This window comes from Esox lucius, chromosome 1 (genome assembly GCF_011004845.1).
Source record: "Esox lucius isolate fEsoLuc1 chromosome 1, fEsoLuc1.pri, whole genome shotgun sequence".
In the NCBI taxonomy this organism is placed as follows: Eukaryota; Metazoa; Chordata; class Actinopteri; order Esociformes; family Esocidae; genus Esox; species Esox lucius.
The window spans coordinates 23,217,006-23,360,044 of NC_047569.1; the positions used below are offsets into that span (position 1 = coordinate 23,217,006).

The 143,039-nt window shown below is 40.7% G+C and overlaps 11 protein-coding genes, 1 long non-coding RNA gene and 1 pseudogene across 20 annotated transcripts in view; 3 read left to right on the top strand and 10 right to left on the bottom strand.

Annotated features, from left to right (window-relative positions):
• Positions 1 to 8,361, bottom strand: part of LOC105025666 (dehydrogenase/reductase SDR family member 11) — a 9,068-nt gene extending 707 nt beyond the window's left edge. Inside the window, exons 1-7 of the mRNA XM_010896539.4 lie at positions 8,057 to 8,361; positions 4,223 to 4,432; positions 3,872 to 3,966; positions 1,519 to 1,648; positions 1,145 to 1,237; positions 975 to 1,040; positions 1 to 808 (exon numbers count right to left, since the gene is read on the bottom strand). The exon at positions 1 to 808 is cut by the window's left edge and continues 707 nt beyond it. Of these exons, the coding sequence (XP_010894841.1) occupies positions 767 to 808; positions 975 to 1,040; positions 1,145 to 1,237; positions 1,519 to 1,648; positions 3,872 to 3,966; positions 4,223 to 4,432; positions 8,057 to 8,188 (768 nt within the window). The 5' untranslated portion in view covers positions 8,189 to 8,361 and the 3' untranslated portion in view covers positions 1 to 766. The remainder of the gene's footprint in view (positions 809 to 974; positions 1,041 to 1,144; positions 1,238 to 1,518; positions 1,649 to 3,871; positions 3,967 to 4,222; positions 4,433 to 8,056) is intronic.
• An 8,790-nt stretch (positions 8,362 to 17,151) lies between these two features.
• Positions 17,152 to 20,322, bottom strand: LOC105025723 (RIMS-binding protein 2). Its single transcript, XM_010896675.3, has 5 exons — positions 19,857 to 20,322; positions 19,133 to 19,295; positions 18,935 to 19,038; positions 18,276 to 18,347; positions 17,152 to 18,174 (listed from the first exon to the last, which is right to left on the bottom strand). The coding sequence occupies exons 1-5, from the start codon at positions 20,079 to 20,081 to the stop codon at positions 18,109 to 18,111; spliced, it is 630 nt and encodes a 209-aa protein (XP_010894977.1). The 5' UTR covers positions 20,082 to 20,322; the 3' UTR covers positions 17,152 to 18,108.
• A 5,736-nt stretch (positions 20,323 to 26,058) lies between these two features.
• On the top strand, positions 26,059 to 33,422 carry ywhag2 (3-monooxygenase/tryptophan 5-monooxygenase activation protein, gamma polypeptide 2). The gene is made up of 2 exons (XM_010896797.4): positions 26,059 to 26,312; positions 29,397 to 33,422. Exons 1-2 carry the CDS (start codon positions 26,226 to 26,228, stop codon positions 30,051 to 30,053), a joined length of 744 nt encoding a protein of 247 aa, XP_010895099.1. The 5' UTR covers positions 26,059 to 26,225; the 3' UTR covers positions 30,054 to 33,422.
• Positions 33,423 to 41,427: 8,005 nt separating this feature from the next.
• On the bottom strand, positions 41,428 to 51,104 carry camkk1b (calcium/calmodulin-dependent protein kinase kinase 1, alpha b). 3 transcript variants are annotated; one of them, XM_010896920.3, is made up of 17 exons: positions 50,902 to 51,104; positions 49,729 to 50,082; positions 49,507 to 49,554; positions 49,336 to 49,389; positions 49,166 to 49,217; positions 48,013 to 48,146; positions 47,885 to 47,921; positions 47,673 to 47,694; positions 47,416 to 47,504; positions 46,161 to 46,360; positions 46,000 to 46,053; positions 45,643 to 45,716; positions 45,215 to 45,302; positions 44,938 to 45,066; positions 44,208 to 44,311; positions 42,212 to 42,256; positions 41,428 to 41,864 (listed from the first exon to the last, which is right to left on the bottom strand). In XM_010896920.3, exons 2-17 carry the CDS (start codon positions 49,984 to 49,986, stop codon positions 41,765 to 41,767), a joined length of 1,488 nt encoding a protein of 495 aa, XP_010895222.2. In that variant the 5' UTR covers positions 49,987 to 50,082; positions 50,902 to 51,104; the 3' UTR covers positions 41,428 to 41,764. The 3 variants fall into 3 exon arrangements, with proteins under 3 accessions (XP_010895222.2, XP_034143013.1, XP_034143018.1); XM_034287122.1 differs by lacking the exon at positions 50,902 to 51,104 and having other exon boundaries at positions 49,710 to 50,025; XM_034287127.1 differs by lacking the exon at positions 50,902 to 51,104 and having other exon boundaries at positions 49,715 to 49,805.
• Positions 51,105 to 55,520: 4,416 nt separating this feature from the next.
• Positions 55,521 to 60,342, bottom strand: LOC105025935 (mitochondrial uncoupling protein 2). Of its 2 annotated transcripts, XM_010897047.3 has the most exons (8): positions 59,541 to 60,342; positions 59,244 to 59,359; positions 58,905 to 59,134; positions 58,574 to 58,781; positions 57,782 to 57,985; positions 57,561 to 57,662; positions 56,546 to 56,726; positions 55,521 to 56,383 (listed from the first exon to the last, which is right to left on the bottom strand). In XM_010897047.3, exons 3-8 carry the CDS (start codon positions 59,028 to 59,030, stop codon positions 56,269 to 56,271), a joined length of 936 nt encoding a protein of 311 aa, XP_010895349.1. In that variant the 5' UTR covers positions 59,031 to 59,134; positions 59,244 to 59,359; positions 59,541 to 60,342; the 3' UTR covers positions 55,521 to 56,268. The 2 variants fall into 2 exon arrangements, with proteins under 2 accessions (XP_010895349.1, XP_019899869.1); XM_020044310.2 differs by lacking the exon at positions 56,546 to 56,726.
• A 733-nt stretch (positions 60,343 to 61,075) lies between these two features.
• Positions 61,076 to 78,531, bottom strand: c2cd3 (C2 domain containing 3 centriole elongation regulator). Of its 5 annotated transcripts, none has more exons than XM_013134885.3 (33): positions 78,356 to 78,531; positions 77,775 to 78,044; positions 77,483 to 77,640; positions 77,140 to 77,342; positions 76,830 to 76,972; positions 76,441 to 76,573; positions 75,475 to 75,618; positions 75,183 to 75,321; positions 74,854 to 74,969; positions 74,548 to 74,748; positions 73,875 to 73,984; positions 73,564 to 73,682; positions 72,756 to 72,887; positions 72,105 to 72,593; positions 71,774 to 71,925; positions 71,023 to 71,266; positions 70,739 to 70,922; positions 70,466 to 70,649; positions 69,356 to 69,528; positions 69,082 to 69,214; positions 68,324 to 68,592; positions 68,050 to 68,124; positions 67,302 to 67,949; positions 66,496 to 66,825; positions 66,158 to 66,296; positions 65,684 to 65,748; positions 65,357 to 65,562; positions 65,054 to 65,196; positions 64,838 to 64,948; positions 64,522 to 64,706; positions 62,884 to 63,673; positions 62,645 to 62,753; positions 61,076 to 61,413 (listed from the first exon to the last, which is right to left on the bottom strand). In XM_013134885.3, exons 1-33 carry the CDS (start codon positions 78,411 to 78,413, stop codon positions 61,273 to 61,275), a joined length of 6,696 nt encoding a protein of 2,231 aa, XP_012990339.3. In that variant the 5' UTR covers positions 78,414 to 78,531; the 3' UTR covers positions 61,076 to 61,272. The 5 variants fall into 5 exon arrangements, with proteins under 5 accessions (XP_012990339.3, XP_012990335.3, XP_012990334.3 ...); XM_013134881.3 differs by having other exon boundaries at positions 74,548 to 74,751; XM_013134880.3 differs by having other exon boundaries at positions 74,845 to 74,969.
• Positions 78,532 to 82,088: 3,557 nt separating this feature from the next.
• p4ha3 (prolyl 4-hydroxylase, alpha polypeptide III) lies at positions 82,089 to 93,953 on the bottom strand. Of its 2 annotated transcripts, XM_020040414.2 has the most exons (13): positions 93,562 to 93,953; positions 91,729 to 91,883; positions 91,351 to 91,583; positions 89,531 to 89,680; positions 89,336 to 89,387; positions 88,734 to 88,897; positions 88,287 to 88,463; positions 86,811 to 86,875; positions 86,176 to 86,335; positions 85,861 to 85,923; positions 85,543 to 85,611; positions 84,489 to 84,585; positions 82,089 to 83,628 (listed from the first exon to the last, which is right to left on the bottom strand). In XM_020040414.2, exons 1-13 carry the CDS (start codon positions 93,744 to 93,746, stop codon positions 83,558 to 83,560), a joined length of 1,641 nt encoding a protein of 546 aa, XP_019895973.1. In that variant the 5' UTR covers positions 93,747 to 93,953; the 3' UTR covers positions 82,089 to 83,557. The 2 variants fall into 2 exon arrangements, with proteins under 2 accessions (XP_019895973.1, XP_019895989.1); XM_020040430.2 differs by lacking the exon at positions 82,089 to 83,628 and having other exon boundaries at positions 84,531 to 84,614.
• Positions 93,954 to 94,940: 987 nt separating this feature from the next.
• Positions 94,941 to 95,892, bottom strand: LOC109615675 (annotated as a pseudogene).
• A 5,112-nt stretch (positions 95,893 to 101,004) lies between these two features.
• On the top strand, positions 101,005 to 101,352 carry LOC109615534. The gene is made up of 2 exons (XR_002196527.2): positions 101,005 to 101,096; positions 101,209 to 101,352. It is a non-coding gene; the product is annotated as an uncharacterized LOC109615534 (long non-coding RNA).
• Positions 101,353 to 101,992: 640 nt separating this feature from the next.
• Positions 101,993 to 108,735, bottom strand: LOC114839496 (odorant receptor 131-2-like). Its single transcript, XM_034293467.1, has 5 exons — positions 108,331 to 108,735; positions 106,548 to 106,607; positions 104,990 to 105,900; positions 102,176 to 102,411; positions 101,993 to 102,057 (listed from the first exon to the last, which is right to left on the bottom strand). Exons 1-5 carry the CDS (start codon positions 108,733 to 108,735, stop codon positions 101,993 to 101,995), a joined length of 1,677 nt encoding a protein of 558 aa, XP_034149358.1.
• A 2,795-nt stretch (positions 108,736 to 111,530) lies between these two features.
• On the bottom strand, positions 111,531 to 112,451 carry LOC105008302 (odorant receptor 131-2-like). Its single transcript, XM_020045654.3, has one exon. It carries the CDS (start codon positions 112,449 to 112,451, stop codon positions 111,531 to 111,533), a length of 921 nt encoding a protein of 306 aa, XP_019901213.3.
• A 12,152-nt stretch (positions 112,452 to 124,603) lies between these two features.
• LOC117594753 (odorant receptor 131-2-like) lies at positions 124,604 to 125,596 on the top strand. The gene has a single exon (XM_034293471.1). It carries the CDS (start codon positions 124,604 to 124,606, stop codon positions 125,594 to 125,596), a length of 993 nt encoding a protein of 330 aa, XP_034149362.1.
• A 15,288-nt stretch (positions 125,597 to 140,884) lies between these two features.
• Positions 140,885 to 141,877, bottom strand: LOC105008303 (odorant receptor 131-2-like). Its single transcript, XM_029121003.2, has one exon. The coding sequence runs from the start codon at positions 141,875 to 141,877 to the stop codon at positions 140,885 to 140,887; it is 993 nt and encodes a 330-aa protein (XP_028976836.2).
• Between the last annotated feature and the right edge of the window lie 1,162 nt (positions 141,878 to 143,039).

Consider the following 143,039-nt stretch of genomic DNA (forward strand, 5'->3'; position numbering starts at 1 on the left):
TGACTGCGAAGGCCATAGTATATGATTCATATCATTTTCATACTTATCAAAACATTAAATGATCCCTTGTGTCCTGTGGTTGGGGGCATTGCTATCCTGGAAGAGACCACACCCATCACTATAGTATAAGAGTGGTAACTCACTATCATTTTGTAATATTTTGCAGCGACCATTCCCTCAGAGGGGACAGGTGGACCCAAACCATGCCAGCAAAATGCTCCCCACAGCAAAACACAGCATCCAGACCCACACACAATAGGTGTCAAGACGTACTGCTCGTTATGTTCCTCCACTCATTTAGTCAGGTTTTTCCTTCAATTTGTCACCCGTTTGTAAATATATAAATAAGCAATAAAGACATGAGGGGGTGTGGCATATGGCCAATTTACCACAGCTAAGCGCTGTTCTTAGACACACTGCATTGCGGAGTGCATGGCCACTCAGTTGTGGTATATTGGCAATATATCACAAACCCTGATATGCCTTATTGCTATTACAAACCAGTTACCAATGCAATTGGAACAGTAAAAATGTATGTGATGACATGCCTGTGGGATACAGTCACTTCTATATCAGGTGGTTTTAGTCCTGAATACTGATTGGCTAACAGCCATGGTATTTGAGACCGTAAACCATGGGTCCCACATCACATCACTTTTTACAGCTATATTAACAGCTCTTTGTCGTGATATATTGGTCATCACCCTGACATCTTCCATTTATTTCTGTGATGATTAAGGTGCCATCAGATTCTTCCTGCGCTGCTCTATGGCACTTGCTCCACAGGTCGCATTTGAATGTCTCCAATCTACATATGAAAATGATATATAGTTATCATTTGTTTAATAATAGAATGTTTTTCCTCATTGACTCAAACATTAAAGAGTGATCAGCGTGTGTAGAGCATATTATATAATGTAAATCTACAGTGAGATAGACATAAGAATCTTTTTTTAAATAAAAGTCAGACTTACGTTAACATGTGGTGGTGCAGCTAAGACGTACAACACAGCACTGGCAATATCAACTGCTTCCAAACACTGTAGGAAGGCAATAGGATCGTTTTAATGTAGCCAAAACATTTAAACCAAATCCTATAGCCTGCTGTATACACAGATATAATTGTTCTTCTTGCTATTAATACCTTCATGCTGTCATATGTAGCCACAGCTTTTTCTGGTTGTAGACTGTGAAGCCTGAATGCAAATTCTGTTTCCACCACACCAGGAGATATGCACTGCCCAAAGGAATACAGAAACACTGGGTTGGAGTCAGTTTCACAAGAGACTGAAACGTTGTGATAGAAAAGTAAAAAGATTGTAAACGTGTTCTGTCATTAAGACAAAATAGACTGATAATGTACAGAAAGAAAAACCCAGCATTGTTGTCAGTAGTGTGCTGTAATATACTAACAATACAATTTAGCACCATTCAGTGCTTGGTAGCTGGCACTGTAGAAGAACAAAAGAAGGATTAACTATTTCACTGAAATTAGAAGACTGGGATTTCAAAACTTACCGTGGCTCGTATGTGGGTCTTAGCTTCGCGCAGCTCCTGCCGCAGCCCCTCTGTCAGGGCAGTGACAGCATGCTTGGTAGCGCTATAGAAGTGTGTGTCAGCATTTTGAACTACACAATGTCCACCCATACTGTAAGATGAAATACAGTTTGTATGAAAAGTGCATTGTCCAAAGGAAGTAATTGACTATCTACATTATAGGTCCAAATAAATACAGTGGAGGCCAAATTATGTCAACCCTTGCATTTTTCTTAAATCAATATATTTTTAAGTAGAGGTGAATATTTTCAGGGAGAGGACAAATCTGTCAACCAACCACGCCAAAATCCTACACATGACTCCAACATTAATTCAGGCCCAAATCCATAATGTGACAAAATCTGTGTCCACTTTTCTGCCAGGCCAATACTGAGATGGACAATATCACTAGCAGCTTCAATAATTGCATTGCCATCTTGTCTGGTCTTTCTTCAAATTTTTGTGCTTGCAAATTTCAATAAATTCAGAAAACAACAGCTCCTTGCTAACAAAAACCAGAATGTTCTTAAGCCATTAGTCCTTGTATTGGCTGCCTGTTAATTTTAGAATGTGTATAATAAGTATACAGTGGGTATATAGTAAGTAATGCCTCACACCATAAATTGTTCAGCCTGATTCAGGCCAGCCCTCCCAATATAAATCTGACTATCCTTGGCCTCTGCAATCAGTAGTTCGCGTCACACATGATCCAAAAAACATTCCTGAACACCTCTGGAAAGCAGCTGTTCATTCAGATGAAGTTTCCAAAGTGTTACGATGCTATATTATTGTGCTGGGGGACATGAGGGATGTACTACTAACTTTTCTCAGTTTCCTCCAATTTTAAATTTTAGAAGGAGATGAGGTCCTGGTCCACACCTGCGGATTACCTGGTTTGGGGGGACCGTTGCTGTTCCTGTCCTTGTCCACCTGGTCATACTTCTGACCTAGTCTAAAATCAAATATACTCTGGATTTAGCCAAGAGAAATGTATTTATTATTCCGATTGGACTCTTAATATTTCACCCGGCACAGCCAGAAGAGGACTGGTCACCCCTCTGAGCCTGGGTCCTCTCTAGGTTTCTTCCTAAAATTCGACCTTCTTAGGGAGTTTTTCCTAGCCACTGAAATTCAACACTACTGTTGTTTGCTCCTTGGGGTTTAAGGCCGGGTGTCTCTGTAAAGCACTTTGTGACAACTGCTGTTGTAAAAACACTTTATAAAAAATTTTGGATTGATTGATTGATTGGAAAGGCTTACAAAGCCATTTCTACAGGGCTTCTTTGGGGCTCTACTGAACCACAGTCATAGTCATACTGTGTAAATGGAGAAAGCAGTAATGCATTTTTCCAGGAGTTGCCTTCCTGTCCAGATTTTTTCAAGAAAAGGTGTAAAATCATCCAGGAAGTCACAAATTACCCTAAAACATCATCCAGGAATCTGCAGGTCTCTCTCACCTAAAGTCACTGTTTGTTTGTGACTCCCAAAATATGGAAGACTCTGGGCAAAAAAGGGTTTCATGCTAGAATAGCATGAAAACCACTGTCACTAAAAAGAACATAACTGATGGCCTTGAATTTGCCAAAATGCTCCAGGTTGATACTCAAGAGATCTGAAAAAATTATTTCATTTTCTGCATCACAATGGGATTCGAGTTCTTCTACGGTCTGTTGCTATATTAACAGTACGATGAGCTAATGCATGGCTTTTTGAAGATCATTACAGACTAAATGATGTTTTAGTCACATGATATGTGAACAAAGCACATTTTCTTGACAATGCTGCTAAAGCGTTTATTTCTGCAACAATTGTGTTGCTAAAGCTATTTTTGTTTAGCTAATAAGATGAAAACAATGTGCTTACATTAACAAGCCAAACTTGCTTGATAGCAGATGTAAAAAAATTAAATCCTGCATACAATCAATGGAAATGTAACAGTCCTTGGAGAGTGCAAAGGGAGCGAGTGCTTACGCTTACTGTCAACCAAATCCATGAGTTTTTTTGTAGCTCTCTGATGGCTACCAGGACATTTTAATAGGACCCCTTTATTTTTAATCAGGGCCGGCTCCAGCCATAAGCGACATAAGCATTCGCTTAGGGCCCCAGATCGCTATGGGGCCTTTGCTAGGGTGCCCCCAACTGACAGGGGAGAGGGGGCTCCAAATGACATTTTGTTTAGGGCCCTCAAAAAGCTAGAGTCAGCACTGCTTGTAATGGACTGGGAAATAGATTGTATGGTCAGAAATGAGTCATATAAGTTAATAATTGTTGATGTGTAGCAGGGACAATATATTTGCCACCAATGTATCCGGATGTAGAGACCGTTGTATGGTACCTGTTAATGTTAATTATGTGTCCATCATCCACGTTCTTTTCCTTCATTGACTGGTATGCCTCTCGTGTGCAGATAGACAATGCAAGGATGTTTACCTATAAAATGCATTTATTGTGTATGAATATGCTATTCCATACAGTGTGTGACAGCCATTCCTTCTTTTTGTTGTTGATAAATATGGAAACAGATTGAAACTAACATTAATAGCAAATGCTAATAAAGGTTGGAATATGACACAAAGACAATAATTCCTTTCGTTATTCACTCTGGATAAGAGCATCTAAATTACAAAAACTTTTTCAATAAAAATGGTTATTAGGTGACATAAACAGAGATTACAGTGACACCTACATCAATCATTGTCCTCCAGCCATTGCTTTTTCCATTCAACAATGACTCAGGATGGGCTAGGCCAGCATTGTTGATGCACACATCTAATCCATGATGGAATGCATTGATGGCAGAGAACATGGAGAGAATTTCCTCTTCATTTGATAAGTCACATTTGTAGGGAAATAGGGAGCCTCTGTATCCAGCACTCTGAAACTCTGCTGCCATTTTCTATATTCAAGAGATAAGATAACTTAATGCATATACTATATGTTACATAGGTTAAAAGACTATAGGGAAGCCATATGAGAGTAATTCACAAATGTACTGCATTCTGTGAAGATTCCGCTTTGAGGGCTATGAAACAAATCATAAAAGTAATTAAGTAATTTGCAGTGTGATTAGTGTCAGCCCGGCATTAAAGTAGGGAAATCAAGTGGCAAATTGCAGGTTACTTAATAAATGAACAATTTGTTAGCCAATAGGCTACACTGATGATATAACTTTACCAAAGTGAAAATGTCAATGGAGCCCTAACCACAGTATGCTACATGGCATACTGTATGTTATATATAATCTCATTACCAACTCAATTCAAGCAGTGCCCCTGGACTCTTATAAACGGAGTGGTTTGAATCACGAATGCTGATTGGCTGATAGCCATGGTATATAAGATCATCCATGATGCGTCGTGCCTAAGAACAGCTTAACCTTGGTATGCTGGCCATATGCCACACCCCCTGGTGTTTACTTATAAACAAGGTGGTTTCAATTCTAAACGCTGATTGGCTGATAGTCTTGGTATATGTAAGCAATAAGGCACGGTGTGGAATATGACCAAGGTCTATAGTTATCACCCACTCGTTAAACTGAGGTATTACTGGATGTCTTATCACGCAAAGAAAAAAGATAAAGGCTTTCTGTAATAAACTGACACAGTCTCAGTTCTGATTAATAATGTCGAACTTGCCTGGAACCTTATTCCCAAGATAAAAGCAGTCTGCATTTTATACTAGACCAATGCATACATATTAAATAGAATTTAGAATTACATTATTAAAGACAAACAGTGTTGCACGTAGAAAGCATGACTATACATCAGCCCCGGCGACAGGACGAAGTAACTGAGGGAGCTGTTAAAAATGGCGAGGGGGCTAATCTGTGTTTTGGCTATTTTTCGATAGTGTTTTTAAAACTTAAACTGGGAGGGCAGAAAATACAATTGAGGGGGCTCGTGGCGCCGGGTCTGCTGTACGTCAACACTATGAAGAGACCTCAGCCAAAATGACATGCAGACAAACAAGTGGTTAAATCACTGAGCTGCATGGGAGACAGGCATGAAGTTGGGTTATAACCCACATTTTTTTAATGAATCAAGTAAACTGAAAACAAAAACTGTATATGAACCATACTCTAATATGAAGACAGTTGAGAGATGGAGGCCATAACGCATGCGCAACATTGGGGTAAGGATCCAGAATTTACTGCAATAGTAGGAATCATAATCTCCATAAAACCTTCTAGCACAACTAGAAGAGCGTCTCTTTCGGTTCGTACGCCATTCATTTCTTCCATAGGGGATTTTTGGATTCCCTTCAAGTAAGCTCTGTGTTTCGTGTAGGCTTAGGCCACCTCACCATTTACATAATCGTGTAAATATATGTTTGACTTAAATATTGGCTATATATATATATATATATATTCTTAGAGCTAATTCCTTCAGCAAGTATGTTGAGAATCGTCACCTCTACCTCACGAGATTTACACGGTTGTCAAAACGCAAAGCCGGGGTATGTTTAAACGAAACACAGACCTTATTTGAAGCGATTCAAAAATTTGTAATGGATTACATGAATGGTTAAATGTGTTATTTACCAGTATCACATTTAGCCGCTAGGTTTTATGGGGATTATTGACGTTCTCCGTAGGGACGGACAAAATTATTCTATCAATAAAAGTAGGCTATATTGGCTCAATATGAAGATTCACGTTAAACAATCTCATGAAGGCAACTCCCGTCAATCGCATCTCCAAATCTCAATTCTTTAACATAATAACTAGCTATAGCCTGATCTTGTAGGTAATGTTTTAACAAACAATAAAACGATTTTTTTATGTAGCTATTTATTCTTATTCCGGTTTAGGTTGGAATGCATTCACTCAATGGGTTAAGAAATAAATACAAATGGTACAATACTTTGCTGTAATTGTTTGAATTGGCAATCGAACTTTCATGACTGTAGTGTACCGTCCACTTTTAAGCGGACAGTGCTTTGACGATTGGACAGAAAAGTGTCCCCTTTAGCTTTTGTAACTGGGAAGTGATATTTCTGTGATACATTTTTAAGTGTTGAAGTCTAACACTTCCCCGAGTTGGTTTGTTGGAAAGGAGAATAAAACACCAGGAGTCAGGTCAATTACCGTATCGTATATCCATTTATTACAGAAGCTTCTGGAGACAAGTGTCGCCGCACAATGTCTAAGGATCAACAGTCAAAACATCATTTTTATACTTCTACTCCGCCCAAAAAGACAGAGGCGTTAACTTACAAAGCAAGTGTGTCCTTGGCCCAATCCCAGTTCTATTCCTTATAGGATAACTGCAAGTGCCCCCCCTTGTGGTGTCTGTGTTGTTTGTCCGACTATGTGTGTGCGTCTCTGACCTGTGACCTGTTTCTCACAAAACAGACATACTAAATCTTTCTCTCCCCGGCAACCGCTTGAACAGGGTGTCCTATTCTCCTACTTGCACCTTCCATTTTAGCTCATATTACAAACAATTAATATTTTGCTTCATTGGTTACAACAGCTTATAACAGTTCACTAACTTATACAATCAATACATCTACATAAGTAACAATATTTTCACTATATCACTGTGTTCGGGTTAGATACTGGGGTACACAACTGAACAGTCGGTTCTAATAGGTGAGAATAAATTTTCAAGTGGAATCTAAACCAACCACACCCAACCAGGCAGTTCTGCGCAGGATCGAGACCTCAATCGAGGTCATGTTAGGGCGTTTCCATTATCCGATACAGTTAGACTCCTCTAACTTCACTTGGAGCAAAGACCGCGCTAGAATCTCGATGCATGATGCAAAGACTCGCTTCAGACGTCCCGTCACTAGTTTTCCGTAGTGCCGTTGATAGTAAAATGTAATGATCGCATTCCGATTCGTTTTGGTGAAACAGTTCTTCTGGCTGCGTTCCCCTGAAAGAGCCGGCTCATTTGGCTCCCGAACGCCTATTCGTTTAAAACGCTTAAAAACAATCCCCAAACAATTAATAATTGCAATAAATTCTCCATTGAGTAGGCGAAGAAAGCATGCTTGAATTGTGTTCAAGCGTGAAATGCCCGTTCAAATAAGTTACATCTTACCTGAACTATTATACCTAAATTATTTTACTCACGTTACCCTACTGAAAAATCCGTGTGGAACACAAAGACGCAGTCTTCCCTCTATTAATTAAGTGTAGATACTTAAATCTTTAATGAATACGTTTAACACCTTATCAGGAAGAGTGTTTCAGTTTACGAAATAAATGAATTAATGTGCCAAATGAACATCTCTAATATGGCATTCGGTTCCCAACGTTCTTCAAAACATACCGTTCATAAAGAGCCATTCGTTCCGGAGTGGAATTGTTTCGGTCCTGATGTGGGATGCGACAATTACCCCCTTATTGTTATCTACAAAACTCCGAAGCAAATATGTCATAAAGTCTGGTTAAAAGCCCTCAGCTCCGCAAAGTACACCAAGGTGCCGTGACACATTTGAAAATTACTGGCCTAATATCCTAATCACAGTTGAAATCGGTTTACCAAGAAATAGGCATTCACTGCCATCTCACCTCAATCTTCTCCACGTTCCTGGCACAGCCGACAACCTTCATTCCTTGCCTCACTAGCGCCTTGCAAATAGCTGCACCGATTCCAACCGAAGCCCCAGTAACAAGCGCCACTCTATCTTTCCAGCGATCCATTGTCAAAAAAATCCTAAAGACTATAAATGCTGTTTATAAATGTTGCCGAATAAGAACAAATAAGTGCTTTCGCGTCCACTTTATCGGCTAGTTAAGTGCTTTATCAAGGGAACCGATTCTTTAAGACAATTCACTAAGTTGCAATTGTATAAATACACCATCAAAATAAAAGTCTCCCATCTAAAGTAAAGAAAATAGAAAAAACATCCACAGTGGATGTATTAAACTGCATTGACAGAGGCCTATTAATAAATGCTGGGTATTTAACTAACAAATTGGACAATACTGTCTAAGCTAACAGCTCGTGTACCGGCCCTTCTCCTGGTATCTCCTCCATGGTCTTGAGAATGTACTGGGAGACACAGCAAACCTTCTTGCGACAGTATGTATGGATGTGCCATCCTTGGCGAGCTGGACAACTTGTGCAACCTGAATGGGCTGCAGGTACCACCTTATTCTACCAGTAGTGACAAGGACACTAGCAAAACTAGAGAAGAATCAGTCAGGAAGGATAATGAGAGTGCACTTGTCTGTGGCCACCACCTGCAAAACCATTTCCTTTTGGGGGGTTGTCTTGCTGTTGCCTCTCCAGTGCACCTGTTGTCAATTTCATTTGCGCCAAAACAGGTGATATTGATTCAAAATCGCTTATCCTTCCTAACTGGACATTGATTTCCCAGAAGTTTTACTGACTTGTTTTTATTACGTGTTCCCTTAATTTTTTTAACAATGTATTTATCTCCCCTCTCTCTAGGTGAAGGCCTATGCCCCACATGCTCTTCATGGACTTGTATTCGTGGGATTTTGTTTCCTGTACTTAAAGCACAACTCCAGACCCAAAAACGTCGTCTTTGCCACTGAGGTGAAGTTAGTTTGATATTTGATATTATTGGATATTCAAAACCCAACATCAGGTCTTGTTTATTTTCCTGGACACAGCCACACTATAACCTGGTGTATCGAACAATGTATTACAGCGGTCTGCTTATGGTTAGGGACCTCAAAGTTAGGTATTCAATAGCTTTTTAACCATGTGGCTTAGAAACCCCAAACCACTTTCAGATTGTTCAGAGAGCAAACCCACATGTTGCACAGCCTTTGGTATTTACAAAAAAGTTAGGATTTTTTTTAATAAACATTTGAAAATTGAAATATTCAAAAATGAAAGAAAAACATATATTCATCATACATTCTACATACATTTTTCATTGCAAAAAGTATGGGTAACCATAAGCAGACCGTTATTTGTCGTTTGATACACCTGGTTCTAATGTGACCTAATCATGGTTTTCGAATATCAAACCAACTTTACCTCGGTGTCTTTGCCAGTCTAAAATTACCTCGCCATGAAGTTATCTCTCTTGTGGTTGCGGATGGAAGATTGTTGTTCATCTATGGAGTTTCTATTGTTTCAATAAGAACAAACAAAAGTATTAGTATTGCAAACAAAATAATTAATATTGAAAGCAAAACATCAACTAAAAAGTATTGAGATAAAAAAAATATATATTGCAAATGAAATCTTTTGAAATGCGAAAACAAATTGATTAAAAAAGAATGCAAATCATTATTTGAGGGAATATTTTTTTCTTTAACGCGATTGGGTTAAAACAAATCTTTTTTTTGCTCCAGTTTTTTCTTATCTTTGGTTACGTTACCCTGGATTTTGCTCTCTCGTTTTTTGCGAGTTTGTGACACACATTTCAAGGTGGGTGGGTTTAAGAGAGGAAATGCGTTTCCATTGGTCAACCAGACTGGGCAACATCAACAGCTCCAGTCAGTATGTTGACTAAACAACCTAGCCCGAATATATGTGCCTAATAATTGTTTATATGTGAGCATTTTGTCATTTCGGATAAGAAAATGTTCAATAGTTAGTAGCTATCCAACCAGCCTAATGGCACTGGGTATCTGAGCAAGCTACCTTTATAACAAGGAGGACACCAGGAAAAAGCTATGGTAAATTGTTTTGTGCCTGGTAACAGTTGGAACAGTTAAATAATTAGCTATTTAGGATTCTATTGTCTGTCTGTTTAGGAGGTCCAGATGACCTAAACAGGTGGCTGGAGTGGAGGAGAGTGGTGACAGGCAGCAATGGAAGTAATTTTCACATACCACATGAATCTCATCCTCACTGAGTTTATCTATAACAGATGATACAAGTGGCCTAGATATTCCCTATTAGTTAAGTCTTCAACTAAGTCATTCAACTACTCAAAATGTTTATTGTTTTTATGTTGTCTATTTGGTATTCTTAACACTTAAACTTGCTGCTGCCTATCTTGGCAAGGATGCTCCTTAAAAAATGATTTTTAATCTCAATGAGCTTTTCCTGGTTAAATACATAAACTATTATTGAGGAAGCCAATTTGAACACTTTGTAGCCTTTTTCTTGAACACAAGAACTGTGTTACCTGTAGGAAAGTATCAATCATAGATCTCCAGGTAGACTGTAGGAATAACCTTGTGTGTGTGAATGTAACATTAATAATGAGTTTGAGTGTAACATTTGAAGATAGTGTAATGGCTAGTTGTGCAGATTGATTTTTCATGTCATGGCAACTAATCAAATAATAAAGCACTGTTATTTCAGACTTATAACTTAAATTAACGCATACTGGCCATGCTGCACTGGCCATGCTGCATAGCTATTTTGACATTATGATTTTGGGTTAGTTCTGTTCCACAGATAACTAGCTAAATTGTAACACGCTGTCATTTGTATGTGTCAGCTTTTTTAGTGTGCTTCATCTTAGCCTGTTAGATATATAACATAGGTTCACGAGATGATTGTTCAGTGAATACAATCCACACGTATTATATATGGAATTTGACCAAGCAACTTCATAGTATGCATAGAGTAACAAATAAACGCAGAAACTCAAATTAAGTTCAATACACAATAGCAAGTCTACTTATTAACGTAACAAGCCTACAGTGTAAACGAACTGGAGCTGTTGACGTTGCACAGTCTGGTTGACCAATGGAGATGCATTTCCTCTCTTAAACCCGCAACCGCAAAAAAAGAAATCCAGAGCTAAATCCATTCACGTAAGCAAAGACAGAAAACTACTGAAGCCAAAGATATTTCCTTATTTCCTCACAAATAATAATTTGCATTCATTTTAAATTTATTTTCGCATTTCAAAAGAGTTTATTTGCAATATATCTATTTTTGATCTCAATACTTTTTAGTTGATGTTTTGCTTTTAATATTAATTATTTTGTTTGCAATACTTATACTTTTGTTTGTTCTTATTGAAAGAAAAGTAACTCCATATTCATCCACATTTCTCTTTTAAGACCGCATCGGAATATCAACAATAGCGTATGGCTTCAAAAAACGTTGTTCTGTTGAAAAATTGCAACCCATCAGCTCCGTATGCATGTTTCTCTCGTAGTCTTCCGGTGTGAAATGCTGAATACATCTGAATACACAAAATTAGGCAGTTATTCTCCCACTTCCCTCTCAGCGTGTTCATCTCGTAATTTATGGAACGCCATTTGGATCTTTGCCTGTCAAAATGAACACTTTAAATAACATTTGATGCATTAATAACAATGTAATGCGTTAAATAACTATTTCACGCGTCAAAAAAAGAAATAGATCATACAAGCATATAGCTGACTAAATTCCTTTTTTCTACCAGCTGGTGGTGCTGTTCATTCATTACTACATCAACATCTAAAAAACTGTTTCGTGGTAACCAGACATCCTGCCACCTCCACACCCACACACATATATACTGAACCTAATGGGGTCACCAAAGTTGATTACAAACTCTACTTGCACTAATCATAAACCTTAACCTAACCTTAACCTAAGTAACCGGCCATTTATGTCTAAACTTAATCCAGCCCTAATTCCTAACCGTAACCGTATAGCTAATACTGCGTGAGTGGTAGACTTTCATTTATGGCTTTTCTGAGAAGTAAGAATGGGTCTCAGTTAACCCAAAGAAATTTCAGATAAGCTTGAGTTTTATGCTTTGTTTTTCACAGTGCACTCGTCACATTGTAACCGGAAGAGACAATCTAATTCAGTTGATGAATACATTTTTGGCAGTACAGTTTCAGCCTGGTAAGATTTACTTGGGAAAACCTTTTCAAAATAAAAAATGTTCATCCATAAATGGACAGTTTTTCCATTTGTACTGTGATCTTGAAATAAAAAATTAAAATAATACATTGTCATTAAATCAGTCACTGGGGTCATATTACATAGTTAAAACCTATGGTATCCTATACAGAATGAATAATGATTTTGTTTAATTTAGTCAAAGCTAAAACATGTTTTAAATGTTTTTGTACCACAAAATTGTTTCTCGATTTAAATGTCCATTTGAATGTATGTGTAAACACATAATTGCTCCAGCAGGTTCATGTTCTACAACATGAATTGACACTAGCATCTCATGTCTGGACTTCTGTAAATCACTGTTGCTACGGGTCTCTTTCTTGTGCCATCAAAACCCTGCAACTCATCCAGAACACTGCAACTCATCTGATGTTCAACCTTCTCAAATTCACTCATGTCATCCTGTTTTCCACTGGCTTACAGTTGAAGCTTGCATCCACTACAAAACCATTGTGCTTGCCTTCACAGTTGCAAGGGAAACTGCCCCTGCCTACATCCATATCCAAGCTCTTTGTTCTGCCAAACCTGGTCTCTTGGCCCTCCCACCAGATGGCAGTTCCTGCTAAGCCCAGTCAAAGCTCTTCTCCGTCCTAGCATGGTAGACCCAGCTAGGACCACAGAGTTTGTGCCAGGTTTTTGAAAATGTTTGAACCCTAACTTTTTAAAGAGCTTGTAAATGAACTGCACATTAGAACCAGCTCCACATTAGAACTCCACATTAGAACCAGCAACACTGATCCACGATCACACACAAACTTTCCAGATGCTCTGATGTCCTTTCAGGTAATTTTAATGGACATTCCTTTGCATGTATCATTCATAAGCATATTACACTCATATGTATCTATAATACTCAATACTTCTACCAATTGCTGCTAGTTTACACTTATGTATATTACTCCCATTCTTGCCATATGTACATTTTTAATGCTACTACACAGATTGCTGCAAGTTTACAGTACTCTTTTTTTTTAAACTGCTGCTAGTGTACAGTGTTATGTATATTGTTGCTTTATTTTATTATACATTTTTGGTCTGGCTTTATTTGTGCTTATACATTCTTCTCCTTCACTCTCACTACGTCGTTGTCAGGTGCCATGTCACGAGAATGTCATTGTGCAGGACAACACTGTGTTGTTCGATGCATTTGAAAATAATAAACCTTGAAACTTGAAAACAGCCCTTGCACCCTGAAGCACATACTTTGTTGATTCCTTCTTGAGTATGATGAACTTTCTATTGCTATGTGGTTGTCCCACCTCGCTGTCTTAAGATATAAATTACTAATTGTAAGTAATTCGGGAGTGGGGGTAATAGTAGGTGAGATGATGTGCCTAGATTAGAAACTGTGCTGCTATCTGTGTAAGGTAAGGTCATCAAGCTATAAACGGTACACAAGAGGGGTCTTCCATTATATAATGCTGGCTGGTCACCCATTTGCTGAAGTGCAAGTGCATTTCTATTTTTGGCATCAGAGTAAACCTCACAATACCAGAATGTATTTTCTACCAGACCCAAGTGTCAGAATATTTTTTTAATTTTAATGTCATCATTGTTTAACCAGGCAGGTTGATTAAGGTCCAGTTCTTATTTACACCAAAAACCTGGGAGAATGTTACAGGGGGAGAGGAGGAGCAATAAGCGTTCACTGTTTTGCTCAGGGACAGAACAACTGACTGTTTTTTTTCCCACAAAACCAGCAACATGACTAGTATCAATCAGTATAAAAGCATGTTTACAGTCTGGAGATTTAAGTTATTAGGCTATAAATATAAGTTTGTTTACCAAGTGGCAGTGATGGGGACTAGTGTTCCATTTGAGTTCCTTTCCTTTTTTGAAAAATGTCATGCTGAAAAAAGCAACGCAAGCTGCACAACACCCGTATGTGTCTCCACCCAAATTTATTTTTACCAAATTATTTATACAACCAAAAAGGAGAAATACAACAATATTCTGCGGTAATAGACTGTGACCTTGTGGACTGCAACTACAGGCCTACTATACTTTCCAATTTAGACTTTCTGTAGCCAGGTCAGGTTAGTCAGGAAACACCACATAAAAAAACATCTAACTGGTCTAATCAGGGATAATTCAATCAATCCCTGGTCAACAACCTGTAATTCCATGTTAGTCACACATAGATGCCTTTTTCAAAAAAAAACTTGCAGCATTGCAGTTTTGCCATCAGTCTTGGATTATCTTTGGTCCAGGGCACAAAGTGTAAAAAAACCCACAATTCTAGTATCGATGCCTATTGAAATCGTTAAATATGGTACAACTGAAACTGCCTCTTTTTTTTTTGGGTGGAATCGGTTGAGATCGTAGGTGTAAAATGCATTGCTGTGCTGTTGAAGTTTCACATAAATAACTTGCAATTTGCACAAGCAGTTTCCAACCACCCCCCACTTCCTCGCTGTGCTTGACTCTGAGGTTTAGGTTGTCTAGACAACAGAGAACATATCTAGCTTGAAAGTCATCTCACAAGTATCAGTTGTGGATATTACACACACAGTATAGCACATATTCTGGAGCTTTCAACTGGGCATGCGTTCTTTGCCAGTCTTCCTCTGTTAGCAAAGTCCAGAGAATAAGCAGTAGTATAACCCATCTTATTAAATCTCAGGAAACAATTTGCATCTCCTTTTTGCTGTGGCAAACCTGGTTGTAAACATCTAACCATGTGTAAAGTAGTTTGGGTCTTGCAAGCCAATGGGTTGAATGCTGTGGTATATCAGAGAGAAGACTCAAGCCTCCAACCACGTTACAAAATTTTTTTGCTCGATATTGTACTTTTATAATGTCCACTCCTTTCTCTTACAGTGTGATAAAAAATCATTGGTTTAGAAGACAAAATAAAGGGTCGCTCACATAAGTACTTTGTTAGCGCTCAGACGTTAGAATAATTGGATCCTCTGTCCAATTAACGATTATGTTCACACTGCCTACATCTGAGCAGGAAAAGGTGTGTAAACGATGAGTTCTGCGTATGCGCTAGAAACACCTTCTACTCTCCGTCCCAAAAAAGAAATAGTATTTTATTCTACTCTCTCCCCCAAAAAAAGAAATAGTCTCTTCATCCGCTCTCACGATAGCGATTTCTTCGGACGTTTTATGATTGTTTCAGTGCTGGCGTCTAGCGACTAGCAATTCAACATGATGCTAAGCATTAGACGCCAGGGAGATAAGAAAAGCGCCAAGTGGTCGCGAGGACTACAATCACTTCAGTGTGCCACTGCCCTAAAAGGGACATCTACTTCTAACCTATTAAAACGGAGAAAACAGTGCACCCCCGAAACAATCTACTGCACACCTGAACCTCATTGGGATTGATGGTGATCTCTGTCTGAGACAAGGTGAGATCACCTTTACAGAACAGTGTGTGAGTTTAGTAATTTCGATCGGGTGATAATGTGACGGAAGTGCAGCTTCAAGATCTGCAACTGTAATAGTAACCTGCAAGCCGGAAATTCACACACGTTACTTCTGAAATCTATTCTTTCTTTGCTCGGTACCCATTTCCGTTTGTTGCTGCCGATGACTGGTATTTATTTTAATTTCATGTTTATTTGTTTATTTATTTTATTTATACAGTATTTAGGTAGTTTTGTGTCTTACATCTTGTCTTACATTTAACTGTCTTGTCTTACAGTCCATCAGGCTGTTCTCTGCACCCGGATATACACATAGAGCCCTTTATTACATTATCTCTCTCTCTCTCTCTCTCTCTCTCACTCACATGCACACACACACACATACACCCACACACATTCAACCACGCTGCTGTATCATGTACATTGTGAAAACTTATGACTTTCCATTTTGTTTTATTCTATATCTTGCTTATTTTATTATTAACTGTACTTTAAAAAAAACGTACTTAAACTTACTTAAAATGACTTTATATGGCTAGATTGCTTTAGGGGCCAAGACATAAGCATTTTACTACATCTGCTAAACTGTGTACATTACTAACGTTAAAACTTTGACTGTTAACGAATCTAAGCTTTTGATCTCTTGGGTAATGTCACTATGTCAAATACATTTGAAAGGGATTACTAAATAATATATATATATATATATATATATATATATATATATATATATATATATATATATATATATATAATGCCACTGTCTCCTTTGCACTGATCTATTCTTTTAAGATGCCCTTAAAAGGGACATGTATGTCCTTTAATCATGGGTTGGTTGGTGTATCTCAGAAACAAGGGAGATGGCAGCATGAAACTGTTAGACCTCTTCCTGTGGTTTGCATCACGTGGCTGAGAAAGGCTTAAAAAGAACATCTCTGTAGACACTTCTGTTTCTGCCAGGACAGACGACTAAAGGCTGGTAAGACCCTGTGACATACTGACTGATGTAGCTAAATTGATAAGTTGATAATTATTTTGGATAAAAACACTGGGGATAACTAATGTATGTATGGAATAATGACATTGTGTTACACATTGTATTGGTTCTGCTGTTTGATACAATTTTAGTACACTTTTGTAAATGTTTAGATCATGTGGTTATCCATTTGCAATGTATTTCACAAACCGATTCAGTTGTGTGATGATTTAGTTTGCTATTTTGGAATTTGTTCTGCCTATTGGATTGAAGAAGGATTCTGAGCAGTGCCAAATATGAACCTACCACGGCAACGGGAAGACAATGATGTACAGTGCAGTCATCCATAAAGTAGAAAGAACTACTAAACTCTTCTGCATAGTGTAGTGTTTCCTACTTTATGGATGAGTGTACTGTTTGCTACGGAGGAAAATACTGCAGGAACCCCACTGACGCCAATGAAAACTCTATACAGAAGTTGTATTTTACTTTTTTACTAGAATTGCAGTCTCCTAATGTTCATTTCTAGTGAAGTAGTCGATCATGTTTCTCAAATGAATGTACATTTGTTTGGAATATTGTACTACTGAAAATAGGTGAATAATATTGTCACTTTTCATGGTTTATGGTAATTCTACAAATCTAGAAATTTGTAGGATCATCACTTGCTGTAAAAGTGGTTATGAAGTTAGGAATATTTTAGTGTTCAGCATCTGATTTCAATACAATGCAAAATCTGTAATTTTAAACCTGCTAACAAGAGGACAGAGGAACAAGAAGAAAAAAAAAATTTCAGACAATAAATATTTAGTATTACTGATAAATTCTGCATTCAAGTCTTCATTCCATGTGCTCTGTGCCCTGACAAAATCTCTGTTGGTCATTAAAAAACTGTACATCATACAAAAGTCTATTTTATATAAATATTTCTACCAGAGACACAATATTCTCTTTCAGGAGGAATTCCTCACAGCTCTCACTAGAAAATGTGCATGGGTCATATCTAAAGCGAATGATAAAATAAGGCAGTTGTTGACCTAACAACAGCATACATTCTTGTCAGTGAAGCAATAATACTTTTAAGGCTACAATACCCTTGTTGACAAACGTAAATTATTATGTATCTATTATTTTGGCCAATCTTACAGTAACTAAAACGTCCAACAAAAAGGTATAGAATTCACAAGATTCACTGGATAGAACCACATCTGTCAAGAGATTATTGTGCATGATGTTCTGTACACACCTCATGCAACCCTAATCCATGCTTGTTAAAAATCCTGGAGGAACTTTATGCATCCACAACCATTCATGCAGAAGAAAAAATATGACAATCTTTATCTTTGACACAGTAAAACAAGATCCCCTCAGATACCCTTAGAACATGATTCAGATTCTTGGCATAATTTCACCTAAGCAATGCTCCTTGCTTATTCTATTCCCATGGTAATGGTTCCAGATAGTTGGATGGCACCAGACCTCTCAGGCCATGAAGGTCCCCCTGAATAGAGATAAGACACGATCAAAGTATGAATCATTAAGCTATAGAGTAAATGGAAACCAAGGTTTAATTTCCCCAGAGAGTAATTAACCAGTACTTACATAGTAGAATCCATCTTCATCCATATCACCAAACACATATATTATGTCCCCTGCTCGAAACGCAAGCTCAGCCTACAAGAAAATTATTGGTGGAGAATGTTACAGGGCAAAAAGGTGACAACCCATAAATGAGTGGACTTAACTGTGAAATGACAGTCTTTAACATGGCCATCTCTGTTTTAATGTGTTTAATTGGATGGGACTGTAAAAATGTATTGGTCGTTCCCTCCTGATGACCCAGTTGGTCATGTGATCAATTGGCACTGGCCATGTGGTCACAGACTTTATAATGACAAATACAAAGACATGAAGTCTATCTAGATTAATGGGAGGTCCTAAGGATGCCCATGGAACCACTGAGGACCTCCTAATGTTATGGAAATTCCTGGCTTTTTTTTAGGTCAACTAGGTTTAGCTGTAATGTGCACAGTAAGGCTCTACAACTGTAATTTCTTCAAAAGCTGGAGTTGACGTGGATATCCCGTTGTCTAATGATAAAAATCCCACACAGCCTTCCTACTCACAGGAGACTGGTGTTCAATCTCTCTGTCCACTGGAGCTACTGTAAGCCCATTTGCCTGTGTATCTTTCCTGTATAATGTGATAAACATGTAAGCATTTGTAGTCCTTTGAAACGTCCAAGTGGATATCAAACTCACATCGCTATCCATGTTCGGGGAACTTTCCCAAGGATCATACTCAAAGATGGCTACCATTCTTCGCACAACCAAGTCATCCAGCACGCTGGATTCCTCACTGGGATCTAATGGAAAATACAGAGGCAATGAATTTAAGGATTAGGTCGGAGAGAGGGATAAAGAGGGCCAGAGGGGAGAGATAGATAAAGAGAACAATACCTGTGCATGTGTGGTCGACTGGCAGGAAACCCTGCTGTATAAGTTGATGCTTGAGGTAGTCATCCTCCACTGGGATCTCAGACACCATATTACTAGGTACGACGCCAGAGAGGCCACCAGACTCCCCGTGATAGAAACCATCATCGTCTTTATCTCCAAACACCTGGCAGAGAAGAGTCAGCCATTTAGTTTATATTATTTGGTATAATATAATGTACGTCAGCTGTGTATGACTGGAACATGAGTGGAAAGTTACTGGCTTAGTATTAACCAGTTCGAAATGATGGCAGGAAATAAGGAAACCACAGCTTTATCAAGTAGGCCAACATGTACACAGAGTTCAAACAGGAAACAACAGAATCTATAGCATCTTCATATATATATATACATATATATATATATATAACTGAATATATACCTTTGTGTGTATATACATATATATATATATATATATATATATATATATATGTATATATAAAACTGATTATAATCTACCTACTGTTAACACAGTCAGAGTCAAACATTGAAAATACTGAATCTATCTAACCATAAAACGATAGGTAACATTGTGAGTTATTCTAAAATATTATAATATTGAAAAAGGATTTTATAATCTGTTTATAAACTGCCAGTCGTTTGATTTGAACATTTTTAACACAATAGTTCATATTCCTATAGCAATAAAAATCCAAATCAAATAAACGAAAACCACTCAGCACCTTACCTTGATGATCTGACCTGGCACAAATGGAAGCTCCTCCGCGGCAGTCTCAGGGTTTGGGGACATCGCAGCAGGGTTGTATGGGAAAAGTGCCACAAAGAGCCGGACAGTGGGTTCTTGAGGAACCTGGTTGGCGCTCTCCAGCTCCCATTGCCTAATATCCTCTGGAGTAGCAATTATCAGTCCATCAGGGTACATCAACACATCGACACCTAACATCCCCTCCATTATCCCTTGTGTGAGATGAAGGCTATGGGCCAAAATGCATTGGTTTCACCAATAAAGAAGCATTTTTAGCATCTAGTTCCACTGTTCTACAAGTTGCTGAATTTCTTTTTCAGTTCATTAGTACAGTCCTTCTGAGCTCCACAATGGGCAAACAAATGGCTGCTGGAGACAAAAGAGCTCCTTAACCTTGTTCTTAATGTGAGGTAACCAAGCTAAGCTGCCTGAAGATGTAATCCTCTTTTAGAAAGTGGATAACTTCCTTGTCCCAACCTGCTCTTCTTGTAGGACACAATCTGTCCATAGAAAATGGAGCAACAAGAACATGAGCTAAATCACCCCATTGATATTATATAAGTTTCATTGGAAAGTAGATGTACTACAGAGCATGTAGATGTCCTCTTTTGTTACAATACATTGTTATTACTGTACACAGTCACAATAACTAATTATTAGTTACTCCATAGAAATCTTAGCAATATAACAATAAATTAGTGTGTGTTTTCCTCTGGCTGATATAGTATCTTCTGGACTTCCCTACTGACATGGTGATATGGTATCTTCTAGACTACCTCATGGATACGGTATTTTCTGGACCACTCTCATCTCATGATAACTCATTTTAGACTACATATATTAGGACAACTCAATTCCCTTTCCCTGCAGAAGAGAATCACTCTCAAATTTTACTCTAAAAAAGGAACAGGTTCAAACTAATAGTTAGAGTGCGGAAAGAGTGAGTGAGAGGAGAGAGAAGCGCGTGAGAGGGAAGTGAAAGAGAACGGTGAATGTGAGGCAGAGCAAGAAAACCGAGGAAGACAAAAAGAAAAAAGAATGAGTGAGGTATTAAAAAAAAGAAAGAGTGAGAGAAAAGCAGACAGAGAGGAGAAAGTTGTAGCTACATTGAAGGTGTGAGAGTCAAATAGAATGATACGACCAACAGGTATAACACTTCTGATACCTTAATCAGCTTGAAACATCTTTACTAATTTGCTGGTCGGTCTTTCAACTGGAGCCAGGTGTGAACCATTCTTCAGTCTCTTCAGATTCTTCAGTGTCCTGATTCTTCATGATGCATGGTTCCCATTTTCCCATATACAATAACAGATTAAGCTAGAAACTCCTTCCTAGATTTTGTGACTAATTTAACTGAGAAAAGCAAGAAAAATTACAGTACAGCTCCTCCAGTACTGTAAAAGCATCCCAAAATAATTGCAAAAGTGTTGCACGGCATTTGGTTGGTGCTGCTGGACGGAAAACAGCATAAACCTGACATTACTGCTTTGAAATTCAGTCCCTTTCAATTGGCACCCAATTTCCTGTATAACGCTTTACTTAGTTTTGAGGATGGAATCATTTGAACATTTTGTTATTCGGGACTTTACACACTGATTTAATATGAAGAAAGTTGGACTCATGCAAAAAAAGCTTTGGATTTTTAAAGAGGAAAAAGCAACATCTAGTTATCATAGCTGTAAGAAGCTTATCTTTCCAGTAGAGGTCACCCTACATTAGTAAAAGACAGTGGTTAGTTCAGCAACAGGTGTAAGATAGAACTACTAGGGTAAAGGTTGAGCTGGAGTGGGGACATGATGCCATAGTGAGGGTTATGGCTAGGGCTACAGCTAGGATTAGGCTTGAGCAGGGAATTGGATATGAAGCTAGGGTTAAGTAAAGGGGTATGGGTTAGGGTAATACATGTTGTAGGTAATATTTGGCTCAAGTTTTAAAATTATGACTTTAAACTGGTGTGGTTTGCATCATCCCAAAATGTAATTTAATTATAAAAAATATTTATACACATGTTCATATACAGCTCCAGAAAAAAGCAAGAGACCATTGCACCTTTATCTTTCCTTTCTAAAAAAGTTGAAAAGGAAAGTTTTGAGTGAGGAACAGAAGCGTTCAATTTGCAGTGGTCTCTTAATTTTTTATATATATACAGTGGGGAGAACAAGTATTTGATACAATGCCGATTTTGCAGGTTTTCCAACTTACAAAGCATGTAGAGATCTGTAATTTTTATCATAGGTACACTTCAACTGTGAGAGACGGAATAAAAAAATCCAGAAAATCACATTGTATGATTTTTAAATAATTAATTTGCATTTTATTGCATGACATAAGAACAGGCCTCGCCATGTCGACCAAAGAAGTTGAGTGCACAAGCTCAGAGTCATATCCAGAGGTTGTCTTTGGGAAATAGACATATGAGTGCTGCCAGCATTGCTGCAGAGGTTGAAGGGGTGGGGGGTCAGCCTGTCAGTGCTCAGACCATACGCCGAACACTGCATCAAATTGGTCTGTATGGCTGTCGTCCCAGAAGGAAGCCTCTTCTAAAGATGATGCACAAGAAAGCCTGCAAACAGTTTGCTGAAGAAAAGCAGACTAAGGACATGGATTACTGGAACCATGTCCTGTGGTCTGATGAGACCAAGATAAACTTATTTGGTTCAGATGGTGTCAAGCGTGTGTGGCGGCAACCAGGTGAGGAGTACAAAGACAAGTGCGTCTTGCATGCAGTCAAGCATGGTGATGGGAGTGTCATGGTCTGGGGCTGCATGAGTGCTGCCGGTACTGGGGAGCTACAGTTCATTGAGGGAACCATGAATGCCAACATGTACTGTGACATACTGAAGCAGAGCATGAACCCCTGCCTTTCGGAGACTGGGCCTCAGGGCAGTATTCCAACATGATAACGACCACAAACACACCTCCAAAATGACCACTGCCTTGCTAAAGAATCTGAGGGTATACCCCAGACCTAAACCCCATTGAGCATTTGTGGGGCATCCTCAAACAGAAGGTGGAGGAGCGCAAGGTTTCTAACATCCATCAGCTCTGTGATGTCATCATGGAGGAGTGAAAGAGGACTCCACTGGCAACCAGTGAAGCTCTGGTGAACTCCATCCCCAAGAGGGTTAAGGCTGTGCTGGAAAATAATGGTGGCCACACAAAATATTGACACTTTGGGCCCAATTTTGACATTTTCACTTAGGGGTGTACTCACTTTTGTTGCCAGCTTTAATGGCTGTGTGTTGAGTTATTTTGAGGGGACAGCAAATTTACCCTGATATACATGCTGTACACTCACTACTTTATTTCTTCATTGTTGTCACATGAAAAGATATCATCAAATATTTGCGAGAATGTGAGGGGTGTACTCACTTTTGTGAGATACTGTATATATACCAGTCAAAAGTTGGGACAGATCTACTCATTCAAGGGTTTTTCTTTACTTGCACTATGTTCCACATTGTAGAATAATAGTGAAGACATGAAAACTACCAAACAACCCATGGAATCATGTACAAATGTTTGAGACCCATTTTTCCATTTTTCATTTATATTTAAGCAGTTCAAGACCAGTGAATTGCCTGAAATGGTACAAAGGAAGTGGTAAACTGCACAGGTAAAACCGGTAAAAGTATAACAAAATTATATGTTATCAAAAACTGAATAATTATGTTTATTTCAGAGAAAGAAAAAGGCCTTTTTCAGTAAGTAATGGGTTAGCAACTTACAGCTGTTCTGCAGCAATGGAAGTGAAAGCGTTGAAAGTTAATGCTAACAATACCTGCAGGTGTCCCAACTTTTGTTGATTACTTACAAACCCGCTGTCTGCATAATAGCAGTGTTTGAACAGACTGTGTACTACACCCTGTTAAGCATTATTTGGACAGTATTGTACTGCAGAAACTACTATATGGCAATCACAACAATGAGGAAAACACAATTATCAAAGGAAGACACATTATAACCCTTAAAAATGTAGCTCCTTCCTTTATAGAGGAATTGTAAAGAAAGCCAAGTTGTCAATGATACAGTTTCTTCCACCCTCAAAAGGCACTTGGAAACTGAAGGAAACTCTGACAGGAAGAGTTATGTCAGACCTGAAGCCCCAACAGAATCAGAAGATACGTTTCTGACAGTCAACAGCTTGCGTGATAGGTGGCTCACAGGACAACACCCTCAAGCACAACTAAACACCAGCTGAAAGAACAGTTTCAACTTTGAAGAGAAGACTTCAAGCTGCAGGTTAGACAGGTGGAGTAGTAGTAAGAAAGCCATTTCTAAGATGGCAAAATAAGAAAAAGAGGCTTGCCTGGGCCATGAAACATTGCAAGTGGAATACTGAAGACTGGAAGAATGTCCTATGGACTGATGAATAAAAATGTGTAACCTTTGGTTCATCACGCAGGGTTTTGTATGCTGTCCAGCAGGCGAAAGGATGGCTCCTCAGTATGTGACAACAAATGTCAAACATGGAGAAGCAGTTGTGATGGTCAGAGGCTCTTTTTCTGCATCCAGAGTCGGCGACTTGCACAGAGTGAGTGGCACCCTGAAGCAAAACGGCAACCACTGTATTTTGCAGTGCCATGCAATACCCTCTGGTGTTTCCCTAGATGGTCAGGGGTACAACCTACAGCACTTGGTTTTTGCGGCTACATACCTCGTAAATATATATGTTTTTAGAATTTGTCCCATACCTCAAGTGTATTGAAAAACAGTCCTTGCTGTGTCTCGCGAGCTACTGTGTCTCCACTGGGGTACCCTCTCTACAATGTTATTACGGGGACTGGGTCACTGGCTTACTTGTGTTCCGTTATGCTGTCCCTATGAGGGTGCATCATGTCATATCATGCTTTTTCTTCACACTCAACATCAGTGACTTGAGTCACTGACAAGATCCTTCAGTCCGGCCCCTGGGCTAGTGTACCCCTGGGGGCTAGTGTAGCCCTGGGGGCTAGTGTACCACTGGGGTTAGTGTACCCCTGGGGGCTAGTGTACCACTGGGGTTAGTGTACGCCTGGGGGCTAGTGTACCACTGGGGTTAGTGTACCCCTGGGGGCTAGTGTTCTCCCTGGGGAAAGTGTACCCCTGGGGCTAGTATACCACTGGGGTTAGTGTACCCCTGGGGCAACTGTACCCCTGGGGGCTAGTCTACCCCTGGGGCCTAGTGTATGCCTGGGGCTAGTGTACTCCTGGGGCTTGTGTACTCCTGGGGCTAGTGCAATTGGAGAGACATTTGTAAGCAATGGTGTCCCTTTGGTGGTCTGGGGCTATGCTTGGCAAAGTGAGTGGACCTATTTTCTGCCAGGTTTTCTGCCTGGTATCTGGAGTTATCCACTACTTTTCTTATGTCATTTAGGATTTTAGGTGGAGCTGATCCATAGATCCAAGTCTATCTGGCCTAGCTGTACCTGTCCAAAATCCATCTGGTTGTGTTGCTGATCTAGATTTAGCCTGATGACACTGGCCATGCAATTTACGCCAATTAATATAGTCATAGTCATGTTGGTTTAGTCTCTTTAGCTTGCACAATTCAAGAGATACGGTCAGATGGTTAATTAAGGCTAATTACGCAAATTAGATTCAGTAATATTGTTATAGCCGCTACACCTTTAACAAGTTTAAGTAAGGTTAGACTAAACGTGAAACAAAATGGTTCCTCTAGCTGGAGATTTACTGTTAACTTCTTTTCTGAGAGTTGTGTCCAGTAGGAGGCAGTGTAATGGTTTGAGAAGAGCATCCCTGCGAGAGACGGCTACGGCTGGTCGGTTTTCTCTCTTAATACCGCCAACAGCTATTTTATTTGGTTCCCATCAGCCCATGTATTTCTCCATCGTTCGAAAGAGATGTTTGAATATCTTTGAGGTTTCTCCAAAGCTCTATCACAATTTGGAATGGCAACTATAACCAAAATAACAAAAAAAAAATCCTCTTGAAAAACCAAATGTACTGAGTGTGTATACGCTATAATAACTTTTTGGGAGGATCTCTATTTCAAACAACATATTTTCCCCAAACCGTTATTAATTTAATATAATTCGCCTTTTTCTGCATTTGTTTTAGGAAATCTTACACATGGCACATTTAAGGTTTAGGAGGACCCAGTTCCTCTGGATTCCCATGTTAGGACTATTACATCATTAGCAAGGCACCCACCTTTCTGAGTGATGACGCAGCCAGGGGAAAGCGTGAGTTGCAAGCAAGACTGTCTCGTCCGCACGAGAGCAGACTGCACGGAACAGCTGCAGCCTTTTGGTCGCATAACAGTTTACTGCATTGCAAGTATAGGCCTACACATATAACCATTTTATCTCAAAACCTATAGAAAATAGTTCATACTAACCAATTTTTAAAATGGTTGATCGCGAGCAGCTGGTGCAGAAAGCCAGGCTGGCTGAACAGGCTGAAAGATATGATGATATGGCAGCTGCCATGAAATCGGTAAGTCTCTCCTCCAAATCCATATCCTGTGAATACTGAATATCATATGAATAAGGTCTATGGTCAATTAAACATTCTCGGCAATGAAATTGTAATGCAATTATTAATTATCTCTATTTCGATTTTGGAGTGCTATCCTATAGATTTTCCATGGGTGTGTAGCCATTCAACAATTGGATATAAATCCAGAAAAGGGTTTTGCCAAACAAAACTAACGTTGGACATTACTACAATGCAAAAGCAACCTACACTAACCAGAATAATTAGTATTTCATTGGACTTAATCACTGTTCCATTACAACAAATAGAATAGCCTACATGTGGAGCTGAAACATGGAAGAAAGGCACTGTAAGGAATGCTCCTTGGGCGGTGCCTGTCTCGTGCCTTTAAAATAAATGCAGTAGAGTAATGAAGCAACAAAGAACATGTTTTTTTCTATCAAAGTGGTACTAATTCTCAAATGTATACGTTCTATCCCTTGTCATTTATTAAATTTAGATAATTTAGAATTTGGTCTATACTTGTGCCTTGTGAGCTTCCACGAACCCCATGCCAGAATATTCATTGTTCCTGTTGTATCTACATTGAATACGTGAATAGCATAGGCACATTGATAAATACATCTTAAAAAAATATATAGCTGATAAATGTGTCCTTCATTGATAATATCAGGCTACATGTCTGATAATATATGCTACAGATGTTGTTTGAATGAGGATCTATTTTGTAGTAATCGTTCTGCTCTTTACCTAAAACAAACGTAGGAGGCAGCAGCATTCTCTCTAGAATGTTCTCTATTTTGTCATACTGCAGTGATTCAATGATGAGATTGGATTAGTCTTTTGTGTTTTCAGACCTTAAGTTATATTAAATGACTTCATAATATGATTATTGTGCAATACACATGTACACTATGTCGCATTATTGGTAACTGTCAATCTGTGCACTTGCTTTTTTCATACTACAGGTATGACTGAATGGGGTGAAGCTGTGTGTTGCCCTGAACACAACATTTTTATAATTATAATTTTACTTAACAACATTGTTTTCACACTTTAATAAAACACATATATAACTGTTATTATTACTACCAAGTAATCATTTTAGTATAATAGCCTTAAAAGACATAATTTAGTCCTATTTACCCTGCAAATGTCTGGTTAATGGCATTTTAATGTGGGCTTTCTTTTTGTTTTTCAAGCATTTTGCCTTGTCAGTGCATGCAGCCAGAATTGGGGCACTTCACAGTGCAGGGGTGTGTGCTCATTCCCCTCCCCAATGACCATGGGAAATCCATTGCCACTGCAGCCAGGGTTCGCTTGATGGCATGAAAAAACGTAGACAGATTTGTACCTTTATGTTCAATTTGTACCTTTATGTCACCACTATGGTGGATTGTTATCTTGTTTGATTGGTTACTGAGGAAAAGTAAATATAGTGCTGTTTTGTCATTGAATGCATTTTGTTGAGTTATGTAATATATTTACAATAGCATAGTGTGTTCTGACGTACAGATATCTACACAGCCCATAAATAATTTTTCAACCTGGCAATTTATATTCAGCTATTTATGGTAGGCCTTACTTTATTTCTTTATATTTATTAACATTAGCTTTTTGGTACAATAATGAACCACTGACAAGGGATGAAAATTATGCGTTTCAGACTATGCACTTCTAAACTTTCTGCCAGTTTCTTACATATCCATTAAAGTTAAATTTTAATATTGCATTTCCAATGTAATTTCATAGCACTCATTCTGTGCATTGTATGTTCTTCCATATAAAGCTGGTCTGAGGCCAAATTAGAAGTAGCTGTTATTCAAACACAGCCTATGATTGCTGTGATGTCATCTATCAGCTGTCATCTTTGTGCTCCTCAATCTGTTGGGGGGGGGGGGTGTATAACATCAGCTCACTAGAAATCAATCACGTTAGTTTCTCATTGAGAGAGTGCACTTTGCTATAATGGGCCTATAAAGCTGTATTTCCTCTCAAGCTTCATATATTTCCACAAAAACATCATGCCGTCTGCCACTTTAATCTCTGTAGTTCTATTTCTAGTGGACAGAGAAATTATTTATTAGATATAGATTTAGGAGGAGATGAAGAACACATCCAAGTGGAGTGGCAGTTAAAGGTTTTCTCTGGTGTTTTCAGTTCTTTTGATGTGATCCAACACAGTCCTGGAAGATGTTTGTAATATTTTTGTGTGGGTGTTAAACTATTGAGATTGTTTCTTGTCCATTTGCTCTTTGCCTTTCAGCCATCCCCATTTAATACCTTACACGTTATTAGAACAAGGAGGAGCATTGAGATGAGGACAGGATTTACAATGAAATAGTGCCAAAAGTGAATGATCAGTTATGATTATTACAGTCCATTATTTGACATTCCTAGGATTTACATGTTACCTGCTGCTTTGTACAGGGCACCTTACTCTATGCACAGAGTAAGTTCAGTTGTAAGTGAAATGTATGTCCAGGGTGACATTACTTGGTGTCAGTTTGAGGCAGATCGAGGTGTAAGGTCAGTTTGAGGCAGAGGAGAAGGTCACATGCAGACACGTGAACTGCCTGTGCGATGATCGTCTACACTTACACTGCAGCTGCCCATGAAGGCCTCATGGGAACATTTTAGCTACCTCCAATTCTTGGCTCTCCAGTCCCAACCCCCACTCTCTCGCTATCTTCAATATGGTTTTCCACTTGCAAACATTAGCTGGCCACGTGGCAGTTTGAGCTACTGGTGTGCTAAATGAGCCGATTGCCATGGAAACTGGGAATTGCACATGACAAATTCAATCCCTCTTTCATTCCCAATACTGTGCTGTATGTGCATCCAGTATGCATTTTCACAAAATAACATTGTATTGTAGATATGGCATATGAGTTACATTAGGCTATAGGGTGATGTGCAGTAAATGCCCTTTGATATTATTTAATGATCACAATACTTTCTGTGTATGGGTATATTTTTGAAAAAAGAAAGCATAATATGAATAAAACACTTAAAGTAGGAGTTCAATGGTTGCCCAGGTTAATGCATTAGCTTTATGACCACCCTCCTGTGTTCCGTGTCCAGGTAACAGAGCTGAATGAGGCCCTGTCTAACGAAGAGAGGAACCTCCTGTCTGTGGCGTATAAGAATGTGGTGGGGGCTCGTCGTTCCTCTTGGAGGGTGATCTCTAGTATTGAGCAAAAGACGTCTGCAGATGGCAATGAGAAAAAGATTGAGATGGTTCGGGCATACAGGGAGAAGATTGAGAAGGAACTGGAGGCTGTGTGTCAGGACGTGCTAAACCTGCTGGATAACTATCTAATCAAGAACTGCAATGAGACACAGCATGAAAGCAAAGTGTTTTACCTGAAGATGAAAGGCGACTACTACCGCTACCTGGCTGAGGTGGCGACAGGCGAGAAAAAGGCCACTGTCGTCGAGTCATCGGAGAAGGCTTACAACGAGGCCCATGAAATCAGCAAAGAACACATGCAGCCCACCCATCCCATCCGCCTCGGCCTGGCCCTCAACTACTCTGTGTTTTACTACGAGATCCAGAATGCCCCCGAACAGGCCTGTCACTTGGCCAAGACCGCCTTCGATGATGCAATCGCCGAGCTGGACACCCTGAACGAGGACTCCTACAAAGACTCAACACTCATCATGCAGCTGCTACGGGACAACTTAACTCTGTGGACAAGTGACCAGCAGGACGACGAGGGAGGGGAGGGCAACAACTGATGGTTGACAAACACACAAATAGTATTATGAAGGCTCGGTGGGCTTCGGCAACCGCTTTGCTAATGATCCTACCACAGCAGCAGTTCTTTATTTTTCCATGTGTTAAAAGAAAATAATCAAAAGAGAGGCAAGAGGGGAGGTTACATTTTAGTTTAATATATACACATATATATATATATAAACAGTTGGAAGGGCCTCCGTCTTGATTTTCCTTTTGGCGTTTGCCAAAAACACTGAAATGTCAGTCAGCCTGAAGTGGTCATTGTTGAATTGGTTTGGCAGCCTCACACTGGCCTTGGGACTGGTGTCGTTTTAGTGAGGGAAGCTGCTTAGTTAGGTGTATGCATGAGAGAAATGCATTTGAGACACTTGGGGGGTGGGAGGGGGTGAGAGTGCCTCACAAAAATAGTTTGCAATGGTTCCAGCAGCTTAAGCTATATCACACACTCAAAGTGTATGCTGAAATCCCAAGAACATAATAATAGTCTGACATTACCGATGAGAAAAAGTATAGTGCAGATTTCTTTCCAAAATTACAGAAGGTTATTGTTAAGTTTATGCCAGTCATGACAGTGAAAATACTGTTATGAATTTCCTCTGTTACATGAGTTTTAGGTATATTTGGCATTAAATCATTTTTGACTGATCCCTTACTATAAATAGGTGACTGGAACCATATATTCTATTGGTGGCTAAGCTATCTATAGGAAGAGACTTAACACTTGACAATAGATACTTCATCTAAAATCAGCTTTGGAGTTTGTGGTTTACTTCTGTTTGTTCTATTAAATGCACTTGCCTACTATAATGTTTTGTCAGTGTAAGATGATTACTACAATAATTGATTATTCAATATTGTGCATGCTGGTGATGTATTTATATTACAGTAGCTTGAATTTATTAACGCATACTGTGGGTGTTAAGTATTCATATGATTGAGAAAACGTAGGCTTTGTCAAATTATTTCTAATTTATAACTTATTCATATTTTGTTTATATTTGCTATACCAAAATGGTGATTGTTGAAATTGAACTGTTATGAGCATTGCTATATTTACATGCAATATGTGTATTTAATTTGTTAATTGAAGAAAAAAACTTGGAAAAACACACACCAGTGATTGCTTAATTCTAACAGTTAGTGTTCAATCATAATAATGGCATTGTAAAACAAATTCTTTGTTCTCATGTTATTAACCAATTTGAACAATGGTGAAGTTTTCAGAATCTGTGTTTATGTTATGAATTCACAACATGGACCACAATTTATTTCTGACAAGTATATATATTTATTTATTTTTTTGAATATATTTAGCTGGTCCTGAGTGAAAAATATCTTGAATGTGAGTCATTATGTAGCAGTTGCACAAGAACATAAATAATAGCTATGATAATAAAAAAAAAAAAGGATATGACTACATTATAAATGCACCATTTCCATCGTGGTCTAGTGTATTGTTGTGTTGTCACTAGTAGGTAAAGTGAACCTTTTCTTTGAAAATGGAATATTTTAAAGAGAATGTTGTAAACTCTTGTGTGCCCCTAGTATGATATTTGTGTGTGCCTGACTAAGAATGTCTATTTTCAATGTCACTTTAAATAGTTTATTGGGATGTAGAAGAGAAGCATCCACCATAACCATGTATGCAATTAGAGAATCATAAGCACAGCAAAAAAAACACCTGCGCTTCTCCATTTAAACTTGCATGACACCAGTGCATTGAGTGCACATATATTTATATATCTGCTCATGTGATATAACAGAAAAACTAGAAATTAGGATTTTACATTCAAGCAAAAAGAGTGAAAGTTGCTTGTCATACACTGTTAACGTTACTTAGGCCTACCACCGAGGGCTGAATGTCCCAACTAAATGATTCCCAGTTGGATATAAAGGCACAAATCTAAATGATATAGATCGGACTTTATGTCCCAAACAAATGATTCCCAGTTGGATATAAAGGCATAAATCTAAATGATATAGTTCAGACTTTAATCTACATGCTCAGTGTCACTCTATTTTGGGCACTATTGACCAGAGCCTTGGAATGCACGCTATGGGTTCTTAAAATCTCTGTACATCTCACATCTGAGCTATTAGATATCATTGTTATATCACTGCTATACGCTATACTGTTGATTTTGAGAGATTCTTTTTAATGCCCTGAGAACCATGCACATTTTTTGTCTCAGATATTACAGTGTCCTATTAAAATATGTAATTGATCTAGTGCCATCCCTTGAGAGACATTGTTATACCTTAATATCACGTGTTTGAATAAGTAGAGTGTCAAAAAATAACTAATCGAATGACCATCTGTGAGAAAAGAATAACGGTAAAAAATAGGGATATTCTTGTATAATGGTGATGCTTACAAGAGTTATAATTTTGGTCAAAGACCTTCGTCAGGCATAAAGAAATGGTGAACAGAGTGTACAAATAGGATAACCTAGCTAATCACATAACACAATCAATCATGACATCATAATGGTATTATTGCAATAATAGGATAAACATAACATGAATTTGAAACATTAAAGTTTAGCACAATATACCAATGCCCATCCAGTAATAGCAGTCTATAGTCAGTAATTCATGAAAGACAAAAAACTGTCAACCAACCAAGACCAATCATGATAGTATAAAATTACAGTAATATACAAACAAGTAAGAACATACATCATAGGAATACAGATACAAGAAAAAATACATCTTATAAATAGGCATAAAAGCCAACCCCAACAATTAAAATACGAAATAGACAGTATTTTTTATAAAGAAAAGACCAAAGCATCGAAAAGAGGTAATGTCTAGAACAGGAGAAACTGTATTTTACTTGGTCATCTGTATTTCAATGTAAGAACCCAGAATTAAAGATTGAGGCAACTTTGCATCAAAACAAACTAGACTTTTATAAATGTTTTTTTGGGAGGGTCATATCAGAAGGGATGTTTCAATTATTAACAGTTCCTTAATTGTTTAATTTATATTAATGTTTAATTTAATTGAGTTGTGTCATTTATTTTTGTTTGAAACAGATCCATGTGTCTGTGAGCTCAGGTAGAACACCACTGTATGTTACTCACCTACGATGGAAGAACGGGAACGTTTAGCACCAGGGCTATACAACATAACCAAATGTAGACTAAGCCACAGAATCTTCCCAAGAAATGTATTAACATTATTAGCTGAAAGGGAGGATAAAGTGGGGTAAGTGGATCATGTATGTTTGAAGGAAATGTAGTTGCCATCTGTTGCCCATTAAAGTTATTGTTTATTAGTGTATAGGAATTTATTTTCATTGTTGTCCTTCTTAACTACAAGCTCATGCCCTATACTTAATCATATAAATACATTTCTGCAATGTTTCCTTACGTCTTAAGTATATTTAAATACTTTTTATAGGAGAAAGTGTGTAACATTTGCTCATCATGTACAAAATCACAATATGGACACTTCGTATGGATAAAATATAGGTATTGCAAGTGTCTAATTCTCAAATTCTGATTTCATTGTTTGAAAATGTGAATCTGAATGTGGAAGATATGACAAAAGGCTGTCTTCAATTCCCCTACAGTCCCCTAACACAGACCCCCCCCCCCCCCCCCCCAATTGTATTTCCATTACAATCTTATCTCTTAACCCTAACCAAAACCACACCGACCCACTAACCCTTCACCTAATCATAACCTCGAACCTCATTAGAACCCTAACATTTAGCTGTACCCTAAGCTTTTAAAAGCCATTAATAAAAGTGAGGACAGGCAGTCATGATAGTAATACACACACACACACACTAACATACATACAAACACACTTACATACATACATAGTCAAATTTAGCCTTGTTTCTAAATTATTCAAGCACATCTGTGTACACCAATACAGAAGCAGAACCCCACATTGACTGATAAGATAAAGTGGCAGCAGTCGCATCCCAGACACTAGACTCCAGGCTCTTGCTGCAGCCTGCTGTACTGAAGCTTTCATGAGATTCATTTCTGTGCTTTGAACAGTCTCTGTTGCCAGCCAATAGCTGATAAGCTCACCCTGCACAGCCTCCAATCACGTTCCTGTTGCTAGGGCTATAATAATCCTTTGTTATTAGCCCCAGCTTTTTGCTGCACTGCTCAGACACCTATAGCATCCTGCAAAAAAAATATGAAAGCTCTAGAATTCAACAGAACCACCGTCTCCCATTCTGTGCTGTTGTCCACTACACAATGCCCATTAAGAATGGACTAACATTCATACAATGACCACTAGATTGTGAAAGAATATATGAAACTGTGAGATCAGTCAAGGAAAACACATTGTTGATGTGATCTACTGACAGATTTTCTTTTATCTACCTTCTGAGCATCTGATGATGAAATGCTCTGGATTGCAAAAGTATTTTCCAGTCAGAATAATCTACCAGGATAGTGGAGAACAAATATGTGTTCTCATTAAAAAATCATAGATTAATCATCCTTTTCCAATATCCTATGGGCTCAATTCACATGCAATACTTTGCAGTCATTGGAAACCTGCCACTCTGTCCATTTATTTTTGGATTCATTAGTAATAAACCCATACATTATTTAACCAATAAGACTAGAGCAAGTGTGGTATATGGCCAATTTTAAATCGGGTGTGTAGAATTCTGACACCTGATAACCATGGTTTATGAAAGCTAAAAGGCACAAGAGGGTGTGGTGTATGGACAATCTGCCACAGCTAAGAGCCTTTGTTAGGCACAATGCATTGTGGAGTGCCTGGATCTAGCTCTTAGTAGTGGTGTATTCACAACATATCACAAAAACCCTGAGATGCCTTGTAACTGTTATAAACCAGTTAAAAACACAATTAGAGCCATACATTTGATGTGATGTCATACCCATGCAATTTGCAAGCAAAAAGGCACAAGAGGGTGTAATATATGGCCAATATGCCATGGCTCAGAGCTGAGATGCTTTTCTGCTCTTATCGAGTGGTTACCAACAAAACTACAATAGTAAGTGCTGTGATGTCATAACTGTGGTATATGGTCTCATACACCAGGGCTGTCTGCCATTCAGCATTCTGGAGGGAAACCACCCGGTTCATTAGAGATTGTATACCATGAGCATATCATTACATAACCTTTAACTGCTATAATAGTATGTGTTACCGATTATGATAGCAATAATGCATCTCGGCCAATAAACCACAGCTAAGCGATGTGTCTAAGCACTCTGCAATGTGTTGTGCCTAAGAACAGCTCTTAGCTGTGTTATGTATAAATCACACACCCTTTTGACTTATTGCTTGATTACCACAGCTTAGTTGTCAATTTTTTTTGCCATGTACCACAAACCACAGACGTTTTTTACAGAGCCATGTGAAATAGTCTGACATTTTTATATATATATATATATATATATATATATATATATATATATATATATATATATATATATATATATATATATATATATATTTGGCCCATGTCAAAGGCACTCAGATTCTTACACTTGCCCATTTTTCCAGCTTCTAACACATCAACTTTGAGCACAGAATGTTCATTTGCTGTTTAATACATCCACTGACAGGTGCCATGATAATGAGATTATCAGTGTTATTCACTTCACCTGTCTCTGGTCATAATGTTATGGCTGATCAGTGTATATATATATAGGATCTTCCTTTTCTATTGCCGTGAGCAACGGGGAGACCATTCCAATGCCCACAGGTCTATCAGAGCATAGCTGAGAAGGCTGGAAATGAGGAAATGTCTGCAACAGAGAACCCTCGACCATAAGCCATGCTGCCCTCATTGCTGCTTGGAACAAGTGACATGGGTGCCCAGAGAGTTATCATAGGAAAGAATGATGGGGAGGCCCAGAGACAGCAACTGCTGGAGCCCACCACCCAAACTGCCACCGGGAGGCTGCCAAAGACGCTGCTGCCTCCCCATCACAACGTTCTGCTTTCTGGACCCAATTGCCCCCGCACCGCCTCCTGATTATAAGCTCTTTATTAAATCGCAACACTGATAGCTTCAAGCTCGCCAGTCAATATCCAAGCTGAAACACTCTTTGCCCCTTCTCTTATATGTGTGGTATTGGGATGTTACTAACTCAAAGTTTTTATTATATGCTGCATACACAGCACCCTGTTTCTAGACCAGTAGAAAAAACAATGATTTATGAGTTGGCAAAACCTCAAAGAAGTAGTAATACATAGGTGGACACTGGATAGCAGTGTTAAATGAGCAAGGAAGTCAACCAAAGGTTAATATTGTACCGAAGAAGATATAGTATGAAGGCATCCTGAAAGTGCTTTTCCAATAGAAATCCCAAATTGCAGTTCTAGGCAATGTCATTAAGTAGCACAGCTAGCATGCAGAAACACATAATCAGCTGTAACGGTTGTGTTGAAAACGAGTACCCCGTGCATGTGCCGGGTATCAACACAGCAATGCATGTCCTACTTCTATATGACGGTCTGCCCGGCAAAAGTCTTCTCCAGTTGTACAGAGTGGTGTACAGACCCAGTAGTCCAACCTTGGTGTAGAGTTTGGAAGTAAAAGGTATTAACTGGTGCCCTCTGTTTAAGCTCCAAGTGATTTTTAATGAGTTTGGAAGTAACGCTAATATTCAATGCTAAACTGTATTCATTGAATTGCATTCACACACGTAGCTGTTCCTCCTCTGCAGGTGTATTATAGCTTTTTGAACAGCAATGGAAATGTCATCCTCTCTTGATTTTGTCTTCATAATGCGAGGCCCTGGGTTTGAAGCCTCTGACTGTACTGTTGAGCTGCTGATAAAACTATCACCTGCAGACATCAAGTTTCTGATTTGCAAGTTAATCAATTACACTCTTCCTTATGTTCAGATACAGTTTAAATGGAAGTGTATAATCTGTATGAATGTATTATTACATCTTGATGTGGTCCACTTCCAGACCAATCCTCACAATCAGAATCACTTTACATTCATTCAGTCTTTTACCAAAATAGACATGCTGTTGTATCGCATCCTTACAGTAACATTATTAATACATGCCTAGCCTGCTAGAGTCACTGTGGAATCTGAAGGCAAGTGCTTAAAAATATGATTTACAATATACATTTCATACTATCATAAAAGTAGCTAGGAAATAGGGAGGTGGCTTGCTGAATTTGGCTCTAAGTTTGTTTGTTATGCAACAGTCTGCTAATCTCTGATAGATCCCCTTATTTTAACTTGACGAAGGTGACTAAAGCTAAGAATACACAGGTTTATGCAAGTTAGGTGTACTAGAACATATCATTTCATGATAAATAATCTCTGAAACAACTATTTCACAAATGGCCCACTTACAACACAATCAAGGTTTTCAATGACCTTTCCAAATTCCATTGAAAATCTCTGGGGAGAGCGAAATAGGGGAGTCCACAAGCGAGGACCAAGGACTTTGAAGGATCTGGAGAGATTCTGAATAGATGAATGGTCTCAGATCCTTTGTTGGTTACCAGCTTCATCAAAATATATTAAAAAAAGCAGACGGTGATGTTGTCTTGGCAAGGAGAAGGTACAAAAAGGTACAACAGTTTTTAGTTCTGAACAGATATCTCGGTAGGACACCAAGCTGATTTAGTAAATACAACACACCTGTTATGGGCAGTGTGACTCACAAAAGAAGCCAATAGTGGAAAAAATTTTAAACTTAAAGTGACTTTCAGAATCTTGTGCACCCCCGACTTCCTATAACTATGCATTTTCTTCTTGAAGACAAACCTCACTTAAATGGTTTGTAAAACCCCTCCATGTGAATTTGAAACAAATGTGACGTAGCCTATGACTTTCACTCACATAGTGAGATTTCATCACAGGAATTCACAGAAAGACTTCTTACAAAAATGAATATCATGACATGACAAAACTGTTTGGGTGAATAAATAACCGTAACTAGCTGAGGTACACTAAGTGAATTCATAGGAACACAGAGTTGGAGTGTATTCTCTCTGATGCACACAAGCTTCAGAGTTCAGTTGAGTGGCTTAAATGTTCATCTATGACTCCCTTTTTAAATGGGATGTAAATATGAAGTGAGACACATGCCAAACTCTCTTAGTAATTTAGCTTTCTTTACCCTTCGTGGTTGTTGTCAAGGCAAACAATAAGCCACATTGATGGCCCCTGTCTTCTTTCGTAGTGATTTTTAACATTTTCATCTACACTGGTGTGGTATTGGTTTAGATGTGACAGCAGTATATGATAAATTAAATATTTAGCACCAACCAATCCCTAATATACACTCACCTAAAGGATTATTAGGAACACCATACTAATACTGTGTTTGACCCCCTTTCGCCTTCAGAACTGCCTTGATTCTACGTGGCATTGATTCAACAAGGTGCAGAAAGCATTCTTTAGAAATGTTGGCCCATATTGATAGGATAGCATCTTGCAGTTGATGGAGATTTGTGGGATGCACATCCAGGGCACGAAGCTCCCGTTCCACCACATCCCAAAGATGCTCTATTGGGTTGAGATCTGGTGACAGTGGGGGCTATTTCAATACAGTGAACTCATTTTCATGTTCAAGAAACCAATTTGAAATGATTTGAGCTTTGTGACATGGTGCAATATCCTGCTGGAAGTAGCCATCAGAGGATGGGTACATGGTGGTCATAAAGGGATGGACATGGTCAGAAACAATGCTTAGGTAGGCTGTGGCATTTAAACGATGCCCAATTGGCACTAAGGGGCCTAAAGTGTGCCAAGAAAACATCCCCCACACCATTACACCACCACCAGCCTGCACAGTGGTAACAAGGCATGATGAATCCATGTTCTCATTCTGTTTACGCCAAATTCTGACTCTACCATCTGAATGTCTCAACAGAAATCGAGACTCATCAGACCAGGCAACATTCTTCCAGTCTTCAACTGTCCAATTTTGGTGAGCTTGTGCAAATTGTAGCCTCTTTTTCCTATTTGTAGTGGAGATGAGTGGTACCCGGTGGGGTCTTTTGCTGTTGTAGCCCATCCGCCTCAAGGTTGTGCGTGTTGTGGCTTCACAAATGCTTTGCTGCATACCTCGGTTGTAACAAGTGGTTGTTTCAGTCAAAGTTGCTCTTCTATCAGCTTGAATCAGTCGTCCCATTCTCCTCTGACCTCTAGCATCAACAAGGCATTTTCGCCCACAGGACTGCCGCATACTGGATGTTTTTCCCTTTTCACACCATTCTTTGTAAACCCTAGAAATGGTTGTGCGTGAAAATCCCAGTAACTGAGCAGATTGTGAAATACTCAGACCGGCCTGTCTGGAACCAACAACCATGCCACGCTCAAAATTGCTTAAATCACCATTCTTTCCCATTCTGACATTCAGTTTGGAGTTCAGGAGATTGTCTTGACCAGGACCACACCCCTAAATGCATTGAAGCAACTGCCATGTGATTGGTTGATTAGATCATTGCATTCATGAGAAATGTAACAGATGTTCCTAATAATCCTTTAGGTGAGTGTATAATGTACGTTCTAACAATAATCCACAGGTGTCACTCCATCAGTCTTGTAGGATGGGTAAGTGGAATCACCACAGTGTCATACATGAGACAATGACAATAATCTGTATAACAATGTAACTTAATGTATAACGCTGAAAACCAGTCAGATCCATGCCCACTATTTCTACGTTGTGAACTGATTAGAAACAGAGCACTTGTTCTGTTGCATAGCAACTGCTTCCACAGTAAATATTGCCCTGAAACTTTCTGCTGTCATTTTGGAGCGCTGTGCAATGAGGAAATGAGCTGGTCATGAAATGCCACCAAAAGGAATGATTCAATAAAAACAGTCCAGTAATAAGCAAGTTTAAATATATGGTCATGTATTGAATAAGGTTATTTGGAATTAGATCTCACATGCAAGCGTGCACTCCTAACCAATATGCATACTCTGTGAATTACTTGGTACATGGGAAAACTTGGGATGTTTACTTTAGATGAAAAGACTGCTTGTCATTTCATGATTTCCTCACTCATGATAGCACATACTGTATGACAGCCCATTCCGATATTTGGCTTAGAACTCCATCAGCAATGAAAACCTATACCTACCTCCACTACAGAGTGCATGACTGAGGATCATGGTCTTCATATGGACCCCTCTTTCTTACCAAGATAAGGCATATACAATACATGCATTGAGTGTTGTGGTGTACCCTGACCATTGGAAGGGACACATGATGCTTAACCATTGTTGAGATGCAGCATTGGATCATTCTTCATAAGACTACAAGATGTCTGAAGTGAGCTTGATAGACTCTGCATAAAGAGCAATCGCTACTGTTTGTTTTTTCCTGAGGCACAATGAATGAAACAGCAAGACTCAAGCATCTAATGGTAAACAGGGAGAACTAATGATGAACTTTCAAATTGATATAAATTAAACAAATTATTTACTACAAACAGCATACTTCTCTTAAATGGTTCTAAGATAAAGCACCCCAAAACTTAAAGTATAACATCTTTAACTTGAACAGGTTGAGGAGAAACTTTAGTAAAGTCGTCCACAATACAAAAGCAGAAAAATTACAATGTTATTATAAAGGAGATTAGGGAAAAATGTTATTTGAAATGGAGTACTTACATCTTTTTTTTATGTTGCTGTATTCATGCTCAGTTGAATCAGTTGAATTATTTTCTCTTGTATATATTGGTCTGGACTAATATTTTTTTTAAAAGTCCTAACTTCCTATTTTTTTAATGTTTTCAGAAGAAAGATTACTGGAACTATTGAAAGTTAGATAATTACACTTGAATACCCATACAAAGTGAACAAGAATGTTATTTACTTTATTTACCTTTAATTATCTTCAACATCAGCTGTATGAAAGCATGCAGAAATAACCCATTAAGAATGGTAATTATTTACATTATAGTAACCAAATTTCAGTTAAAAATAATATTTTGAAAAACACCGGGTTAACAAACTGTGGGCAATCAGACAATTACAGCGCCCTGCATCCCACTGCAGGCTTGGCTCTGAAGTTAAGCAGACTTTGTCCTGTTCAGTCCCTTTTACAGAAAACCAGGCAATGCTGGAAGTGGTGTTAGAGTGCCAGTAGGCGGTGCTCATACCCAGTAGAGGATATCTTTAAGATGGGACATTTGAAAGGCGTCCCAAGTCTCTGTGGACACTACATATCCCATGGCACTTATCGTAAGGGAGATGAGCCAGGTGTCCTGCTTACTACTTAAATCAGGTCCTCATAGCATCATCGCCACAAAACATCCCTAGCTTCACATGGGCTAATGATCCCCCTCTCCTTCCTCCTGTAGCTAAAATGTGAGGTATTAAATGAATGCAAATCCTAATGTGCATTAGTCTTTCTGGATAAGACAATCAGCTAAACTACCGAAATGTAACATTTATTAGCAATGTAGTACATAATGAACAGACATTTTACAAGCTATGTTTACAGACATGAACATGATGCAGATAGGATAAGACAAAACAAGTACACCAAATACATGTTTTGCAATGTCTATATATGATTTACAATGTCAATTGCAGCATTTTCTAAAATATTGTATCAGGGTGAGCCCTTTGTATTCAGTTCTCTTTTCAAATACATTAAATGAAAATTACATTATATCTAAAGGTGAAGCAAAGAGTTTCCTTTGAACAATTGTAATTAGTCAGAGAAGAGAATAAAATGTGTGGAAGGTAAAGCTAACTTATCAGCAGACCTACGGAAATGCAACTTCATCTTCTGTAAGGTCCTCTAACTCGCCCTCTCTGCTTCCATTCAGCTCTCCTTCTCGGCTTGATTTCCTGTATGCACTTGTCCTATCACATGTGACGAGAAGAACACCAGTTTAAATCCTAGGCATGTCACAAACATCTTCATATCAGATCTGACCCAATGCAGGCAAATCAGTCAGAATTCAGAGACAATTCAATTCTTCTTAATTCCAATTGTAGATGAATTCAAATAACACATTTTCCCAAACAAATCCAAAGATTCCATCAGTTCATGTAATTGTTCTAACATCCTAGCCGTACTGGATAATACAGAAATCAGGGTTGAAATAAAACAAATACGTCAGTAATTTGTACAAATGAAGACACCGATCCCCCAACATATGACTTGTGTAGTGCTCCATGGAGTTGGGGGTGGCACAGTAACCACTCACCTCAATGAAGGATGAACCTTAGATTCCAAGCGCCCCCAAGATTCCCTGCAATCAATTGAAGATGGAGAAGAAAATCTAAATATCTACAATGGACCAATTCATATGAGCATTTTTTGTTAAAGCACAATAATAATATTACTCAAGCTTTTTTCTGCCCCTGTTGTTACTGAGTTATACTGTAAGAAGATAGCTTTGTGGTGTGGAACCCAGAGATCCTATAATTCACTGTTTAAGTGAACTTAGAATATTGGAGAACAATATGATCTGTTTGGTGTGGAAGAGTATAGCTAGTAACTGTACAGCACTGCAACACTTCCCGTGAGTAATGTGCAGCTTGCAGCCTGAGCCTTCCAACAGGCATGTAACAGCTTGGACCAGAGCTAGTTACAGACCTGTATCACTCCACATGGTATAATTACTAGTGGAGAAGTCTGCATGGGTCCCAGGTGCACTTATTGAAAGCCCAGCCTTACTTAGGAAAATAAAACAGCAGGCCATTAGTTGTTCTTTCCTCTGGGCTTTTCTCTGAGCTTACCAGGAAGGCCAAAACACTGCAAGATACAGGGATCAGTTGGTTTCAGCTGCCTTAAGGTACTGATTGAATGTGCCACACGCACAAACCCTGAAAGGAGTCAGGTAAACTCGTGGATAGTATTTGTATGTCTTTCTTGCAGTTTGAAGGAAATAGTCCTAGAAAGAAACTATTCTTTATGCAATGACTATAGTTGTTTGTGATAGACAGTCGTTATGCTATTGCATATTAGCATTGGCCAGCAAAACGACACGTTGACTGTCTTCATGCTAGATTCAGATATATAAACTCTATTGCCACAAGTTTACTTGAAACAGATAAAGGGCCTCACCTGCTAAATGTCTTAAATATAAATTACAGTGTCTTCCTGAGAACACCCACCCTCCCACTGTAACTATCTAATGTAAATATTAAAATCCTGCATTCAGTACATTGTAGGAGTGCCTATGACATCGATCACAACTTAATCTTCTTGGGTATGTCTCTACCAGATTTGGACACCTGGATTTTGGCAGTTGCTCTCATTCTTCCATGCAGATACTCTCAAGCTCTGTCAGACTGGATGAGGAGCATTGATGAACTGCAAGTCTCCCCACAGATGTTGAGTGGGCTTTGAGTCCAGGCTTCGGCAGGGCCACTCAAGGATATTCACAGACTTGTCCCAAAGCCCCTCCTGCATTGTCTTGGATGTGTATTGCAGGTCATTGTCATGCTGAAAGGTAAATCTTCACTCAACTCTTAGGTCCATGGTGTTTTCTTCAGGGATCTCATTATATTTTGCTCAATTCATCCTTCCCACAATACTGACCAGTTTCCCAATCCTTGTTGATAAAAAAGATTCCCTCAACAGAAATCGAGACTCATCAGACCAGACAACATTCTTCCAGTCTTCAACTGTCCAAATTTGGTGAGCTCGTGCAAATTGTAGCCTCTTTTTCTATTTGTAGTGGAGATGAGTGGTACCCCGGTGGGGTCTTCTGCTGTTGTAGCCCATCCGCCTCAAGGTTGAATCAGTCGGCCCATTCTCCTCTGACCTCTAGCATCAACAAGGCATTTTCGCCCACAGGACTGCCGCATACTGGATGTTTTTCCCTTTTCACACCATTCTTTGTAAACCCTAGAAATGGTTGTGTGTGAAAATCCCAGTAACTGAGCAGATTGTGAAATACTCAGACCGGCCCATCTGGAACCAACAACAATGCCATGCTCAAAATTGCTTAAATCACGTTTCTTTCCCATTCTGACATTTAGTTTGGAGTTCAGGAGATTGTCTTGACCAGGACCACACCCCTAAATGCATTGAAGCAACTGCCATGTGATTGGTTGATTAGATAATTGCATTCATGAGAAATTGAACAGGTGTTCCTAATAATCCTTTAGGTGAGTGTATATGTTTTTTTGTTTGTTTCCTAATCTGAAAGTTATCAGAGAAGAGGTCTGTAGGTGGATCAGTTGGGGACTTACGCAAGGAGGCCTCCTGGGGCCGACATGGAGCGCTTTGCCCTCCTGTTGTGACACTCAAAGGGGTTGCTGAAGGACCTCTTCCTCAGCATGTATTTCACTAGAATCTAAATGTAGGGAGAGAGATCGTCACAGATTACATCCCAAATGGCACACTATTCATTTCACAAATGCCAAAATGAAACAGTCGATCAGTCCTATATGGGGACTGGTTAGGTCAACACCTTGCAGTACAGTTGTGTGATTATGAACAGGTATTGAGACACAGCATACTGACAGTGTCCAGGGTCCAGCAAAGTGTTGGGCAAATTGACTCCTGGTTGAGCAAGCAGGGAAATAAGCATAAGGGCTTGGCGAGATGTGTATGGAAGCACACACTACGATCTTCAAACCTCTCGATCCGGCTATGGATTTGCTGCTATGAGGCGAGGCCAAAATCGCAAATTGTATATAATGAAATTGGAAGGGAAGAACAACAGCTTTATAAAACAAAAATCACTTGATCAATCTACCTAATGACTAACAAATCAGCCAGACTGTGTGCCTTGACCTGAAAAATTCTGGGCCCAGACATTTTAGCTTGTCAAGACCAATGTTCAAGAAAAATTCCTCTGCTAATTTACAATAGATGATTACATTGTTGAGTTAGTAATGATTGTTGGCGGCAGAATGGCCCATGGGACAGGAGTCTATCTCTACATCCACTGGACAGGTGGCTCGTCAACTGACTCACCACAGCAGACAGACTTGGGATGAGTTTGATGGAGTTCTGGACCTCCTCCTCAGTGACCTCCACCACTGTGCAGTGTTCTTCCTCCAGGGGCAGGAGGTCAGTGCCATCCTTTGTCACCCACGGGTGCTCCTGGCACCATACAGGAGGTAGAGGGCAATAGTTACATAACACACATGGCAGAACACTTTTGGAAGTGTTAAATATGATTTAATTGACAGAGAAGAAGAATTTTGTTTCTTAAGGCTTTGTCAAAGGGCTACAGTAGTCCCTTTTTCACCTTGATTTCAGGAACGGTGATCCTTGAATAAGGATTTTTATCAAGCATCCTTAAAATGAGATTCTTCAACTTCATGCATACATTAGGCCTGTGATAAAAATAGGGACTGAGATGAACATCCAGTAAAAATAAAATATGTAGTATATACATAGTACAGAAACTACAGTAGCAGTTTAAGGTTAGCAAGCAAGCAAGTTTATTTATATAACACAGTTCATACATAGAAACAATTCAATGTGCTTTACAAAGAAAAATATAAAAATAAAATAGAATAAAAACAAATACTAGAATAAAAACATAAAATAGGCAATTCAATGTGCTTTACACAGAAACTATTATTATGGTATTATTGATTTATTATGCGCTGTTAGTGTATAACATATAGTAACATAGACTAGTAATCGGATGTGAACTTTAGGGGAACTTACGTATTTGGAAATTCTACAGCCCTGTTCCTTATCTTATTGTGCAGGCCAATGATGTATTCATCAAAAAAAGGGCACTGACCACAGACAATAATAAAAGAAAATAAATTACAGCGCTGATATAAAGACAGAAATAACACATGGCTATATAGATAAAGTACACAAGCTACTTGGTTCCTACCAAAACATTAAATGTATTTCTTTTCTTTTTTTTATGATTATGTAAGGTACAATGTCTGAATTAACAATGCATGTAGTCATCAGCCTAATGGACAAACAGTAAATCAGATGAGAAACCACTGAATCAAAATAATCCAGGGTGGAATAATGTACACATTATAATATTAACACAGCACCTACCTTCCCATACATAAAGCAGTACAATGTGATTCCCATGGCCCACACATCCAAGGCCTAACAAACACAAACATTCACCATTGGTTTAGAGTTTGTTATATTTTACAGCATTTAGATATAAGATACAAAATCAAAGTCCAAAGATAAATGATCAGATTATTTACCTTGCCAGTAAAGCTCTGCTCATGGTCAGTCATCATCTCTGGAGCCATGAAGGCTGGAGTCCCCGCAGAACTGAACAGGAGAGCATCGCTACCCTCAAACTGGTTACTGACACCAAAATCTGCAATCTTTACATGGCCATCATGACCTAGTAACAGGTTGGAAGGCTTGATGTCTCTATGGATGATCTTCTGGTAGTGCACTGGAAGGAATAGAGCCCTACTTTTGTTAGCTTTATACCGTCCCTTTGGAAAGTATTCAGAACACTTCACTTTCTTCACACTTTATTGTGTTTTGGCTTTATTTCACAACTGATAAAACATTTTGCCATTCATTTACACACAATACCCCATAGTAAAAGTGAAAAGTCTAATGAAAAGGAAAAATTTAAATATCTCAAATACGCAAGTATTCAGACCCTTTGCTATGACACTCCAAATTGAGCTCAGGTGCATCCTGTGTCCTTTGATCATCCTTGACATCTCTAAAACATAATTGGAGTACAGCTATGCCAAATTAAATTGAATGGACATGATTTAGAAGGACACAAACATGTCTTCAAAAGGTCCTACACTTCAGGGTGAATTTATCTTCTAGCATGACAACAACCTGAAGCACACAGCCAAGAAAACACTGGAGTGGCTGTGAAACAAGTCTGTGAATGTCCTTGAGTGGCCCAGCCAAAGACTTGAGCCCATTAAACATCTATGGGGAGACCTGGATATTGCAGTTCATAATTGCTCCTCAACCAGCCTGACAAAACTTGAGATGACCTACAAGGATAAATGGTAGGAACTGCCAAATCCATGTATACAAAGCTAGTAGAGTCCTACCCAAGAATAATTAATGCTATGATTGCTGCCAAAGGTGCTTCTAGAAATTAGTTAATATAGGGTCTGAATACTTGTATACATTATTATACTTGTATAATAATGTATATATATACAGCTCCGGAAAATTTAAGAGACCACAGCACCCTTTTCATTCCTTTCCAAAGAAGTAGAAAAGGAAAGTTTTGAGTGAGGAACAGAAGCGTTCAATTTGCAGTGGTCTCTTAATATGAACCCTTCTGTCCCTCACTCAAAACCTTCATTTTCGACTTATTTGGAAAGGAAAGAAAAAGTTGCAGTGATCTCTTATTTTTTCCCCGAGCTGCATATATATATATATATATATATATGTATATATACACTTGTGTCACCTATGGATATATATATATATACGCCATGTGTTATACAATCAAGGTGAAAGACTCACAGTATTCAATCCCCAGGATGATGTCTCTGAAGTAGATTCGGGCCTGTTCCTCGGTAAAGGGAGTGTCATTGGGCACCTCCATCACTGGGCTGGGGCCCAGGAAAAGAATATGGACAACCAAAGGTAAGCAAGTGTCACAAAAGTAATCTTCTAAACAGTGGTCTTCTTACCACTAACAATACCACTAACAAGTCAATGATTCATCTTTTAATATCATGTAATACAGCATCTTTCAGAAAATTGTGAAGAAAACATACCCTTTTGGCACTAACTCAAAGGCTAGAAATTAAGCAGAGAATAAAATTATTACTTAGAGCTGATATTTGTTTCTAAATAAAAATATAGATATACTGTATTATACTCCAGCAGTGAACTTATTTCAAGGCCGTACAACAGGCAATGTACATTGACAACATAACATCTTATGTCTGCATGTATTGCGCTGACACGACGAATGCATATTACTTACCCATGTGGAGGTTGTCTTCATCAGGGTCATCAAGGACCTACAATTGGTATACATCTATAAAATGAATCAAACTTGATGTAATGGAGGCACCCTTACACTCTGCCACTAATTCATGTCACTGTGTTCACCTCGACCAGACGGACAATGTTAGGGTGGTCTAATTTCTTCAGGATGGCGATCTCTTGGTAGACCCTGTCCAGTGGCCCCATGGTTCTGGGTGACAGTCCCGGTTCTGTTGTGGCTCCTCGGGGAGGTGGACGTCCTATAACCAACCAAACATTTAAATTAGGGGTCAAACTATCTGTGGGGCACAACGTATTTGAACGATTGCTGAGTTACAATAATTTAGAGGTTAACATTTTTGTTTCATTCTTAATCGTGTTCTGAGCCAAAGCTAACACCAAAGTGGAAATACGATACGTTTGTTGACTCAGTGTTTATGCTGGCACTTATAGTTCAAATGGGCTGCACGCTCTGAGGAGACATTTGCCCAGGGTTAGTTCTTGTCCCCACCCTAATCGTAACCCTAAACCCGACCCTTACCCTATCCTTGACCCTAACACTTATCTATAACACTGTTTTAGTAAGGGTGATGTTGGGACGTTATGCCCACACTGATAATATCAACCAATTATATAATTTCTTATTTTTGGGCAAATTTGCCTTCAAGGCAAGATTCATGAGTCTGTTTTGTTAGACCCATTATATGCTACATATGCTACATTTGTACCTAATATCCGCTATTAGAAGCATATTATAGACCGACAGCACCTCCTTCAGCAGAGGCAATCTATCTACAGCTATCCATTCAAATGTAGATGGAGGAGTTCAAAACATCAATTATTCATTGGTCAAACTGGAAGCCTGATTAGGTGACAAAAAATTGCATGAAAGATATGTTGCCTCTTCCAAAATAATGTAGCAGTATTTTTTATTCAATCTTAAAAAATAGTAACAAATCAATAGCATGACTCTGAGGTCACTGTATACGTTTTTCCTCTGGAAACCGCTGGAATCTGGTTGTGCTTTTAGATGGTTGAAAACAAAATGATACCATTTTGGGGATTCAAAAAACTTGTTGTCTTTTGGAGTGAGTGAATATTAGATTGGAATCAACTTTATTGTCATTGAACAGTACAACGAAATGCAGTTAGCATCTAACCAGAAGTGCAAATATGTCACTAATTAATAATTTCAACCAAATAATACCAAAATGCCCAGATTGAAATTAATGTGAATGGGTGCTAAGGGTAAAGACTTGAAAGTAAAATTGTCACCTACGAGGAAATCCACACATCTTCATCAGCTTCTTTTTTGAAACTACTTTCATTGCCTGTAAAAGGTAACACATGATCAGTTTGCTTGCATGGGACAGGTGGCAACTGTTGTTTCTCTTCTCCTACAGAAGAGTTGATTAAGAATAGAACGTACAAAACTTGATGGATGCTTACATAGTATTGATCATCATTTTCATTGTATGCTAATTTCACCACACCATATGAGCCCTAGAATAGAAACAGGACAAAGTAAAAGAAAAAAGCTTTCCCCTCAAATCAGTCTTAGTTCTTGTATACCTTAAGTCCATAGTTTTATACCAGACAAACTATTAAAACTTTTCTTACCTTTCCAATTTCTTCCTTCAACTTGTATTGGTTGAGCTGAATACAATCCTAAGAAGAAACAAAATGACCATCATTTGGTGATAAGATATAGCACATTCACTAAATAGTTAGGATCCTGTCTATTTCTTTTATGACGTTCTGAAGGGCAACCTGGATCCATATGAGCTCAGGTCAAAAGTAAAACACTGTAGAAGACCTCTGACCTGACCTCTGACTTCTGACCTGGGAATCTGAGATGGACACCCGCTTGGACTCGATCGTAGGCCGATGGACTCGCGGCTGGGTTGATCGCTCCTGCAATGACAGCTTCCTGTCTGACAATGACAGTTTCTGGCGAGCTGTGGCAGGGGGCCTTCGGTGGCAGATGGGAGGGGTAATCCGGTTGGATGCCACATTTATTTTCATGCCGGCCACCATGTCAGCCAGCTCAGCATTGTGCTCAGAGTCCAGCTCCACCAATCCGTCAGTGTCTACACTCATGGCTGCCCCACTCCCAGTCTTGGTTCAGTTGCAGAGAACGATCACAAATATCACAAGGGCCCTCTTGTTGATATTAACAGAATGCCCACCATTATGCTGTAATGAGAATCAAAACATATGTAATATCTCAGTTGAAGCTATTGAACTGAGAGAAGTTTCATGGATAAAATATGAAAGACTTTGGACATGCTACTCAAAGGTGCTCAGCAGGACTAACTGAAAACTAAATAGCGAATAATTAAGCATATACAATCCATATAGAGAGGAAGGTCAGAAAAGAATAGCTATTTTTGTTCCATTAACCCTCTGATATGACCAAGGATGTCTCCTTCGTCCTTATAACTGATGAGTTGATAAGATAATCAACAATAAACCTTAAATGCAACCAACATACAGCCAACATTAAACTGCTTCACGCAGAAACATGAGATTGTGCCCTATTAGCCATTCAGACTCGGACAAGGCTTTCTAAAGTAAAAACATTTGAGATCAGAATTGTTTTTTCTGTTTGTTTCTTGAATTTGAAAGACTTTGACCAGATTGTCCACAAAAATTAGAATTGGTTACCCAGTGATTTACCTGGTTAAATAATGGTTCAACATGAACTAGCAATAGTAAAGTATGCATACATTAAACTGAATTCAAAGACTGGTTTGACAATGTAATTACTCTCATTTGATTTACTTTCAGCATTTATAATATATGAGTAAATTACATTGCTTTAAATTTGTAATAAATGTTGCTCCAAACTGGTTTTTATCATTAATGACAACTCTGAACTTGAACTCGACTCCCTACTAATTTCTCCATAGCAAATCCACCACATACAGTAAACAATTCACACAGCACAGATGTATTCTGCCATTTCCAAAATAGAAAATGCATAAAGGAAGTTATTATGGCTGTTTTACTTACACATAGCTTGAGGATCCTATATTGCTTGTCAGTGTTGAGGAGCTGCATGTTGTGTCCTGCTGATGGTTAAATGGGAAAACCCTTTTGTGTCTAAGGGCAGGACTTTCACTGCTGAGCCAAGGACTACAGGATCACTCCAGCCTTAAAGATTAGCCCTGGACGTATTTAGCCAGGTAAAGATTATTCTAAAAAGGGAGGAAGGCAATCAGTGTTTACATGGACAGACTCCACCCACAGACCAAAGCAACAGTTGATATAGGTATGTGATTGGGCATAAGGAGTCATGACCCAACCCTATTGGCTCTGGTTTAAATGAATGCACTAAATGCATTGAACCCTTACAGAGACACAGTGAACACTAATGGAGATAGATATTCTTAATGTTAGCAAAACCACTGTGAGGAAAGGATGACCAGAGATGGATCTTCTAATGTATCAGAGATTTCTCAATAGTCAGGGAAACAGACTTGACGAAGTATGTGGCGCGTCTGCCAGGTGTTAGCCTATTTCAGACTTCCAGGAAGTTCTTAAGCTTGATGTTTACCTCAAAGCAAAGTGGCTCAGGTGTTACATAAAACCTGTGAGAGAAGAACCTAGAATTCCAATCAACAAAAAACAGAATCCCAATACTTTTTCATTGCATTTGGCTCATATTGGTCAGTCATCCACACAGTGACAATGTTTTTGTTCTCTCATCATTTTGATCAACAAGCTCTGACCGATCGGGGTTTGTGATGAAACACAATCATAAAAAAACTGAATCTGAAAGTGTGCTTCGGCTGTTCCTGTAATAGTACCATATTATGGTTTCAGGTAGAACCCTTTTGTGTTCCACGTGAAGTAGAAGACAGGTTCTACTGAGAACTCAAAACAATTTTACCTAGAACCAAAAAGTTATCTTACATTTTTTTGACAGCAACATTTTAAACTAGACTACACAAAATGAAGTTCAATTCCAAGTTGCCTAGTTACATTTTACAAAATGTTTATATGTAGTAATGTAAATATTATCAGCTTAAGCAATACAGTCTAGTGTGACAGTAGGCAGGCTGCTACATGAATAATCGTGAGACTCACGTTCTGAATGGCTCTGGTGCCTTCATATGAAGTTACAGCTGAAGGGCTTGTCACGATGTACTCTTAGCAGTACTCAATATCACTTGTGGCGGTGTGCTTTTTAAACCTAAACAGGGGACAATGTTTCTCCATCTTTACTTTAGAGTCATTTAGGTAACTTTTTTATCGGACAAGTAAATTGCCTTTTGATGGTAAAGAACATGAAAATGCAGGAGTCTTGTCGATTAGGACAGCCATTGACATTGTCAAACAGGTGTGATAATTGTGCATGATTATGTACCTTGTGCACGCCAGTGGGACTTAATTAAGGACAATGTCCAAGTCATAGGTCTGCTGCTTGAACATAATGCCGAGCCATTGTGACTCAAAGTCAGTATCTGACCAATTCAGGTTTTTGAGGACGGCTGAATTGCGAGAACTTCTACAGGGTGATGAAACAATGAGCCAGATCATCAGATTCAGCCAAAAGGTATTTTTTTTCTCCATAAATTACTTAGATCTTTTACACAGTTGGGTGTTGTTACCATGTGTAAGTACTTTTTTTTACATTAGTTCTGGTTGTTATTGAATTTATTGCTAGACATACTTAGGACCTACGTCAATCTATTGTTCAGGCCGAATTGTAAATATTACTCTTTCTTGATAGTCTTTTGTTTGGTAAAGTAGAACACAGTAATGATTGTTGTATTTTCTCATAATACTCAAATTAGACTCAAATTTCTAATGTGCTTAAAATGTAAAACACATTACAGCTAACCCAAACACCTAAAGTTCAATGGTATTTATATGGTATTTAGACACATTTCAAACATTATATTAGCTATTCCAGAATATAGTTGAAAACAAAAATGTCTGGGGAGGCCATTGAGGTTTGGGGAGACACTGCATAAAAATAAATATATATATATATTTTAAATGACATAAACTGACCAACAATAGGCCAAAAAATAACTGACCAATATTATTTTGAATTACATGTATTTTCATTCAAATAAAAATGTCTTAACAGTATTATTATTTTTTTTATTATTCCCAATTTTTACAATTGAAGCCAGTGTTACATTTTACAATGCAACAAGTAGGCTAAACCCTGTCTATAGGGTTGATTGCAAAATGTAATTATTGCTACTTTTGTGAATTGTAAAGTACCAATATGTTTTAGAAAAGTAGTGACGGTTTATAAATAAATTTGATTGATTGATTGAATGACGGTCTGTAATGGTTGCTGGGATAAAAGTGTTTTTCTCAAATCATTATCAAGGAAAGTCCTGAACGTGTAACTTTGGTACACTATTGATTAAGGGCCAGTACATAATGCAATAAAGTTAATAGGTCATAGTAAACAACAACAATGCTTGTTATTGTAGTAAGATATGACAGCTTTTATATAATGTCATTGTATTGTCCAGTTTCAGGGTCTTCAGTGGGCAAAGGAGACCATGTTGGTCTCTAACAGTAGATTGGCTGAGACCAGTCTCTCTCATAAACCAGAGCTCAGAAATGGTAAGCGATGGTTAGCCAAGAAGTACCAGGAACTGGATGAACTCACCAATATCATTAAAGTCAAACAAAACAAACTTGGTGAGTTGGAACGTTTCAACCCTTTAAGGAACATGACATCACAGAAAATGTCCTAAGTGGATGTTTTAGAAGTGAATACTGTATGCATATGTATGCATTTTAAGTCCACTTTATAGGTGTTTTATTACTGTTTTATAATTTTGTCACTATTATTGTGCTTTGTGTTGTACTGTGAAATTCTTATCTGTAAGTTTAAAAAGGTAAGGTCAAAAAATGTATGCAATATACTTATGCTAATAAAATATTTATAACATTGACATTAAATATATTTCAACATTTTCAAATGTATATAAATGTCATGTATTTCAATGTACATTTTTCCTTCTGGCATTGTCATTCTCTGAACTGCTTCTGGAATTCCAGTAGTTTTACAAGAGGAAAATAGCCTTCACATGGTCCAGTGTCTTCTCCTGAACAAGCTGTCTCGCTCTGAAGAAGAATGTGAGGTAAGGCTGGACTATGATACACAAATCTTTGAGCTGTAATGCACAAATGTGATACACAAATCTTTAATCTTTGTACTAAGCCTTTCATGTCTTTCATTTCATAGGACCTCACACTGTTGTTCTCAGACGGTATAATATCTTTGGACCAATTTGTGGAGACCTTTCAAAGATCTCGTAAGGTCTACCATGTTCAATTGGTTCAATCACAGAAAATCCAAGAGTTCATGAAGCCTAAATACAAACCCGAAAAGCCCAGTAAGAATCCCATTAGCAGAGATCCTCCGTCAGTAGACATGCACCTGGGCCCCCCTCCCAAACCCAGTCATGTTTTCTATGGCCTCCACCCTGCTATTATTCTGCCTACCTTCTACGCCTGCTTCAGCACTGTTCCGATCCATGGTCCATATCTACCGCCTCTCAGTGACCACACCATAAACAGAGCTCATCTTAGGAGGTCTGTTACCCCATCATTTGAAACTGTCCAACATGTGGGCCTTGCAGCACGGACACGGACATGCTACCAGGTGGCTAGCCAGACACATACGCCTGCAGCACCTGCCCCTCGACAACATACAGCCAAGACATCATTAGCAGGACCCACCGCTAGACTCTCTAAAATAGTGCAAAATGTTAAGCACTTTGAATAAGAACTGCTTTTCTTTATTGTAGTCATCTCATTTTCAGGTTCCTTTCCCACGTGTCATAGCATACAGGGCTTGATGTTTTCTTGGGCTTCAAAAACCCTAATTTCAATTTACCTCAGGGCAGTGGGTCACAACTTTAATTCTTCCCATAGTTACACTTAATAGCTTAGATCATCCTCTGTCCAAAGAAACCCTTGCTAAGGTCAGCCAAGGATCGTAGTTGCAACTGTCAAACCGCCAGTATTTTCAAGCCTTTAAGGTACTCAATTTCACTCTGCTGTCTCACACCCAAACCTAAAGTTGATACGTAGTTCCAAAACTGTATAATAGAAGCACAGTGGCTTGATCCCATTGAATGACTAACCCCTGGTTACCATACTCAGTGGCTGTTGTTTGTTCTGCCAGACATGTGAATCACCAGACCAGGGATTCGCCTCATCAGCCATCGGGTTAGCCAAAGTGCCATCTGGGCCAATCAAGCTCATAGCACTAATTAGCTAACAGAGAGAGGCCAGTGAGTTTACAGGAGCTGATTAGTGATGCGGTGCATGTGAAAGGCCTTTGTCAGACGGCTGACTTTTGTTACAGCTATGTCAGCAGCCCCTATTGTACTAAGCAGCTCAAATTGGGCAATTTTCTCATCTGTCAGCTAATCATCACATGCCTGTCAAGTACTCAACTGCTTTCTCAGTTGAATTTAATGGGCTCCAGTAACTTTATCTCAAAAGGTGAACGCCAGATACAATTTGCAGGCCACAAGTTACCACTAATATTTGCAATTACTGAAGTAGAAGCTTGGATTTAATGATGCTATCCTCTCACTGAAAGGTATCTGAAGGGACCCTCTTAATTAATGCACAACAATACCAAATAATACTTTTAGCCAGGAGTTTATTTGTCCCACCTAGAACAATTATGTGTGTAGGGATAATAGTATATGTAAATATCCAGTAGAGTTAATAGATGTTGGATACCTCTTAGAACTGTTAGATAGTGCAAACATTGGGGAAACGTTTATTTTCAACTTCAACTGATCTCTGGGTTACGTCCCAAATGGCACCACATTCCCTATGGACTTTGTCAGAACTGGGGCACTTAATAGGGAATGGCGTCATTTTGGGGACACACCTGCACATCAAGCTACCACATATACAATAATTCAGTTACGGACAATTCATAATTCATGGACATTTGGAGGTAAAGTGCTCATCTTTAACAAATAGGCAGTCATAAACTGATAATAATTGATTGTCATATTTTGTGCAATCATCGACCAGCGAGTAAGCACAATACAGGATCCCTATCTTAAAGATAAGCGTGATGAACCAATAGCACATTCCAATTATTGAGTCACAAAGTTATGTCCATAGTCTCTGTATGGCCCATGGTCTCTGCCCAGTGCAAGACATGCGAGACATACTTATTTAGGCAATCACGTGAACTCCTTGTCACTCATGGCTTGACAAGGATCGCATCTGTTTGTGTTCCTCACAAAGAAATGTGGTGAACAGATCTGGGACCAGCCTTATTCTTGTGTTTTGCCTTGCTTAGATGGTGTGCTCAGTCCATGGCTGGAAATGTCATTGCCAGTAAGCGCAGTCATTCATTAAGTAAGGTGGTTAAATAGGAGTTTCCCAGGACTGCTGAGCTTTCATTGCTTGTCTCTTGATTTGCTCATATGTGACAAACATTACAATGTTCCAGGAGCCCAGGCGAAGGAAAGAAGGCATAAACCTGGAAGCAAAGAAGAAATTATGTCTATGGCCACAAAAATCTCCACAAATCAGATTATAAAACTAAGAAGAACAATTGCTTTAATTCTGTATTCATATCTAGGAATAATCTAGACTTGAAAGCAGTTTGATTTTAGAAATACACCTTGAAATTCCTACACACCCTTTATAAAAGGCTAGGGGTCCCTCGTTTTTCATCATGATAATAGCACAATTAACAGCATTGCTGTATTGTCCGGCTGAAGAGTTCATGAACCTGGTCTTCACTACATCTACAGGAGATGCTACAATAGTGGTGATGAAACCAGCATTAAAGGCTGCAGCAAAATGGCAGGGCAGGTTATCTGTAAAAAATTAATAAATACACAAAAACAACAACCTCTGTATTATTATAATACATTAACATTATGTCATTTACATGATTTAGCACATATCCACAGTAGTGAGTTCAATTCCCCCATGGGGCTCAGACCCAAAACTCTGACATTACAAGCGCCATGCTGTTACCAAGTAAACTACAGGGGAATACTTAACATACACTTTCAGGTACATTACACCAGGGCCCCCTTTCTCATGTTTTATTATTGTTTGAAATAGCTTACATTAAATACACAAAGGAGATGATTTTGTTTAATATTCGGGACCTTGTGGTGATGTTTTGAAGTAAATCTCATGCAGTTCCATGTGGACTATCAACATGGGTAACATCTTTTAGGATTTACTACTACCAACATTAACACATCTAACATACAAACTACTACTGATACTACTTTCTACAAATATTATTTTATTACAAGTATGTTTTATTATTCTATGAAACCTCAATTAAGTTATTTTCATTTACAGAAAATGATACGCTCACTTGGTAGCAACGTTCTCGTACTGTTATGGACTCAGTGACCAGTTCTGAAGAATGCAGCCTGTTCTGGAGGCAAAGGGGTCTGATCTGGTACTAAATGGGTGTAGCTAGTACACTCTCCACTGAGTGTGAAGTTACATCCACAGAAACTAGATGGCTGTACACTAGCTATTAAATGTCAGGGAGACATATCCCCATGCACATCTGAGGACATCTCTATCTGGAATTGTATAGCTTGTTTTTAAATCACTGCAAATAAATGTTATATATCAGTGCAACTATGCCAGTGTAATCAATGGGGCATCACATCTCTGCTTACCACTCATGATGTTATAATTCAAAATAAGATCCTTAATGATGTCATAGGTCACCAGCTCCGAACAGTTCACTATGGCATTGCGAGTGATGTTTGGACCACAACCTACAAGAGAAATGATGAATGTAAATGTTGACTATAATCACTGAATCTTGTTGTTATGCATTAAAAGCAACAGAAAAGTTTGTAATTGGACTGAAAATCAGACAGCCTCATAGGCCTACCTTTCCAGAGCCCTCTGATGCCCTCAGTCCTAGCAATGGTCCTGTAGGCATCCATGGTGCCATTATATCTCTTCACCCCCTTCTTGTCAGCTCCCCTTACTTGTGCTTGAAATCGTACTTTCACCACGTCTGTGGGCTGAGCGAAGGCTACTGCCATGGCCCCGGTCGTGCAGCCGGCCATTAACCGGCTTCCAATGCCTGCATCTGTGAGAGGATGAGAGGTGGAGTTGCCAAGCCACATTCTTTCTTTTGTATGTTTTATTTAACACTTATTTAACTATGCTGAGACTTAATAATAGCAGCACACAGAAGTTACAAACGTACATCACAACTTAAAGACACAGATTAACACAGTTCAAAATTATTTGTCATTGTGGAAGTAGTGATGTTAAAAGTCAAATTTACATTTACTTCATCGATTTGATCAGATTTAAAATCACAATGTCAGTAGATGTTTTACTTTCAAAATATTTTGTAGCTCATCCCAGTTAGAGGGACCAAAGTACTGGAAAGTTTTTTTCCCTTGTTCAGTATGGGCTTGAGGCATGAGGAAAAACGCATTTTGGAAGCGCATGCAATATTTATCATTAGTCTGTTGGACAGTGCAAGAACATAAGTAAAATGAGAGCTTACCTAAGTATATTCTTGTAAATTAAATTTACCAGTGACTTAATCTCAGTAGACCTAGTGAAGGCAAGCATTCAGGATCTTCGACTTCCGCAAATTGATTTGGAGATGATTGAGAATGAAATGGTAATTTATCCAAATAATGCCTAACAGGAGGTTACGTACTGTCGGTTCCACGGGTATAGAACTGCTTCATGGAGTCGTAGAGTCCGATGCGGACCGACGCAAAGCTCATCTGTCTCTGGAGTCCTGCCACCAGGCCATTGTAGAGGCTCCTGGGCCCCTCTGTTTTCACCATGGTGTTGATGGTGCCAAACACGCCTCTGTACCTAATCACCTTCTTCCCCTCAGATGACTTGTACTCACCTTGGATCTATAAGAAAGAAAAACATAAAAGTGTTTACTTGTCTTCCTATTGAATGTAAACTTGCCAAACTTTACAGACGACTGGACAAACATGGAGAAGGGACTGAAATGGAAAATGCAGTTTTGTCACCTGTAGCCTAACTTTAGCTGTATCCAAGGGAAAGGTGATCAGGTCAGCAACACATGCTGCAATTCCTGCTCCAAAGAACTTTACAGCTGCTGTAGGGGCCAAGTCACAGTGCTTCACTCCAACCATGATTACTGAGATGGTGCAGATTAATATCCAAAGAGAATACTGAAGGTATTAGTACAGGTAAGGAACTCTCGTTAACGCTTAATGGTTAATGGTTTGGTCCGTTCCTAAAGAGAATGGACATACAGTAAGTAATCTAGCAATCACAATAAATGAATTAGGAAATAAATACATTTCTTTGAATGAATGAATTAACAAAGACCAAGTCACACTTACTTCGACAGATGCAAATTATATTCAAGTTTCAGGTACAGGAAAGTTTTCTTTATTAATATAAATTCTTATTCTCGTTTGTTGTTCCATAAAATTGCTCCAAAAGAGCATTCCACTGCCTGTGAAAATGAACCATACAAATATAACATTTGAATTTGAAACAAATATGAAAAATAGGCTTTGGCATATGCTAATTATTTGTATAACACCTAATTGAAACACAATATTAAGCAAACATTTGTCAGAGAAAATTTGTATTTAAAAAACAATAAAATTAACATTTTGGTATAACAGGCTTACCTGACTAGAATGAAAACTGCTGTAATATAAATGAATAAATAGTAAAAATGAGAGGTTCTGTTGTATTGCACAGCACTGGCTGTGGTTGGTGAGAGTTAAGATCATTCTCACGCCAGTGGTGGGATTGGGTTATTATAGCCTGGCTGACCCTTGTCACACATAGTTACATAACACACTTGCTGACCCGAAAACTATGCTTGTGTCGCACACGAGACTGGAATTTTGCCTGGCTGGCTGTAATTGTCGCATGGCTCCCTCAGTGGTTGAGCAAATGATTGAATAACTATCAACTCAAATTAATACCACTCAGAGATTATATATTCTTGTTGGTAAAATGTTTGTGTGATTCCAGAATTATGGACATTTCATTTGCATGCAACATGGTGGATTTCCCACACAACAGACACATTCATTCTAGTGTTGGCCTGGAGAAAGAACTTTGGCAAGCCAAGCAATATGCACAAAGGACGTACTTGAGGATTCAGGGACACCACTTATTTTAGTGGTCATTAAAGTGGTAAACAGTCATTCAGACATTAACAAAACATCATCGTCTTCTCCTTGATGTTTCTGTAGGTTGATCCTGGAGAAATGTAACCACTCACAAATTCATTACAAGTTTGGATAGACCACATGTTCATCCATAATTCCTACAATATATTTTATGCAGCCCATTTTGCTAATCTTTATCCAATTTCCCAATCAGTCAGGAGGTAACTATATCTGCCAATTCCACCAATCCAGTTTTCTGGACCCAAGTTATTTCGTGGGACTTTCATTTTAGTAAAAACAATCCATTACAATATTTAGAAAGTTACTGTTTTCCATCAAAAACAGTAACTGACAAATTTATTGCAGCAAATGTCTTCATAGAAATGTTTAATTAAAACAATTAAAAAATGTGCTTCATTAGAAGTGTAAAAAATACATCAGAACAAGCAGACAAACCGGTAAAAGTTTGTGATATGCTATGATGCAAAGCTCATTTAAATCCTTGATGAAAGTTTAAAGAGGAGCTTATAACAATCTATTCTTTTAGAGTTAACTTGCAGTAAGTTTAATGCTGGACAAAAACCTTTTCTACTGTAAAATCCTAATTGCCCTAAAGGTATTATTGTTACATTCAATTAATTTTAAAGGGGACCTTAGACAATAAGACTTGTAGAATTAACACAGACTTCATTAATTAACGCTCCATAAAAGAGGTGTGGCCACTCATACATGCAACCCATCGGCTCAGATTATCTATACAGTAGATCCATGACAGGGTGGATGAGTGACATGTTCCTGCCGTATGAGGTTTCAGGAAACAGAGGTGACTGATGAATAGTGTGGGACAGCCTGGTGAGGAACAGAATATATGGAATGAAGGCATATTGCCCTTGCTTCTGAAAAACTGGCTTTCAGAAATAAAACTGGTCAACATTTCCTACTTTATCCTGTTGGAATTATTTTTTTTTTACACCCTACGACCATCCTGAAAAAGCTACGAGTCTCTGGCATCAGTGAGCATATTCACACAATAACATTTCCGGTATACAGGCAAACCATTTATTTACGAAAACAATAGAAAAATGTATTTAAATTATCTTTACATACAACTCTTTACATAATTAAAAAACACTGCAATGCCACTTAAGTAAATAACAGGTGATCATTAATAAAACATACAACCTACACATATATACAAACAGCACAACATACAACATCAAAGATCATTTAAAAAAAAGTGCTAGTGTTCGTCCTTAAAATGAGATGCAAATATCTTCGCTATTCTCTTGGTCTCTTCTTTCTTCATGGACAGGGATGATATATTGGGCCTGGGAAGAGGAAGACGGTGATAGGGAATTCCATGTCTATGAGAGCATTCTTTCTAAAAAATTAAATTAAATAAAAATTAAAGGGAAGAAAATTAAAATCAACAATTAATAATACTTTAATAATGGAAAATACTGTTATTTATTAACTAATGATTCAACTCATGTCGATAGGTCAGTCCTTTCTCCGTCAAGGGAAACCAGTCCCAAATTGGTTGAATAAGTAGCAGACAATAAGTACAAGTTCAACCACTGAACTCTACTCTAAATTGGACTGTACAGTTTACATGCAGCTAACTTAAGTATGAAACAGAAACTACCAGGAGCCAGTTCAGATTAGCATTGAGAGTGACTAGCTAGAACCAGTTTAGCTAAGCACTAAGAGTGACTTGTTGAAAACAGATTCAGCTATGGCAGTCTCATACAGAGCCCTGGGTAGGCAGACATACCTCCATCATTTGTAATTCAAGCAAGCTGTAAAACTGAGTTATGAGTCAAACCCTAATGATTATTCTCAATAGAACAACTCTTCAGCTATTGGTCCACAGAGTCAGCTCAATACCTTGAGCTAATGTTTTTTTGTGTTGATTAAATTCTGCTAGTAACCCCACGATAAGGTGCAAGTTTCTTGCGACCAGACAGTCAGACCCTGGCTTAGTGACTGACTTCACAGTTAAAGGTCAACACAAGACCGAGACATAAAAACACTTGGGGGTTCTGATCTGATATTCCAGCCAATGGCGTGCAGTGTGCAAATTTGGGCTCAATAGCAAACCATCCAAGAAATCACCTCACTGATAAAGAGTTCGGTCTATGGTTAGGGCAGAAATGACAGCTATTCTCGTGATAAAAGCCTGTTTCTTTAGCTAAAACGAAGGAAGGAAGGCAGTGGCTGTTGCACAGGCTCAGATCTTTTAAAGTCTCTAGACTGGTGTAGTCATGTCTTTACTGGCCTCAAGCCAAGCTGGACATGGAATGGTACATAATGACAGACTAGCAACTATGTCCTCTTTTGGCATTGGCACAACAGTGATACTGTAGAGGTAGTGGAAGAAGCCTACTAGAAACTTCAAGAGTTTATAGAGTCCTCCCTCAAACTCAGCTCTGGACCTCCAAGTCAGCTGACCTGATTTCTGTCATGGTCTTATCCTAATTAGGGACCGATTTAGACTTGGGACACCAATTGTGTACAGTTCCCTATCAGATATATCTGAAAAACAAATTCAGGCGTCTGGAAGAAGCAAAGGAGAGCAGGGATCAAGATAGAGACTGAAGGCTGGTACTTACTGGGTCAGAGGAGGCCCGGGAGAAGACTGGCGCTATGCGCAGAGCTCTCATAGACGCCTCCAAGTGATGAGATGGGAGGAAGAAATTTGGTATCTCCACAGGGTCAGAGCTGCACAAGAAGCCGTTAAAGAAAAAGGGAAAACCAAGCATGCAGGTACTGTCATGTTTCAACGAAGTGTTAAGGGTCACGAGTCAGGATAGAAGAATTAGACACAGAGACACTGACAATGCAAGGATACCGTTCAGTCGCTGCTGAGTCGAGCAACAAGCCCGGGGTTTCACCTTCGGACAGAGTGTCTCTGTCACCAGGAACCCGGCTGGCTGTCTCTCCACTACACAATGGAGACTCGTCATGTACTGATGCAGTAATGGACTCCTGATGTTGTACTGCCTCATCGTCAGAGCTGTGGAGTGGCCCGTCACCATCTCTCATGGTGTCTGCCTCATCTTCCTCTGATCCATAAGAGGACTCTCCAGATTTAGCATGCTGACCCCGTACCTCACCAGAGCTGCACGTCAGCAGGGCGTCAGCCTGCAGACCTGGCCTCTCCCCCTCTCCCTCTTGTTGGGTGAGGCTGGGGATGCAGGGGCTGTCCGACGCTGGGTGCTCCTCCGGTGCCTCCAGACTCTCCAGAGAGCCCAGTTCAGGGTCTGACAGCAGGCTGGTCCAAGGACTGGTTCTGTCCGTTAGAGATGTGACCTCATTCAGAGGCCTGGGCTCCACCACAGTCTCCTCATAATCGCCATCTTCCTCCTCCTCTCCGGGACCATCTTCAGATGCAGGGGACTTGGCATCCTCATCTTCCTCGGTCTGAGAACCCCTGTTTTCCTGAGAGAGGCTTGGTTCAGGTGAGGGGACAGGAGACACTTCCTCCAGGAGGGAGGTGGACGCTTTCTGAGAACATGGAGCACTCTGAGGGAATTCTTCAGAGAGCCCAGGCAGCAGGTGCTCATCTGAAACAGGGGAAGTGGTTGACCTGATCTGAGGGTTAAAAGGTGTAGTCTCAACACGATGATGTCCATGGAGATCTGGAAAAAGGAGAGAGGTCAGGAATGGGCTGAGTAGTTGTAACAATGTATCAGAAAGGCAATCTTCAAGACATGGACAAATATTGTTTGGATGCCCTTATGGGTTCCAATTCACACCTTATTACCTAATGCCTTTTGTTCGGTCAGAATCAGATACAAAATGCTGCTTAAATACACAAGAGAGACAAAATAGTCATTTCTTTATGTTCTGATTTGCTCCAGTGGAAGAAATACTGGGGTGACATTGATGTGTGTATATAAACAGCTCCGGATAAAATTATTTTTCTTTCTTTTCCAAAAAAGTTTTAAAGGAATGTTTTGAGTGAGAAACAGAAGCGTTCAGTTTGCAGTGGTCTCTTAATTTTAACCCTTCTGTTCCTCACTCAAAACCTTCCTTTTCAACTTTTTTGGAAAGGAAAGAAAAAGCGGCAGTGGTCTCTTAATTAAATGTTTACAACCTGGAGATTTTAATATGAATACGGAATCTGCATTATTGATCGCGCCACTCGCCGTTATTCAGAACTATTTCCTGCAGGCTGAGCCTCACATACAAATTCATTTTCAATGACCTCATCAGGATTAGGACGTTGATTATAAAGATGAATAGGGTGTTTCGGTTCAGCTCAGATGTATTGAAGAGACATACAGTGCAGCCCAGGCCTTTGACTGTTTAAAACAGATTCATCCTGTTTATGTGGTTGAGTTTAACAGTGTTTAGTGAATCGAGGTCCTTGTACCAAACGGTTAAGGACAAAGGTCTCCAATTACAGCTCCAGCACACTAGCTTAGGCCAGTACCCCATGGGCACAGGGTTCTGGGACGCACGGACGTCAGGGAGAGCTTCTCACCATTGACGAGGTCGTTAACCTCCCCAACCAGGCGGTTGGACTTGAGAAGGAGCTGAGTGGAATCCATTTCTCCGTGCTCCTCCAGTCTGGAGCGCTGGCCCGGCTCACTCACAGAAGGGAAGGTGGGGGTGGACAGCTTACGGCTGAAGTACCTCTGGATCTCATCCAACTCACTTAGGTTTTTCCTGGAAAAAAAAACCCCCAACACATCCCTTAATGACAGCTTATATTGGTGACATTCCCTTTCCGAATGTACCAATGACGCCCCGTCAAAAGTGTCGCCCTTCATAGGACCATTTAGGACACACTGCGGTACCTGAGGGCGGAGAACAGAACTGAGCTGGAGGGATGGCCCGCACCCCCCTCCTGAAGGCCCTGGTGGTACAGTCGCACCTTGTCCATGTGCTCATCATGCCGGTCACTCTGGCTGAGGGGACGGAAAGGCAAGCGTTAGACATTCGGAAGAGGTTTACAGGGCGTCTGGGTGAATGGCACCGGCAGTGGCCGGAGAGGAGAGCCTGGCAGCAGCTACCTCTCAGACAGAAGCCTGTCTAGACGGTCCGGAGTGGCTGGCGACGAGTTGATCCTCTGCTCCGTGTAACGGCTGATGTGGCAGGGGAAGCTGCTGTATGTGGCTGTGGTGCGGTAGTAAAGGGGGGCGGTCTGGAACAGAGTCTGCCAGACAAAAATAGACGCTCAAGTCAAACGAAACCCAGATTGGCACACAAATTCCCCCGTGTTTGCTATGAGCCACTGTTACCTGCTTAAACAGAGCAGATGGTCCGTTAAAAGTGTTAGGCCCATGTTGGGGTCACACAGCAGGACATCTACTCACCGAGGAGTCTTTGCTGGCCTCCTCACACGCAGCCTGCCTCTGACCACGCAGCTCCTGGACTCCCTTCAGCGGGCAGACAGACACTTTGAGCTGGCCCTGGCACTGCCCACTGAAGTCTGTTATGTTGTACCAGCCACACACCGACTGGAAGCCTGACAGGAGAGGAGACAGGTCCACCGAGGCAAAACCAATAACCCGCTCCACATCTAGGAAGAGGCACAGCGGACCAACGGAGAAACCCGGATCAGAACCACAAACTGAAACCCCCTCCGTAATGGTTGCCAGTCACCTGGACTATAATCGGGTGGATACGTCGCTGGATTCTACCTCCTCTGTGCCAGATTTTGAACACCAGGGACCGTTGGGGATCCAGAAGAAGTTTCTTGGACAGCCTGCGATAACCAAACAGTGTGTTAGTTTCAGGGATGAACGACTGGCCTCATTAAAGCCACACAGTTGATGGCCAACCAAGGCACAGCTTGCAGAGGACACGAGCCCCGTGTGAAAAGGAAAATGCCAATGTTTCTGGATAAAACCATAATACTGAAAGCACTATGGTCGGCCTTCCACTTGAGATGTTAAATGAGAAGCAGCAGGATGCTAAAACTGTGCACTGTTGCGTCTTAAATCTCCCAGAGACGCCATCTCATCTGAATTCCTTGGCCTCAAATGCTCTGCAGAGTCACTCCTGAGTAGACCGTTCCACGAATCGGTACATATGTCAAAGCAGCGTTTTGTATGAAGAGCGTGTGTTACCTAGGCTCTGACGGAAGCCACGGGAGGAGAAAGAGTGGTGTGTACCTGCACTCCTGCTGGTGGCCCCAGACGGGACAGGGGCTGTCCGCCACGACAGCTGTGGTGACTGGTTCGGTGGAATCAGCCGTGGCATAGGAGACACAGCAACTAGGGAGTCCTCCACTACGCTCCGCTAAAGGACAGCCTGCCACGGACACACAGCGCTCACAACCGTCAGACCGATCAACATGTACCTGGCGTTACAGAACCCATGACCCACAGCGTGGAGGTGTCCCAAACGGCAAACTATTCCCAGCTAGTTCGGACCCGAGCCCTATGGGACCTGACCTAAAGCAGTGCGCTAAATAAGAAACAGGAAGCCATTCAGTGGGCGGTCTGTGTACCTTTAAGACTGAGGTGCATGGCTCGCTCCACAGTGATGGTGACCGAGAAGGCGTCCTGTACGCTGACCTCTGAGAGCTTGGCACTCGTGGAGGGGTCGGTCTGGTGCCGGTCGTGTGGTTCAGATGCTCCCGACAAAGCTGGAGTAGACAAGGGGCCTTCCTGTCCTGGGCTCTGCTCCTCTCCCTGGCTGTCACAGTCCTCCAGGACCTGGCTATCCGTCCCCCCAACTGTATGGTCCTTAGGGAGGGATCCAGGGGTCAGGGTAATGTGGACCCGTAGGGCAGCTCCGCTCAGGTCCGGGGCAGAGCGCCTGAACAAAGGGTACACGCCTACACAAGCAGACACAGGCTTATTACTGATGACCTTATGTAACATGAGGTATCCTTCTTACAGAGCACTTAGACGCTGTTATAATGCTACACACTAGACGAGTTAGTCTGGTAAGGCTGCACCACCTAATCGCCAGCGTCGATAATAAAAGTCTTTGGCTGGTTTATTATCGATTATTATCGATTGCAGAAGGCATGGCAAAACCAGTGGAAAGATGTGTACAACTTAATGATTCTGCACTTTACAACACACTGCAGGAGCAAAGTGGTAAAGTGTCACAGGAGCATGACAGTGTCACATAAGCACCAAAAGGAACACGCTGGACTCATGATGACAGAGAAGATGAAAAAAGTGACAGATTAATGGATCAAATGAGTTGTTAGTTGCTGTTTTTTTAGCAGCATGCTGCTTGGTAACTTCGTTTTTTTTCTATTTTAGCCTGCACTGGTACATAGGTATTATTATTACTGCTCACCAGTCAGAGTCAGTTTGGACCGGGACCTCTTGGCCAGGGACGAGAGGTCCACGAAGGTCGAGCCCACCAGCCGGTCGCTGTCATGAGGCCTGACTCTCCTGTCCTTTCCAAAGGCCACCCACACCTGCACCTCCAGCCTCTCCTCTCGGAGGTACCAATACAGGGGCTGGCTACTCCTCAGCTCCACCGTCCTGCTGCCTGTGAAGGACACCGTGGCCAGGCCCTCCTCCCCTCCTCCCTTCTCCTCCATAGACTGGCCAGGGTGTCTGAGCTGGGAGCAGAAGGCCTCCTGGTCATACACTTTGTATCTGAGGTAGCAGTAGGTGGAGCGCTGGAGCTCCCTGTGTCCAGGCAGCAGGAGGCAGCGGACAGGCACCCAGACTCTGGGCGTGGACACGGTCAGGTACACAGTCCTCCGAATCGGCGCCCAGTCCTCTCCGTCGCTGCCCCCCGTCTCCTCGTCTTCAGCCGGCCCGCCAGCCATGGCCACTTCCCAGCCCAGGTCCCGAGCAGCGGCCATGACCCTCTCTCTGTCTGCATGGTGGGCAAAACTGATGGAGATCTCCAGGCCGCCTACTAAGACGTGATGTCTGGAAGACGCTGAGGCCAGGTCCTGGGGCAGAGACACTCCAAACCAGCCCCTGATGCCTGGGAATTCACAGAGCACACTGTACCGCCTGCAGGTTGGTGCAGACCCAAGCCTTGGCCTTATTACAGCACTGAGAAACATTTACCCTGACCACTGTACCTGTTCTTCTATAGACGAGATCAGCCAGCTGAATTGTTACTGTACCCAACAGAGTATCCGTGGATCTGGCCATCGCTACAGAAATGAAACACGGAGAATCAAGGTTCCATCAGTGTTATGTTCAGTTCCTGAAAACCAATACATTCTTTCCTGCAGTATCCTGGGCCTGTATTCAGAGTATCAGAGACCTACGTTATCTTGTCTTTTATTCCAGGCCAGCATTTCCATTCTGAGACTGATTCTGAGATGACATCCACTGCAGTGGATCACTCACCTTTGGGACTGTCTCTGTGCCGTACTGTGAAGACTGCTGTGGCCTCCTGCAGGAGCTCAGCCAGGCTGCAGGTCTCCCCAGGGGCCCTCTGGATCTGCACTTCACAGGGGAACTCGGTGTGGTGGTCAAACTCCGGACAGAAAGTCCTTGCAACCACACGGGTGCTGCGGCTCTCACTCTCCGGCAGGAAGGAGAGCTGGGAGGTCACGAACGCATTCACGCCCACATCGGCGTAGTACTGGAACGCGTCATTTTGCTCTGACAAAGCCCTACAGGCGTGTTAATCAAAGCAGTTATGAGTAAAAGAGCTGAATACTTTCATTGTAGTACACTTTTACTGTACTTAAGGTAATTTTACCACTCTAGTTGTGTTGCTAACCACTTTATAACAACAACAATGCAAAAAACACTTTAGCCATTCCCTTCCTATTTGTGAAATAGTGTCTCTATGACAAAGTCCCCACAAAAAGAATGATAAAAATGCTCTAAATTTGACCTAGTATGGTCCGAATTATACATTAGAATTATTTTCTATATTATCTGTATTGGTTGAAACCACAGTAATATCATAGTAAGAACTATGTTCTTCTAAAAGGGAATCCATATGCCAGAGATTCGCTGACATGTTTCCCAGACTGCCTTAAAAAGATTCCTTAAGATTTAAGGTTTTACAATTACAAACAAAGTTCTATAATCCGGTTCTAAAACACACAACTCTAAACACTATGCGCTGGACTAAGAGGGACAGACGGAGGTACCTCGCGGCTGCCTGCAGTCCTGCCGCCCTGTGCACCTGAATCACCACGGTCACCACTCGAGAGGCAACAGCCCCGCTCCTGCCGTCACATCTCATAGGACCGTGTTTGTAATGGACATACACATCAAGCAATCCTTGGAGAAAGTAGAGATGACAAAGCTAAGAACGGATGATATTCCCAGTGTAAGACATCTGAAATGTGTCTGTATTGCATGGGTTAAATTACTTTACAGAATATTGCCAAAAGGGGGCGCCGTTAATAAGCGTGGTTTTACCTGAGGGCTGAGGTTGATGTCCAGCTGGGCTATCAGTTCTGGGCGTCAGAGGGAGGGAGAAGACCTGGGCTTCAGCAGGCTGCTGTCTCTGCATTGTCACCATGGCACAGAGCTTGGACAGGGGCAACATCCCTTTAGCCACCAGCTGGTCCCGGACATTTGGATAATAGTACCTGCAAGGTTTTGTCAAATGTCATTAAACCACCTCTAATTCACACAAATTTAGTCAAAAAACTGGGAGATTACTACAGTCTATGAATGTTATAGAGCATGAATCTGGAGGAGTGAATCAACACCTTGAGATTTTTTGAGAATGACTTGACCTTGTCAGCTAGAAAAAACGCTGGATGTAATGAAGCCCCTTATAAAAAAATCTAATTTGTGATTAATTGCAGCAACTCCCAGTGGACTTGTGCCTTGCAAAGCATATCATGTGCCATTTTGGTACATATAGTGGGGGAAATATGTATTCTACACATCAACAATATTGTCATAAAAATTCTTTCCAATGACGCTATTTACAGATATTGGTATTAACTCAATAAAGCCACAGAGCAAAATCCATCTTAACATTCCAAACCATTAAAAAAATTGTATGTGCAATAAAGGGAAATGACTCAGAAACAAAGTATTGAACCCAGTAAGAAAAAGCACTAAACCAGCTGATTCCACTAATTAGTTCACCTACCTGTGGTAATTAGAATCAGCAGGGTTAGTGCATGTTGGTAGGTTCCACTCTTTGAAAAAAGGTTACCCACCTCTGAATGCAATTAAACACCTCACTTGTTACCAAGCTGTCACACAAGAAACAACCTATGATGGGCAGAGGCATAGAGCTCTCAACAAGACCTTCAAGATTGTTGAGAAACATAGCAATGGGACTGGTTACAGACGGATTTCTCAACTCCTAAATGTTCCTATAAGTAGAATTGGGGCCATTATCCACAAGGGGAGGGAACATCACTCAACCATCAACCCGCCACGCGCAGGAACTCCTCGCAAGATGGTCCCACGATAACAGATAACTTAACCTAACAAATTGGCCAGTAAGTATATACCAATGTAAAACGCCCTCTACTGGTCAGAAGAGATAAAGTCACACAGACTGACCTGCACCACACCTCAAACTGAATGCCTCCTCCGTTGGCCAAGCCCTGGCTGGAGAAGGAGCTAAGCAGGAGCCTTTGGACAGGGACCCCTGCAGGAGCCAGCAGCATGTGGCTCTCACTGTGGTTAAACACTGGGTCAGGGACACACAGGCTGGTGGTGGTACGGAACTGCCTCAGATTCACACCTGGAGGGACATTTTAGACTGTAACACAACAACGACTCTATTGCCACAGATATAAAGGCAAGAGACTTAAAGCTGAGATATTCGCTTACTGCTCTCGATAAGATTTGGGTCCAGACTTTGACCAGGAGGCTCTTCCTGAGTAGGGAAGGCATACTGGACGTAACAGTCAGCCTCCCCCCAGACAGTAGATTGCAGTGGGGTCAGTCCCTTCACTTTCTCCACCTTCACCACAAACAGATGCTCTCTCATAGCCTCCGCGGAAGATGGTTTAGCCTAAAGGAGTGACAAGTATCAGATTGTTACAATGACCTCTGGATTTGAATTCCCTTCTGAAATCATTTTGAAAGTTTTAACAGAATTAATTGCTATTAACCTTATGTTCTTTGTTTGGATGAAGATCAAGCAAATGGCCTGGTCTTGGGAGACGTGGCACAGAGCCAAGTTCTTCATCCCTCATGCGCTGAAGAGCTACTATTTGTTCAGACTGTCCCATTGCTAAAAGGACACGGAGGTTACCCTTAATGATGCCTGAAAACACATCAGTTACAGGCATGTAGCTGTCTACCCCTAACACTGGGTACTGAGCCTGAAGTAGAAGTTGGGAAATCTTGGGGTCTCTGAAAAAGAGGAAAACTGTTGTCATGACAGATCTGAAATACTATACGATAACTTAAATATCCATTTAATTTATTTTGAAAGTCATCATACGAAATTCAAAGAATCAATACACTGTAATACAATAATTACATAAATGCTGGAAGGTGAGCTCCCATATTTACATCTAGGGCGTTATCTACAGATGTCAAGGTGGGGCTATTGTTTCCTTAATGCACTTTCATGGTTTTGACTATGGTTAAAGCCAGCACTCGGCTGTTTTAAAGCCACACATTCGGTGGCTTGGGGAGGCCGTGGGAGGTCTGTAACATTAAAGACAAAATGCACCACTCAAGTATGAGCGTTTTTTTTTTTAAGTTACAAATCATTTGGCATTACCCCTTCATTACTGGTTGACAAAATATAAAAACAATTTCTGACACCTACAGTTAGTGAGTGCTGTGAGATATCCCTGTTTGGAATGTTAAAATAAAGCCCATTGAAACATACAGCCCTTTCCATTCCTTTACCTGAAGGACATGTAGAACTGGTGGAGGGGGACTTTGACCAATCCTAAGAGCCGATCCTTCCCTGAGATTCCTGCTCTCTGCCACACCTCAATCACCATCACATTGTTCCTCATCCTCTCCAGCAACCTAGAAGTCAAGGCCAGGGGCGCCACCTGAGACAGAGCATTTCAAATAAAACAGAATCATGTTTGCGCAACCCAAATGGCACTAATTTTAACCAGACTCAGGGCTAATTTGGGATGCATAAATGTAGTTAATCACATATGACATGAATTCCCATTGCAGGATCATACAAACTGGGTTTAAGATCCTCTCCTCCTTTTGTAATTACCTGTACAAAATTGAATGTCGGGCTTCGCTGGCCCCAGCTGATCACTGATCGAGACATCTCATCCTGACCGAAGAGCTTACAGTTCAGGTAGATATTTGGAGGCTGCATTGACCCACAGTCAAAGTCCTTTCCATCCGGCACCATGAGCAGGGCATGCAGCAGTACCTCACACTCCTTGTCCTCCTCCTCTAACAGGTGGATCTGCCGTCTGGGAAGAGATGTCTGGACGCAGGTGAGAGGCGAGGGACCTTGAGCAACCACAGTTCTTATGTCTGTCCATGAATTGCTATTAGGAGGAGCAGATGGACGTAGATCCTCCCCCCTGGGGTCTTTGGGATGAGGCCTTGCGGTGTTAACCTCCCCCCTGGCCGGGCTGTTTGCTGTAAGGGTAGTGGCTGTGGCACTGAAGGGGGCTGTGGAACCTGGAGCTGACTTACTGTTCTTGGTAGATGAGAAATCTATGTTGTCTGCAGCAAGTTCAACTGACACCTGTATAAACAGGGAGAAACATTCAATACGTTAAGTGACTCACATCGTTACACATCAACAGAAACCTACATATAACATCAAGTCATTTCATATGGTACTGTAGTATAGTGGACTGTCAAGGGAATCAGGTGTTTAACTTTGTAATAACAGGGCCATCCCCACCTTGAGCGAGCCAATGTTCTGGCTCTCACAAGTCACCTCCTGACTCAGGACAGGAAGTAGGAGCGTTTGACTCAGGGGTTCCCTCTGTAGTAGACAGCATATGGGGAACACTGCCTTGCCAATGGCCAGAGGCTGCAGAACACAACAAAGAAAAGATTCATCAGCATTTAAGGGCTACTTGTTGTAGAATGATATACATAGTACCAGTCAAAAGTTTGGACACATGAACTCATTCATGGGTATTTCTTTTTTGACTATTTCCCACATTGTACAATAATACTGAAGACATCAAAACTATGGAATAACTCACATGGAATCATGCAGTAACCAAACAAGTTTTAAACAGATCAGAATACATTTCATATTGTAGATTGTTACAATAAGTAGCCACCGTTTGCCTTGATGACAGGTTGGTACACTCTTTGAATTCTCTCAAACAGCTTCATGAGATAGTCACCTAGAACGCATTTCAATTAACAGGCGTGCTTTGTTAAAGGTTAGTTTGCAAAAGGTCTTTCCTTTCTTATGCGTTATAGCCAATCAGTTGTGTTGTGACAAGGTATGGTTGGTATACAGAAGACCATCATTTTGTTTTTTTCAAGTGCAGTCGCAAATACTATCTTCAAGGGCTATGATGACTCTAGCAATCACATGAAAGCCCAGTTACCTCTGCTGCAGAGTATAAGTTAGAGTTACCAACCACAGAAATCGGCAATTAGCTGGACCTCCGATTGCAGGCCAAATATAGTTTAAACGGACACAACCCAACATCAAGTGTTCAATTTTGTTGTCATAAAACTGTACATACTTTCTTCTGGAAGCTTTTCTTGGAGTAGATATTGAATGTGAGGTCTGTTCCCCACCACTGCTCGATAGTTGACCCACTGAAGTGGACAGGAAACATACTGCTCTTTTGGAACGTCACCACTAAAAAGCATAGCAATACTTTTTAACAAAACATTGACGTTATCACCCCTAAGCAAAAAGAGTCTCACAATGATAAGAAATGTACGTATTTGATATGGCACCCCATTACCTTAAAACAAAGTAGTGCACTTCACTAAGTTGGAAATAGAGTGCCATAAGGAACACAATCTTTGACAACGTAAAATGTCTCACCCCCTCCTGTGACTTTAGTAGAAACCACTCTAGTCACCTCTGCTGCCATGGCTTGACTAGGACCATGCCTGCTGGAAGATACAGGGAAGAGGTACTCCACGAAATAGGAGCTACAAATAAAAGAAGAAGCAATAGATGGGTTTTCTCTTTCCTAATGGTAATCAAACAAAAGGTGAGAAAAACATATGCAACATTCGTGCTAGGCAATATGGCCCAAACATGTATATCACAAAAGGTTCCTCACGTGACATAAAAGCTACAGAATTGGATTAAGCCACACCGGTATCCGATGTTTGAAAACATATACATATTAAAATATGTTTTTTTCATGCACAACCTTTAATTTAATTGTGCACCAGCGAGCAACTTGTTTGGTTAGTATTGTTTATGTAAAGCACATTACAGTGCAACACAGAATTATGCCAGGTAGGCAAAGGATGCTTTTTAGTTAATGTTTAAATTAAGAGCTATCCCATTAGCAGAATCGCTTTATTGTTTAGATAATCCAACAAGCACATGCCGCCGGGTATATCCACAGTGACCCTTCAAAACTTAGAAGGAAAATACTTATCACTTAATGTGCCTTTTATTTAAGATGAGTTAATTCCATATATCCAGGGTACCAGGCAATGAAAAAAATTTACACACTGGAATGTTTCATAATGGTGCACACCATTTCTTAGTTGAAAGGGGTTGAGGCGGTTTCCCTTTTCCAGAGGTCTTTCTGGATGTGGTGTTTGAGCTGTCTGTTGGGACAGTCAGGGAGTGGACCACCACTCTGGCCAACCGGACATCCGCCAGGACATTGAGTTGTTCCGTACTCAAACCAGGAACCTTATCCCCAGTCCCTGGAGTCATCAGATCTGAGTCCCGACTGCTGACACAAATGAAAGAACATTAAGAACAATGCACTGAATGATTTAGAAATCTTGACGCTATTTTAACTAAATAAAAACAAATACATCCGTACACAGCTGACCCAGTAGTTTTCTTTGGACCAGAGAGCCTCATGTCTTCCTTATCACCAGACATGTTGAGATCCATCTTTAGGGAAGGGCCACCCACGTCCTCATCACCAGGACCGCCGTTAGATATCTGACAGGCAAAGTGGAAAAAAGTTACTGTACATTTATTTGCCAACAATTTCCAAATCAATGGTTGTATCGGTAAACAGGTCTCCATCTTTACCATTATTCGGCATTTTAACACCTGCACACCTGTAGACATTCTAGAAATTAGCACAAATGGCCAACCATTGTTTCATTGTTAACTGAGGACTACTGGTACTGACTAATGGCTGACACTCACAGGAGTTTTATAGAAGAGATTCTCTAGCAGGCTCTGGTCATACTGTGGGTCATTGAGTTCACTGTCTCCACATACACTGAGGAGAGAATCAGGAGGAGAGCCGTCTCCATCCCAAATAGGGAGAGTGGATCCGTTGAAACTAACAAAAGATGAGACAACACAACACATACTGATACAGCATTTAGTTACACAGCTACAACTTATCAACCTTGTGTAGTTTGGTCCCAATTACTAGTTAAGGCAGTTTTGTGTTTTTTTCTTCATAAGCTAAAATGTGGAAACTGTTATCTACCTTCCCAGGAGCAGATCTATTGCCCTGTTCGCAGTGTCACAGTCTCGGCTGAGGTTTTCTGAGGGACTTTGAGGAGATAGCAGGAGACTGGACTCAGCATGCAGAAGATTCTGCAGTAGCTTTCCACAAGGAGGAATGGATGACCTAGAGAAATACATACAAGCGTTTCCTATAGTTTAAACCATGCATGCGTCCACTGAGAGAATCCCTTTGACTGAGATAAGACTTAGCTTCAATTCGAAGCACACGTGAATCGTGAGGACCCCGCTGCACATGTTTCTAACCGATACAGAGAGCCAATACATCAATAGAATTTGAGCAAAACGCTACTGCAATAAGCTGCTCTACAAGATGTAAGACCTTTATTTTGGTAAGAGCTCTTAAACTTTGTAAATGACATATTCACCCTAACACCCAAACATTATTAAATATGACATACTGACGCAATGTCCTTGAAGTTAGCCAGATACTATTTTACTTCACATATGAATGCACACTCAATAGCCACTTAATTAAATACAACACCTCATTCATGAAAAGGACAGAGTCATACAGTTACAGTTTGATTGAATGTTTGAATGGTCAGGATTTGGCGTGAGCAGGATGAGTTCCCCAAACAAACCTGTGTAGATTTAACAGAACAGGTGGTGCTGTAATGGTGTGGATAATTATTTCCTGGTACTCATTAGGGCCCATGACACCAAACTTTTAAAGGCTCTAGAATCATTTCAAGTTGTTCTGCAGGTACTGCAGTGGGCAGCCCCAGTAAAAGGCAGTGTATCTAAATGACTGGCCACTGAGGGCCTGTTTCTCCACTCAAAGAAACCTGAATATTAACCTTAACTATCTCTCCAGTTGTGATCTTATTCCTTACGAGATGAAGTGCAAAACCGACCCTAAATCTACACACCTATTTACTCTAAGTTGCTTAAAACATTCAGGCAATGACATCAGTTTAATACTAACATTGGTGGGGCACCTATATTGTCCTTCGGGAGAGGTAGCGAAGTGTCTTTCAGTGCAAATTCACAGTCCCTGTCCGACTTCAAAGCAGATACCACCATGGCATTTCTAAGCTTGCTTCCACGCTCTAAAATAACTAAAACAAGAAAGAACAGTTATATTGTTAAACAATACTTTCTTTTGTACATCATCCTCTTTTACAGTATGTACATCATGATGCCATGTCACAGAGGTATTCAACACTCTCTTCAGTGACCCCCAGCCATTCCATGCATTTAGTCTATTCCAGACCTAGCAAACCTTATCTAATCGTCAAGCTACAAACAAAACTGTGAAATGGCTGGGGGTCCCTGATCAGAGGGTTGGACACCTCTTGTGCAGTAGGCTACAACCTGAGAGTATATCGTTGGAGGCCTGTCCGCAAGTGGATTCCTGTCCATGTTGAGAGCTACTTGATGTTGGCCTTTGGATCTCAACTGCCACATCTCTCTTTTTTTCAGTCTGGACATTTTTGAAGTACAAATGGTCTTTCCCTCTGAAAAGATTATATCAGTTTAAAACCACACCAATAAACCTACACATTTATGAGTTTGAGCAACTACGTGAACTGACCTTCCCAATAACTTCCCTGCTAATGATCAGTTTACAATCCCATTTAACATAAGAACCTACAACATGATGTACATATAACAAAAGTGCTACCTGGGCGTATTGCTTCCTGACTCTTTCCCACTGTTGACAGACAGTGGCCTGGACAGGGAGGGCACCACCAGACTGATTTGTGGAGAGGCTGGCTTCACTGTGGACCTGACTTCAGATACAGCCGTTTCAAAACTCATGTCGGTGGTGGGAACAGAGCTGCTGCTGTGGTATGTCTCAGCCAAGGCCTCCAACGCAAGCGACACCTGGGAAAAAAAGGTATATTCTAGTAAAAGTATACTACACTCATTCAATACAAGAGGCTTTTAATGTATTTTAATAGAAATGTGTGAAAACGTGATAGACCACTAAATAATTAAATAACACATTTGGACTCAGTCTCCACCTGTAACTCCCCAAGCTTCTCAGATGTTGGAGATACCAAGGTGAAAAAACCACTGATGGAGTGTGAAAAAGACAGTCGAGAAATCCCAGCGACCTGAGTACGAGCGATTGGCAGGTGTTCTGGATTTGTAAGCACGTCCAGCATCAGAGAACCCATATCTGTAATACAGACAACAACACAATTTAGAATGCATAATAACATTAAATGAAGACAAAGATCCATCTCAGTCAAATGAAATGTTTTAATCAAACTTTGATCACACAGTGTGGCATTCCATGCACGAAAGAGTTACCTGTTAAGTAGGATGTGAACTGCTTAGGTCCACATCGAATGGGGAAGCGAGCAGTGGACTTGACAATTTTCTGTGACTTTTGTGAACCATCCTGTGGTCTGAAATGGGTCCCACTGGAAGACTCTCCCCACCAGCGCAATCTGACAAAGGTAGTCGGGGGTGGCTTGGGAACTGTCCATAAAACTTTGCTTACTGTCACGCGTAGGAAGCATCGCAGTTGACCCTCAACCAAAGGAGGGAGGCTTGTCGAGGGGGGCACGTCACTTTGAACTGCAACAAAAACATTTTAGAACATGCCTTTTCGATACGTAAAAGTAGCATTTTTTTATGGAATTACAACTGCAACTTTCGAGAGAACGTTTTGTACCAGAACGTACCCCGTCGATACCTGTACGACTGACATATATAGAGTTAGCTAAATGTACAAGCAACACACATTGTCTTTTCTAGATAATATGTTAATCAATTTGCGATTATTTAAAATAAAATACATGTTATAATATTAGCATGCAACTAACTAGCTAAAGCAACCTAGCGATAGCCTATTGATTAACGTTAGCCGCGTACTGTCGGTAGCTTACTTTTCCTTTTTTGGTTTCCATTTCCAACTTTAGTAGATTTAGATTTTTTTGTCTTCATTCCCAATGAATATTATTGTATATTATTTGGACAAATGTATTAGACTTAGATTACATTGTGTAAACAAACTGTCAGTCTGTCACTGAGCAACAACAACGTTCGCTAACTTTCCCCATCCATCGAGATGCAGTAAATCCCGCCTCCAATCCAAAGACTACCGCTAGTAGTTGTTGTTCCGTGGTGCATTCTGGGAAGCTGAGTCTTTGGGACTCTACACAACCACTTATCTCCAGGAGAGAGCAGTCGTACCACACTTTTACAATAATGTTTCAGCTCCACTACTATCATTAGGGGTAAAACTAATAACTTTCCTAATACCTTGAATATTTGTGGCAACCCCTCCTGAGAGCAAATGGGTTTGCAGACTGCAATACACACGGTCTGACCAAAGTCTTGGAGGCTAGAGCTGGATTTGGACAAAACTCTGCACTGCACCCAGTAGCTTCCAACGTTGTACACAATAGCTACATTTGAATATCCAATTTACTCTTGTTTAATAATAGTGATGTCCTATATTTATAGAATTTGACAGTCTTCTTTTACTTCTCTACAGTACAGGGCATTCTGGTAATTATACATCATTAATAGATTGATTGTAGACCTACTTTAAGATTCCTCTTCTGACGCAAGTCACATGCTTCTCATACAGACACTGTTTGGACAGTGAGGAAGGAACTCTAATGTGCCTAGCAACCACGACCTCAGCAGTCATGTGTGTTGTGGTGATGGGGCAACAGTGGATGCCAATAGTGGATAGGATTTCCCACAGAGTAAAGGCCTCTGAACTAAAGGCCTCTTAACTGTAGGAAAGTTTCACTGTATTCGGCACTTTATTTACATGTAAGTAATACTGTTTATTTACATGTAAGTAATACGGTTTCAATAGTTTACATTTCTGCAACAACTGGTGCTTCTGTGTGGTCTGGTAAATGTTAGGCTACACATACTTGAGCACTACACATAGGTCAAATATTTTGGTCAGCAGCATCGATCAGTGTATTCTTTTTATATTTTTGCCATTTGCAGTATGATGTCAGTGGCATTATATTTACCTGAAGCTTTAGTCTGACTACTTTATCCTTGTTTGCAATACTTGGTTCCCATGTAAACTCCACACATCCCAACTATGCAATCCTGAATGAATTTTTGCAATCCAACAGCAATCTGGGATAACAACTTTAGTGTTACCTCTCCCACTATCAGATGTCTGAAAACAGACACCACTGTCATGAACTCATTGAACTTCCTTGTTTCCATAGATTAAAAAAGATCGACATGGTTTGGAAGGCTTACGAATTGGATGGTCGAGTGTCCTCAAATACAATTGGACCTGTGTAAACATATTAGATAAGTAGGTATGTATGAAAATAAAGGAAAGCACCAAATCCTTGATTTGAGATATCTTTAGTACCTGGCAGCAGAGCTGGAGACAATACAACTGCGACAAAGCAGTAATGTCTCAAACTCTGGATCCAGCAGAATTGACTGAACCCAGATTTAAAAAAAATCTTTAACTTTAGTGGTGTTTTCTCCTTCTATGCATATACCTAAAGACCCATTCTGATAATCAGTATGCCCATTTCCTACTTGTATGTAATGAATTCCCTGATAAAACAAAATGTTTAGACTAAAATATTTCAGTTTTTACATTTAAATCAGACTGATATAGTGAACAAAAGAAGAAAAAAAAGATGATTTAATGTGCTTTGTGAACTTTAGTTTGCTTAGTGAAATAAAGTGTAAGCTTAGTAATTATGTTTATGATAAAGTGCTTAGTATTGAAGGCTTTTAAGATTTTTGATTGATTGTCAACATTGATAAACGTTTGATTTTCACCCGTAATAAAGTTGAAGCTTTAGAAAATAACCAGAAAGGCTGTAGAAAATAACCAACACAATTCATTTTTAATATTGTGGAACATGTTCTTAAATAACAACTGAACACCAACAAAATAATTGCACATTTCTCAAATTCTTTATTTCCCAAATGTATTATTTATTTTCTGTACTATGCATCCTCCCCTTGCAAGTACCATGACACTTTTACCAAAAAATCTGATTGTCACTGCCAGGAGGCTGAACCTTGGACGCAAGTGTATTTTCCTTTCAAATAATAATCTCAAACACACATCAGAATATATAAATGGTTAATTTACCACAGATTTCACATTTTGCAATGGCCAACTCAATCTTTGGAATTGAATCCAATTGGAAAGCTTCATTTTGAATGCAATAGGGCAGACAATTATCGCAGACAAAAGGATCTCAAGGCTCTGGAACGATTCTGTATAGAGGAACGGTCGAAAAAGATGTTGTGCTCTTAGCCATATACCACAACCCCAAGCCTTCTTGCTAACTGTTCAACCGGGTGGTTTGAATCCTGAATGTTGATTGGGTTATTACTGTTGGTCTGTAAAACAATATACCATGGGTGACATCACATTACACTACTCTAATTGCATTGGTAACTGGTTTATAAGAGCAATAAGGCATCTTAGAGGTTTGTGATGTAAGAACAATTTACCACATCAAAGCCCTATGTCGAGGTACTCCTCATGCCTCATTGGTTACATACATTGGGGAGAACAAGTATTTGATACACTGCCGATTTTGCAGGTTTTCCCACTTAAAAGCATGTAGAAGTACAATTTTTATCAAAGGTACTCTTCAACTGTGAGTGACGGAATCCAAAACAAAAATCCAGAAGATCACATTGTATGATTTAAGTAATTAATTAGCATTTTATTGCATAACATAAGTATGTGATGCATCAGCAAAGCAGAACTTAATATTTGGCACAGAAACCTTTTTTTGCAATTACAGAGATCATACGTTTCCTGTAGTTCTTGTCCAGGTTTGCACACACTGCAGCAGGGATTTTGGCCCACTCCTCCATACAGACCTTCTCCAGATCCTTCAGGTTTCAGGGCTGTTGCCGGGCAATACAGACTTTCAGCTCCCTCCAAAGATTTTCTATTGGGTTCAGGTCTGGAGACTGGCTAGGCCACTCCAGGACCTTGAGATTCTTCTTACGGAGCCACTCCTTAGTTGCCCTGGCTGTGTGTTTCGGGTCGTTGTCATGCTGGAAGACCCAGCCACGACCAATCTTCAATGCTCTTACTGAGGCAAAGAGGTTGTTGGCCAAGATCTCACGATACATGGCCCCATCCATCCTCCCCTCAATACGGTGCAGTCGTCCTGTCCCCTTTGCAGAAAAGCATCCCTAAAGAATGATGTTTCCACCTCCATGCTTCACGGTTAGGATGGTGTTCTTCAGGTTTATCCCTGATGTCCTTACACAGCTCTCTGGTTTGGCCATTGTGGAAAAGTTGGAGTCTGTTTGATTGAGTGTGTGGACAGGTGTCTTTTATACAGGTAACGAGTTCCAACAGGTGCAGTTAATACAGGTAATGAGTGGAGAACAGGAGGGCTTCTTAAAGAAAAACTAACAGGTCTGTGGGAGCCGGAATTCTTACTGGTTGGTAGGTGATCAAATACTTCTCATGCAATAAAATGCAAATTAATTATTTAAATATCATAGTGTGATTTTCTGGATTTTTGTTTTAGATTCCGTCTCTCACAATTGAAGTGTACCTATGATAAAAATTACAGACCTCTCCATGCTTTGTAAGTAGGAAAACCTGCAAAATCGGCAGTGTATCAAATACTTGTTCTCCCCACTGTATACCACAACTTTCATCCTATCAGCATTTAGAATTCAAAACACCTGCTTTATAACAATTTATTTGCAGCCATTGCTTGATTTAAGGTCAACAACTGAACAACAGGCCTTCAAAAAAAATCTTTATTTTAAAAACATGCTTGAGAATTCTAATTATCATGGCTGCAGAAACTACAAAGGCATAACATCCATCCATGATGTATTTGAAACAGGGGCTGTCTGTCCATCCACTTCAAGGGGTAACAATCAGGGTCTACTGTTTAGGAATGCAGCTGGCAGCGTGCAGCATTCCTGTAGTATATGGGCTGAGTGTCTAAAAAGGGGAGGGTTGGAGGGGGGTTGTGCATTGGAGGAAAAACGTCCTTATATCCCGCCAGGCAGAGACATTATTCCTGTTGAATCTTTCTCCCGGTCTGAACACTCCCTGTCACTCAAAAGGCAGCAGCTTGCCCAAAGATACTCCCAGAGAAGCCCCTTGGAGCCTCCAGCTCCTACAGCACATTTCACTGCTCAGCCTCTCCTCACACTAGGTGTGAAAGCTGGCAGGCATTTCATTTTCAAATGAGTTCTGACCTACATACAGGCGCATATTTAGTATGGGTGGTATGCAGCTATAGTAGACATCCAGGATTTGTAGACGGGTTCCAGTCCATGACAAATGAAAGATCCATGTGGTGGTGTAAGAAAGCTAAAGAGGTTTGACTCACACCACCCAACTTGCTACAAGTAGATGAGTAATGGAGAAAACACCAAATGTCCTCATCGGAAAGATGACTACCTCATCCTCTTTGGTTTCCTGGACTGAGAATGAATGCAAGAGTCACGATAAACGTATTTCTCTGAATCCCAATGCAACTCTTAACTACATTCTTCAGGTGTGAATGGGATACAGATATAGAATACTGAAACAAAATGTCCTGATAAAGATCAGTACTGTGCTAATGATAACAGTCCATGAGTGAGGAGTATCCTGCCAGATTCAGTGCATCAGTTTTCAAAAGGCTGCCTTATAGGGTTTTTTTCTCAAACAAACTGACAGTGGAGGCAAACAGCCTAGCAAAGTTAACTGAAACCAGCCCAGTGTGTGAGGTTAGAGGCTCTCTCTCTCTCTCTCTCTATTACTACTGCAGGGACTTACTGGGGAATAGGAGCAAAAGGCTGTTCTGCTTTTGGGGCTGACTGCCAAAAGCCCACCTCCTTCCCAAAACCAACTCAGCCTCCGCCATTGCAGCCCCCCTCCAGCAGTGTCCGTGCTCCCGATTCCCTTGGGCCTGGAGGTCCAATCGTAGATGCAGACTGCTCCTTGTCTGCCTTCCCCTCCCCCAGTCCCTCGCTCTTGATCATGCCCTCCATGACTCCTCTTGCTCCCCCCCTCCCTCTCTCTAACTGCGCGGTGTGTGCGGCTCCATTGTGGAGGCTGGCTCTTGTACTCCAAGCGGTCCCAGCTGCAGCTTTCTCCCCTGTCACTCCTCCGGATTGGGGCTGCAGCGTCTCTGGAACTCCTGGCCATACTCATGGATCCACTTGTTAGCCACTGCGCCATAGACAACAGAGAAAGTGTTTTAACAGTGGATGTCCACAGAGCGGGAAGGCAAACATTTCATTCTATATACTAGTGTGTAAAAATAAGTCAAATGAAAAGCTATTTTTTACCTACATATTTAAACATGTAAAGGTGCAGACAACGTTTTTATAGGTGGTTGATTTCCATCAATACTGCGTCAATACTATAGGAATCAGGTCATCATTAGAGGTCTTGTCTAGATCCAATAATAGGAAATGTAGCCCTATGCTCATATAAAATTAGTAAAAATGCAAATATACTCTTTGCCACTCAAAACATTTCTCTCAAATGAACAACTTTCAAGTAATTACTAATAATAGCCCTTTCCCTGACTGCAGTGTCCAAGACAAGTTTATTTATGTGGAATGGAGACCTGCATGTTTAAAATCCCAGAGAAGTGCTCAGTGCCTGACCTCTTCTGTACACCGTCCCTAACTGTATCTTTGTAATATATTACAGATGTGGCCCTGGGCTCCTGCTGTTACTTACAAATGACAGAAAGGTCTACTGGTCCACAGACATATAATGGGATTATTTCAAAATGTGTGACACTTCAATGATAACTAAATAAAAGTTGATTTCTTAGACTCCATTTAACTCTTTTCACTGTAGATGGTTTTATATAATTTGTTGGAATTTTATAGCATATTTATATTAATATCTTTATACTTGTTTTCAAGCTTCTTCATTCAATTGTATCTATGACCGTGTCTCACCACAACTCCCAATGGATTCAGGAGAGTGGAAGATCAGAACAAGTTTTCCTCAAAGGCTCTTCTGCTTTTTACCACACTGGTGCCCAGCAAAGAAGTCCCAGAAATGCCTCTTACCCCATTTGTCCCCAACAAGGACAGGGCAGCCAGCATGCAGGGTGTCCCCATCTCCTTGTCCATTCTTATGGAGGTTCCACCAGAAGAGGGCAGCATTCTGGAACATGAGTCATTGGAAATGTGTCACTAAAAACAGTGAAAAGAAAACAATTGTTCTTCCCTTCAAACCAAATATTGTATAGCACATTAAAAACCGCATCAGAATAATTGTGCAAAACTGAATTCCAAGTATAATACCTTTAATTTGGATGTGAAAAAAGGGAGAACAATGAGAGAATAACTCAATAACACTTGGGAGGTGGTAAGAAGAGAAGCCTCAGTAAAAGCCAGATTGAGCCAGTGAGGCCCTGTGACTATTCAAAAGATTCTCATTCATTAAACCAAACAGTCTGGATGTGTACCATACGCACACTATTACTGGGCATCTTTCAATGTAAGAAGATGATATTTATTTATGAAGCATTTTAAAGGGATAATTGGTGGCCTGTATAATGATTGATGTAACTGTTTTTCCTCATGGGTATTTGTGTGTTGAAATTGTCTCTTGAAACTATTGTGTGTGTATTTTTGTGTTCTTTGTACTGAATCTAGGACACAGTTGTAAATGAGACTTATGTCTCAGTTGACTACCTGTATAAACAGTTGGTAAATAAAAAATAAAGGTCATATAGTGCACACTCCTTTAGCCCAGGTCAAATGCAGTGTACAATATTGTGCCCATTATGATGGAGGACCAGCGGCTCCTCTCCGCACCACAACCCCACCACTGTCATAAGACCCCTAATGGCAGATAACTGAAAACATCAGCACTTTATATGATGGGACTTTTCAGAGGAAGGAATCTCATACGATCCTTGGTGTTGTTTGGACAGCTGCACAGAGTGAAGGGCTTACAGAGTGAACGTACATGTTCTGGCTTGAAAACTGTACACACGTCAGCAAGCAAACCTGTGGTAATATCTTAAATGGCACTTAAATCCCTACATAGTGCTCTGTTTTTGAATTAGCCTTAGGTTAGCAGGCAGATAACGTGTGCACAGTGCATGTACTGTACCTCCACAACAGGAACACTGAAGTTAGCATGGATGAAGGCTGTGGATCCACCTGCGTCCACTGAGCTGAGCTGTGGGGGATGACAGAATTGTCACTGTGTGGGTCTAGGCACTGTGTGCACATGTCATAAAAAAAGGTCCAAGGTCACAAGCAGACCTTTTCCAGACCCAACTTAGCTGGAATGTTGACACTAAAATAGAAGATATCTCAGGAAAAACACTGAATTATGTAGATGGATTCAGTTTATAATCTATTTCCACAAATGAGATGATGAACTTGCATATTCTTCTATTTCAACAAAAACCAATGAGGAACTTACATATATCATGAAGGTTGCCACTCGATTCCCAGTGTTGAGCCTAAACAGGGGGCTTGAGGCTGACTGGTTATATGTAGAAAATACTCATCAGGAATATAATGTCCTTTGTCAATAAAGGTTACATTTCAAATGGCACCCTTTCTTCCTATATAGAACACTCAGATTGACACAAACTATTTGGAGGAGTTTGTAGATTTTGTTAAATTGCAAACAGAAGTGACCATTTCACCAAGTGCAGCTTCCATCTTGAAGGGTTTATTAATTTAGTAAATATCAAGTTTATCTACTGCTCCAAAGAGAGTGAAATACACTAACCGTTGCATGGTCAAAATGGGGTTCATAGTGTCCTCCAATCCCATAGTTCACCACCTGGAGGTACTCTGCATAGGGAGGCTGCACATTGAGACCTGTGAGCATGGTGATTCGCTGATCCAGCCTCCCAATTATAGGGTGTGCCGTCTCCTTCAGCCATGCACTGAAAAATAAACCCAAGCTGGTCAATTACAATGTAACCGTCTTGACTTGAACTTGACCTAAGCAATGTGTGCCCACGGTCTTCCAACAGATGGCCTCATTCACTTACAATGCAGAGCCCTGAACCAATCACCATAGATGGGGTCGACACAGCTGCCAGTTTTAGCCAGTTTGTACGGCAACTGCTTGATGTCAGAAGGCTGATTGGATTAAGATAGATTAATGACTGTTCAACTGAGAAAGATAGTTGGCTATAGACCATTTGATCAGTTGATGAACATAAATATTTACTTTTGTTTCCTAATGTCACACAATCATGTTTCATATTTTAAGGGCCAAATGAGGGATACGGAAATATATTTAGATAGGTAGATACACGTGAAGTCATTACACAAAGGGAAGGGTTAAGCTTTATTATTGTTTTCAGAGTCAGTTAGAAATGTAAAGGTGAGATGTTTCTCATAGTTGGTTTGTACCTTTTGCTGATGCGATACTCTGCAGTGGCCTGTTTCTCTCCTGACGCCACCACAGATCTCCTTAACTAATGGCAGAAAAGGAAGGAAAACTGTGAATACTAAAGGCCTGTATGCAGAAGTAACAGTCTAGAATCAGTCTGAAATATGCAAGAGAAAAATGAATGATGTATGGATAGAGAAGGGAACACCATAAATAACAAGAACAACGTTTCAATATTCAACAACTGGCAACAACTGCAATTTTCCGATGAGGCGGTTTCTGGAGGAAATACTTGACTGGCATTTCTATCTACCCCATCTCCAAATACTTTAGACTAGACAGCTAATTCTAAACGCCTGGAGTCATGCTTGATATACAGTAAATATGTCTACATTATCTGAGTCCTGCTATGCTTCAGGCTACAAATGACTAATACTCCTGGTCTGTTTTTGATCAACCAACCCAAACGTTGTCCAAAATGTATTATACACTTTTTAAGATATATTTTCAGGCCTTTTATGCTTTGTTAGATAGTGAGGAAAGATAGAGGAGAGTGTTTTGCTAAAAGAGCAGTGGGCTATTTGAGCCCATTCTACATCAGTACATAAGCCCTGGAGGTGGAGGACTTAGTGGACCGCTGGAGCGCACCAGGCTACAGAGCTCGGTCCAATCCTGATTAAATAAGTTGAAATTCGGTTGAAACTTCCATCTGATGAAAAGGTGGAAATCCTACTGCTGCCAAAACCACACACAAGCTATTGGAGATTATTTGGGTTCCCACAGCTTGTTATAATATGTGAGTCAGCGAGAGCACTCTAAAGATGACATCTCTCTCAATGATGAGGTCAGCAGAGTTTCCGTTCCCATTTTGTAATTTTAGCATTCAGGTCACAGAACAGAGCTAGGACTTTCTAAAACCCTTGGGAGATTACAAAGGTGAGAATAAAAAGATGACTATATCATGACATTCCTATCCTTGCCTGCCTATTAAACAAAATGGTACAATTCACTTGGGTAAAAAAATTGCATCTTGTGTAGCCTAATGTGCCAGACCGCTAGGAAAGTTTTCACAAAAATACGTTGTACCAGCAGAGCCAAAACTAACAGTGTAGAGACCCTCTCTGGCACAATCATTACTGGAGTCATAAAATGTACACAGATAATAGGTAGGTGGTATGTATGCTTCTCCGCAAAGTAATGCACTTCAAACAGTAAGCCTTTAGTTGTGCTAAATGAATCAAACCGCACAGCAGTCTCTTTATTAGGTAACACTATAAGAAATGTAGACATATTTTGCAATGGGCTAGGAATGTGAATATAGTAAAAGACATAGGAATCGAGGGTATCCCAATGGAATCTAGTGGTCCCTCCTGAGTAAAAGAGTGTTGTCTTTCCTGTGTTCAGAATTGCGATATATGCCTATAAAGTGAACACCTCCAGAACAATGCAAGATATGGTGTGCTGTTTGAGACAGAGCCATGGCAGTAAACACTCACCCCTGTCTGGGCAACGTCCTGGATGCTCTTGGCCTCTGAGTCACTGATGAATCTGTGGTACAGGACAACGTACGGCTGCAGGCTCAGCACCTCGCGCCTGATTGGCTGGAGCAGCAGCCCGGGACTGTCATTGGTAAAATAGTCACAGAAGAGCCGGGGGTTTTCATAATGACGCGGCTGTGAAAAGAAGAGGGCATCTGAAGTCCATTATGATAGCCGAAATATGGAACAAAAACAGCTGTACTTTCTTTTCATCCTCAAACTTGTATTTAAAACCTTTTTTCTCTCTGCAAGCCCAACACTGCCAAATCTACGAACTTTCATTGAAAACCACAACTGATTTCCTCACAATGGGGCAGCTGAGTCAAAAGTGATCATGTCTGAAGAGAGTAATGATTTGTGTTGTGTTTTGGTGCACTTCCAACATAAACAGCTGAATTGATCTACCTGAGTTCCCTGTGTCTGACAGAGTCTCTCATAGGTGTTCCTGGTCCGTAAATAGGTTGTTTTTGGCCTCTTCAATTCAGTGTGTGCACTCGGTAAAGGTGGATATTCAACAAGCAGTCTCTCATACATTTCTATATTCTTCGAAACTCTCCTGTTCATTGGATCTACAGGAAGGGAACAATTGTGTTACCATTAAGATATTACTGTAAGTTTGAAGAAAGAAGTCACAGCGTCCATTTGGTTAAAATCAAGTAGTACAGAAATTGTCTTGGTCATTTCACAGTAAATACATTATGCAGATTAAGTACACCATGCTTTAATGTTCAGCTACATGGGGACATCAGCAGATGTTGACCAGGTTGTCTCTGTGAACTGTTTGACAGGGGTGGGATGTTTTTGTAAAGAACTGGAGCAGTCCCACTCCTTCTGTATTTTGTTTACTGGATGGGGTAGTGCAGTGGAAGGAGTAGTCTGAGTGCAGCGTGGGACACGCTCCAAGTCCAACCCACCTCACAGGAGTACATAGTATTATTTATATTAGAGGCTGCTGGACCAAACCAAGGCACAGTAGTGGGACGTTTGTACTAGACAGGCTTACTTACCATAGTTCAACAACTCCTGAGAGAGACTTAGAGCATAGGAGACGTTTCCTGTCTGAAACACATATTTTTTAAAGAATCACACCCTCTTGGCACAGATATTCTCTTCAACCAGTAGGCCTACTTGAAAGACAATCGTATTCAACATCGGATTCATATTGACTATAAGATCCAAATGGCAATTATTTTGAAAGACACCTTGAAGTGAGAGAAGGCCAGGTGATCTAGAGCATCTTCCAGGGTTCCCTCATTCTCCGGGCTCCATTCTCCGCCGGCCCCTCTGAAAAGACGTACAGATTCCTCCAGCCACTGTACTGAGTGGTAGTAGTCCTCCTGCTCATAGGCCACCTACAATACCACCGGCGCCACCGCCGACCACCACAAGAGGTTTGCATGAAATAGTTTAACATTAAACACTTAGACACATCCTTTACCAAAACAGTTGTGCACCCATACCATGATACAGTATATACAGCTCCGGAAAAAATTAAGAGACCACTGCACATTTTTCTTTCCTTTCCAAAAACGTTGAAAAGGAAAGTTTTGAGTGAGGAACAGAAGCATTCAATTTGCAGTGGTCTCTTAATTTTAACCCTTCTGTTCCCCCGTCTCAGCCCCAAGGTCTGACGCTGCTATATTATTGTGCTGGGGGAGTAGGGTCAGTTCTCCTTCTCCACTATAAATCCTCGTAGATATAAAGAATGCATTTTCAAAATGTTCCCTGTCTCCTGACGTTTTAAATTTAGGAAGACATGAGGTCCTTGCCCACACCTGGCTTGAAAGACCTGTTGCTGTCCCTGTCCAAAGTCCTCCTGGTTGGGTTGCAGATCAAGACGATACCTGACGATTTCAGCTGCCACTTTGCTGACACCTCCCCCTCCCCCTCCCCCATGCTGTCCCTGTCCTTGTCCCATCTGGTCATGTTTCCGATCTGGATTCAGCCCACATGCATTTATTAATTATAACAATTTGTACTCTTAATATGTTCACCTGCCACAGCCAGAAGAGGACTGGTCACCCCTCTGAGCCTGGGTCCTCTCTAGGTTTCTTCCTAAATTTCTGCCTTCTTAGGGAGTTTTTCCTAGCCACTGAAATTCAACACTACTGCTGTTTGCTCCTTGGGGTTTAAGGCCGGGTGTTTTGTAAAAGCACTTTGTGACATCTGCTGATGTGAAAAGGGCTTTATAAATTAATCTGATTGATTGATATGGCACAGTGATTGTCTATGGTGGCTGCAGCTTTGTATGCACAAATGTGAGAAATACACACAGAGTCTATAACTAACCCAGCTGGTTGCTTTCATTTTATTCAAACAATAGTAACATGACACCCCCACAGACAGACACCCCAAACTGAGAATCTGTTTACACACCCTCACAGACCATCTTATTGTTTACACAGGTGAAGGCAAACGCTCCTACTCTACATTCTTAAAGACCTCCCTAAACAGACAGATTATGTATTTTACACAGTCTCCCCCACAGTGACTGCCTATGCACAAGCTGCCACGATACATAAACAGTAAGATCTAATGTAGAGTGAATTATCCTTCTTAGGGAACTCTCCAGTCTACTCTCTTGATATGAATAGCCCTGACACACAGGCCAAGGAATTCACTGCCTCTTTAGACACAAACCACAGAGTATGACAGACTCCGAACAAAAAGGTGTTTTATGCCCTTCTGGTAAGGGATGCTCATCGGGGTAGACAGCAGCCTAGCACTTCTGCTGTTACATGCCCACCCTCCCTTTCTTGAGAACACGCTGAACTGCTGACCCTTCAGAAACAGCAATGGAAGCAGGGATTCCCATTTGGTTGCCCCCCATCGTGAGACTAGGCCAAAAGGAAATCATAGAAGATTCCAAAAAGGGTGTGTCCTTTTTCTCTATCCATTTTAAAAGTGTATACTTGGATCTTCATTGTTGAACCAATGCAAAAGTGTGTGCAAGTTTACATTTCAATAAAAGGGTGGAGAATGAAGTAAAAACAGTTAAATGGATGAGGTATTGATGGATTACCTTCCCAACCAAGAAGCAATCATCCCCAGAAAGAGGAATAGATATTATTGGACTGTAGATATCAATAAGGTTGCCATTGTTGATCCTCTTGAATTGACCTCTCACGAGTGACCCCACTTGAAGGGAATACACATCCTGAAGCCTCATAAGCCCTTTGGCAGCCCCTTGAAGGTCTTCTAGTTTGGGAAAGTAGCCCTCCTCCTCCTCCACCTCCTCGTAACCAGACCTAAGGGCTGAAAAATAACCAGGAAGTGAGTGGATATGGGGGAGGGGTGATGACAGGACACAAGAAGAGGACCTTTGTAAAATGCCTGTCCCAGGTGATGTCAGCTATTAGAACAAGATGTGTGTTTAAAAAAAATCTGTAATGGAAACCACCTTGTGTGTTCTCTTGGGCTTCATTACTATAGACCAGATTCACCCACTCTGACTGCAAGCGCTTGATAAGAGTGAATGCCACCAAGGGGTTTGCCATAGAAGCAGATGGTCCACTGTACACCTCACTGTGCAAGTCTGACACTTTTGCATAAAACCTGCAGAAGAAAGAGTAAGGCTCTGTGATATGAGTGTGATGAAAAGACATCATGTTAAGGTGATACCATGATGGGGAGACAACCATCTAGTAGGCGGATGATACAGAATGTAGATGGTTTCCACAGAAATACATTTTCCCCAAAATCAGTATAATCGTGGGTTTGGCTCCCTTTCTGAATTTTTTGCACAGGTTTTGCATATTTTTATCCTGAGTGAACAAACTGTTGAAACAGTAGAAAAATATACTTGCATACAATTTATTAAAACGGTGTGCCATGCCCAAATTCCCTTTGTGAAAAAACAATAGACTTCTTGCACCCAGAAAGTGCTGGTGCCATCTTTAGCTGCACTGACAACCACCAAACACTTCCTATAGATGTTGATCATTGCTGTGGAATAATTTAGGTCCGTGCTTCCATGTAGAACTGCTTTAAATTATAGGTTCCTGAAGATTTGCTGCTCCTTTCAATTTGTGCCACAACATCTCAATGTGGTATAGGTCTGATTAGTCCAATGTACAGAATTGCCTTAATTCGCTAAATACTCCTGTTTATGTACTCCTCTTATTTATGCATAACGTGGTGTAAAGATGTTTCTAGTGACAGAGAAGATATGGGAACAGAATTCACAATATGTGTAATTTAGGAGGGTCCAGCCTTTCATAAAGATTAGAAATTGGTCTGGTTTGGTCTAAACCATAATGGGTGTGTGATGACACATCATGCCAAGATCAAACAATATAGATTTTTTTTAAATGATTCTTGATGCCCTATGTTAGAATTCTCTGATAGAGAGTAGAATTCTTGAATTCTTCTATGATGGCAAGTTACACATGTTGAAATAACAAAGCATCCTCAAAACATCACACTACCAAGACCATGACTGGCCATTGATATGAGGTCAATACTCTGGAATGCAATATTTGTAATACATAACTGAACCCAACACTGAAATTCAACACTACTGTTGGGGTGTCTCTGTAAAGCACTTTGTGACAACTGCTGTTGTAAAAAGGGCTTTATAAATACATTTGATTGATTGATTGATTGAACCCATGCTGCTCAGTCTTTTTTTGTTGTTGCAAAAACAATATTGAAAGCACATGTCAAAACACCTGGAAAAATGTGATGGTGTTACGTTTTGGGGCTGCTTTTGCTGCCTCAGGAACGAGAAAACTTGCCATGATTAAAAGAAGCATAAATTATGCTCCGTACCAGATCATTCTAAAAGAGATTTAAGGACATTCGTCTGGAAGCCAAAACTGATTCATATTTTGGTCAAATCAATGGAAGTATGTTAACAAAAACAACAATAACCAAATAGCCTAAACCAAAATTCAACTCCGTATAGCCTATGGTTTGATGTTAACTTAAATGTGATTTGAACGTTCGAATCAAACTCTAAAGTATACCCGAATTACTTTAGAATTTTTCCTAGGACTGGCCAAAGTTAGTTGAAATTTGTAAGCTGTAGGCAGTTTAATACAAACGGACCGATGCATTAAATGGTTTCTGAGGAACCAAACAAAAGAAATTTGAAAAACGTGTCATTCTCAAGTTCTCAAGTTACAATAAAATATATCCAATTATACATTTTTTGACTCAGGACATAATAGAAAAGAGTAAGTCGACGAACCGCGCAAGCATCACCACAACAATCTACCTGTCCGTCACTCACCTTTTGATATCTTCAAGTCTCTCAGATTCGTGTTCAATGTAAGTTTCTAAAAGATCAATAAGTTGTCTTTCAATACTGATGGCTTGTCTGACGTTCAATAATGACGTAAACATCTCACCAGAAGATAATGGAATAAAAAAAATGTAAAGACAGACTGAGTGAATAGACATGAAATAATATAGCATTTTGCGCGCGTTTGATGTCTTCAATTACGTTTTAAAATGTAAACGTAGCCACTGATAAAGCTAGTGTTTTTGTCAGCTGAAATATCCATCAATAGCTAAGACTATTAAAAAACGATCTGGAAGTTTTTTTTTAGAAATCCAATCAAGCGTATCTTACATTAGGAAAGATGCGCTCGGTACCGCAGTTCTGTGTGACTCTCTGCAAAGTGCTAGTTTAACAATAGAGATGGATAGATGACGCGACCTGGATTTGAACCGTTTTAGCATGGACATTCTGTGGAGACATTCATAATTATTCATCTTAGAGGGGCTTGAAAATGTTATTCCGAATACACCAAGCGTAAAGAAGGATCAAATGTCTTAATAGGATCATCAGAAGCGACAAAGTAATGACTGAACTCATTAAGAAGAAAATGGATACTTCGTGGGTTCAATAGCTACTTCAATATCTTGAGTGCCCCAATTGCGTTGCCCATTTATTCACAAACAGACATTATGTAAATATACGTTGTCTATCCAAGTCGATGATCTGAACTTAACGCGAGACGCACCCTCTCACAGATCAGATATCAGCTTTCACTCCACGTCATTTTTCATCAAGGGAAGGTTTCATTAATAAATCAAAATAAAGACCTATTGCAAATTGCATGATTAATTAAACAAGTAGGTACAGTAACTATTTGCTCAAAGTTATTGTAGCAGCTAATTACCGTGCGTTAATATACTCAGTCCCTACATTTCACGCTGCATATTCGGTCTCATAATAAAAATATATGAATTGTCAGGATTAATCGAATAATTAATGATTGTAATATCAGTCATCTTACTTTGCTAAAGAATTTGCACGTACATTCATCCAGAGTTTTGGCTCAGGTTATCTGTGCTTCAAGAAGCTCTGTATGTACACCATTTGCCAAGTTTGATATTTTAGTGACATCTAGTGTCCACTATTTATCAGACAAAAAAAATTATACATTTAACTTTACCCCTTTATAATGTATTCTTTGGTTAAAAATACTGTGGTTATAAGTAGAAACATCTTTAAAAATTTAATAGAAACATATTAAAAAATATATTAGAAAACCAAGCTTCATAATTTTCTCCAGACAGGTTGTACTCGTTTGGTGTGTTGTAATTTACAAACAAATAGAGGCGATTTAAAGGTTAAAGATTTATTTGATCAGTGGCTCCACATCATTTTACCCAGGGTTTAGGGGCTCTGGGGCTGACCCTGACCACGTGTCTGCATGAACAGCACAGGATAGCTCCCCTTATGTAGCCCCTCAGGCTTCTGTCTCTCAGGCCGTAAATAAGTGGGCTGAGGAAGCGGGGGAAGCAGAATGAAGCAGAAGTAGTTTAAGAAGGACATGTGCTCCAGCAGCAGACCAGCAATAAGGCTCTCTGTGATCGGTTGAGTGAAGGCAATCATGCACAGCAGCAGCTGGAAGCCATGAGGCACCACCGTATGCATGGCCTTGCCTACTGATGCCTGGTCTGCGCGCATCTTCCTGGTCTCCAGGAGGATCCTGATGTAGGTGAACACGATGATGGATGCCACCACAGCAAAGAATAGTCCGTTGAGAGACACTTTGAATAGTGTCTGAATGGGGGATGAATTAAGGACCGTGGTTTTGCACTGTACTGGGGTGGAGAAGATATTCATGCCAGGCTGAGGCTCACCCAGAGAAAAGTCTACGATAGGCAGGATTGAGCTGACCAGCCACAGACTCAAGATGATTATCCAGATGCGATCAGCACGCCAAGCAGCCGGGCAATCCAATGGGTACATGATGGCCATGTAACGTTCAAGGGACATAGCAGCCAGGATAAGAGGAGTGTTGAGGAAGGTAGAAGTAGAAAAGAAGAGTAGAGGAGCACAATAGACCATGGCAAACCTTATGTTCACCACAAACAAAAATAAGAGGAGGATGGATGTGAGGAGCTGCAGGGTGTCGTTGATCAGCATGTAGGCAAACAGGATGTAGTGGGAATTGTCCAGGAACTGTCTGTTAAAGGCAAATGTGTTGAGCATAACCACGAGGAAGTAGAAGATGCAGAAAATGGAGATCACCACACACTCCTTGATAATTAGAGTTAGACCTTTTTTTGAGTTGACGTTGCTGGTAAGGTCAGTCAAATTCAACATTTTTCAGTATGGCCCAGTTCAGGAAAAGCTGATATCATCAAATTTGGAGAAAAACAAAGACTTAAAATGTACATAGAACAATAATGACAAATGATTTAGCATTAATTAACTAACTAAAGGTAGTTTCACAGAACTTAATATTTGGTACAGAAACCTTTGTTTGCAATAACAGAGATCATACGTTTCCTGTAGTTCTTGACCAGGTTTGCACACACTGCAGAAGGGATTTTGGCCCACTCCTCCATACAGACCTTCTCCAGATCCTTCAGGTTTCGGGGCTGTCGCTGGGCAATACAGACTTTCAGCTCCCTCCAAAGATGTTCTATTGGGTTTAGGTCTGGAGACTGGCTGGGCCACTCCAGGACCTTGAGATGCTTCTTACGGAGCAACTCCTTAGTTGCCCTGGCTGTGTGTTTCAGGTCATTGTCATGCTCTTACTGAGGCAAAGAGGTTGTTGGCCAAGATCTCGCGATACATGGCCCCATCCATCCTCCCCTCAATACGGTGCAGTCGTCCTGTCCCCTTTGCAGAAAAGCATCCCCAAAGAATGATGTTTCCACCTCCATGCTTCACGGTTGGGATGGTGTTCTTGGGGTTGTACTCATCCTTCTTCTTCCTCCAACCACAGCGAATGGAGTTTAGACCAAAAAGCTCTATTGTTGTCTCATCAGACCACATGACCTTCTTCCATTCCTCCTCTGGATCATCCAGATGGTCATTGGCAAACTTCAGATGGGCCTGGACATGCGCTGGCTTGAGCAGGGGGACTTTGTGTGCGCTGCTGAATTTTAATCCATGGCGGCGTAGTGTGTTACTAATGGTTTTCTTTGAGACTGTGGTCCCAGCTCTCTTCAGGTCATTGACCAGGTCCTGTCATGTAGTTCTGGGCTGATCCCTCACCTTCCTCATGATCACTGATGCCCCACGAGGTGAGATCTTGCATGGAGCCCCAGACCGAGGGAGATTGAGCATCATCTTGAACATTTTCTAATAATTGCACCAACAGTTGTTGCCTTCTCACCAAGCTGCTTGCCTATTTTCCTGTTGCCCATCCCAGCCTTGTGCAGGTCTACACTTTTATCCCTAATGTCCTTACACAGCTCTCTGGTCTTGGCCATTGTGGAGAGGTTGGAGTCTGTTTGATTGAGTGTGTGGACAGGTGTCTTTTATACAGGTAACGAGTTCAAACAGGTGCAGTTAATACAGGTAATGAATGGAGAACAGGAGGGCTTCTTAAAGAAAAACTAACAGGTCTGTGAGAGCCAGAATTCTTACTGGTTGGTAGGTGATCAAATATGTATGTCATGCAATAAAATGCAGATTAATTATTTAAAAATCATACAATGTGATTTTCTGGATTTTTGTTTTAGATTCCGTCTCTCACAGTTAAATTGTACCTATGATAAAAATTACAGACCTCTACATGCTTTGTAAGTAGAAAAACCTGCAAAATCGGCAGTGTATCAAATACTTGTTCTCCCCACTGTATATGAGCTTATTGGATATCCCATTCCTAAACCATGGGTATTAATATGGAGTTGCCCCCTCCTTTGCAGCTTTAACAGCTGCCACTCTTCTGTGAAGGCATTCCACAAGATTTTGGAGCATCTCTCTGGGCATTTGTGCCCATTCACCCAAACACAGCCCTAGACCATCATCCCTCCTCTACCAAACTTTACAGTAAGCGCTATCAATTCCAGTAGGAATGCGCTTCAGCACTCTGCGGCCCCGCTCTGTGAGTTTCTCCACATACTTTTGGCCAAATAGTTTATGTCCACTGCAAATTGTAGAATGATCAAATATAAGTCCATCTCAAAACAGTTGTATATGTTAACTATACTAAATGCAATTAATAGAAAGATGTGAAGCAGGACAAGGTAATATTTCAACACCTCAATAGTCAACATTGTTTTAGATATATTGTGATTGTGAATTTTAATAATTCAGGTAATTTCATGATTTCCCATTTTTCTTCCAATTCCTTCACCTTAATCCTGTTTAATTATAGTATACATGCCTTATTCATAAAATGCAGTGCCTCTGTATAAAAAAGCTTCTAATTTCATAATATCATGAGAATCGGCAGCCTGAACACATCTCTTTGCCAAGGTAACCTAATTTTGTGGGCATATTTGTACAAAATGTTGAAATGTTTCACCCAATATGGATGCAAATTGTCTCAAATAAAAGTTGGCAGTAAACACTTTAACCCATAATCATTGTACAATTTATCACTCAAAAGTAACTTATTATATTTATGTTGGCATATTAGTTTGTATGGTGGATTGCAATGAATATTACCATGTATTATATTGTGCTGTACTTTGATTTGTATTTGGATTCCAAGTGTTGCTACAGCTTGCGCACATGTGGAACTTAGAAATGTCCTTATTTTCCATGAAAACATACAATAAATTATTTTGAATAGGAAATATAGCAAAATGATTAGGAAATAGTCACTGAAAAGGATAGAAATAATGATGCCAATTTGTTGAGGTGATCTGAAGACATTTCACCCCATGCTTTCTGAAGCACCACCCACAAGTTGGATTGGCATCATAGGCACTTGCCACTTACCATGAATTCAAGCTGTTCCCACAACAGTTCAGCAGGGTTAAGATCCGGTGACTGTGCTGGCCACTTGATAATAGAGAGAATACCAGCTGACTGCTTCTTCCCCAAATAGTTCTAGTTTGGAGCTGTGCTTCGGGTCAATGTCCTGATGTTGGAGAAAACCGGCAACAATCAAGTGCGGTCCACACAGTACAGCATTGTGTTGTAAAATGGAGTGATAGCCTTCCTTCTTCAAGATCCTTTTTACCCTGTACAAATCTCCCACTTCACCACCACGGATATTCTTATTTGTGATCCGAACACCTCAAACTTAGATTTGTCTGTCCGTGACACTTTTTTCCAATCTTCCTTTGTCTAGTATATGTGTTCTTTCGCCCATCTTAATCTTTTCTTTTTACTGTTCATTCTGAGACGATTTTTTTTTTTGCAACTCTGTATCCTGGAGTTGCCTCTTCACTGACATGTGAGGTGCTTGTTTCTCAAATTAGACACTCCAATGTATATGTCCTCATGCACAGTTGTGCAAGGGGGCCTCCCACTCCTCTTTCTATTCTGGTTAGAACCAGTTTACGGTGTTCTGTGAAGGGAGTACTGCACAGCAATGTACGAGATCATTAGTGTCTTGGCAGTTTCTCACATGGAATACCCTTCATTTCACAGAACAAGAATAGACTGATGAGTTTCAGAAGACATGTCTCTGTTTCTGGACATTTTGAGCCTGTCATCAAACCCACAATTTCTGATGCTCCAGATATGCAACTAATGTAAAGAAGGCCAGTTCTATTGCTTCTATTTACTTGGATTAGCTAACACTGAGTGTCATTGGTACACAGGACTGATGATTGCCGATAATGGGCCTTTCTGTTTAATTTGAAGTTATTTTAATGGACAAAATACTTGCTTTACTTTTGAAAACAAGGACATTTCTAAGTAACCCTAAACATTTGAACAATATTGTAGAGTATGTGGCTCCCTTATGGAGACAAGTGTTAATTTCCCAATACTACTGTATCTCCTATCCACTCGTGTGGATATATAATTCTGTTAATATAATGCATTGACAACAACTTAAAAAATGTTAGACAGTGACAGTCCATTCTTCAAATAAAAATACTACTAAAGCATGCCTTTTTATTTGAATTTGGAAGATGGTACTGTACAGATGCTGTCAAATGTTTTGGAACCCTTGGACTTTATAATGGACAGCAATAGGAAGAATGCCCTGTTTCCTGTTTTTACTTGACTTCGTCATTTTAACATGTTGGGACACGAAACGTACTACAGATTTGATACATTAAACAAAAACAATCTTAATTTCAGTTGAGATTTCTTTCTAATTTTAAAATATAAATACGTGAATGATCGTTTTTAATCTTTTGTTACAACTTGTTTCTGAAGAAGTAGTGAAATGTACAAAGAGAGCAAGTGTGCCAACATACTTAATTTGAATGTGTAGGCCTACTAGGTATGTTTTTGTATTGTTTGTTAGGGGACCTAGACTGTATTGGATGAAGAGGGATGTTTTCTCTGTGTGGCTGAATATCTCCATAGACCAGTTAGAGAGGGAGAGCAGGTCCCCTGATTAGTAATTAACAGACTGGTTGATTATTAATGTAGAGCTAATGACTTTAGCCTTATTGTGCAACATCATGTTTTATTTTGTTTGGCAAACAAGACTGTTGAGAGCAGTGCACCAGGGCTTGTTCAGTCTTGACGTAGGTCATGCGTCAGTAAACCCACTGGGCCTGAGCCAAAACAATGAATTCTCCCTGAACTGCTGGGCCCAAAACAACCTGTTGATTGTTGGACCCCTGTACTGTTAATGTCATTTAAACATTTGAATGTCAAATATCAATGTAAAAATAAATTTTACAGAACAAACAAACATTTTATTTTACAAATTTGTAGTCAATCTGCGGGCCCTGCAAATTGGACATCTCTACCAAAACCACCGTAAAGAAACACGTGAAACACACCAGGATCCTCTTACATGATTGCAGGATTAGTTTCTCATGAAAACATTTTGTATTACACATTGACAGCATTTATCGTACAGGTGTACATGTGATTTTTCTTCTCAATTTAGGATTAGCATTGTCCATACTAAAAATGTTAAATGTATTAGAATATCCAAACAGGGTATAATCAGTGACAATGACAAGTCAACCTACAGGGAGGAGGCCGAGCGCCTGGCGGCATGGAGCACTTACAACAACCTGGCCAACCTTCACATCCATGCCACAAAGTGATTGCCCCCCTTCCATCAGGCAGGCGGTACGGGGCTCTTCGTTCCCGCACCAGCAGGCTCAGGAACAGTTTCTTTCCATCTATGGATGTTTTCAGTTGTTACAGGTACATGTCTACCTCGGGAACATCACTGCTGTTATCCCTGCATTTCAGTTGCTGTTACGGGTTGCTTCCCCTCCGCCCTGAGTCAGGTGGTTCGGTCCCTGTTTTGTTTTTCCACCTGGAGTGCTGGGGGTGTGTTCAGTAGGGCAAGGGGCGTGGCAGAGTCTTCACTGCAGAGCCATTCTTCGCAGCTGCACCTCATCCACATGATTCACTCCAGCAATATTTAAACCCGGGCTGATCACCTCTTCGGCGCCAGTTCGTTATCTACTACCCATGTGGTACTTGGCTCTCAGTTCTAGTTACTTGCTATTATCATCCGTGTGCTCCATTTTTTGCCTTTGTTCCCTGTGTTTGTACTTACCCTGTGTTTCTCTCCTGTTGCCTGCTCAGACCTGCTGCTTCCTCTGCTGCGCCTACTAGCTCCTGGCCTCACCACCCAGCCTTCACCGTCAGCTCTCCCCCAGCTTCGGACCTGCCTACACTGTTTTCTCATACAACCCTGGCTCTCCATTAAAACCTTTATTTTTGAATCTACCTTACGTGGTCTGTGTGATCTCTCTGCGTTCTGGGTCAGACGTACTCTAACAGTTGCACAAACAACTTGCACATTCAGTTTGCCTCTTTGCACATTCAGAGCTGCTATCGGGCTTGCATTTTTACAGTTGTTGTATACGCATGTCCACCTCGGCGACTTCATTACTGCCATCTCTGCATCTCAGTTGCACATGCTACCTTATTCCTTCAATTTGCCTTGACTGTACATCTAGAATGCCATTTAGAATATCCCTTTGTATCTTTACAACTATTATCCCACTTGTAACATACACTATTCTTCAGGGGTATTCAAATCTTACCCTACGAAGGCCGGAGCCTGCTGGTTTTCTGTTCTATCTCATCATTAATTGGACCCACCTGGTGTCTTAAGCCTGAATCAGTCCCTGATTAGTGGGTTGTAATGAAAAGATTGAGTGGAACTGGCTTTGAGGGCCAGATTTGAATACCCCTGCTATACTTAGTACTTGTACATTTTCTGCCCTCCTCTATTTGCCTTAATTGCACATTTAGTATTGCCATTTGTACTGGGCCGCCGGTGGATTGGAGGCTCCGGCCCCAAGGCAGGACAGGGCACTGGAGCAGAGGGAGGTGGTGGCAACGGCAGGGACTGGTCAGACCGCTACTTCAGAGGCGGTACAAGCTCATCGTCCCACCCCTCCTGGGGGTCGCACTGGAGGTGCAGGGCTGGGGATCAGCACAGGGGTCAGCAGACAAGGAAAGGATGCCTGGCTGGATGTTGCTTCTGCTGCCGTCGATGTGTCCAGAAACCAGGGCCTCAGACGTTCCCTCCACATCTGCTTACGGCGCTCGAAGGCCCCTTCCTCCTCCTCCACTGCTGCAGTGGCTTCCTGGTTTGGAGGCCTCAGCACCACCACCTGGCTTGCTCCTCCAGAGGCTGAGCAAGGAAGCCCTGCAAAGAAGCCGAGAAGCCCTCGTCCAAGAGGCCCACAAGTTGGGTGACGGAAGCTCCTCATCATCATGCTCTGACACCTCTCCGTACTCCCGTTCTCACGGCTGCAGGAGCTCTTCCTCCTGTCCCTGCAATAGCCCCCCGCCAAAAACAACATTTGGGTTCCCAGGAAGGCGTTCCGGAGGTATCCGAAACAGATGCCCAAGCCACCGACAAGACAGCCCCACAACATCCAGAGACTTGAGGTACTCAGGGCGGATCTCATCCACCCCCGGTGCCTTGCCACCGAGGAGTTTCTTGACCACCTCAGTGACTTCAGCCCGGGTAATGGATGAGTCCACCTCTGAGCCCTCATCCTCTGCTTCCTCAATGGAAGAAGTGACAGCGGGATTGAGGAGATCCTCGAAGTACTCCTTCCACCGCCCGACGACATCCTCAGTTGAGGTCAACAGCTGCCCACCTCTACTGTAAACAGCATTGGTAGGGCACTGTTTCCCTCTCCTGAGGCGCCGGATGGTTTGCCAGAATCTCTTCGAGGCCAGCCGATAGTCCTTCTCCATGGCCTCACCGAACTCCTCCCAGGCCCAAGTTTTTGCCTCCACAACCACCCGGGCTGCAGCCCGCTTGGCCTGTCGGTACCTGTCAGCTGCGTCAGGAGTCCCACAAGCCAACCAGGCCTGATAGGACTCCTTCTTCAGCTTGACGGCATCCCTTACTTCCGGTGTCCACCACCGGGTTCGGGGATTGCCGCCTCGACAGGCACCGGAGACCTTACGGCCACAGCTCCGAGTGGCCGCTTCGACAATGGCGGTGGAGAACATGGTCCACTCGGAGGTGGGAGTTAAAGATCTCTCTGACAGGAGACTCGGCCAGACGTTCCCAGCAGACCCTTACAGTACGCTTGGGCCTGCCGAGTCTGTCCAGCTTCCTCCCCCGCCATCGGATCCAACTCATCACCAGGTGGTGATCAGTTGACAGCTCCGCCCCTCTCTTCACCCGAGTGTCCAAGACATACGGCCGCAGGTCAGATGAGACGACAACAAAGTCGATCATCGACCTGCGGCCTAGGGTGTCCTGGTGCCACGTGCACTGATGGACACCCTTATGCTTGAACATGGTGTTCGTTATGGACAAACTGTGACTAGCACAGAAGTCCAATAACTGAACACCACTCGGGTTCAGATCAGGGGGGGCGTTCCTCCCAATCACGCCCCTCCAGGTGTCACTGTCGTTGCCCACGTGGGCGTTGAAGTCCCCCAGTAGAACAATAGAGTCCCCAGTCGGAGCACTTTCCAGCACCCCTCCCAGAGACTCCAAGAAGGTCGGGTACTCTGCACTGCCGTTCGGCCCGTAGGCACAAACAACAGTGAGAGACCTATCCCCGACCCATAGGCGCAGGGAAACAACCCTCTCGTTCACCGGGGTAAACTCCAACACATGGCGGCAGAGCTGGGGAGCTATAAGCAAACCCACACCAGCCCGCCGCCTCTCACCATGGGCAACTCCAGAGTGGTGAAGAGTCCATCCTCTCTCAAGGAGTGTGGTTCCAGAGCCCAAGCCGTGCGTAGAGGTGATCCCGACTACCTCTAATCGGAACCTCTCAACCTCACGCACTAACTCAGGCTCCTTCCCCGCCAGCGAGGTGACATTCCACCTCCCAAGAGCCAGTTTCCGTGTCCAGAGATCGGGTTGTCTAGGCCCCTGCCTTCGACTGCCGCCCGATCCTCTTCGCACCGGCCCCTTATGGTCCCTCCTGTGGGTGGTGAGCCCACGGGAGGGCGGCCCCACATCGCCCGTTCGGGCTGAGCCCGGCCGGGCCCCATGGGGGAAGGCCCGGCCACCAGGCGCTCGCATACGAGCCCCAACCCCGGGCCTGAATTGCTTTTTATGAATGCTTTTTATAAATGTAAAAAGCAATTCACCAGAACAAATCATTTTAATCAATCTGCAAGCCCTGCATATTTGATAACTTTAACAAAACTGTGCCATAAAGAAACACATAAAACACCTCTGTAACATCTTACAATATGACATTTTCTCATAAAACATTCAGTATTACACATGGACATAATTAACCATACAGATGTAAATGTGATTTTCCTTCTCGATTTAGGATGAGCTTTTTCCATACTAAAAAGAAAACATTTATTAAAATATCCAAACAAGGCATAATATTTCAGAACCACCATAAAATCCTTAACTCTTAATCCATGTACAAGTGGACTCAGGCATCAAGGGGCAAGAATAAAACACATATAGTTAAAGTACCTAAGCTCTGTAAACAGATTCAAATTGATGTTCATTACTGCTGTTTCTATCAGAGGACACCAGGTCTGGATCAATCTTTACCCAGACTGACACACATGCCCATTCCAACATAACATATGCACATATACATACCAACTCTGCGCACTGTACTTAAACTAGCCCTAATGCCTAACCCTATACTCGACTGGTAGTGATACAAGAAAATAAATGCATTTTTACAAATGTTTACAAGGAAAGTACCCAACATCATACAGCAAAGCATTGATCATCCTAAAGTTTCATCAGCTACTATTTTACAAATTTGTAATAAATCTGAAGGTCCTACGTATTTGATAACCTTAACAGAACTGTGCCATTAAGCAAAAACCCCTTTGATACTCTCACTAAATTACAGGATTTCTTTCTCATTAAACATTATTACACATGGACTGCATTTACCGTACAGCTGTGATTTTCTTTCTCCATTTAGGATTAGGCTTGTCCATATTAAAAACAAAAACAATCTTAGAACATCCAAACAGGGCATAATATTTCAGAACCACCATAAAATCCTTATCTCTTAATCCATATACAAGTGGACACAGACATCGAGGGGCAAGAATAAAACATATATAATCAAAGTACCTAAGCTCTATAAACAGATTCATATTGATCTTCATTACTATCGATTCTATCAGAGGACACAAGAACTGGATTAAACAAAGGAGAAGCTGGAAGCCATGGAGAATAACTGTCCTCAGGCCCTTATTGGTGGATGTCTTTCTCTCTGATGAGGCAGCCCTGGCCGCCACCATGATCTTTACATAGGTAAACGCTATGACCAGAGACATGACTAGGAAGTACAACTGATACAGAGCTGAGCTGAGATGCCCCTGCCATGCGAAGACAATCATCTGCTCCAAACTGCAGATTAGAGGATTGGTGTAGAACCTCAGAGACACCGCTGAGAAGAGGATGGAAATCATGATGATCCAAATAACAGAGCTGAGAGCCTGGATAAGTAGGATGCTGTAGATGGCCCTCATCGGGGTGGAGAGTTCACTGTGCCGCAGAGGCATGCAAATCGCCACATAACGCTCCAGGCTCATGGCTGTTAGTGTCAGTGGTGTGGCAATTGTCAGGTTTTCTAAGATAATCACCAGAAATATACACAGCCCACCTTTCATTGGTGCCCTGGAGTAACTCATTACAAGCAATGCATCTGTCAAAGCCAAAAAAATACTATCACAGAGAAGTGTATGAGCAAAGAAGATGTACCGCGTGTTGGTGAAAAAGGCTGCTTTTTTAAAGAAGGTAAAAATCATGAGGGAGTTGACAAAGAGAAAAATGGCAATTAACACTTGAACGATCTCCATTCTGACAGACGCAGGTATTACTGTTGGAAGAACAAGACCTCCCTCACTGTCCTTGCTTATATTTTGCATTTTAATTCCATTTGAAAAGATAATAATAATGTAGTATAAATCACAATGTTAGTATGAGGATAGTAGTCAATCATGGAATTAAACCATAAATAGAACCAACATCCATCATCAGTCTAGACCATTTTACTAGGCTATATACAATGTCTGCAGAATGTTTCTGAAATAAACATGATCTTACTCTAGTCCTTGAATAACGAGTACCCAACAATAACTATTGTACAATTACTCTGCTGATTGTGTCTCTGAAAGCTTAACTGATGTTGAACACAACCCGTGTCTATTCTCCTGCTCCTCCTGTCTCTAGCTAAGACAACATCACTGAGTGTACAACCTTTATAGTAAAAAACATCACTGGCCATAGCTCTTCAGAGATCTAGCTATTTTTAAGATCAAAAACAAGAGCTGGGTAAACATTTGTCTGCTGGTTGTAAACAGTTATTTATTAAGTATCATGAGAGATGAAGAGAGCATTTGTCAGGGGAAAATGATGTTATGTGTGGAATAATTTTTTAGTTTTTAAAGAATCATCTGAAAATAACGTAATGGCATTTGTGTTAAAATATATAGTTTACAAGGACAAGTTCAGAGACTATTTTTTCGATACATTTTATAATGAAATAAGACAATTGGTCCTGTTTAAACCAAAGACCAACCCAATTGTCAGTGGTCCTCTGTACTGTTTATGCCACCTCAGCATTCCATCCAGATGAAGGAGACATCAGTTGTTCCATTTAAATTCTCATAAAATCACACATACAGTGGGGAGAACAAGTATTTGATACACTGATGATTTTTCAGGTTTTCTTACTTACAAAGCATGCTTTTTTGGCTGATTGGGCACACATTCTTTTTTGGCTGAATGGGCACAAATGCCCACAGAGATGCTCCAAGATCTTGTGGAATGCCTTCACAGAAGAGTGGCAGCAGTTATTGCAGCAAAGGGGGGGCAACTCCATATTAATACCCATGGTTTAGGAATGGGATATCCAACAAGCTTATATACAGTGGGGAGAACAAGTATTTGATACACTGCCGATTTTGCAGGTTTTCCTACTTACAAAGCATGTAGAGATCTGTAATTTTTATCATAGGTACATTTCAACTGTGAGAGACGGAATCAAAAACAAAAATCAAGAAAATCACTAATACTAAACACTAATGATTGTTGGACCCCTGTACTGCTAATGCCAAAGGAGAATTTGAATGTCAAATATAAATGTCAAAAGCAATTCACCAGAACAAATCATTTTAATCAATCTGCAAGCCCTGCATATTTGACAACTTTAACAAAACTGTGCCATAAAGAAACACATAAAACACCTCTGGATCATCTTACAATATGACATTTTCTCATAAAACATTCAGTATTACACATTGACAGCATTTATCGTACAGGTGTACATGTGATTTTTCTTCTCAATTTAGGATTAGCATTGTCCATACTAAAAATGTTAAATGTATTAGAATATCCAAACAGGGTATAATCAGTGACAATGACAAGTCAACCTACAGGGAGGAGGCCGAGCGCCTGGCGGCATGGAGCACTTACAACAACCTGGCCAACCTTCACATCCATGCCACAAAGTGATTGCCCCCCTTCCATCAGGCAGGCGGTACGGGGCTCTTCGTTCCCGCACCAGCAGGCTCAGGAACAGTTTCTTTCCATCTATGGATGTTTTCAGTTGTTACAGGTACATGTCTACCTCGGGAACATCACTGCTGTTATCCCTGCGTTTCAGTTGCACAAACAACTTGCACATTCAGTTTGCCTCTTTGCACATTCAGAGCTGCTATCGGGTTTGCATTTTTACAGTTGTTATATACGCATGTCCACCTCGGCGACTTCATTACTGCCATCTCTGCATCTCGGTTGCACATGCTACCTTATTCCTTCAATTTGCCTTGACTGTACATCTAGAATGCCATTTAGAATATCCCTTTGTATCTTTACAACTATTATCCCACTTGTAACATACACTATTCTTCAGGGGTATTCAAATCTTACCCTACGAAGGCCGGAGCCTGCTGGCAGGGGCATCTCATCATTAATTGGACCCACCTGGTGTCTTAAGCCTGAATCAGTCCCTGATTAGTGGGTTGTAATGAAAAGATTGAGTGGAACTGGCTTTGAGGGCCAGATTTGAATACCCCTGCTATACTTAGTACTTGTACATTTTCTGCCCTCCTCTATTTGCCTTAATTGCACATTTAGTATTGCCATTTGTACTGGGCTGCCGGTGGATTGGAGGCTCCGGCCCCAAGGCAGGACAGGGCACTGGAGCAGAGGGAGGTGGTGGCAACGGCAGGGACTGGTCAGACCGCTACTTCAGAGGCGGTACAAGCTCATCGTCCCACCCCTCCTGGGGGTCGCACTGGAGGTGCGGGGCTGGGGATCAGCACAGGGGTCAGCAGACAAGGAAAGGATGCCTGGCTGGATGTTGCTTCTGCTGCCGTCGATGTGTCCAGAAACCAGGGCCTCAGACGTTCCCTCCACATCTGCTTACGGCGCTCGAAGGCCCTTTCCTCCTCCTCCACTGCTGCAGTGGCTTCCTGGTTTGGAGGCCTCAGCACCACCACCTGGCTTGCTCCTGAGCAAGGAAGACCTGCAATGAAGCCGAGAAGCCCTCGTCCAAGAGGCCCACAAGTTGGGTGACGGAAGCTCCTCATCATCATGCTCTGACACCTCTCCGTACTCCCGTTCTCACGGCTGCAGGAGCTCTTCCTCCTGTCCCTGCAATAGCCCCCCGCCAAAAACAACATTTGGGGTTTTCTCCGGGCTGGTCGCCGTCATCGCTACCACCAGGGTTACCGCTGGGCAGGACCATTGAAGTGAGACACACCACAACTGGCAATGATCCACAACCTCAATGACTGAAAGGGCACCTTAAATAGCGTCCCCAATTAGAGGCAGTGTGGGGCAGCTGCCTTTAATTGTGGATAATCATAAACAGCAGCGCAGAGATGCCTAGAGGCACCTCTGCGGTCAGACCCTAGCTGTGACCCCCAGACGCATAGAGAGAGGCCCCTAGCCAGGACCTGACAATTTCCACATAACATTTGCACATATGCATACTCTGGGCACCCACACACCACACACACACCACACACACACATTAATTTATCTTTTATCCTTGTGGGGCTTGAAACCTTACACAGACATCCATGCTACCTATTTCCTAACCCTAAAACTAATCCTTTCCCTAACCTAAAAATAACCCTAACCTCAATAACAAAACTGTTACACCTAAACTTAAACTAGTCCCAACACCTAAACCTATAACTGACTGGTACTTATAAAACAAAAATATGCCAGCATCATACAGCAGAGGAATGGTAATCCTAAAGTTTCATGAACTGCAGAGTCTAAAGAGTGTATTTATATTTGCTCCAACCACTAGGTCCTACCATTTATTTTTGTGAAATCATTCGAAAAACGGCATCTCTGAACAAATGTGTATGTAGTTCCAGTTTTGAACCAAGAATGTCAGGATGTTTCTTGTTACTTCTTGTCACAAAAATTAGGTCAAGCAATTGTAGTTTAAACGGTATGGGAATTATAGAAATGTTCATGAGTACTCATGATTTTTCCAGACCTATTTACTCTGATAAAACACTGCAAACTAGAGATGTCCCCTACCAAGACTTTTTTGGGGTCACTCAGGATTTGACTTTTAACATTGATGTTTCTGATCATTTGGCTGTTTGTTCAATCCATGCCCAGTAAGTAAAGTTTACACAGATATTTTGTAGATATCCACATTTCTAACAACATTGTTCCTAATGAATTGTTATTTGTGGTTTTAATCATCATTAGTGAGTTCATTTTATGAAGGGGGTGGTATGCACACTGATTTCCAGTACAAGGGATGGCCATATTAAGATGCAGGGTGGTAAATTGCTTTCCAATGAGTTTGACCCCCTCCCCACATTTCTACCTGTTCCTTATACTTGAATGTTATTCACTCATATTTTAAGATTTATTTGAAAAGGCTTTTGAGTAAAATTACAAAAACGTGTTTTCCTTTGAAGCACATGTGGCTAGGTTGGATCAGCTACAGTACATTCCCTCAAGTTTGACCAAATTACAAATTCTGTTGCATCTGGTTGAAAACTGTCCTTTTAGAGTGAGCTGAACTTGAACAATATTTGGAGAAATAATTAGCTGAAAATTACTGAACCAAAGACCAACCCAATTGTCAGTGGTCCTCTGTACTGTATATGCCACCTCAGCATTCCATCCAGATGAAGGAGACATCAGTTGTTCCATTTAAATTCTCATAAAATCACACATACAGTGGAGAGAACAAGTATTTGATATACTGATGATTTTTCAGGTTTTCTTACTTACAAAGCATGCATTTTTGGCTGATTGGGCACACATTCTTTTTTGGCTGAATGGGCACAAATGCCCACAGAGATGCTCCAAAATCTTGTGGAATGCCTTCACAGAAGAGTGGCAGCTGTTATTGCTGCAAAGGGGGGGCAACTCCCTATTAATACCCATGGTTTAGGAATGGGATATCCAACAAGCTCATATATAGTGGGGAGAACAAGTATTTGATACACTGCCGATTTTGCAGGTTTTCCTACTTACAAAGCATGTAGAGATCTGTAATTTTTATCATAGGTACATTTCAACTGTGAGAGACGGAATCTAAAACTAAAATCAAGAAAATCACTAATACTAAACACTAATGATTGTTGGACCCCTGTACTGCTAATGCCAAAGGAGAATTTGAATGTCAAATATAAATGTCAAAAGCAATTCACCAGAACAAATCATTTTAATCAATCTGCAAGCCCTGCATATTTGACAACTTTAACAAAACTGTGCCATAAAGAAACACATAAAACACCTCTGGATCATCTTACAATATGACATTTTCTCATAAAACATTCAGTATTACACATGGACGTAATTTACCATACAGATGTAAATGTGATTTTCCTTCTCGATTTAGGATGAGCTTTTTCCATACTAAAAAGAAAACATTTATTAAAATATCCAAACAAGGCATAATATTTCAGAACCACCATAAAATCCTTATCTCTTAATCCATGTACGAGTGGACTCAGGCATCAAGGGGCAAGAATAAAACACGTATAGTTAAAGTACCTAAGCTCTATAAACAGATTCAAATTGATGTTTATTACTGCTGTTTCTATCAGAGGACACCAGGTCTGGATCAATCTTTACCCAGACTGACACACATGCCCATTACAACATAACATATGCACATATACATACCAACTCTGCGCACTGTACTTAAACTAGCCCTAATGCCTAACCCTATACTCGACTGGTAGTGATACAAGAAAATAAATGCATTTTTACAAATGTTTACAAGGAAAGTACCCAACATCATACAGCAAAGCATTGATCATCCTAAAGTTTCATCAGCTACTATTTTACAAATTTGTAATCAATCTGAAGGTCCTACGTATTTGATAACCCCTAACAGAACTGTGCCATTAAGCAAAAACCCCTTTGATACTCTCACTAAATTACAGGATTTATTTCTCATTAAACATTAATTATTACACATGGACTGCATTTACCGTACAGCTGTGATTTTCTTTCTCCATTTAGGATTAGTCTTGTCCATATTAAAAACAAAAACAATCTTAGAACATCCAAACAGGGCATAATATTTCAGAACCACCATAAAATCCTTATCTCTTAATCCATATACAAGTGGACACAGACATCGAGGGGCAAGAATAAAACATATATAGTCAAAGTACCTAAGCTCTATAAACATATTCATATTGATCTTCATTACTGTTGATTCTATCAGAGGACACCAGAACTGGATCAAACAAAGGAGAAGCTGGAAGCCATGGAGAATAACTGTCCTCAGGCCCTTATTGGTGGATGTCTTTCTCTCTGATGAGGCAGCCCTGGCCGCCACCATGATCTTTACATAGGTAAACGCTATGACCAGAGACATGACTAGGAAGTACAACTGATACAGAGCTGAGCTGAGATGCCCCTGCCATGCGAAGACAATCATCTGCTCCAAACTGCAGATTAGAGGATTGGTGTAGAACCTCAGAGACACCGCTGAGAAGAGGATGGAAATCATGATGATCCAAATAACAGAGCTGAGAGCCTGGATAAGTAGGATGCTGTAGATGGCCCTCATCGGGGTGGAGAGTTCACTGTGCCGCAGAGGCATGCAAATCGCCACATAACGCTCCAGGCTCATGGCTGTTAGTGTCAGTGATGTGGCAACTGACAGGCTTTCTAAGATAATCACTAAAAATATACAGAGCCCACCTGTCATTGGTGCCCTGGAGTAACTCATTACAAGCAATGCATCTGTCAAAGCCAAAAAAATACTATCACAGAGAAGTGTATGAGCAAAGAAGATGTACCGCGTGTTGGTGAAAAAGGCTGCTTTTTTAAAGAAGGTAAAAATCATGAGGGAGTTGACAAAGAGAAAAATGGAAATTAACACTTGGATGATCACCATTCTGACTGACGCAGGTATTACTGTTGGAAGAACAAGACCTCCCTCACTGTCCTTGCTTATATTTTGCATTTTAATTCCATTTGAAAAGATAATAATAATGTAGTATAAATCACAATGTTAGTATGAGGATAGTAGTCAATCATGGAATTAAACCATAAATAGAACCAACATCCATCATCAGTCTAGACCATTTTACTAGGCTATATACAATGTCAGCAGAATGTTTCTGAAATAAACATGATCTTACTCTAGTCCTTGAATAACAAGTACCCAACAATAACTATTGTACAATTACTCTGCTGATTGTGTCTCTGAAAGCTTAACTGATGTTGAACACAACCCGTGTCTATTCTCCTGCTCCTCCTGTCTCTAGCTAAGACAACATCACTGAGTGTACAACATTTATAGTAAAAAACATCACTGGCCATTGCTCTCCAGAGATCTAGCTATTATTAAGATCAAAAACAAGAGCTGGGTAAACATTTGTCTGCTAGTTGTAAACAGTTATTTATTAAGTATCATGAGAGATGAAGAGAGCATTTGTCAGGGGAAAATGATGTTATGTGTGGAATAATTTTTTTGTTTTTAAAGAATTATCAGAAATAGAATTATCAGAAATAGTTTACAAGGACAAGTTCAGAGACTATTTCTTCGATACATTTTATAATGAAATAAGACAATTGGTCCTGTTTAAAAAATATCACTCATTTTATGCAAACTTACTAAATGTAATCTCAATCAATAGCTGTACTATCAACACAACTAACTGAACATCACTGCCATTTAAACATTTATATCAACACAGATAACCATTCTGTGGACTGAACTTAAAAGACTTATAAGACATAAAATAAATATTGATTTCTGGATTTGTGTTTATTTTTCACATTGAGTACAACATGTTAAGTTAATGGCTCCCTGGGCAATCTGCATGGTCCCCTTTTTGTACTGACACTAGTACTACATTCATGCACATGCCCATTACCTCATAATATATACACATTCTGTACAGAATGCATATTGACACTGCACTCACACATGGACACTTGAGATCCATGATTCCTTTTCCTTTAATCTAACCCAAATCCTCTCTGACCCTAACATAAACATATTCCCAACAGCCTAACCTTTAAGCATAAAATTAACTTAACCTAGACGTAATGCTTAATTCATAACCCTAAACCTAACTGTAATACTTAAACCTAATATGAACTCCAATTACAACACTAAACCCAAAGCTGGAAATAGCTATTTACTGAGTAAAAAAAGTGTTGGCAACCGATTCCTCAGGTATTGGGGACTTATTTGTAGTTGACCTTAGATCACAAATACACATTTTTGCATTCATTACATACACTGCTGCTTGTTTATTTTGTATCATGTTGCCTTGTCACCATTTCCACTTTGTAGTTCAACATTATTTTCATTATTTCTTATTACTGTTATTTGTTTGTTATTGTGTACATACTTTTTTCCCCTATCTTTTCAATATGTTTTATTGTCTATCAAACACTGCATTGTTGGAAATGGGACCATAAAACATTTCACTGGCAATATGAGATTTTTTATTTTTTATTTTGTTGTTTCATATGTATTTTTAGGACCTATAGTATGTATTTTAAATGTAATTCGAATTGTTGTGAAATTGGCATTTATTGCTATTGTGGACAGACATTTATTTAGTAAAACACAAATGTAACATTGCTTAAATGGCAATCACTCTTCCTAGAGCTGGCTGCCTGCCCAAACTGAGGAATCAGGGGAGAATGGCATTGGTCAGGGTGGTGACCAAAAACTCGATGGTCACTCTGACAGAGCTCTGGAGCTTCTGTGTGGAGATTGGAGCTCCTTCCAGAAGGACCGCCATATTTGCTGCAATCCACAATCAGGCCTTGATGGTTTGGTGGCCAGACTTACTACATGTGATTCTTCTACAACAGGACAGTATTCTCTTAAATAGCATTAAATGCTATGAATTAAAAACAAATATTTACTGTAAGAGGCAGCTGACGGGTACCGGCAGGCCAAGCGGACTGCAGACCGGGTGGTTTTGGAGGCACAAACACGAGCCTGGGAGGAGTTCGGTGAGGCCATGGAGAAAGACTATCGGCTGGCCTCGAAGAGATTCTGGCAAACCGTCCGACGCCTCAGGAGAGGGAAACAGTGCCCTACCAACGCTGTTTACAGTAGAGGTGGGCAGCTGTTGACCTCAACTGGGGATGTCGTCGGGCGTTGGAAGGAGTACTTCGAGGATCTCCTCAATCCCGCCGTCACGTCTTCCATTGTGGAAGCAGAGGATGAGGGCTCAGAAGTGGACTCGTCCATCACCCGGGCTGAAGTCACAGAGGTAGTCAAGAAACTCCTCAGTGGCAAGGCACCGGAGGTGGATGAGATCCGCCCTGAGTACCTCAAGTCTCTGGATGTTGTGGGGCTGTCTTGGTTGACATGCCTGTGCAACATCGCGTGGCGGTCGGGGACAGTGCCTCTGGGATGGCAGACCGGGGTGGTGGTCCTTCTTTTTAAGAAGGGGGACCGGTGGGTGTGTTCCAACTATAGGGGGATCACACTTCTCAGCCTCCCCGGGAACGTCTATGCCAGGGTACTGGAGAGGAGAATACGGCCGATAGTAGAACCTCGGATTCAGGAGGAACAGTGTGGTTTTCGTCCGGGCCGTGGAACACTGGACCAGCTCTATACCCTTTACGTGGTGCTGGAGGGTTCATCGGAGTTTGCCCAACCAATCCACATGTGTTTTGTGGATTTGGAGAAGGCATTCGACTGTGTCCCTCGCGGCATCCTGTGGAGGGTGCTTCGGGAATATGGGGTCCTAAGGCTGTCAGGTCCCTGTATGACTGAAGCAGGAGCTTGGTCCGCATTGCCGGCAGTAAGTCAGACTTGTTCCCAGTGCATGTTGTACTCCGGCAGGGCTGCCCTTTGTCGCCGGTTCTATTCATAATTTTTATGGACAGAATTTCTAGGCACAGCCAGGGGCTGGAGGGTGTCAGGTTTGGGGACCACACGATTTTGTCTCTGCTCTTTGCGGATTATGTTGTCGTGTTGGCCCCTTCAAACCAGGACCTTCAGGATGAACTGGGACGGTTTGCAGCCGAGTGTGAAGCAGTGGGGATGAAAATCAGTACCTCCAAATCTGAGGCCATGGTCCTCAGTCGGAAAAGGGTGGCTTGCCCACTTCAGGTTGGTGGAGAGTGCCTGCCTCTAGTTGAGGAGTTTTAGTATCTAGGGGTCTTGTTCACGAGTGAGGGAAGGATGGAACGGGAGATTGACAGACGGATCGGTGCAGCTTCAGCAGTAATGCGGTTGATGTATCGGTCTGTCGTGGTGAAGAAAGAGCTGAGCCGCAAGGTGAAGCTCTCGATTTACCGGTCTATCTACGTTCCTACTCTCACCTATGGTCATGAGCTTTGGCTCATGACCGAAAGGACAAGATCCTGGATACAGGTGGTCGAAATGAGCTTTCTCCGCAGGGTGGCTGGGCGATCCCTTAGAGATAGGGTGAGAAGCAGACCCGCTGCTCCTCCACATCAAGAGGGGTCAGCTGAGGTGGCTTGGGCATCTGTTTCGGATGCCTCCGGAACGCCTTCCTGGGATGTATTTACTGTAAGATGTAAGAGGAAAGAAATATGTTAACAATATTTGATAAAGATTTCAGGAGCCAAAACTAACATGTCATACAGTATATTTGCAATCTGTTCTTTAATGAATAGGCTAGAATTGGTCCTTCATTCGCTGAATTGGTCCAGCCATACAGCCATATGTGTGAAGAATTATTAGGCAACAATTGGTGTGCAGAATTATTAGGCAGCTAAATTACAAAAAAAATTTCTCCCAACTCACCTGTTTATTCTACATTTTTAGTGTAACAAATAATAAAAAATAAAAAAGTGTAACAAATAAGTAACACAAAATGACAAATCTTTGTCTTTTCAAAAATATTCAGTGACCAATATAGCCACCCTTCTTTTCAATAACTACCATACATTGAGTCTGTCAGTTAATTGATCTGTTCACAATCAACTTTTGCTGAAGCAGCAACCACAGCCTCCCTAATGCTGTTCAAAGAGATGTATTGTCTTCCCTGACTGTAAATCTCACGTTTCAGAAGGGTCCACAAATTCTCAATAGGATTTAAGTCAGGTGAAGAAGGGGGCCGAGTCATTATTTGGGCATCTTCGTGGCCCTTGCTTGCTAGCCAACAGTGGAGTACTTTTATGAATGTGAATGAGCATTGTCCTGCATAAAGGTCATGGCCTTCTTGAATGCTAAGGAATTCTTCCCTTACCACTGCTTGAAGAAACTATCTTCCAGAAACTGGCAGTAGGTATGGGAGTTGAGTTTCAGTCCATCTTCAACCCAAAAAAGGGCCAACTACCTCATCCTTAATGATAGAAGCCCATACCAGTACCCATCCTCCACCTTGCAGGCGCCTGACTCAAAGTGGTGCCCTGTGTCCATTAGTGATCCAGCGACAGGCCCAACCATCTGGTCCATCAAGAGTCACTCTCATTTCATCTGTCCATAAAAAAAAATCTGTCTTCAGGTATTTATTTGCCCAAACTATACACTTCAACTTGTGAATCTTACTCAGAGGTGGTCTTCTTTCAGCCTCCTTGACCTTGGCCATGTCTCTGAGCACTTGTACTTCTGGACACTCCAGGTAAGTTGCAGTTCTGGAACATGGTGGCACTGAAGGATAATGGGTTCCTGGTAGCTTCACGTGTAGTTCCTAAGTCTTTTGCAATTAATTAGCATATTTTCTTCTCCATGCATTTTTGTGCCCCAGTTGACTATTTGCAACAAATCATTTGATTGTCTGGTGGCATCAATAGTTTAGCTACTTCAAGAGGGTTGTATCCATCTGAAGGGCATTTTACAATTTTGGACTTTTCAGTGTCAGTTAAATCCCTTTTTTGTTCCATTTTACCCGAAGTCCTGAAGCTGCCTAATAATTATGCACACCTTGATATAAGGTGTAATTCACTTTCACCACACCCTCCCTCATTACGCAAATACGTATCACCTGAAAATGATTCAATCCAATGAGCATTCAAGTTTATATGGTTTGAATTTGGAAAATAAATGTGCATAGAAATAATGAAACAAACAGAATACTCACTTGCCTAATAATTGTGCACGCAGTATAGGCTACTTTGAATACTGAATAGCCTGCCTAAACAAAGTATAAATTTTAGCTACCAGTATACAATCTTTTTAATGTCAGCATCCATGCTACTGTCTGCCACCAAGCAAGGCCATAGCCATTGAGTCAACATCTTGACATCATGTATGACATTGAAATATGTGTTGAAATACTTATTTCACTCATTAAAATGCAAATCAATTTATAACTTTTTCGACATGTGTTTTGACATGGATTTATTTGTTGTTATTCTGTCTCACTGTTCAAATAAACCTACCATTAAAATTAGCCATTGTACTTGCTTTTCTTGATTGGGTTGGTGATCTTATTTAAGTTGCTGAAGAGCAGCAAAACACCACGCTAACTCAAAACAATGACCGACAACCAAGGAAACAACAGGATAACTTAAAATAGGATCCCCAATCAGAAGCAATAGGGAGCAGCTGCCTCTGATTGGGGATAAGTAAACAGGCAGTGGCAGCAGTGGCTCATCGTGGTAGTAGGGGCCCCCTGTCAAGCCACTCCGGAGGCGGTGGTGGTAGGGGCTTGTACTCCTACCCCTCTATGGGAGGCTCAGGGCTGGGGACTGGCACGGGTGGTTCAGGGCAGGGGACTGGCAATGCTGCACTGTTGCTCATACAGTATGAATGACTAGCACTTTTGTTTCATCACTGAATACAGATTTCTGTAATTACCAGAGCATATGCTTTGATTTCTTTGTCCTGCTGGTATTGGTAAAATGTCTTTTCCAATACGCCAAAAGAGGAGATAGAAGATGGGCAAACGTGCCAATATCCTATGTAGATCTCGGACAAGTTACTGCAATCCAATGTTACCGAGTGTTTTACTCGCAAATGTTCAATCCCTGGACAATTAAATGGACAAACTACATGCTTGGATAAACGTCCAGGGGGACATCGCTAACAGCTATGTCCTGATGTTTATTGAGACCTGGTTAGACCTTATGGTGCCTGACTCGGCCATTACCTCAGCTGGTTTTTCCATCTACCGGCAGAACAGAATTCGGAGTCAATTAAACGTAAAGGCAGAGGGGTCTGCATTATAGTTAATCCTTGCTAGGGTTTATATGTTGCAGTACATTCAACACACTGTTAATTAGGGATGCAACGGTACAGTGGACCCACGCTTGAATACATATTGTGGGTCACAGTATTGATACGGTTTCGTTATAAATGATGTCATCATGTTAGAAGTTTTTCCACTCTGTAGCCGACAGTGGCAAAGCAATGCTTGCAGGCTGCTCCATTTACAGTCTTCTTACCCTCGACATTGTATTGAACCAGAGTTATATCTGGCACCCTTTTTTGATTTAGTCTAGTTTTAGTCATTTTAACTAAAATATTATTCAGTTTTAGACACATTTATATTACCTGAATAATGATTTTGTCTAGTTATTGTCAAAATGATGTAAAGTAAAGAAAAAGGTGCAGTGGTCTCTTAATTATTTCCAGAGCTGTATATATTGGGATGATGTGCTTTCAGATGTCTTTTGACATCTGAAAGCGCATCATTGGAAAAAAAACACTGAGAACCTCTCTTTCCAAAATTCTTCTATCCAACCATGGTAGCTATTTTTGACTGTAGACTTTTGTTTAGTCTAGTTTTTGTAAGCCAAAATGAAAAGTGTTTTTCTTTTTGTATATGTTTTTTCTGTTTCTATATACAACATTTTCGTCTCGTCAACTGACACTGAAAAATAGGTATTTAACGAAAATCTTCGTTACTCTTTTTGTTGACAAAGTGAACACTGTATTGAAAGATGAATCCAAAATGTTCCCACACAGTGGATTTGAAAACAGCAGTGCCTCTTAATATTTGCTTCTCTCTGTCTCGCTAGGACTTGCCATTGGCACGTCAGAGCTGAGAGAATATTTGTTTTGAGTTTTCCATCACTTCATGGGGACTCTTTAGGGAGGTTTCCTACTGAGATGTCACTGCAAATCATCCATTGGTTGTTTAAGGGGGAGGGGGTAGCGGGCAATGCAATTGCCAAATTTTGAGACATTGTATTGGAGTAAAGTTTGTTAGCCTTTGGGAGTCCCCTAACGACCTGGGAATCCAAGCATTTGCCTGCCTTATCTCTTCACAAGGTGGGCATCTGGTTCTGTGGATCTGAATCCAAAACATGCATGTAGTCTGCAGCGCAATAAGCACGTTTTGGAAATAATAGGAAAACAACAGGCATATCGCAACTCTGCGGTTCACATTTGCGTATTGAACCAAAGGGGGCTTACCGAAAGGTTCGGTAATATACCCTGTACCATTGCATCCCTAATGTTCACCAGATCTGGAGCTCCTAAATATAAAAGTAAGCCCTTCTACCTTCCGCGAGTATTCAGCTTCGCAATAATCCCAGCAGTCTACATTACATATCCCCGCCAGTGGATAGAACACGCACACTGGAGGACCCATATGGAGTATTTAATGGACTAGAGGATGCTCACCCTTAGGCAGCTTTTATTGTTGTTGGCGACTTCAACAGGGGGAAATATGAGGAAAGTTGTGCTGCACATTAACTTTCCTACCTGTGGGGATTAGAATGTTGAGCACTGTTATACACTAATACGAAATAGCTACACAACCCTCACCCGCCCAGCCTTTGGTATGGCGGATAACACCTCCATTCATCTCTTCCCATCCTACAGACAACTTCTAAAACAGGGTCAACTGTTTTTTCAGCCAGTTCAACGCTGGAATGAGGAATCCATTACCACTCTCCAGGACTGCTTTGAAACAACAGATTGGCTGGAGTTCTGTGTTGCAGCCGATGGGTACATTGATGAATACACAGACTCTGTCTCAGCATATATCTCCAAATGCATCGATGATGTCGTCCCGAGGGTAAATGTTAGGACTTTCACCAACCAAAAGCTTTGAGGAGTTCCCGATATGACCTACAGAAAGCCATCAGAGATACAAAAAGAGACTACAGGGATAAGTTGGAGTCTAACTACCACAGCTCTGACCCGAGACAGATGTGGTGTGGACTGCAACACATCACAGACTATAAAGGGAGAAACAACAATGATGCCCAGCCAGCCGCCTCCCTCCCTAACAAGCTCAACACAATCTATGCACAGTTTGAGGCAACCAACACCATTCCTTCTGGAAGGCTTGCTGAGGACCAGGACCACTGCACTCTGTTCCAACCACAGCTGATGTGAGGACAGCTTTTCGAAGAGTGAATCCACGGAAGTCACCAGGGCCAGATGGCATTCCAGGCTGTGTCCTCAGGGGGTGCGCCAATCAGCCAGTGGAGGTTTTCACTTCTATATTCAACCTTTCCCTGACTCTGTCTGCAGTCCCCACCTGCTTCAAACAGGCCACCATTGTCCCTATAGCAAAGAAACCTTTCATCACCTGCCTGAATGACTACCACCCTGTAGCACTGACCTCTATCATTACAAAGGGCTTCAAGCAGCTGGTCAAAACCCATATCTGCTCCACCCTTCCTGACACCTTGGACCCCTTTCAATTTGCATCCCACCCCAATAGATCTACTGACAAAACACACTTCCTTCTCCCACCTGGAAAGAGGCAACACATTCCTGAGGATGCTGTCCGTCGACTACAGCTCAGCATTCAACACTATTGTGCCTGTTAAGCTTGTTCCTAAGTTCAGGACCCTGGGACTTAACTCCTCCCTTTGCAATTGTATCCTGGACTTCCTGACAAGTAGATCCCATGGTGATAAGAATGGGCAACCTTACCGCCTGTGCACTCACCCTGAGCTGAAGTGGAGAGTCTCTGAATTTAAGTTCCTCAGTTTGTTCAGGAAAGATGACCTCACCTGGTCCAGGCAAGCAGACTCTGCATTAAAAACTGCCCAAAAACGCCTATACTTTCCGAGGACACTCAAGACGTTCGGCATGTCTGCAAAAACTCTCACCAACTTTTACAGGTGTACCATTGAGAGCATACTCTCCAGCTGCATTACTGCCTGGTACGGCAGCTGCTCTGCTGCTGACCGCAAGGCCCTCCAGGGGGTGGTGAAGACAGCAAAACACATCATCGGTTACCATCCCCCTCCGTGCAAGGCATCTACCACACATAATGTCTTAGAAAAGCAAGAAACATCATAAAAGACTACAGCCACCGAGGCTATGGTCTGTTAAGACTGCTGCAGTCTGGTAAACGCTACCAGAGCATCAGAACACGCACTTCAGCATCAGAATCACAAACAGTTTTTCCCCTAGGCTGGGGGAATGATCACTTCAAATGCCCTGATAGCTATCTATGTACATTCAATGTACATTATTATATTTTGGTGTACTATTCATAGGCACTATTACACTTATTTTTGTAATATTTAGAATTTCTTTCATATTGCCCATTTACCCCTTTTCTATACTCTTTGGAATTGCTGCTAGTTTTCATTGGTATGTACAGTGGGGAGAACAAGTATTTGATAAACTGCTGATTTAGCAGGTTTTCCCCCTTACCAAGCATGTAGAAGTATGTAATTTTTATCATAGGTACTCTTCAACTGTAAGTGACTGAATCTAAAACAAAAATGCAGAAAATCCCATTGTATGATTTTTAAGTAATTAATTTGCATTTTATTGCATGACATAAGTATTTGATACATCAGAAAAGCAGAACTTAATATTTGGTAAAGAAACCTTTGTTTACAATTACAGAGATCATACGTTTCCTGTAGTTCTTGTCCAGGTTTGGACACACAGCAGCAGGGATTTTGGCCCACTCCTCCATACAGACCTTCTCCAGATCCTTGAGGTTTTCTCCAGATCCTGATGTTTCCACCTCCATGCTTCACGGTTGGGATGGTGTTCTTGGGGTTGTACTCATCCTTCTTCTTCCTCCAAACACGGCGAATGGAGTTTAAACCAAAAAGCTCTATTTTTGTCTCATCAGACCACATCACCTTCTCCAATTCCTCCTCTGGATCATCCAGATGGTCATTGGAAAACTTCAGACGGGCCTGGACATGTGCTGGCTTGAGCAAGGGAACTAGCGTGCACTGCAGGATTTTAATCCATGACGGCGTAGTGTGTTATTAATGGTTTTCTATGAGACTGTGGTCTCAGCTCTCTTCAGGTCATTGACCAGGTCCTGTCGTGTAGTTCTGGGCTGATCCCTCACCTTCCACATGATTATTGATGCCCCACGAGGTGAGATCTTGCATGGAGCCCCAGACCGAGGGAGATTGACCATCATCTTGAACTTCTTCCATTTTCTAATAATTGTGCCAACAGTTGTTGCCTTCTCACCAAGCTGCTTGCCTATTGTCCTGTAGCCCATCCCAGCCTTGTGCAGGTCTACAATTTTGTCCCTGATGTCCTTACACAGCTTTCTGGTCTTGGCCATTGTGGAGAGGTTGGAGTCTGTTTGATTGAGTGTTTGGATGAGTTCAAACAGGTGCAGTTAATACAGGTAATGAGTGGAGAACAGGTGGGTTTCTTAAAGAAAAATTTCTGTGAGAGCCGGAATTCTTACTGGTTGGTAGGTGATCAAATACTTATGTCATGCAATAAAATGCAAATTAATTATTTAAAATTCATACAATGGGATTTTCTAGATTTTTGATTTTAGATTCCGTCTCTCACAGTTGAAGTGTACCTATGATAACAATTGCAGACCTCTCCATGCTTTGTAAGTAGGAAAACCTGCAAAATCAGCAGTGTATCAAATAATCATTCTCCCCACTGTATATATTTTTTTCTATTTTTATTTTTTTGCTTTATACTTTACATATTTTTTACTGTGTGCCATGTCATAAGAATTTCACTGCTGCGAATGACACTGTTATATTGTGCATTTAACAGGTGGACCAGTAAATACTCAATGCACAGTGTAATTAATGTTGAACTACATATAGGAAAAGTAAAGGCTATAGGACTTGTCAGAAGTGTATGTATATATTGTGTGTATTTGGGATCCAAGTTCAACCATTAGTAAGTCCCAAAAATCTGAGGAATCGGTAGCCAACACAGCTCTGACCCAAGACCCATTTTTTTGCAGGAAAGAACTATTTCCGGCTTTGGGTGTAGTGTTATAATTCAAGGATCATTTAAGGTATAGGTATAACAGTTAGGTTTTGGGTTATGAATTAAGCATTATGGATGAGTTAATTAAGTTTATGCTTAAATGTTAGGTTGTTGGGATTAAGTTAAATTAAATTCAGATTTAGGATTAGGGTTAGATTAAATGGAAAGGTATCATAGATTCCTGGTTTTCTGGTGCCCACAAGGATAACAAAAATAATTGTGCGCGTGTGAGAGCAGTGTCAAAATAGCTATATACTGTACAGCATTTATATATATTGTGAGATAATGGGCATGTGCATGAAAGTAGTGCTAGTGTCAGTACAAAATGGGACCATGCAGACAAACCAGTTGTAGTCAATGTGTAAAATGAACAAATCATTATATCATTATAAACTTTATAGATGAATAGTCTCTGACCTTCTCCCTGCAAACTATGATATATTATAACATGAATGACATTACATTATTTTGAGACAATTATTTCATTGACAAATTGCGATATTCATCTCTTGTGATACTTAGTAGATAACTGTTTACAACTAGCAGACAAATGTTTACCCAGGTCTTGTTTGTGAACTTAATAATTGCTAGATCTCTGGAGAACTATGGCCAGTGTTGTTTTTTAGTATAAATGTTGGGCACTCAGTGATGTTGTCTAAGCTAAAGACAGGAGGAGCAGGAGAATAGGCTAGGGTTGTGTTCAACATCAATTATGCTATCAGAGACACAATCAGCATAGTTATTGTACAATAGTTATTTTTGGGTACTTGTTATTTAAGGACTACAGTAAGACCATGTTTATTTCAGAAAACATTCTGCTGACATTGTATATAGCCTAGTAAAATGGTCTAGACTGATGATGGATGTTGGTTCTTTTTATGTTTTTATTTCATGATTGACTACTATCCTCATACTGACATTGTGATTGATACTACATTATTATAATTTTTTCTAAAGGACTTTCAATGCAGAATACAAGCAAGGACAGTGAGGGAGGTCTTGTTCTTCCAACAGTAATACCTGTGTCTGTCAGAATGGTGATAATCCAAGTGTTAATTGCCATTTTTCTTTATGTCAACTCACTCATGATTTTTACCTTCTTTAAAAAAGCAGCCTTTTTCACCAAAACACGATACATCTTTTTTGCTCACACGCTAGTCTGTGACAGTATATTTTTAGCTTTGACGGATGCATTGCTTGTGATGAGCTTCTCCAAGGTAACAATGACAGGTGGGCTCTGTATATTTGTGGTGGTTATCTTAGGAAACCTGACAGTTGCCACACCACTGACACTAACAGCCATGAGCCTGGAGCGTTATGTGGCGATTTGCATGCCTCTGCGGCACAGTGAACTCTCCACCCCGATGAGGGCCATGTACAGCATCCTACTTATCCAGGCTCTCAGCTCTGTTATTCGGGTCATCATGATTTCCATCCTCTCCTCAGCTGTGTCTCTGAGGTTCTACACTAATCCTCTAATCTGCAGTGTGGATCGGTTGATTGTCTTCCCATGGCAGGGGGACCTCAATTCAGCTCTGTCTCAGTTGTACTTCCTAGTCATGTCCCTGATCATAGCGTTTACCTATGTAAAGATCATGGGGGCGGCCAGGGCTGCCTCATCAGAGAGAAAGACATCCACCAATAAAGGCCTGAGGACAGTTATTCTCCATGGCTTCCAGCTTCTCCTTTGTTTGATCCAGTTATGGTGTCCTCTGATAGAATCAACAGTAATGAAGATCAATTTGAATCTGTTTATAGAGCTTAGGTACTTTGATTATATATGCTTTTTTCTTGCCCCTCGATGTCTGAGTCCACTTGTATATGGATTAAGAGATAGGGATTTTATGGTGGTTCTGAAATATTATGCCCTGTTTGGACATTCAAAGGTTTTCCATTTTAATATGGACAAGCCAAAGCTGAAATGGAGAAAGAAAATCACATGTACACCTGTAGGGTAAATGTTGTCCATGTGTAATACTGAATGTTTAATGAGAAAAAGATCTTGTAATATTGTAAGAGGATCCAGAGGTGTTTTATGTGTGTTATAATTTACAAATTTGTAATCAATGTTATTTTGTTCTTTTAAATTTATTTTTACATTGTAATTTCACATTCAAATGTTCCATATGGTGGCATTAACAGTACACGGGTCCAAAAATCAACAGTTTCTTTGGGGGCCCAGCAGTTACTTGCAGTTACTTGATTTGGCTCAGCCCTAGTTGGTATTATTTCTGAAGAATTATATACTTTCAGAGTGGACAAGCCCAGGTGCACTGCTCTAAACAGTCTTGTTTACAAAGCAAAATAAAACATGATGTTACACAATAAGGCTAGTGTCAGGAGCTCTCATGTAATAATCAACCAGTCTGTAACATACAAATCAGGAGACCTGTTCTCCCTCTCTAACTGGTCTGCGGAGACATTCAGCCACACCGAGAACACATGGGTCCCTTTCAAAACATACCTATTAGGCCTACACATTCAAACATGGCATAGTGGCACTCTTGCTCTCTTTGTACAATTCACTACTTCTTCAGAAATTAGTCAGAAAAAAGGTCATTCTTTTTGTTTTGTTTAATGTATCACATCTGTAGTAAGTTTTGTGCCCCTACGGCGTAAAATGAGTCAAGTAAAAACTAAAACCAGAACATTCTTCTTATTGCTATATATTATAAAGGCTTCCAGAATTAAAGGGAATTATAGGGACACAGGTTGAGAGGAGATACAGTAGTTTTGGGAACTGAACCCTGGTCTCCAGGAGGGAGCCACATACAGTACAATACTGTTCAAAATGATGGGGTCCCTTTGAAATGTCCATGTTTTTGAAAGAAAAGCACATTTGTTGTCCCTTAAATCCTCAATCATCAGTCCTGTGTTCCAATGGCATGCTGTGTTTTTAAAAGGATGATTGATTGATCATGAAAAAATCAGTTTGCAATGATCTTAGCACAGTTGAAAACCTTTTTACTGATAAATGCAATAAAACTGGCGTCTATGCTAGTTGCATATCTGGAGCATCAGAAATAGTGGGTTTGATTACAGGCTCAGAATGTCCAGAAACAAATAAATTTCTTCTTTCTCGTATCTATTCTTGTTCTGTGAAATGAAGGCTATTCCATGCGAGAAAGTGCCAAGAAACTAAAGATCTGGTACAACTTTGTGTACTACTCCATTCACAGAACATCGCAAACTGGCTCTAACCAGACAAATATATGGGAGTATCTAATCTGAGAAACAGGCGCCTCACTGGTCCTCAACTGGCAGCTTCATTAAATTGTACCTGCAAAATACCAGTCTTAACGTCAACAGGGATGAGGCGACTCCAGGATTCAGAGATGCATAGAAAAAGCGGTACCACTTTATTTGGCAGGATGGAAACAACAAGGTAATAACAAGGTTATTTCCAGGAAACAACATGGAAACAACATGGTAACTACACATCAATAGTAAGCATGATTCTGAGAAAAATAGTAGGTAACTGCTACCCAGATTGCAACAAATATCCGCACCGCTTCATTTTGCCGCCGGCTATAGGTGTGTCCTTCTGGCGGGGATGAAACGTTTGCCGCCGAATACGTCACTCCCATTTCTTGCGAGATTTCTTGACTGCTTCATTTTCTCTGGCGGTTGCCTCGGTCTAAAGGACCGCGGTCGTCAGGCGGCAAGACGCTTTTAAATACAAGGCTACTCACAAAATCGACCGGCCATGTTGGTTTGGACACACATTCGCATCAGTTCGTCGCTCAATCGCGAGTTACAGCCTGCAGTTTGCCAGCTAGCAAAGTCATCGACTACCATCGTTTAAGTAAGTACATGTTTCCTTTTTGTGTAACACAATATTATGTTTACATTGTTTTTAGTTTATATATTTAAAATGTGTAGTAATCTTTGTTCATGCCTAACTATCTAAAGTAGCCTTGTTTACGCAATGTTGTTGGTACATCTAGAATTTTAACGAGCTATAATAGGTAACAAAAGCTTTACATCTAGAAAGACTAAGTTTCACTTTTAGTGTTTTCTTACAAAAATAATGATGTATATATGTTGTTTAAATTATTTTGTTTGCCTGAACAAGTATGCTGCTAGTCCAGTAGCTAGAGTGGCTAGTAAGTGTTAGCTAGCACATGCTGTTTTGCCTTTGTTACAGTACACACTGTGGTTAGCAAGTTTTGTGCTGTGTTGCTACTGTACTGGATTTAAGGCGATTCACTTGAATCACAACACTCTGTGAATAAATTTTATTTTTAACAATTTCACTGTTCCACATTTGGCTGATAATGTTTCCCCCCCCCACAGCATAGCTACTGTATATTTTCTTGCAGATACCTTGGCCAGAGCATAACCAGTTATCTTCACCCAAGAGACCTACTGTTGGTCAATCGTTTTGGTCCATCCATCTTCTTCCGCTTATCCGGGGCCGGGTCGCGGGGGCAGCAGTCTAAGCAGGGATGCCCAGACTTCCCTCTCCCCAGACACTTCCTCTAGCTCTTCTGGGGGGACACCGAGGCGTTCCCAGGCCAGCCGGGAGACATAGTCCCTCCAGCGTCTCCTAGGTCTTCCTCCTAGGTCTTGACCCAAAGCTCATGACCATAGGTGAGAGTAGGAACGTAGATTGACTGGTAAATCGAGAGCTTCGCCTTGCGGCTCAGCTCTTTCTTCACCATGACAGACCGATACATCGACTGCATTACTGCAGAAGCTGCACCGATCCGTCTGTCAATCTCCCGTTCCATCCTTCCCTCACTCGTGAACAAGACCCCTAGATACTTAAACTCCTCCACTTGAGGCAGGCAATCGTTTTGGTTTTAAAGGTAAATGCATTGTTAGTCACAATGTCTAGTTACTGGGCCAAAAGGAAAATAATATTGAAAAGAGTTGAGTGGGACAAACAGGACATTCACTTGAATCACTACATGCTACAGAAGTTGCATCGATTCCAGAAAACCAGGAAAATTTTGAGCCATCTGTAGACTTCAGAGCTGGTATGTAAAATGTATTGCTGTGATGCTTAATTTGTGATCCTGTAACTAAACTATACACTGTTAGATTTTCAAATTTCTGTTCCCTCTTTCTCAGAACCAGGTTTCTCCCCTGTAATCCAGACTCCACTTCACAGAGCCAAGAGTTTGATTACAAGTAAGTGATGTTATTTGTGACGTTTTTTGGTCTTGGAAACTATTGCTTCTATTTAAGATTAGGAATTATTTTATCCATAATCTGTTTTTCATTAGGGCACTTGACTTTCTGGATAAAAGGTATCGAGGTGTGTTGTACATATCATTAGCTTTGCACAGTTCAATTATTGTTTCATTAGCTTTGCACAGTTCAATTATTGTTTCATTACTGAATATGCAATCTCTGCAGTGAAATTAAAGCTGTTATGTTTGTTCCCCCAGCTCGTCATGTACTAAGCTTTACACCACCAGCAGCAAATTTACCCTGGCAGCATATGGGTGAAAACACTGGAGGTATGTAATATGTTGTGCTAAACTAAGTTTTACATTTAAGTCCAATTCATTAAATGTATGCAATTACTTCAAACATATTTTTACGTCAATGATTATCAATAGGAGAAAGTAATCGCTTTGTTATTGGCCCTTGGACGCCCCTGGCATCTCATGTACAGCATGAAGTTTTCAGCTATGAAGGTATATTCTAGGCCTATGTCTTATTGTCCAGTGTTTTAACAGTATTGAAAATATTGCCTTTAGTAGTTGTTTTTTTAATTTTTTTATGTAGATTTCCAGAGACTCCAGAATGAACCAAGCTCTGAGGGAGGAGAACCAAGCCCTGAGGGAATGCATTGCACAAGCAGGTGAGAACGTGCACTCTCTTAAATTTTACTTTTGTGTGTAATGTAGGTTCAGAATTACCATATGCCTTTGATTTTGTAGCTTCGGATGACAGCGGCTCACTTCAAGAGCAGGTGAAGCAAGTAGGGACAATGTTGAAGACGTTTGCTCTCACTGGGCAATCAGGTACAACTTGCAAACAACACCTGTGGTTGTTAGTTTAATACCTGTACATGTAGTAGACCTAGATATAAATGTTGTTGTTTAGTATTTGAGGGACCAGGACTGACTACTTTATTCTTTTATTCTGGGAACCCCTGTAGGTGCGTTACCTGAAAGGAGCATCTGACCATGAAGGCAGAAAAAGCCGCACAGCTGAGAAGGACCCACAGCCGACCCCTTAAACCTAGGCTGACTACTGACACCCCAGCATCACTGAACTGGAACACTTTCTTTATCCTGCAGTCAGTAACATCAAGAAGCCAGAAGTGCCAGACCACACTCACCAAATCCACCCTGGGTTTTTTTGTTGGTTTTTTAACTTTAGTATTGGCTTATTTAATTCCGTCTTAACGATTCTATTATAGTTTGTAAATCCTATTTCATACCTGTTACTTGATATTGCACATTAACTAGTACCAAAATTCTACTTTCATTTCATCAGTGTGCTTAACTGTTATTCTATTAATAATAGCTTGGAAATACTATTTCGTACCCCTGATACTTGATATTGCACATAACCTGGTACCAAATATTCTACTTACTCTGTTTTTAACATCAGCATTTTTCATTCCATCACAGTGCTTAACTGTTATTCTATTGTTAAATATAGCTTGTAAATCCTTGTGCCAAAGGTCAGCATTGCTGTTATAATGGTCTGTTCTACTACTGTTTTTACCTCTGTATTTTTATATGAATATATATGTCAAGTTTTGTTTATCACAGATACAAGAGACACAGATCTTGTTGCAGCACGGTGTAAATCTTGTGCTCCAGGTCAGCAATGCCATTATAACGGTCTATTCTACTCTAGAGCTTTACTCTAAATTATTACCTCTTTTCCTATTGTTAGAAATGGCTTGAAAATGTGATGTTATACCTCGATTTATTTGGTATCCTGCACATTCTTTGATACCAAATATCCTCATTACTTATGTTTACTGGTAAATATTTTCATCCCAGAGCTGACCTCTTTATATTATTAACAATTATTGTGTTTGTGTTATAATTTGCTTGTATGGCTGTTTTTTAAAAACCAAAATTTTATTGGAAACCTGCATGTTCTGTATTTGTATATTTTTTTCTGCCTGTTATTTATTTCAGTGATCTGACATCTTGTTTGAATGACCGTTACTGTACTGAAATGTGGAATTAAAACACCAAATGGAAATTTGTCTGGTTTGATCAATCATTATTCTCAATAAACTGCAAGCTATAAATATTAAATATATATATATATATATAAAAGCGGCAGTTCGGTCGGAAATAGCGTTTGCCGCGGAAGGTCCGCCTTCTGTATAACGGCGGTTGGCCCACAGGCCGGCCGCAGAACACAGGCGGTAGGAAGGCGGCTGCCGCTTTTAAAAAGCGGCTGCCGCTGGCGGTGAGCCGGCAAACGTGTTTGCGATTTAGACATTCTGACGCTTCTACTGTCTCTGGAGGACCGCCGACTCATTGCTATCTGGGTAGGAAAGATTTGTAACTGAGACGGCAACACAGGTAAGGGCATGCTAGTCACCCATTTATCGCTTGTTTGTTTATGCTGAAATTACAAGGAAACTGTAAGGAAAGTGCCACGAAACAATACAGAATGAAAACCGCTACTACCACATCAAAACATGTCAATTACCCATCAACAGTTGATATGTTGCACTCTTGTATTTCATTTATTTCTTGACATTACTGTTACGAGTGTACCTACGCTGATATATCAGCACCTTGTTTTTAGTCATTCATAACAGTTTTCTGAAAAGGAATGCGGTGGAGTTTATTTACTTGGCCTGTTTTGTCTGAAAGTAAGTATTTAGCTAGCTATACTTGTTATGTTTACTGGTAATTATTTTCATCCCAGAGCTGACCTCTTTATATTATTAACAATTATTGTGTTTGTGTTATAATTTGCTTGTTTGGCTGTTTTTTTTTAACCAAAATTTAATTGGAAACCTCCATGTTCTGTAGTGTATTTATATGTATATTATATTTATAGCATGCAGTTTATCGAGAATAATGATTGATCAAACCAGACTAAGTTTACCAAACTGTGACTAGCACAGAAGTCCAATAACTGAACACCGCTCGGGTTCAGATCAGGGGGCCCGTTCCTCCCAGTCACGCCCCTCCAGGTGTCACTGTCGTTGCCCACGTGGGCGTTGAAGTCCCCCAGTAGAACGATAGAGTCCCCAATCGGAGCACTTTCCAGCACCCCTCCCAGAGACTCCAAGAAGGTTGGGTACTCTGCACTGCCGTTTGGCCCGTAGGCACAAACAACAGTGAGAGACCTATCCCCGACCCGTAGGCGCAGGGAAACGACCCTCTCGTTCACCTGGGTAAACTCCAACACATGGCGGCAGAGCTGGGAAGCTATAAGCAAACCCACACCAGCCCGCCGCCTCTCACCATGGGCAACTCCAGAGTGGTGAAGAGTCCATCCTCTCTCAAGGAGTGTGGTTCCAGAGCCCAAGCCGTGCGTAGAGGTGATCCCGACTTCCCTGTACCTCCTAGGGTCACTCGGGTACTCAAACCCCTCCACCACGTTAAGGTGGCAGTTCATAGATGGGGGTTTTAATCCTCCTCCCTCTAAATAAGACAAAGGAATATCAAGGTGAGTGTGAGACAGAAGGCTGTTTAGACCTATTAGCTAGACAGGGACAAGGAGTGAGAATTACAAAAGCATGGAGTTTAAAACTTTGGTTATTGTATCCAATAATATTTTCTAACCCGGCTGCAGCATATAATTTAATAAAACAAAAACATAGAAATACATGGTTATTAAATCAGCATTATTTAAACTTAATTAATCTCAACAGTACATAGCAAGGTAATAGGTGGAGAGATCTTCGCTTAAGTTTGCAGGGGTAATGCCTGGCCATTACACTGCAACTTTGCAGAAAGTTTACCATTATAAAGAAACAAATGGTAAATTGCAAGGTATTAGGAAGGAAGAGCTTTGCTTCAGTTTGCAGAGACAAAGTCTGGCCATTACACTGCATCTATACTGAAAGAGGGATATTGAAACTAAGCGGACAGAAGAAGGCAACGGAAATATCTTTGCTGTTTGTAAAAATGTGCTCGACTTATTAAAACAGTAACATTAGGGTGGAAAGTAATAAACAGAAAATTCTCAAGAAAGGTGATGTTAACAGTAAACATGATCCATGACGCCACTAAAATCAAGGTACAATCAGTGAGTAATCCCAAGGACACCCAATCTAGACCTCTAAACACTGTCACATCAATGTACCCCATTTGTCCATTTGTCAGTTTACCAGTTCAGAATTTAAACGAGTGTGGTTTTGGATTTCAAACACCAGGATTATCTCAGGTATCATTGGTAAACACAATTAAAAAATATATATATTTAACCAAAGTCAATTCAAAATTCAAAATAGGACATCTCAATTTATTGTTGGGGATAACCATCCTTTGGCTATACCCTCTGTTGCAGGCTGTGACTATATTGGATGCAAATCCAGCCTTCATGGAAAACAGCGAGTTTTCTTAACGTTAAAGACTATCGCCATGTGGTTCTTCATTTTACTACTTCATACAGGAGAGAGAAACACAATATTTCAACCTTTTGTAAGAAAACCACACAACTGTATTTTACCAAATTAGGAAACCATCATTGTACACATTTCCAATTTATCACTATGATTAAATTTAGGATATTATGCTTGCATAGAATCGTAAGTTATCAGACGAATATCACCACGTGTGCCAGCTAACAGCACAACACAGGAAAGCAAATTTCAATTTTGCAGAGTCGGCGCATAGGCAAAGGCCGAAAGTGTGGGCCTTGCCAGAGAATTTAGTTACTTCTAGATGAGATTACTGCAATGCTCTTCTCTCTGGTTATCCAGACAAATTAATAAATGAACTTCAATTAGTGCTGCACACGGCTGCTAGAATCCTAACTAGGATTCCTGGCGTCCTTACATTGGCTGCCTGTTAGGGTTAGGGCTGATTTCAAGGTTTTACTCTTAACCTATAAATCAATACATGGACTTGCTCCTACTTACCTGGCTGAAATGATCCAGCCATACATACCTACACGTAACCTTAGATCGCAAGATGCAGGCCTTTTAATTGTACCTAGAATTTGTAAACAAACAGTTGGCGGCAGGGCCTTTTCTCATAGAGCTCCACTCCTGTGGAATGATCTGCCAATTAAGGTTAGAAATGCAAACTCAGTGCAAACTTTCAAGTGTCTACTAAAAACTCATCTCTACAGCACGGTTTATAATTAGGTGTAGCCTGGCCCGGGGGCGTGAAGGTGACCAGTAGGCTTGATACTGTCCACCCTTGCTGTCTTGCCAGGTGGGCTCTCGTCGCCACTGGGATGCCCTCCCTCCAATGCCTTTCAGGGGAAGAGTCACTGGCTTGTTGTTGACTCTCTGTTGCACACTTGTGCAATTGGGCTGTACGCCGCTAGCAATACTCGGCCCTCATTCAGGGGGGTTGCGGTTGGTGGGTGTCCCTTTGGTTGATGCCTGGCAATGTGGTTGGATTGATTTCCTGCCTGTTGGGCCCTGTCCGGGGCCTCCCCCGGGTAGGGCCACAGTGTCACCGGACCCCCCCGTCTCAGTTCCAAGGTGTTACGCTGCTATAATATTGTGCTGGGGGATATGAGGGATGTACTACTAACTTTTCTCAGTTTCCTCCAGTTTTAAATTTTAGAAGGAGATGAGGTCCTGGTCAACACCTGCGGATTACCTGGTTTGGGGGGCCCGTTGCTGTCCCTGTCCTTGTCCACCTGGTCATACTTCTGACCTAGTCTAAATTCAAATAAACTCTGGATTTAGCCCAGAGAAATGTATTTATTATTCCAATTGGACTCTTAATATCTCACCCAGCACAGCCAGAAGAGGACTGGTCACCCCTTTGAGCCTGGGTCCTCTCTAGGTTTCTTCCTAAAATTCGACCTTAGGGAGTTTTTCCTAGCCACTGAAATTCAACACTACTGTTGTTTGCTCCTTGGGGTTTAAGGCCGGGTGTCTCTGTAAAGCACTTTGTGACAACTGCTGTTGTAAAAAGGGCTTTATAAATAAATTGGATTGATTGAAATAAATTTGATTGATAAAGAATATCTGGGTGCTGCCAGCATTATATCCTGCTGCTAAAATAAAACTTATGAAGCCTCGAATGGCCATTACTACCCAATCGCATTCTCTACATTTTCTTTGATTTCTCATGGTATTTGTTTTGTTTGTTTCTGTTCCATGTTCATTTTGTAAAGTGTCTTTGGGTCCTTGAAAAGCACTAGGCTATATAAATATATTGCGTTATTATTATTGTTATTATTATATAAATATACATTGTCTATCCAAGTCGTTGATCTAAACTTAACGTGAGCCGCACCCTCACAGACGGGATATTAGGTTTGAAGAAATGTCGGTTTAATTAATACATCTTAATAAAAACGATTCAGAAATTGAACGATTAATTAAACAAGTAGGTAGAGTAATTAGCATATTGGAAAATAGTATTGCTCAATGTTTATTGTAACAGCTATGCATTAATGTGCTTATCCCTACATTTTACTCTGTATATTCGGTCTCATTATAAACATTAATTGTCAGTAATTAAACAATTAATGCTTGTAATATCCATTTTCTTACTACGCTAAAGAAATTGTGCATGTACGCGACCATTTATCCAGCATGGTGACATAGGTTGTCTGTGTGTCATGAAGCTCTGTGTGCACCATTTGTCAAGTTTTACATTTTAGTGACATCTAGTGTACGAGTCCACTATTTATTAGTCTTTAAAATTAAATAATCTTTATCCCAAAGTATTCTTAGATGTTAAAAATAATGTGGTTATAAATAGAAAAAATTTACTAAACATTACATTTATTAGAAAACCAAGCATCATCATTTTCTCCAGACAGGTTGTACTCGTTTGGTGTGTTGCAATTTACGAACAAACAGAGACGATTTAAAGGTTAAAGATTTATTTGATCAGTGGCTCCACATCATTTTACCCAGGGTTTAGGGGCTCTGGGGCTGACCCTGACCACGTGTCTGCATGAACAGCACAGGATAGCTCCCCTTATGTAGCCCCTCAGGCTTCTGTCTCTCAGGCCGTAAATAAGTGGGCTGAGGAAGCGGGGGAAGCAGAATGAAGCAGAAGTAGTTTAAGAAGGACATGTGCTCCAGCAGCAGACCAGCAATAAGGCTCTCTGTGATCGGTTGAGTGAAGGCAATTATGGCCACGTAAAGCTACAGGGACATAGCAGCCAGGATAAGAGGAGTGTTGAGGAAGGTAGCAGTAGAAAAGAAGAGTAGAGGAGCACAATAGACCATGGCAAACCTAACATTCACCATGACAGTAAGAGGAGAATACTGTGGATGTGAGGAGCTGCAGGGTGTCGTTGATCAGTATGTAAGCAGACAGTATATAGTGGGAGTTGTTCAGGAACTGTCTGTTGGAGGCAAATGTGTGAAGCGTAACCACAATGACACAGAGGGAGATGCAGAAAATAGAAATCACCACACACCCCTTGATTATTAGAGATTGCCCCAGTTTGGAGTTGGTGGCATTGCTGATAAGGTCAGTCAAACGTTTTGCATTATGGCCTGCTTCAGAAATAGTTTATATCTGCACATTTGAAAGGTGGCTTTACATAGACTTTACATAGAACATTAATGACAACAAACGATTTAGCATTCATAAACTAACTAAATGTCATGTTACTGTTTCTTCATTACTTTTTGGGAAAACATACACTGTATGGTCAAAAGTATGTGGACAAAAGTATAATGTCCTACAGACACCGGGCCACCAGCTTTTGCTGCTTTTCTCATAATCTCAATTTGCATGAGCTCATTTGCATCTCAGGCGGCTTTCCACCAGTGTCCCGACTGCTTTAAGCTGGCGGCTAGCCGCCGAAGAGAGGACGTGCGCTGTGATCTGCTGTATCTGCTTGTGTTGCCATTTTCTTCCAGCAGAGATGCTATTGTACCCCTTTTATTCTCGTACTGATTATTTGTATAAACTTTTTAAAATATTGTCAAATGTTAGTGTACAGAATTTTGGTCAACATTGGTAGTTTATAAATGAAATAGACTTTGACGTTTGCACTATTGCTTGTGTAAAGGACCTTTGTGTAGACTTGTACAGTAAACAGATAGAAACAGCCGTCTCTCGCCATTGCTTAACATCACTTTTTCCCCGAACTAATGGCCATTTTCCAATGCATGGTACCGGCTCAACTACTCACATATAGCCTCGACTTTAATCGCTTTATGTGGGACAGTTCTTTACTGTGTTTAAACACTGCCATGTCTGTAGATGGCGCTGTAGCGAATGTGAATTGCACGTAAGGCAAGACAATTGCCATTTTTGCAAGCTAGGAATACCACGTTCTATTAATGTGAAAACTGGATCGTTTTAATGACTTGGTTCTTTAAGTCTCATTCAGGAAAAGGAACAACCCTTTTTCAAAGGGTGTGAGGTATAAACTATATGCTCTGATTTGGACAATACAACATGTGGATTATGACATTGTTTTACTACAATTTGATGAACAAGATTTTTTTGGACATTGGACTGAACATGATTGAACGCAGAGTCACCTACATAGCTATGGTGAGTTCTGTTCTGCATTATTATAAATAAGTGTTGTTAGGTTACTGAGTAAGAACCAGGCGTGTGTATTGACAGAGGAGCGAAAATCGTTCCAGCGTGGGCCCCTACCACCCTAAGGACACACATCAACACCACAACACCCTGTGGATTGCAGCCCTGGAAGAATGTGAATTACATGTTGATCTCATAATTGCTGCATTATTTACTTGGTTTCACCATATTTACCTGTTCACCAACTTATGTTTATGTTTAGGATGGAGCAAGCACAGTACTCCAAGGCCCCAATGAGGTACTCCAAACCACCATGTGGAGGACTGCTACATAGGTATGTGTGGGTTCATTCACTTAACCCAGATGCTTAACATGTTATTAAAGCATGTTGCTACCAATTTTATTAGTCAATTTAATTTTAAGGGCAAAAAGGCAGAGGTTGGGGGAAGTTTTAGCTCTTCACGTGAAGGTATGAATGAACATTGTTGCGGACACTGCGATTTGAGTTCTGATTGTAAAATAAGCAGATATTTAGGACTGAATACTGAATGTCTGTCTTTACTTACGCTAGAATGTTGTCTTCATGAAACATTTCATTTGTCTTGAATGCAATTCTCAAAATCATGTCAGACCATTTAAGTACAATATCTGATTACTGTATTACAGGAGCCATAAGGAAGAATCCTTCCAACCGGGATGCCACTGACGAGGCTGTCCAGAACCAGGTCCCCAGGTACCAGAAAGGGGCAGCTGACCGTGCAGGTGGGAGAAGACGTTGCAGCGGTACAAGGGACCTGCTGTGAATATGAATTACATCTCCAGCACAACCAATATTGCTGCTAATCTACAGTACTCTTTTTTATTATTTAATAAATAATGTACAGTGTAATGTATGTGTTTGCATTATCCTCTTAATATATTTAAAGCTGTGAGGGAAGGTTCTTAATTCTGACTAGTTGTTGTCACCGTTCATAAGCTTATTGCACTGACGTATCTATAATATTCAATAACTATCGATTGCTGCTAAATCACACTTATGTATATTACTGCTAAAATGGCCTTTGTTTATTTTGTATTTTATTATGTTTATTTTGTACATTCAAATACTGGAATTTTACTATATCTGATGCTGGACACGTTTTCTTGCACTATTTTAATTTTAATTGCATGTTTTTTTGTATGCATTCTGCACTATTTTAAATGAATTGTTTATATTTTATTCAGTTCGTTGTCACTTGTTATATGACCAAAATTATTGTAAAGGATTATTATAAATAAAACCTAATATTTGGGTGTGAGGCATCCCGCTGGGTTTAGAGCATAAAAGTGTCTAGCTGCCTCCATCTTGCAGGACAGATTCAGACTTTGATTTGTCGGTCCATAACACTTTTTTCCGATCTTCCTCTGTCCAGTGTTTGTGTCTTTTGCCCATCTTAATATTTTATTTTAATTGGCCAGTCTGGGATATGGCTTTTTCTATGCAACTTTGCATCCTGGAGTCGCCTCATCACTGTTGACATTGAGACTGGTATTTTGCGGGTACTATTTAATGAAGCTGCAAGTTGAGAACCTATGAGGACCTACGAGACTGACGAGTTTACGAAAGTTATTTGTTTCTGGCCATTCTGAGCCTGTAATCAAACCCACAATTTCTGATTCTCCAGATAACTGTGTAAAGGCCAGTTTTATTGCTTTAATCAGTAAAACAGTTTTCAACTGTGCTATGATAATTGCAAACAGATTTTTGCCGGATCGTGTAAGACTGTTTCTGGCATGGAATGGTTCATCTTCAGTCTCGCTAGCGATTGCTCAATTCTTATGATTATTCCTAGGAAGTTAGTAGATACTTGTAAGCCTATTACTGGCTAATATGCTGTTAAAACGGCCAGTGGCAAAAGCAACACAGTTCAGAGACGCTATGTTGGGGGTAAACTTAATAATAAACATTAGTCAGTTTAACACAATCCTCAATGGATTCTAGCGACTGCTGAAACATGTAATGCTGTGGTGTAGTGGTTAAAGACAGTGCCTCTCATGTGGAAGACCTAAATTTGAATGACTATTCCAGTAAGTTAGTAGGTACGGTAAAGCTTATTACTGGCTAATATGCTGTTAAAACGGCCAGTGGCAAAAGCAATACATAGCCGCTATTTGTGGTGGAGGTAAACTTAGTAAGAAACATTAGTCAGTTTAACTGTATCAATGTCATTCACGAATGGCCAATTAACTATTAAAACGTCCAGTGGCAAAAGAGGATTTGTTTAGGATAGAGGCGAGGCTATACGGACACCTGGCAAATGTACAGCTCTGTGGTGTAGTGGTTAACGACACAACTTTTCATGTGGGTGACCTGGGATTGAATCTCGAGATGGCCACACCTTCAATTGTGGGCCGGCTGAACTAGGCTTGCTGGTTTATTGTTTAATGATCAATCAATCAGCCTTTTAAAATGACTTACTTGGATTAGCAAACAGCATGCCATTGGAACACAGAACGGATGATTGCTGATAGTGGGCCTTTCTGATAAATTGTATGTTATTTTAATGGACCCAAAAAAAATGTTTAGCTTTTCTTTCAAAAACATGGAACATGGATTTCCAAGGGAATCCAACATTTTGAACAGTAGTGTAACTACTGAAATGTATGTGGTCCCTGCTGGAGTAATACTGTATCTCCAACTGTGTCCCTATAAATATTTTTAGAGACTGTCCATTCTTCTTGTAAAATACTTCTAAAGCTTGCTGTTTCATATACATTTGGAAAATGGTACTGTACAGATGTAGTCAACTGGAAGCCTTGGACTTTATAATGGACAGCAATAGGAGAAATGTTCTGTTTTTACTTACATTTTACACTGTAGGGACACGAAACTTACAACAGATGTGATACATTAAATAAAAAACAGAAAATCCCCATTTCAGTTTAGATTTCTTTCTAATTTGAAAAAGTAAATACGTAAATTACCTTTTTAAATATTTTATTAGAACACATTTCTTAAGAAGTAGTGAATTGTACAAAGAGAGCGAGAGTGCCAATATACCAAGTTTGAATGTGTAGGCCTACTAGGTATGTTTTGAAAGGGACCCATTTTTGTTTTGTATGTTAGGGGACCTAGACTGTATTGGATGAAGAGGGATGTGTTCTCGGTGTGGCTGAATATCTCTGGAGGGAGAACAGGTCTCCTGATTAGTAATTCACAGACTGGTTGATTATTAGGTGAGAGCTCCTGACTCTAGCCCAATTGTGCAATTTCATGTTTGATTTTGTTTGGCAAACAAGACTATTTAGAGCAGTGCACCAGGGCTTGTCCACTCTGTAAGTATATAATTAATCAGTAATAATACCAACTAGGTCTGGGCCAAAACAAGTAATTCTCCCTTAACTGCTGGGCCCCACAAACAACTGTTGATTTTTGGACCCCTGTACTGTTAATGCCACCCTATCGAACATTTGAATGTCAAATAACAATGTAAAAATAAATGTTATCGAACAAAACAATATTGATTACAAATGTGTAAAATATAACCTGCATGCACATTTGACAATGCTGACAAAACTGTCCCATAAAGCAACACATAAAACACCTCTGGATCCTCTTACAATATTACAAGATTTTTTTCTAATAAAACATTCAGTATTACACAAAAACAGCATTTACCCTACAGGTGTACATGTGATTTTCTTTCTCCATTTTAGATTAGGCTTGTCCATATTAAATGTAATAACTTTTGAATGTCCAAACAGGGCATAATATTTCAGAACCACCATAAAATCCCTATCTCTTAATCCATATACAAGTGGACTCAGACATCGAGCGGCAAGAAAAAAACATATATAATCAAAGTACCTAAGTTCTATATACAGATTCATATTGATCTTCATTACTGTAGATTCTATCAGAGGACACCAGAACTGGATCAAACAAAGGAGAAGCTGGAAGCCATGGAGAATAACTGTCCTCAGGCCCTTATTGGTGGATGTCTTTCTCTCTGATGAGGCAGCCCTGGCCGCCCCCATGATCTTTACATAGGTAAACGCTATGACCAGAGACATGACTAGGAAGTACAACTGATACAGAGCTGAATTGAGGTGCCTCTGCCAGGGGAAAACAATCATCTGCTCCACACTGCAGCTTAGAGGATTAGTGTAGAACTTCAGAGACACAGCTGAGAAGTGGATGGAAATCATGATGATCCAATTGACAGAGCTGAGAGCCTGGATAAGTAGGATGCTGTACATGGCCCTCATCGGTGTGGAGAGTTCACTGTGCCGCAGAGGCATGCAAATCGCCACATAACGCTCCAGGCTCATGGCTGTTAGTGTCATTGGTGTGGCAATTGTCAGGTTTCCTAAGATAACCACCAAAAATATACACAGCCCACCTGTTATTGATACCCTGGAGAAGCTCATCACAAGCAATGCATCCGACAAAGCTAAATATACACTGTCACAGACTAGTGTGTGAGCAAAGAAGATGTACCGCGTGTTGGTAAAAAAGACAGCTTTTTTAAAGAAGGTCAAAATCATGAGGGAGTTGACATAAAGACAGATGGCAATTAACACTTGGATGATCACCATTCTGACAGACACAGGTATTACTGTTGGAAGAACAAGACCTCCCTCACTGTCCTTGCTTGTATTCTGCATTGAAAGTCCTTTTCAAAGGATAATAAAAATGAACTGTCAATCACAATGTCAGTATGAGGATAGTAGTCAAACATGAAATAAAACCAAAAGTAGTACCGACATCCATCATGAGTCTAGACCATTTTACTAGGCTATATACAATGTCAGCAGAATGTTTCTGAAATGAATATGGTCTTACTGTTAACTATGCTGATTGTGTCTCTGAAAGCATAATTGATGTTGAACACAACCCTTGCCTATTCTCCTCCTGTCTCTAGCTAAGACAACATCACTGAGTGCCCAACTTTTATAGTAAAAAACAACACAGGCCATAGCTCTCCAGAGATCTAGCAATTATTAAGTTCACAAACATGAGCTGGGTAAACATTTGTCTGCTAGTTGTAAACAGTTATTTATTAAGTATCATGAGAGATGAAGATAGCATTTGTCAGGTGAAAATATTGTCATGTCTGAAATATATATATTTTCTTTTAATAATTGTCTCAAAATAATGTAATGTCATTCATGTTATAATATATCATAGTTTGCAGGGAGAATGTCAGAGACTATTCATCTATGCAGTTTATAATGATATATAGTGGGGAGAACAAGTATTTTGATACAATGCCAATATTGCAGGTTTTCCCACTTATAAAGCATGTAGAGGTCTGTATTTGTATCATAGGTACTCTTCAACTGTGAGTGATGGAATCTAAAACAAAAATGCAGAAAATCCCATTGTATGATTTTTAAGTAATTAATTTGCATTTTATTGCATGACATAAGTATGTGATACATCAGAAAAGCAAAACTTAAAATTTGGTACAGAAACCTTTGTTTGCAATTACAGAGATCATACATTTCCTGTAGTTCTTGACCAGGTTTGCACACACTGCAGCTGGGATTTTGGCCCACTCCTCCATACAGACCTTCTCCAGATCCTTCAGGTTTCGGGGCTGTTGCTGGGCAATATGGACTTTCTGCTCCCTCCAAAGATGTTCTATTGGGTTCAGGTCTGGAGACTGGCTAGGCCACTCCAGGACCTTGAGATGCCTCTTACGGAGCCACTCCTTAGTTGCCCTGGCTGTGTGTTTTGGGTCGTTGTCATGCTGGAAGACCCAGCCACGACCAATCTTCAATGCTCTTACTGAGGGAAGGAGGTTGTTGGCCAAGATACATGGCC

Bases quoted from the DNA above. Each gene is read 5' to 3' on its own strand.
- camkk1b (XM_010896920.3), bottom strand. From the start codon at position 49,986: ATGAGTGTAGACACTGACGGATTGGTGGAGCTGGACTCTGAGCACAAT. The intron at 47,695-47,884 runs GTAAGTAATATG...CTTAATTTCTAG, and splicing joins TGAAGACAACCTCCACATGG to CCTTTGAGTTAGTGCCAAAA. The intron at 45,067-45,214 runs GTGAAAAAGGGA...GTATGGTGCCAG, and splicing joins TCACCGTTCCTGAAATCAAG to GAGCACCCGTGGGTGACAAA.
- ywhag2 (XM_010896797.4), top strand. From the start codon at position 26,226: ATGGTTGATCGCGAGCAGCTGGTGCAGAAAGCCAGGCTGGCTGAACAG. The intron at 26,313-29,396 runs GTAAGTCTCTCC...TTCCGTGTCCAG, and splicing joins TGGCAGCTGCCATGAAATCG to GTAACAGAGCTGAATGAGGC.
- LOC105008302 (XM_020045654.3), bottom strand. From the start codon at position 112,451: ATGGTGATCATCCAAGTGTTAATTTCCATTTTTCTCTTTGTCAACTCC.
- c2cd3 (XM_020050020.2), bottom strand. From the start codon at position 78,413: ATGAAGACAAAAAAATCTAAATCTACTAAAGTTGGAAATGGAAACCAA. The intron at 72,594-72,755 runs GTGGGGATGGCC...CTGTTTATACAG, and splicing joins AGAACATTGGCTCGCTCAAG to GTGTCAGTTGAACTTGCTGC. The intron at 71,926-72,104 runs GTAATTACAAAA...GCTCTGTCTCAG, and splicing joins CGACATTCAATTTTGTACAG to GTGGCGCCCCTGGCCTTGAC.
- LOC105008303 (XM_029121003.2), bottom strand. From the start codon at position 141,877: ATGCAGAATACAAGCAAGGACAGTGAGGGAGGTCTTGTTCTTCCAACA.
- LOC114839496 (XM_034293467.1), bottom strand. From the start codon at position 108,735: ATGTTGTTTTTGGCGGGGGGCTATTGCAGGGACAGGAGGAAGAGCTCC. The intron at 105,901-106,547 runs GTAAACTATATA...GTCAGAATGGAG, and splicing joins TAGTCTCTGAACTTGTCCTT to ATCGTTCAAGTGTTAATTGC. The intron at 102,412-104,989 runs GTAAATGCAGTC...GGGCTATTGCAG, and splicing joins AAGAAAATCACAGCTGTACG to GGACAGGAGGAAGAGCTCCT.
- LOC117594753 (XM_034293471.1), top strand. From the start codon at position 124,604: ATGCAGAATACAAGCAAGGACAGTGAGGGAGGTCTTGTTCTTCCAACA.
- LOC105025723 (XM_010896675.3), bottom strand. From the start codon at position 20,081: ATGGAGGGGATGTTAGGTGTCGATGTGTTGATGTACCCTGATGGACTG. The intron at 19,296-19,856 runs GTAAGGTGCTGA...CTTCTCTGCCAG, and splicing joins TGCCAGGTCAGATCATCAAG to GTGTTTGGAGATAAAGACGA. The intron at 18,175-18,275 runs GTAAGTACTGGT...ATCTCTATTCAG, and splicing joins ATGAAGATGGATTCTACTAT to GGGGACCTTCATGGCCTGAG.
- p4ha3 (XM_020040414.2), bottom strand. From the start codon at position 93,746: ATGCTATATTATTTCATGTCTATTCACTCAGTCTGTCTTTACATTTTT. The intron at 89,681-91,350 runs GTAATCCATCAA...GTGGTATTGTAG, and splicing joins ATTGCTTCTTGGTTGGGAAG to GTGGCCTATGAGCAGGAGGA. The intron at 88,898-89,335 runs GTAAGTAAGCCT...CCCTTCCTGTAG, and splicing joins TCAGGAGTTGTTGAACTATG to ATCCAATGAACAGGAGAGTT.
- LOC105025935 (XM_010897047.3), bottom strand. From the start codon at position 59,030: ATGGTTGGAGTGAAGCACTGTGACTTGGCCCCTACAGCAGCTGTAAAG. The intron at 57,663-57,781 runs GTAGGCCTATGA...TTTCTCTTGTAG, and splicing joins CATCAGAGGGCTCTGGAAAG to GTTGTGGTCCAAACATCACT. The intron at 56,727-57,560 runs GTAAGCAGAGAT...AATTTTTTACAG, and splicing joins GAATTATAACATCATGAGTG to ATAACCTGCCCTGCCATTTT.